Genomic DNA, 144,179 nt, shown 5'->3' with positions numbered 1-144,179 from the left:
TAGGAAATGTAGATCAGTAAGCTAAATACTTTTCTTTATTTGCTCATGTCCTACATGCTCATTAAATGATAAACATAATATAAAGTGTCAAAATGTGAGGTGAAAGCTAAAGGGATCAGATTGCTGTTTCCCAATCTTTTTGCCTAGATTCACTAACTTTATGTATTTTGAGGCTTTAAGTTCTTGGAATAATGCAGAACTTTTTGTTTTTCTTTCCTAAAATTACATCCTTGGTCTTCCACAGACAAGGCAGATTCACGATGGGGAGCTAGAGATCAGGTTGAGTTTACTGATGGCATTTTATACCTGTTTGCTGCTTAGTGTGCCCAGGACCTGTGGCCAAAGCTACTACCAGCTCCTATTTGCATATTCCATCCTGTGAAATAGCGTGTCCTCCCATTCAGACACCCATTCTTGTGCAAGATCCTTGTCCCACCACATGTAGAAGTTGCCTGAAGAAACCAGTATTTCTAGACTTTTGTTTTCTTTATGGGCTTCAAAATTACAGAACCTAGAACCCTATCAGGAAGGGCTTTCCAAGCAGGCCTTGAATCTGGAAAACCTGTGGATTCACTAAAAGAGTCCCTGAGCTCCTGGACTAGTAAATTTCTAAAAATTAGCTTTGGAGTTGATTTCATTCAGAATAGGACTAACCATGCTGTGGTAAACATCACCCTCAAAATCTCAGTTATTTAACCAAGAAAGGTATATTTCTCACACATGTGAAATCCTCAGCTGCAAAGACTACACAACTTTTGTTATGATTTTGTTCTCTCAACAGAAGAACCTTTTTTTCTCTGCTCAGGAGTAGAGATTGTAGGATGATGCAGGTATTTACACTCTCTTAGTCCAGAAGTAATTCCTACTACTTCCACCCATATTTCAACAGCCAAAACATGTCATGTGGCTCCACCTAGCAACGAATTATCCAGGAGGTATAATCTACCATATGCCAGAACTGAAAACAACAAAGTGAGTCAAAGGTCTGTAAAATGGCTGAGGGTGAATGGCTAGAACCTAAAGAATCATTCCTCCCCATTGCCTCCTTTGTGACATATGACCCAGGTAGATTCTAGGCATTTAGTCAATACATTCTCTGCCTTTGCAGAAATGTACCTACTCATTCCAGCCCTTCCACCTCAACCCACAAGTCTTAGCTGGGATTGGGATTAGAAGGAGGAGGATTTGTATCACATAAAGCTCTGCATTGGCAGAAGGTGGAGAATAAAAGGTGGCAGAGTTAAAGAATCAAAGAGAATTAAAAATTATCATGTAGGTATATACTTATTAACATAGGTATTTGCTACATATTTAAAAATTAAAAAGTGTGTATTGGTACATACAGTATTATATATGAATATATTCTTTATATACATACATAAAAATATAAATGTAGATTTAGATATATTTTCTATATAAATAGGAATATATCTGGAAGAGATTTCCAAAGTGAGAACAATGATTATTTCTAGTGGTAGAATCATATGTGACTTTTCTTGTATATTTTTTGTCTATTTTCTAATTGTGTAACAACATGAATTACGTGCACAAAAATTAAATCATGGGTAATACAGGAAGCCCCCTAGGTTTGGCCAGCACAGGGAGGAGCCCCTGAGTGCTCGCTGCCTGGGTTAGCGGGAGACGCAGTGGACAGGTTTTGGCAGTGATGAGAGCCAACATCAGTGTTGTTCTGAGTCATTGGGGGCAAAAAGACAAATCAGTAATACTGATCCTTCCTTTAAATTTTTATTTTGTTCATCATGGAGTTTTGCATTGATTTTTATTTCAAAACTGTCTCACAAAATATTATTTATTTTGATGACTGAGTTTTTGTAGCTCCTTATCCTCATCCTAGGCCTACCTTGGACCTCATGTGGGACAGGGCAAGAAGTGGGACTGACAAAGACACTAGAAAGACCCTGAGAACTGCCCCCACCATGACCACAAGGCCAATGACAATGAAGGTAATGCAGAGAGACACAATATTGACAAACTCCAATTTGGAGTGTAAATGAGGCAGTTTTGAAGCCTCATATATATATATTCATTGAGTGTTAAAGATCAGAGTGGAGATGTAACAGCTTCTTCACTCAAAATGTAGAAGAAGGAGAGAACTATCCATGGATGAATTAGGTGGTATTAAAAGCATGTGAATGTACAAGTAGATACTGGCAAAGTTGGCAACAAGTTGTTAAATAAACACAAAATATAATGAAATGTCACATGTAATATAGGATAAGTTTAACTTTTTTATTTTCTTGCTTTTAATTTTTTATTAAACTTATTGGGGTGAGGTTGGTTAATAAAATTATGTAAGTTTCAAGTGTACAATTCTATAATACATCATCTGTGTATCACATTGTGCATTTACCACCAAAGTCAAATCTCCTTCCATCACCATATATTTAACCCTCTTTATTCTTCATTATCTCCCCACTTAACTTTTTAAGATGTGTACATTTAAAAACTGGAAGGATATAACAATAGATGTGACTGGTGATTATCTCAGAATAGTGTCATTATAAATTTTTGTCTGTATATAACTGAAGTAGTTATTGTTCTTCCCACCTGGAACACATCCCTTTTCTATGCCTTTTGTGACACAACCACTCTATCTCCTGGGTAGCCCTTCTATGACCTTTAGGTAGTATCATCTTCTCATCACTGAGAGCAAAGGAAGGCATGTGACACTAGTGCAGCCAGTGGACACTGGTAAACCACTGGCCACAGCAGCTTGTCCTGGGATGTGCACAGGCTCTGACTTGGCCCATCAGCACCTTTCCTCCAGCTATCAGGAAAGGAACCCTCTCCTCTGTGGGATCACTGTCAGCTGGTAAAGCCACTGTTAACCTGGAGCCACTAAAGTGACTTTTTAAAAAAAATTCTCACCTGAGGATACATTATTGATCTTAGAGAAAGGAGTAGAAAAGGGGGAGGGGAGAGAGAGAGAGAAACATTGATATGAGAGAAACATCAATAAGTTGCCTCCCATATAAACCCAAAACTGGGGACTGAACCCACAGCCTAGGTATGTGCTCTGACTGGGAATCAAACCTGAAAACTTTCAGTGCACAGATGACACTCCTACCAACTGAGCCACACCAGCCAGATCCAAAGTGACCTTTTCTTATTGTTGTGGTTTTGCCACCTCATTAAGACAGCTTTCTGACATGAAACAAAGACATAGGAAAGTAGAAACAAAATACAGAAAAGCAAAAAGGAGGAGAGAGACATTTTCTCAAGAAATATTTTTTCCTGGAAAAAAATATAATTAGACCTAACACCACTATTAGATCCAGATTTTTCTAAAATTTCATCAACCTCTTGATTTCTTATTTATGTGAGCAATATATTTCATCTTGTGTTCTTATTAGTTTGAATGGGCCTCTGTCACCTAAAAACAAAGTATTTCTGATCCCTGCATCTTTTTTGTCCTTTTTTTCACTTACCAAAATTTTATTATGAATATATATTATTTTATTAATCAGATTTTAATAGCTTATGTTAAGGTAATTATATAGGTAAGCCTAAAATTCTGATTAGAGTTTAATGACTATTATTCTAACTAGTCTACTGCATCTTTTTCTTACTTCTAGTACATCTTTTATAACTGGCTCAAACACACCAAAGGAATAAATCTATTTTCCCAATCAGACTGGGGACAGTAACATAACACTGACTGCAAGTGTGAGAGCCCCAGTACATGATGCACAGACTCCAAGTGGTTGTCTGAATCATCCTAATCCCCCAACCCTTTAAAAATAATTTAGTAAGTATCAGAAATGCCAACCTCAGAGCCTATCCAGAAGGATTATCAGAAAGCCAAAAATAATGTCTGAGTCTCATTATCTACAAATCAAATAAAGAAAGAAAACAAACTAAATTAATTTAAATATCAGTCCACTTACTAATGTTTCAAGTTTTCTTTTTAATTCATAGCAGACAAGGATGGAAAAAACTTGCAAAAAAAAGTCTACAAGGATGTTTGGAATCTATGATACAACCTGAAAGTCAGCAGGTTCACATAGCACAAATCGCAAGGTAACAAGGGAACTAGGAACCAAAGCATCATAATTTATTGCACATAATCCCATTCAATTTTCTTTGAACAATGATCCCATAAATCTGCAGTGAAAAAGGAAACACCTTCAAACATCTCTAAAATGGTCATGTCTTAGAATAAAATAAAATAAAGCAATCATGTCTTGAGTAATTGAACTACAACTGAATTAAAAAGCGATCATGGGAGAGCAGGTTTACAGCCCTTCTACACTGAGAATCAGTTGATCTGTTTCTAAATCAATTGGGTAATATGTATTAAGTTCTTTAAAACTGTGTATATCTTTTAACCTGGTAATTCCATTCACAGGATTTTACCCTCAGGAAATAAGTTGAATTAGAATAAAAATTTATACACAAAGGCACTCATCTCCCTGAACTATTGGATTTAATCTAGTTGTCCCAACAGGAAAGGCAAGCAAACTGGTTGGGGAACCAGTACACCCCTCAATGTCAAACTTAAGCTAATTAACATAGTCCAGCTCCCAAAGATCTGCCCTGTGGATGAAAAAGGGGACACATACTAACCCTGACAAGCTCAGGGGAAGCCTGCATGTCAGGTTTACAAACTCAGAGACTGAAAATAACCACATAGGATGGCCTGAACATAAACTTCCTACCTGAAAGTGAATCATGGTGGGTATTCACATCCTAGGCCTGTAGCTTCTGTTACAAAGGTCAGTCTTTACCATAAGTAAGCTTGTTTATTGTCTTTTTGTATCTAAGGTAATATACACTTGAAATGTCAGAGCAGTCCCCTTTTTCTGGACCCCTTAGGGTACAACCAATCACACCAGAGCAGGAGACCACAGAACCCTTTATTGTTATCTTCTTCCCCAGATGCCATCTCCATGTGCTATAAATGTTACTTGGTACCTATGTTGTACCCACCAATGGAAAAGAAGTGTGTGTGTCTCCATTTTACTCTTCATCCAGCCTCAGAGATTTCCCAGCATTGCTTTTTGCAGTCTCCCTAACCTACTGCCAGTGAATTTCATGGAACCCTCTTTATATCTCCTTCTTTGACTTTAATGTGTAAAATTGCCATTCTCTGGAGTATTTTCTCAATCTATTGAGATTTTGCTTCCTGGCAATTGTCATCAGTTTGGCTCAAATAAACTCATAAAAATTCTCTACAGGTTTGGATGTTTCTTATGTCAACAGCCCTTTTGTAAGAAAAATTCAACACCATCATTCACATCATCTGATAGCCCAAGAAATTAAGCACTTGCAGCAATCAAAGGAGGTTTCATGTAGCATGTGCCTCCTTATTGTGTCCCTGAAAGAAGTCTTCTTCTCCATATATGCAAATACACACCCTGTGAGGGAGTGTAGAACTTAGCAAGATAAAGACAAAACAATTGAACTTGGGTTCAACCATGCTCCACAGACCAACAAATGGATAATACATAAACATGATTTTTGGGAGTTCATGTTCATTATTTAATAGAAAACTAAAAGCAAGTTATATTTATTCATATTGGGTGTTACAATTGAATTGGAACTTTTCAAACTGAAGACACTATAGCATTTTAAATCCTGGGTTTTGTTTTCTGTTTTATTTTTTTGTTTGTTTTTTTGTTCCTTTGGCTGGTTAGTTGGCTAATTTTCATTTGTTTATTTTGGAAGTTTTGAAGTTTTGCCTTTTTTGTTCTTTGTTTCTTAGTTTGAATTAACAAGGTAAGAGGGAAGGGAAAACTAGTATTTTAGAGGTTTTCTTTTTAAAGGAAAATTAAAAAAAAAAACAGGAAAGAAAGGTACTTCCCTGGTTAAGCCAGACTAGTGGTGCTGCTGGAGGGTAGTCATAGAGGAGAAAAAAAGTAGAAAGAATGTAATTAATCATCACTGAAAAGATTAGGCATAAATTAAGCCTAAATGTCTACACTGAAGAGTGCCTGATACTGCTTTCTGATAGCAAAAGTGATCACGAGTGACACCTAGTGCTGAGCAAGAGAAGTGAGCCAGTTCTCAAGTTTGAGAGTCACCTGGACATTTTTTCACTTGCTTCACATCCTTGAAGAAAGGTAAGTTAAAATGGACCGTCTTTGGTTCCTTTTATCTTAGAACATTAACAAGTAGAGCTGTTCAAGTCACCAGCACTGACAACATTAAGAATCATGGATAAACTTAACTCTTAATCAGACAAAGCACACTATATATTTACTTGCAATTGTAGGTTAATAGTAGATGAATCATCAATATAAAGGTCAAGAAATTTCCTTCAATAAAAGATTGATTAAATAAATTATGACATATACTTTCAAGAAAACATAGTATAACACAAAAACTAAAATACTTAATGATACAGGGAAAACATTTATGATATCTGCTAAGAGGAAAATAGCTACAAAATAGCATACAAAAAATGTCTCAATTTTGTTTAAAAAAATTAAAATAGGTATATCTGTACATAAAACCCCAGAACTTAATAGCAACATTGTTTGCCTTTGAACAATAGGATTAAGGGTGGTTTATTTTCTCTCTCTTTCTCTCTCTTTTTTTTTGTAAATATGTATAGCTGTTGCAATAAAAATACAAGTCACATTTTTTCTTACCAAAGGCAAAAATGTAAATAAGAAGGAAACTGGGAGTGACTTACTCATCATAAATTAGATGAATAGAAGCATGATTGATTTTTGCTAAAATCAGGGGGGAAATTATACATGAAATTGGGTAATAAAAGTATTGATAAGTAGCAAATTTATAAAGTGTTATGTTATTTCCTACTCACATATTCATCATCTCACTACAACTGGATCTATTCAAAATTACCCTTCTCTCCTCCGTGCAGTAAACTCTGGAGCCAAGTTGCCAACTTAAATCTTAGGGGTCAGCAGCATATTGAAAGTGGGTGGATCGTATACAGCAGCTATGAAGGCCATGGGCTCTGAGGAGGGGATGTTCATTAGAAAACATGCAAAATCCTTTATACAGGATTTGTATAGGAATCCTGTCCATTCCTATACAAATGCATTGAAGGTACTTGTCTCAGACATTAGACAGAGGTCTCCATAAAGTAAATATTATGCTTAATTCATTATATCCCTGGAGCCTAACTTACACTTCAAAACATGGTTGCAGAGTGAATATTTTGCAAATGTTTCTACTGATGTACTTTCTGTTTAAAGATCTTGGGCAGTCGGGGTCAACTGCCTGCCTGGCCAGTCTTAGCAGCTGACAGCACAGCAGGACCTGACTGAGGTTCTGGACTCTGGAGGCAACAGACTCAGATCTGGATTCCAGCCCTGCCACGTTGTAGGGTCTTCAACCGATTTCTTAACCTTCCTGAGCCTCGGCTTTCAAAACTGAACAATGGGGATAATGATAATATTACACTGGGCTGTGCTGAGGATTAAATAAAATTATATTTTGAAAATACTTGGAACAGCAAAAGCTTGGGAACTGTTATTTACTGTTCTGCAGCTATGCTACCTGGAGTCAATGCTGGGCCTTGCACCTTGCCTCAGCTAAGTAGGTCTGGAACAATTCCTGGTTGAAACTTGAGTCTGCATCCCACATGTCTGACCCCACCCCCTTTTCTACCAGCTTCTTTTTCAAGTTTACCAGGCTCATTCACTTCCATCCCTCATCGTTTCACACACGACAGAATCCTCCATGGTAACAAGCTGCCAAGTTTTCTGAAGTTTTCTGGATAGTTGACCATTAATCAATAATTAGTATAGTAGTTCCACTACTCAGGGGCAGCGTTCTGGACTTGTTATACATACTGTATTGGGCTAGCCAAAAAAGTCTGTATGTTTTTTCCTTTGTAAAATAAAAGACATTTTTCATTTTCACCAATAACTTTATTGATTTGGACATTTTGAGTATACCAGCTATCTCCAGCATGGTATAACATTGATTGATCTCAATTAATGTCTCACTTTGATCACTACCAACTTCAACTTGTCTACCCAAACATGGAGCATCGTCCAGTGAGAAATCTCCAGCACAAAACTTCACAAACCACTTTTGACACATTCAATCAGTCACAGCACCTTCTCCATACCCTGCACAAATCTTTTCATGTGTGTTTCAGTTTTTTACTTTTCTTAAAATAATAAATTATAATATGCCAAAAGTGTTGTTTATTTTCTTCCATCTTCTATATTAAAATGGCTCCACAAAAATTCAACTTTGAAAAGTTTTTTTAAATGCACACTGATATGACAATTGTCACAATACAATCTAACAAAATGGTTTTGAATGAAGTTAAAGACGGCTAAGTGCTACTAGTGTCATTTTAATGGATAAAACCAAACAAACCTTTTGACCAGCCAAATACCTACTCAAAACTGCTTGACTTTGAACTGTATTCCCACTAGGCATCAGGCTTTATGGCTTCTCACTAATAAATGTCATTTAAGGCCCCTCCAAATTGTCTTATGTTATATTGCTGGCCTGTGGACTATCTCAGCTCTGATGTGTTTTGGGGAAGCTTTGCCTTAAGAATTTCACAGGTATCCTAGGTATGAACCTACTACTATTTATACAAAAGATATTTTCTGTTAACACAAGTGATATTTATTCAGCATCATATTAATGTTCCTACCTGTTGGGGAGTGAGGATACTAACACTTGAAAAGAATCAGAAATTGTCCTTTTCCTTCAGAGAAGGCCAGTAGGCAGCAGCCATGGCACCCAGCCCAGTTGGCCTGACCCTAATGCCCCATTTCCACAAGGACTGGCTCTGGCACCTTGCCATGTCCTTTAATCAGCAGGGGTGGAAGATGGTCCCCACAAGCCAAAGCATGCCCCATCGCCCTGCATCAGGACCCATCGGGCCCACAGTGAAGTGCTATACCAAAGGGTGAGCCAGCTGGAGCTTCAGCATGGAGGCGGAGTCAGGGGTGACAGGCATCCACAAAAAGGAGACCCAGAACACTGGCAATTCGGTAGATCAGAGGAGGCGGGATAAGTCCATCAGTGCCTGCAGGCCAACGTGTGCCGGCTTTAGGAATACAGCACCAAGCTTACACCATTCCCCAGGAAGCCCTTGGACCCCAAGATGGTAGATAATTCTGCTGAAGACTCAAGTGGCCACACAGCTGAGAGGACGGACCAGCTATGACTGTTTGGAATGTCTACAAGAAGGAGGAAGCCAGGGTCATCACAGAGGAAGAGGAATTCAAGTGGTTCTCCAGTCTCCACATGGCCTGCCCTGCTGTTGGCTCTTTGGCTTCTGGGCGAAAGGTCCAAGAAGGCTACCAAACAGGGTGTTGAAAAGAAAAACTAAAGCAATTTTAAAAAAGAATTAAATTAATCTAAATGTATAAATTAATTTTGCAGGGAAAACATTAGAAATGCTACCAGGTTAAATTCAAATTATGGGCATATCATGAGCAAAAATATTTAAATATTTAATGTTTTTATATAAAGTACCAAAAGCCAATATATAAGCATTACATATTAGGCACCATTAATGTTGTTTTGTAGAATTGATAATAAACTGAAATAGAACTAATATTCTATTTTTTCTTTAAGAAGGAGAATTAGAAAAGGCAAAACAAAGGTTAAAGAAGAAGGAAGAATCAAGAAACCAAGATGTAGGAGGTAGTTGTGTCAGAATAACTTGTGACTTCCAAGGATTTTAAATATCCAAACCAGAAGACTCATATCATGACACTTGAATATGTGTTTACAGAACTGTGGTAACAACAATCTTTAAGAAACCAAAACAAATGAAAAAGATATCAGAATTAAAATTGGCAAATGAGCCCTGGCTGGTGTAGCTCAGTGGATTGAGTGCGGACTGGGAACCAAAGTGTCCCAGGTTCAATTCCCAGCCAGGGTACATGCCTGGGTTGCAGGCCATAACCCCCAGCAACCGCACACTGATGTCTCTCTCTCTCTCTCTCTCTCTCTCTCTCTCTCTCTCTCTCTCTCTCTCTCTCTCTCTCTCTCTCCCCCTCCCTTCCCTCTCTAAAAATAAATAAATAAAATCTAAAAAAAAATTGGCAAACGTCTTAAGTTTCAAAAGTAGTTGTTACATCAATGAACTTGATACCAATAACCAGCAACCTGAGGTCTATCCAGAAGGCATCCAGCCATGCAATATGAAAAATAGAGACATTTATTGAAGGAGATACGAGATAAAAGAAACATGTACATAGGACAATGATGCCTTAGTCCTCTTCAAAGTAGGCACCTTGGGACCCCACACAATTCTCCCAATTGCCATTTGCTGCCTCATCCTATTTTCCTGAGTCTCATGGACAGTCTGAAATCTCTTCCCTTTTAAAAGTGATTTTAGTTTTGGGAAAAGCCAAAAGTCACAGGGAGCCAAATCTGGGCTGTAGGGGGTGCTGAGTCACCTGGGTGATTTGATGTTTCACCAACAAACAATGCAGGAGATGTGATACATGAGTGGGCACATTGTCATGATGAAACTGTCAATCATCAGTTGCCCATACCTGTGGCCTTCTGAATCATCTGAAGTTTCCACAGAGGAATATTCAAGCTTAACACAAAATATGATGCATATTCATTATTCACTCAGTCATTTTGAATGAGACAGCCACACAATACACATGCTCACTCAACGGAGTCTACTGCCCCCATTTAACTATTACTGTAAAGTCATCATGGCTCACTCACATGCATTCCAGTCCACTCTCCTTGGCTGCCAGGTTACATCTATGTCACACAAACCATTCTTGTTTTATTAAAAATGGATGAACTTTTTCTGGACATACCTCTTTACAATGGTTTATTAAAAAGTTTGTGAGCATTTTCTAAAAAAGCAATCACTACTTAGCAAGCATATGTTCCCTAAAAGTAGGCCATAACATTCACATTTTCTTTTCTTATTAGTAAGAATATCAGCTAGCTGTAAATAGATTGGGAATCAAAATCCTTGAGTTTGTGTGACTGTGGGTAAGTCACTCGATCAGGAACTAAATACCCCAAAGTATTTTCCCTACAGTCACTAACAGCTGTTTGGCTAGAAAGGTTTCATGGCAAAATATACTACAGATATAGTTAAACAAAGATCAATACATTTCACTGCAGAACATCTCAGAGTTTTTAACAAGTCCATGAGCTTTGTCAGTCTCAGAGAGCAAGCTATGCTATGCAGTGTTTCTCAAATTGATTGCAAAGAGAGCAGGAATGTTTGTTTATCTGTCAGTTTTGTTTTCTTTTTCAAAGTATCTTGCAGACCAGGCTTCTGTAGAACTCTGAAAAATACTATTCTGAAAGTCCCCTTCAGTTCTAATATTTTATGATCAGACATGGTTAACTGTAAACTATTAAAGTCAATATCATCATTATTGATACAAGTAAATCTCATAGTTTAGAAATTTGTCAAATTTTTACTAAATAATATAAGACAATTAAAACCAAAATACATCATAGTTTTGAACTCTGGAACTTCCACATTAAATTAAAATGATTCAAAACCCAATTTCAGACTAATTTTTCAGACAAATTGAGATTCAGTTAAACTTATTTTTCTATTAGTTTTTATTCCAGGAGCTATGAAAGTTTATCTCCTGATGGGCTATAATTCATTCCATTTCAACTGCATGTTAATTCACTTATAAAAAGAAGCAGGAGGACAAGGGGTACAGGGTAGAGAGAAAGCAGCTCCATGTAATTCTATTAGTAATCCTACATCCTTAATTAGTTGAGAGAAACCTTTTAGCTTTATCCCGTATTTGAAAGGAACCCTGAGATATGTTCCAGGTACAGCACAAAAGGAATAAGCTTTAGCAGATAGTATCCTTCTATACCTAAAAATGTCCTCTAATCATGTTTAAGTTACTAATATACATTTTAGGTTTTATTAACAAAATAATTTATAGTATTGATCAAGACATTCTAAGGCCAATTAACATAACTATACATGTACAGTATATAGATTCTGCGTACACCAATCTTTCTACATAAAAAACAAAGGGATTCCTCTTCCTCCCACATCCAACTCACAGGGCTATTGACTCTCATTAAAGCTTGCAGGGAGACCTGCAGTTCCCCTGCGCCTCCCTCAGGTTCCTCAGCTGAGTCAGCTCTGAAACAAGGAATTTATTCTCCGTACACTTCCACATCTGTCTACCTAGCACTTCAAAAATACCCTTCTTTATCAGATATTTTATAATCACCTTGGTCCAAATCTAATCCTGACAACAATCTGGCAAAAGGGCAGGGAGGAGGTTCCGACCCTACACTTGTATGAGTGAGGACACTCAGCTGCTTGACAGAGGGAAGAGTTGGGACTTTGTTTTCCCACCACCCCACTGGTGCTTCCTACCCCACCATGTGGCTCCACAGCAGGCTGTGGTCACAATTTTGCAAACAGCAAGGTGCTTTACTTTAGATTCTGATCTACCATTTACTTAGGATGGCTTTGGGCAAGTTACTTAACCTCTCTACATCTCAATTTCCCAAATTGAAAATGGGCATATTGTGATACACACTTTATAGAAAAATAAGGATTTGTTTTGTGCATGTAAGAAACCAACCATGGATTTTGATACATCATAAATACCAATTCATCAATTTGCTAAAGTTTCTATTAATCTGTTTATTCATCCAAAAATATATATATGGAGTACTCACTGTGCACCACACAGGGAATCCCAGTCACTGCTTTCATTGATTTTGTAGCTATTTTATTATAATTATTATAAGTCACATGAGCACTTCAATGAAAAGACCAAAAAAGTGAAGACTAAGAAAAAAACTAGAAGCCAGAGTAGTGCCCTATGGTAGGGGAGTTAAATATATCCAGGTAGGCTAAAGTATTTTAAAATAATAGTAATAATACATCAGAAAAATTAAGCTCATTAATACTTTCCTAACAGTACTCATACTTCTGTTTTCCAAAACCTCTACTCATCTCTTCGAACTAATTTCTTGGTAGCAGAATTTTCATTATGCCTCTTAGGTTTAAGTAAGTAATTTAAACCATTATTTAAGTTCTCACTTAGATAGAGAAAACAATTCAAGGGACATACAAAAGCCTGGAAATACACCCCATGGAAATTGCAAGTAGTTTTTATCTTTGGTGTGCAGATATAGTTTTTCTAAAGGATCCAACAAATTCATCTTAATTCAGCCTTTGGTTTCTGTTTCGAGGGATCTCACTATAAATCACAACTGAGACTCTCCTCAGCAGTTTTTGCCTTCTGCTCAGAAGTAACTTTCTTCTCCTTGGTTCAATAATGTTTTCAGTACACTCAAGGGGCAATTTTTAATGATAGTGGAATAGGTGGGGTTAGGTGGGAACAATATAGGAAAGGCTGACATTACTGGAAATGACAAAAAGAAGCAGAATCTTTGTAAGGTCTGAGGATCCCTTTAACCCTCTCTATGTGGCTGCTGAGGAATTGGAGTCTGATCACTCTCAACTGTAATAATACATAAAAATGATCATCCTTACAACAGATATAAACATTGGCATTTTCCCTGGGAGTTCTCTGACTCATTGACTGCTGTTGAATACCCCTTTGACATTAGTAATTTGTGTCACAAGATAATGTAAATTTTAGTCCTTATCTACTTCTTAGAAGCTGCCAAAGACCGTTATAGAGGTAATAATATTTGCTCACCCATTACATCACATGTGCAAAATAAACAAAGGCCAGGCTGAGGAGGATCTCCCTTCATCTGTGCTCCATCCCTATAGTATAGCACAGCTCAGACTATAACTTGGAAAGTCTTAAAGTACAACTTAGTTCCACATTTACTGAGAATAAACCCTATTCAAGGTGCCATACTATATCATGTGAATACAAGAATGATTAAGTCATGTTCTCTGTCATAGAAGAATTTATAATTCAGCAGGGGAGATGTCAGTAGACAATTGCAAGGATATGTGGTAGATGCTAAGACAACCTGGGAGCTTCGGGCACAGTGAAGAACATGTTAGACCAGTCTCATTGGTTGAATGAATGAAGTTGCAGAGGTACGAGAAAAACTTCCAGTAAATAAGATGCTTGAGCTGATACTTAAGAGTAAACCTAGAATCCCAAGATAAAAGGAGTAGGGGAAAGTGTTATAGGCAGAGGAGACTGCAGGATCACAGACAAAAAGTGTGAAGTCAGAGAAACTACAAGTATTTTAGAGCAAGAGCAAGAAGTTAGGTAGAAAGGGGCAGGAGATGAAATTGAACAAGCAGAGGAAGGCAATAATTTATGAAGTATTTTTGCTATATGAAAAATGTATTTTTTGAAATTTGAAAAAATATAATAATTTGCAATGCTTATTTAAACAATAATTTTCCTCCTTTTCTCCCATGTCTCTAGTTTATGAAGATTTCCACTGAAGAATTCTTTTATCCATGGAATTATTCCTGCCCTCTTTCACCATTTTGTATCTACCATAATAAACCTGTTGGTTTCTACTTTACATTATATGCATTTGCATAAATAATATTTTACCTCCCTTGCCTTTCCTACACCCTAAAGCCATCTTGCATTTTAGGATTTTCACAGAGGTCCTAGTATCATAGCTTCTCAACTAAATGAATTTGTGTGATACTTTGAGCTTTTCTAAGTGTATTCGTTCACACATTTTCCTGAAATATTCCTGTGAAGTAATGTTAATAACACACTTTTCCCTCTAGAGGGAGTGTGAAGCACTTCTTTTCACTCCATTTCTGAATAATTCTTTTCTTGTGGGTCAAGGACAAAAAGAAGTCTTCATAGACATATAACTAGATTGTTAACACTGAGATGTAGCTTTCAAGAGACTGGGTGTAGCTTTTATGGGTAATATAAATAGAATTGTATTGGAGAAAAATTTTATTTACTTTTGAGGATCCTCACCTTTTCATGCACATGATATGAAAAGACCTTTCTAAAGTTTACCCCTACCCTTGAAAGCCAAGACTGAGAAGGGCTTAAGAAACACACACACACACACACACACACACACACACACACACACAGCAAATGTACAGCAGAATATGTAGGCCTTCTACTGGTCTAGGTAAAAATGTTCACCCTGTGTGTTTCACTAGGTTAAGAAACCACATAATCATCTTGGCACTGATAGACTTGCTGCGAGAGCTTCCCATTCATTTAGTTCTTGGGACCCCTGCCCACCCCGGACTGAATTTAATGACATTTACATTCAGACACCAGTCACATACCCACATGACTAATAGTAAGTGGAACTGCTTTAATGAACCTCTGTCTCAGAAATAATAAAAACAAGTACCAGAAAAATATGTTTATTTGCTTAAGGTCACAAATCTAATTAGTTTTGAACAAAGAGCAACAGCATGATTCATAATGGTTCAATAATTATATTATTTCAGCATGAACTCTAACTTTCAATAAACTTTTAATTTAATAAAAATAGAATAAGTTGAGACAAATTGGGATATTAGGCTACTCCCAAAGGGAAACTACTTTACAAAGATAATGGAGAGACTTTTTGCTGCATGGGGGTTTTGTTATGTCTCATTTTGTTTTTCTAAACTAATAGCAAGACTCTTGAGTTTATCACTCAATTCAAATTCTCTTTGGAAGCTTGGCTGGCAAGTTTTCAGGAAATCAGGAGGTCATACGCTTAGGACCATATTTAATGGTCCTGATGCCACAGAGCACCAGTGCCTGAAAAGAGTGAAAGTAAAAGTACCTAATTCTTGTGCAGATTATGTCTATTTAATACTCACATGAAGCTTTGCTACAAAATAGGATTACTTTTCTTTTAGAACCAAAACAAAACTAAGTTCATTCTAAAAGTACATATGTGGATTTAGGACCAAAATACACACTTACACACAAAAGCATGTGTGTGCATGTGGACATGCACATGCATGCATATTTATACATGGAGCACAAACCTTACTCCTTTCTTGATTCATTTTAGCCTTCTGTCGTTTTCATTCTCTTTCTCACTTGTTCTCCATTCATAGTGAGATACGAAATTGTTAGGAGATGGTGACGAGGCAGAAGCTTGGAAGAGGTAGAGAAGAGAATTTTATAGAGGGGTTCAAAAGGATCTGCAGAAAGTTGGACAAAACTGACCAGAGATTAAAAGAGTTGTTAGCTAATAACACTGGATTCCTTTATTACCCATCTCAAGCGTAATTTTAGTTACTATAATCCTATCAAAATTTCCTCACTGCAAACCACTGTATATCAGAAAGAACATCAGCAGAGTAAGTAGTCACTCCATACTGCTTCCAATGTTACAATTCTAAAAAAACTGAAAGTTAAAATTGGGCTTTCACTATTATATTTTATCTCAATATCACAAATGTGATCCATAACTGATATAATATCACTAGTACCAACATGTCTAGATTAATAATTAATAGAAGCAGAGGATTTCTGCCTCCGGGAAAGATATAGCCCAATTCTCCCACTCCAGCGACTGGAAAAATGAGTGGAAAAAACTCAATATAAAAAAAAAGAAAAGAACCTAGCTGGTGTGGCTCAATGGCTTGAGGGCTGGCATGTGAACCAAAGGGTTACTGGTTCAATTCCCAGTCAGGGCACATGCCTGGGTTGCGGGCCAGGTCCCTGCTTGGGGATGCGCAGAGAGGCAGCCACACAATAATGTTTCTCACCATCTCTTTCTCCATCCCTTTCTCTAAAAATAAATAAATAATTTTTAAAAAACGGAAAATAAGAAAAAAATTAATTCAATTAAAAAAGGGGCAAAGGACCTGAACAGACATTTCTCTAAAGAAGACATATAGATGGCCAACAAACATATGAAAAGATGTTCAACAGCACTAAGCATCAGGGAAATGAAACTCAAAACAGTGAGATACCACCTCACACCTACCTGAACAAAACATTATCAAAAAGTCAACAAGTAACAGGTGTTGGCAGGGATGTGCAGACAAGGGAACCTGTATGTATTGGTAGTGGGACTGTGTATTGCTGTAGTCACTATGCAAAACCCTAAAAAAATTAAGTCAGTATGGACGACCCTCCAAAAATTAAAAGTAGAACTACCATGCAACCAGCAATTCCAATTCTGTGTATTTATCCAAAGAAAACAAAAACACTGATTCAAAAAGCATGCACCCCCATGTTCACTGCAAGACTATCCATACAATAGCCAAGATGTAGAAGCAATTTAAGTGCCTATGGATAGATGAGTGGATAAATAAGATATAATTTTATGCACAGGTGGCAAACACAAGGCCAGTGGGCCAAACCCGGCCCTCCACCTTGTTTCTACCTGGCAGCAGCACCAAGCTCTCACTTAACTCTTAAGGAGTAGTTACATTTATACAGTCCTAAAATTACATTCAGCCCTTTGAAGGCAACCATGAGGCTGATGTGGCCCCTGGTGAAAATGAGTTTGACACCCCTGATTTTATGTATATGTATACACAACACATACAATGTAATATTACTCAGCCATAAAAAGGAATAAAATCTTGCCATTTGCAACAACATAAATGAACCTAGACGGTAAGATGCTAAGTGACATAAGAAAGATAAATATCATGATTTCACTTGTTTGTGAATTCTAAAAATTAAATAAAAGCAATACAAACAAAACAAACCAGAAACACACTTACAGATAGAGAGAACAAACTGATGGTTACCATAGGGGACAGGAATGTGTGAAAAGGTGAAGTGGGCTGAGAGGCACAACCCTCCAGTTATTAGAAAAAAACCACAGGGATATAATTAATGTAGAGCATAGGAACTGTAGTCGATATTATTGTAATAATTTTGTATGGTGACAGCTGTTCACTAAACTTACTGTGATAATCACATCATAAGGAATATAAATGTCAAATCACTATGTTGTACACCTGAAAGTAATATATTGTATATTAATTATACTTTAATAAAAAAAAAATTAAGAGTACACAAAAACAAAAAAGAGTAGGTAAATTACAAAAGGCATACTTTAAATAAAGCAGTGTCATGGTGGCACTGGTGAGAACTACATTAACTGGAATTCCAGAGTGAGCTGCCTGTCGCCACCTGTTTTCTTATGAGAGGAAGGAGCAGGGGTCTTGGCTGATTGGGGGCAAGGACTAGAGGAAAATGAAATCAGCAAGGACTCCAGCAGTCAGATGGAAGGAATAGAAACTTGAAGTACCCAAAATGAGGCCAGATTTTCCCCCTTAAGGAATCTTGCTGAATTTTGGCACTATAAGTAGGAGGCTGGGGAACCAAGGAGTTTAAACGACAGAGTACAATTTCCTATAATTTCATAATGCTAAAGGAAAAAGTCCCTTTAGAAAGTGGGGTCTGCCTCAACCATATGACACCAGTGGAATCCTCACTCATTAGTAGGAGGAGAAATCAGGACTTCCACTTTGGACACCTCCGTAGCAGAATCCAGGAAAGTAAACACGTGTGCACTGTGACCCAGCAATTACACTCCTGGGTGTTTACGCAAGGGAGATGGCATATACCTTCCTGAAAGCATGCACTAGAGTATTTATAGCAGCTTTATTTGTATCAGCCAAAATTGAGGGTAAACTCAAGCCAAACTGATGAATAAGTAGTGGCATATTTATACACTATAACACACAGCAAATATAAGAACAAATTCTCACTATTTGCACCAACATGAGTAAATCTCACAGACAACATGTTGAGGAAAAAAAGTGAACTACATGATTCCATTTATATGTTGTTCAAAAATAAGCAAAAATAAATCCATGTTTTTACAGGCCAGAATTAGTTTTGGGGAGGGACCAACTGGCAGGGGTGTAAGGAAACATACTGGGGTGCTGGAAGTGTTCTATATCAATCTGGTGGCACTATGTTGCGCGTGGGTCACCGGCCAGCAGTGACCACGGAACGCTGTGGATGGCTCGACAATAAACACGCGAGAAATAACAACATGCACAGAGACAGACTAGTTTCTGTGGGGAAGTAGGGACAGAATGGCCACCCCCCCAATGGGGAGCACGCCGATCCACCGTCCATACCTGCTTTTATTAGGCTCATCCTGCATAATAGTTCAGGTAAAGTACAGCACTCACCAGGGGAAGTAAGGAACTATAGAAAACAAAGAACTCTGCCGGTCTATTGAGTTGGGGGTCAAAGAGCTGTAAGGCTGAGGAACAAACCAGCTTCCTCCTAAGACCCTTCTCATTCAACTGAGAGCATTCCAAACAAAGAAGGTTTCACAGTAATTTACATGTTCTTTCTTAGGCCTGATCACCCCGGGAAATCCGCACTTCCCAGTACCGAGCTGTACTACCCTGTCATTGTTTCAGGCTTAGGTGGAGCGCGGGAACTAAGGCCACCGAGAGATAAGGAGATTTTCTTCCGGACGCTGAGAACTCAGACTTTGTCAAAGCCGAGGAGTGAGGGTCCATCACCCCCTTTTGCTGCAGCCCCCCAAGTCCTTCTTTTGGGGGGCCTCCCAAAGTGATCGTGCCTGGCTTGGGTTGTTCCCCCGTGGGGAATCTTACCCATCTTTGGCTAACCGACCAAGCTTTTTGGGGGTTCAGCAGCAGAAGCAGCATTCCTGCCAGGGAGATAAGCTTTTGTCTCCTTGCTGGCTCACGGTTCCAAGGGCATTCCCTTAGCCTTAGCTAGGCGGGGGTTTCAGCTTCTGATACCAGTCAGGGCGGTTCCCAACAGCACTAACTTGGCTGCATATATACATAAAATTCATCAAGCAGTACACTTATGTGAAACTTCAATAAAAATACAAAACACGAGCCCTGGCTGGCATAGCTCAGTGGATTGAGTGCGGGCTGTGAACCAAAGCATTGCAGGTTCGATTCCCAGTCAGGGAACATGCCTGGGTTGCAGGCCACGGCCCCCAGCAACCGCACATTGATGTTTCTCTCTCTCTCTCTTTCTCCCTCCCTTCCTTCTCTAAAAATAAAAAATAAATAAAATCTTAAAAAAATAAACACCAAATGATAGCTTTATATTTAAAAAAAATACGAAACACATAGACTCAACTTGAGATCTGGAAAGAAGCTTAGTCATCACCTTGGCCAACTTGTTTTACAGATGAGGAAACCAAGAGTCAGAAAAATTGAGAAGCTTGTTAATGCATGCAGGTAATTTACTCATTTATTCAACAACTAATGAATTGGCACTTCCTCTGTGCTGGGAGCATATTAGTTTACAGGTCAAACAGGACAGACACATGACCTGCATTCATAAGCCTACAGTTTGGCTGTAGAAACAGAAGTGAAACAAATAACCTAAAAATTAAATACGTAACTTTACTTTGTGACAGATGTGAAGGGCCAACACAGGGTGTTATTAGCAATTGCACCTAGAGCTGAAACTTAACTCACCTGGCTGACAGATATTGCTCTTTTGACTTGGAAGTACTGCTTTTTTCCATGAACTCTGAACTTTTTAAAAGCCAGAAGCAAATCATAGCCCTTCATGAATTTATTGCACTGGTTTTCAAAGGACAAGCCTTATTTGTAAGGCATAAGCAAAACTGTAAATAAATTTTAAATGACCACTCTCTCCCAAGACTTGTCCCCTGCCCAAATTAATTTCAGCCAGGAAGGTACTGCTACAATTATTGGTATTAAAATTTGTTTCCTGTTTCTTAAATATCAGTTCTTTAGGTTCATAAATTGTATGACCTGGCTATCTTTCTCAGCTACTTTTCATTAATTGAGCAGCCTCTGGCACCCGTTTATTTGATGTACACGTGGATCCAGTGGTTATACATCAGCCAGCATAGAAAACAGAACAGAGACAAATCTATCTCAAGACAATCAATATATCCATTAAAAAATTAAAACACACAGTACATCTGATTTTTAACTGACTCACAGTCTGTTACTTTGGAGATTGGTTTTGAAAAGCCCGCTACTGCTCAGTATCAGCTGGAGCTGACAGCCTCTGCAGAAGGACTGGTCCAATTTCCCTGCAACAAAACACATTATGAGTAACCTCAGATTTCCTTGATGAGAAACAACTGTAATATTACTGTCTTAAGTTTGGTCCACTGAGAAGTAGACCCGGACACAAGGATTTGAGTGAAAATAGTTCTTTTGGGAGCTCACCCTAGGAAGCACCAATAGGAAGAGGGCAAAGTGAACGAGAGAAGGGCAGGGGTGTGCACACCTGGGACTCATCAGGCTGGCTACTGCTAGGAGTCTGTGGACCACGCTGCAGAGTCCACCTGAGAGGCTGGGGGCTGGTGTACTTAAGCACAAGCTTCCATTAATCATTATTAGAGAGTTATGCTTGGGGACTCAGCTCTCTGGTGCTTCTAGCCCACCAGTTATGTGGACTGAGCACACAGCTATAGCCAGAAAAATCCCACAGGCCTAAAGTGACAGGTGTTTGCAGTAAGAAGCCATCTGTGCAAAGGGAATGGCAAATGCCGAGGGCATATGGATGGCCACCAACAATGGCTACACATCTAACTCAGTGGAGCATTAGTGCAAGGTTATGCAAGAGAATCAATTCTTGGACACCAGGTCCAGGCATGGGGGGAAGCACTGGTTAATTGGCTAAGTAGAAATCAACTAGGAGATGATCTACTATACAAAAGTCACTTTCTTTAAAAATTGAAAAGCATCATAGGAATAAAGCTTTTTCCCCCCTCACTTATAACTTAGACTATGGACCATCTGTAGCCCAAGTCTAATAATCAAAGGAATCACTTTTCACAGTGGAAGATCACCCTGGGTCTTCATGTTGTGCAAAAGTCTTCCTGCTCAGGTTTATCAAAAGAGTAAGTGAATAGTGGTCATGTATGGCATCAGGGATTATATACAAAACTATATATAGGTTATATATGACACTTAATTTATTTTTAATTTAATGAAAGAAATAACTAAAAGGAAACTAAAGGAATGGCTAAACTCTAAATAAATCTTGATTATAAGATATTATTTTCTAATACACTCCCCTAAGGTTAAGAAAAGGGACTACAAAATCCACTAAGAGGTTAGTATCCTTGGGGCTTTTTAACTAGGTCACCCAACTTAAGATCATATCATTTCTCTTTTCTCTAATAGATGAAGTCATTTGCATAGTATCATTTCCCTTGCCCAACCTCCTGATTTTTTAAGTTATATTTTTATATTTTCAATATGTAATGATTTACATTATTTACTTTAGCCTAATTTTTACACTTAAGGTAATATTCATTTTATATTTAAGCAAAGGCACTGCTCCTTACCACTCCTTTTGCCACAGCTACCTCATTCCTGCATTATTTTGATTTTATGTTTCAGGGGGCTGAAGTTTATGGTCAAGTAGGTTTTTTTTTTCTCTAAGAAAGGCTCTTAAGTATTGGTAACCCTTCAGAATTATTGTTTTATTGCTCACCTTATCCTTGAGTGACATCTGAGCTGGCAATAATACCCTTACTTCACACTTGCTTCAGAGCTGCTTTGTAGCCTCTTTTTCCCTCATGTTAGCATATTCAGTGTTGACCTGAGTTGTCTGATGCCAGCCTGAACTAACACCTTTGTAAATGACTCACTCTAAGCCTAGAAGTTTAAAGAATTATTCCTTTATTCCAGAATTATTGCTGTTGAGCATTTTGTGTCCATTTTCCTAGAATATGATGAGGGGATTTTTTTAATATGGACTTTCTCTATCTTGCCTTTCTTCATTTCTGTGAAATGAGCCTATTACTTCCGAGAGAAGTCCCTTTCCTATTTCCTCTATTTCTTCCCAACAGTCATTTTCATCACACTATAGCCAAAAGACAAATGATAAAATCACCCACTCAGTCATCTTTCTCCACATGGGGTCGGGATTCGGTGGACTTAACCTCTGTGGCTCCCAAGGAGCAGAAGAGAGAGGAGTGGACTGCCGTGTTCTGCTGTGGCATCATCCAGTTTGTTTCCTCTGGAGTCACCTGTTTCTTTCCTGAGCATTCATATCTGGTAATCCTCACCAGATAATGGACTGAGCCTTTTCTATTGATGATTATTTTTGTTGGCTCTTGACTGCTTTATGTTACCTTTCTTACACAAAGACGTAATCTGTAAGGCAGTGTTATCCTTCCATCTTAATATAGCTATTCCTAGAATTTATATTCTTAAACTCGCTTGATAATTCACAAAGTTCAAGATCAGTGATTCATGGATTCTTGTGTGCAACAGTACTCACTTTTCACCACCTTGGATGTGCACAGTGAGGCAAAAGTAGATTTGCAGTTGTGAGTATGCAAAACACACAGTTTATTCTTGTATTAGTATCTATTAATTATTGTATTATTTTCCATATGACCAACTATAATCTCCTTTTACCCCACCCTGTTCTTATTCCCTCTGGGATTCAGTGTGATGTCATCTGCCACAGGAGAATGAGATCTTCCTGGCTTCGCCTTATTGTGAGGTTGTAGCAAGTAGACAAATGAGGTAATTGTAATAATAGATTTCAGAAAACTTTCTCACCCTCGAGAGAAGTGTTATTATTGCAGCTTCCACTTTCTCCATGCACATTAGTCTTTAGTGTTTGGGTAATATAACAGCAAAACTAGTTACCAGATTTTTCAGAGATTTCATTCTCTGCTGTTTTACTACAGTAGCTATTACAGTGGATAAATTAAAAATTCCTTCTTCTGTTGTGTTGCTTTTTACAGAGATCTAAATCTTTGAAAATACCCTGAATGGCATAAATTCAATGATTATTTTTACATGGTTGATTGATTGATAACCTGAAATCCCACCATAAGGGAAGACTGGTAGCTGAGAGAGAGAGAGAGAGAGAGAGAGAAAGAGAAGAAAAAAAAGAAAGGATGAAGCCCAGAAAGCAGTAAGTTGTTGTGTATCTACTTACAATGCTGTCCATACTGGATAGATGATTACAGAAAAGAAAGTAATATACAAGGATCTCTTTTTGGTTCTACCCCAGATGCATGGAAAGTGAGAAATGAACACAGCATGGCCATGTAGGCTTTAACACATAAATGAAGATGATAAAAGATATTAAATAAGTGTTTCCAGTAATTCCTAAAACCAAAAGCTGTGTGCTATTTTATGATAACCAGGGGAAGCCCACCTTATCCTATGTCAAATTACATTCTCTGGGCCCTTTCAGAATCCAATAGCTTTATCTTTATACTGAGATACAAGCAAAATTTTAACAGATGTATTTCTTTTTATGTCTGAGCTTCTTAGGATTCTGCTAATATGGCACCTACCTACTGAGTTCAGAGGTTGCTAAACTTTCTTCTACCAAGACTTTATCTCTGTTTCTTGCTTTAGACTTTCCATCTCAGAAAGATCATGGAATACATTCAACTTTCTAAGTGTATTTGTCTTTACTCTCTGAAATCCAATGCCACTTCTTAGTAAACATCCTTCTCTGTTCCAGCTTCAGGAATCATCATGCCCCAGCTTTCCTCAGACAGTCACAGTGCAGGTCCATTAAAGAGGCACCTTCCAGACTTCTGGCCAAAATGGAAGCAATAGGTAGACACACTGTGCTTCCTCAAACAACCAAGATAGAGACAACAACAATTTAGAAACAGAATAACAACCAAAACTGATAGAAAATTGATCTGAATGGAAGTCGGACAACCAAGAAAATAGGCGCATTCATCCAGACCAGTAGGAGGGGCGGAGTCGGGCAGCCAGACATGGGTCGCTGAACAGAGATCAGAGAGCGTTGGGACCGGGCACGTAAAGCATCCAGGGCACACAAGACCATAACAGGTGGACCCTGAATGTGCAAGCGACAGCTGGCAGACCATGGCCAAGGGATGGCAACCGGCAGACCCAGAGAGGCGGCAATTGTGAAGCAAGGCACTTTGCACAACCCAGGGTGGGAAACAGAGCCTTGGGGCACTTACTGAGGACACCTGTGGGGATTGAGGAGCAGGGAGGGACTCCCAGTCTCTCAGCAGAGGTCCTTGGAGGGTCCCACAGAGTGCACAAGTCCACCCACATGGAATTGGTACCAGAGGGGCCCAGTTTACTCGGGGAAAGCAGCAGAAGGGACTGAGGTCCCACAGAGAGCGTAGCAAGTGCCATTGTTCTCTCTCCACCCCACCTCCACACACAACATCACAATCCAGCAACTGGAGTGCCCCACCCTGGTAAACACCTAAGGCTCCGCCCCTCATACATAACAGGCGCAACCAGACCAAATGGAAAAAAAAAAAAAGATGGCTCAAACAGAATTGAAAGCCCCACAACCAATTTTTTTAAGCAACCAAGAGATAGCCAACCTATCAGATGCACAGTTCAAAGCACTGGTGATCAGGATGCTCACAGAATTGGTTGAATTTGGTCACAAATTAGATGAACAAATGAAGGCTACCATAAGTGAAATGAAGAAAAATGCACAGGGAACCAATAGTGATGGGTGAAAGCTGGGTCTCACATCAATGGAGTGGACCAGAAGGAAGAAAAAAACAACCAGGAAAGAATGAAGAAATAAGAATTCAAAAAAATGAGGAGAGGCTTAGGAACCTCCAGGACATCTTCAAATGTTCCAATATCTGAATTATAGGGGTACCAAAAGGGGAAAAGAAAGCAACAAGTGGAAAAGTTATTTGAACAAATAATAAAGAATCCCCATTCTGGCAAAGGAAATAGACTTCCAGGAAGTGCAGGAAGCTCAGAGAGTCCCAAAGAAGTTGGACCCAAGGAGGAACACACCAAGGCACATCATCATTACATTATCCAAAATTAAAAGTAAGGAGAGAATCCTGGAAGCCGCAAGAGAAAAGGAGACAGTTACCTACAAAGCAGTTCCCATCAGACTGTCAGCTGATTTCTCAAAAAAGACCTTGCAGGCAAGAAGAGGCTGGAAAGAAGTATTCCAAGTCATGAAAGGCAAGGACCTATATCCAAGATTGCTCTATCCATCAAAGCTTTCATTTAGCATGGTAAGGCAGATAAAATGCTTTTCAGATAATGTGAAGTTAAAGGAGTTCATCATCACCAAACCCTCATTTTATGAAATGTCAAAGGGATTTATCTAAGAAAAAAGATTTAAAAAACATGTATAGTAAAATGACAGCCAACTCACAATTATTAACAACCACACTTAAAACAAAAACAAAAAGAAACTTAGCAAACAACTAGAACAGGAACAGAACCACAGAAATGGAGATCACATGGAGGGTTAGCAACAGGGGAGTGGGAGGAGGAGAGAGGGGAAAAAGGTATGGAGAATAAGTAGCATAGATGATAGGTAGAAAATAGACATGGGGAGGGCAAGAATAGTATGGAAAATATAGAAGCTAAAGAACTTATGACACATGGACATGAACTAAAGGGGGGGAATGTGGGTGGGAGAGGGTGTGCAGGGTGGAGGGGAATGAAGGGGGAAAATGGGACAACTGTAATAGCATAATCAATAAAATATATTTTTTAAAAAAAGAGGCACCTTCCCAGGTCATGATATCAAGGAATCTGGAAAACAGCCTTGGGACACTTCATGGTGCCATATGAGTGTAAGATCCATGTATAGAATGAACCACAACAGTAGGACACAGAAAATTTTTGCTTAAAATGACAACATATTTCAAAGTTGGATATATTTTATTTACAAATAACACTTAGATACAGAGGTTAACCAGATGTCTCCCAAGATCCCCAATGTGTTAGCACAAACACACCAGAGAAGAAAGAAAGCATGTGTCTGTGTTTCTGTATGACAGCAATGTCCAAGATTGGTTATATCCAGAAGGCTTAGTAGATATAGTGTCAGAATAGTTGCAAACTACAAGCATTGGGTTTATATTTTATTTATGAATACTCTTAAATAATTTTCCTTAATACCTCCATTCCTACTATCTACACTGTTCAATTATGTCACATCAATGATATTCCATCAGCTCAGCTTAAACTCATTCTTTAACTGTCATGAGTTGTGTTAAAAATTTTTATGAATAACCCATATTTAAATTTTAAGCCCTCTGCTTTCTCCCACAGCCATTCCCCCTGTGAATTTGTTCCATGTGTACATAATGAGATAGTCTAGCAGAGCTGATAAGAGATTGTGTTCATTTATGTATCACTATCAGTAGTATCCATTCTGAAAAATACGTAACATTGGAATTTTACAAATATGTCTTAATACAGTCATACTTTATATGCAAATACTGGGCTTTTAAAAAAACTATCAAATGTAACCATTGATACTCTGAAGCCAAATGTTTATTACACAAGTCAAAATCTTCCTCTTCACTCAGTAACACCAATTCAATAACTGTTGTGAAGCCCAGGAAATGGGACTCCAAAAACTCCAGAAAGATCTGCATTATCCACATGGAAATGAAGCAGAAGTCATACTGTTGCAATAAGGAGCTTTATTCATACACGCATACATCATTGTCACTGCATTCACAATACTGTCACTTTATTGTTCCCACTGTATTTTTATGCTTCAGAGAGTTTTTTAATGGCCTCTCCATTTTAATTATTAATCATTTCTGATATATATGATTTTCATAATCTCAAGAAAATAATTCTAATTTGTGAATGGGAAAAGGAAAGTTCTTATTAGCAATGCACTAGGGCAAATGCATAGCCTGATGGCAACATGGCATTTATAGGCCCCACAGACCTTTTTAGAGACACTGCACCTCAGAAACAGACCACAGTGCATCTCTAGGGTGGAATCTACAATTCTAGTGGCTACTGATGGGGCTGGTAAAGAACTGAGTCATTGACAGCTTATGCATATTATAGATGTACTTGTCTTATTTTAATTTTGAGATGAAAAAAATCCACAATATTTCCAAATGATTTCTGCACAGAGAGTAAACACCAATTATCAAACAACTGAAACTAAAAGATAGTTCTTAAAAAGCTACACTTCTCCTTTTTAAAAAGTAATATAAATATATGCCTTGATAAGATCCAGTGTTAGACTTTGCCTCTGCTTAATTTGACCTTCAACTCCATATTTGAAAGTGACTGAAACTTCATTCTTTCCCTTTTCCAGAAAGTCTTTAAAAATATAATGAACACAGTACTATACTCGGTACTACAGCAAAAGGGGCTGCTGGTGAAGGTCACAGAAAGAATACATAAAAGGCAGAAGTAAATAAACAAGACAGAACTATTTTGTTAAAAAGAACTTTAAAAATAAATTGTGCTGCAAAACTACTTTTGCAGTTACAGTGTCTTGTTTCACCCCACAGTGTGTCAAAGGCACTGCATTAATATAAACAGAATCATCTAATGCACTTTTTGAAAACAGTGCTTCTGAACCAAGGGCTAGTATGAAATCATTTTACAGCTAGGGGCCAATGACACTTTGGTTTGCTTTACTGGCAACATTATGGCAATGCATCCTATACTAAGAGGAAGTCTGGAAGACAAGCATATGACAAGCGCCAGATCCACTGTGTTACTTCTTTTCATGCTTCTTGGTCAATTCCCCCACACCTAGCTGGAAGTTGCCCCGGTTATCACTGTTTCTCTCTTCCTTCAGCCGACTCTCCTGGGAGACTTGTCGCACAGCTTGCAGGATGGCATTCTGCACAATCTGTTTGCTGGCTTTCTGCAACCTCACCTCTTCAGGCTCATTTCCAGTTTTCTCACCTAGACAAAAATATGAAAGTAGGTGAAAACAACAAAATTAAATTCAAGAACTGTGACAGGAGGGGGCAGGTAAGAAACGTTAAAGGGAAGGTGAGCCTATAAGAATGTGCTGGGTGGCCCAATTAATTGCGAGGAGCCTTCTGTAGCACATACCACTCTTGCTTCCCCTTCTCCCAATCCAGTAGGTTCTGCATTTGTTTGCCCCAGTAATGTGCCCAATATATATTCTCATCTTCCCAGACTCCTCTGCTGCTAGCAGTAGTCATGAGACATAGTCTGACCAATCCCTGATCTAGAATGGTGGGAATTTTATAATTAGAAGACAAGGTAATCCACCCACCATTAACTCTCCCCCTTTTTCCTTAGTTAAAAACAAGACAAACCCTTAATTTTAGTTGGTCACCTATGTAACTAGGTATAGGTAAGTTCTAACCAATGGGTGGAAGTTTGTTTAGTGAAAATTCTGTGAAAGGTTTTTAAAAGGGAATAGGCAGATAGCAGTCCTTTACCCTCTCCCTATCTTGCTGCCTGCATCTCTGGCACATAGTTGTCATCATCACAGGGGCTCTTGCTAACCATGAGGGGACCTTTAGAATGGAAACCATGTTCATGGATTTTGAAAAAACAATTAGAAGGAGCCTGAGATTCCAATGACCATATAAGACCATATTAGTCCTTGGCTACTCACCTCTAAGCCACTTTTGTGTTAGAATAATACATCTTATTTAAGGCAGTATTACTTTGGATTTTCTTTTACTATGCAGCAAACATATTACTAACTCATACACAGGAGAATGATCATGAATCTAGCATTTGACTACAGTGCAACTGTGAAAATTTTAAATTCCTCCTGCTTATATTTATAGTGACAAATAAAATGGGCATAGTTCCTTACTCAAAATCATTCTTTCAGATGTTTCCTCTATTTAAATACACTACTACCACGAAAGTGCATTATAAATGAGTGAAGGGTGGTTTTCACCAGAACTGATTCATGAACAAGAGAATTTATACACCCATTGGAGCAATATCACACAAGAGAATATTGAGTCATTCTGAAACCAGACAGCTCTTATCCCTTTAGACATATAATTGTCATTTATGCAGCATTTGTGCCACTAGAACCATCTCTTGAAGTATTTACAATCTAATAAATAAGGCAAGAGGAATCTATTCAAAACCAGAGAACAATACTCATTTTGTTCCCTTCCCTCCAAAAGTGAGAGAAAATCCTCAATCTGCACCAAACTGAGCAGAGAATGAGTTCAGAAGTACGAGGTATAACAGACTGAAACTTTAAAGCAGCAGAGAAGAATCCTTTAAATATTTTCTGTAGAAAAAGAATGAGTAATAACATTAAGAGGCATAGCAATTAAGAATGAGAATTTTAAAATACTTCGGACTGAGTCCAGGTTTCCTTTCTGACACTTAAAGCCATGTGATCTTGGGCAAGTCACTTTGCTTCTCCAAGCCTGCTAGCACCCCTGTAAAAGGGGCAAGTAGTACCTATTTTAGGATGGTTGCTAGAGAATTGAGTGACATAGCAACTCTCCAGCACTTAGTGTACTTCCTGAGCACTTAGTGTCCACTGTTGTGCATTGGTTGGGGTATAGTGTAGGCTGTTGTAACAGAGAAACTCAATTCTAGAGAAGCTCACAGAAGGGAGAGATATTTATTGCTCTCTCATGTAACAGCCCCAATGTACCCCAGTATACAGGCAGGTGTGCTCCACCAGGTTACCTAAGGACTCTACCTCCTTCTATCTTGTTGCTCTGCCATTTCCTACTATATTGCCCACTGCACGAATGGAGCTGGTTAACTAATATGCCATTGGGGGCTGGAAGGCAGCCAAAGTAAAAATGGAAGGCAAGCAGTTTCCTTTTAAAGAATTGTCATAAATATTGCAAACATTACTCCATTCACATTCTATTGAGGGAGACTGAGTCATGCAGTGGTCACACCTAGCCACATGGGAGGCTAGAAAACATGTCAAGCTGGGCAACCATATATCATACTAAAATTTAAGGAAGTTTTAATGCTAAAACAAAGAAGCAATTAAGGATTTTAAAAAATTACTTCCATACAGGGGCCAATGCTCAATTGAAAAGGGAAGGTATGTACTTGGAGCAGGTCAAATCTGAGCCTCAGAGAGCTCTGTGTATCCCTCAACAGGATAAGTGTGTGGACAGACAATGTCTGATGTGTTCATGCTTGCTCTTGGAAAGAGTATCTCTGCATAATAGGGATGTTTTAACTCTAAAAGACCCTGTAGTACAGTAATTTTTCTGTCTTTGGATGGAGGAAGAAAGAATGTAGAGATAAGAGTAAGCTGATTCCTTAATAATAGATAAAGAAAAGAAAATCCACTCTAAATTTAGCTGTGGCCTTATATTTGAGTTAAATTGTCATGTTCTTATTCATCCATTATGAATAAAAATTGATAAGAAAGTCAAAGTCATTCTGTTCCAAGCTATGCCAGTAGATCTCTTTAGTGAACTGCAAGGTTGGTTTAGACCTCACTGTTCTTATTACTGCTTTACTCTGAGTCACAGATATCTATCTATCTGCAGTGGAGCATGTGGAACAAAAAGAGGGCAACTAGTTGGAACAGAGAAAGAGAGGAGTAAAGTTGATGATAAAAGCCACCCAGAGCACTTAGACAATAAAAACAAACAAAATTATATACAGAACCACTCAAGACCCTGAATAATCAAAGCAATCCTGAGAAAGCAGGAGGCATTGCACTTGCTGATTTCAAGCTACAATATATTATAAAGCTATATTAATCTAAATAGAATGGTACTGGCATAAAAACAGACACACAAACCAAAGGAACAGAACCAAGAGCCCAGAATAAATCAAAGCATATATATTCAACTAACATTTGACAAGGGAACCAAGAAAACTCAAAGGAGAATGCAGATGTAAAAGAATAAAACTGAATCTATATTTTCTATCACTAACAAAAATTAGCTCAAAATGGATTAAAGATGTAACACACAATCTGAAACCATAAAACTCCTAAAAAAAGCCTAGGAATAAAGCTCTCTGACACAGGTCTTGGTGACAGTTTTTTTGATATGACACGTAAAGCACAAGCAACAACATCAAAAATAAACCAGTAGGGCTACATAAAACTAAAAAACTTCTTCAGAGTAAAAGGAATTATTAGCAAAATAAAAAGCAAACCTACAGAATGGAAAAAATGTTTTAATATTCAAAATATATAAAGAACTTATAAAACTCAATAACAGAGAAACAAATAATCCAATTAAAAATGGGTAAAGGAGCCATGATTGGTGTGGCTCAGTGGACTGAGTGCCAGCCAGTGAACCAAAGGGTCACAGGCTCCATTCCCAGTCAGGTCACATGCCTGGGTTGTGGGCTAGGTCCCCAGTAGGGGGCGCTTGAGAGGCAACCACACATTGATATTTCTCTCCCTCTCTTTCTCCCTCCTTTCTGCTCTCTAAAAATAAAAAATAAAAATAATAAATAAATAAAATCTTTTAAAAAATGGGCAAAGGACCTAAGTAGACATTTTTCCAAAGAGGACATACAGGTGGCCAGCAGATACATGAAAAGGTGCTCAACTTCACTAATTATTATGAAAAGGCAAATCAAAATTACAGTTAGATTATCATGTCATGCCTGTTAGAATTGCACTCACCAAAAAGGTAAGAAAATGCTGGCAAGAATGTGGAGAAAGGGGAACCCTTGTGCACAATTGATGGGATTATACATTGGTACAGCCACTATGGAAAACAGTATGGAGCTTCCTGCAAATATTAAAATTAGAAACACCATACAATTTGGCAATTCCATTCTGGGTATTTATCTAAAGGAAAAAAAATAACTATCTAGAACAGATATCTACACCTCCATCTTCATAGAAGCATTATTTACAATGGCCAAGACATGGAAATAACCTAAGTGTCCATCAGTAGATGAATGGATTTTTATAAAGCATGGTATATAATGTACAATGGAATACTATTCAGTCATAGAAATAAGGAAATTCTGCCATTTTTCACAACAAAGATGCACCTTGAGGACATTATGCTAAACAAAATAGGTAAGACAGAAAAAGACAAATACTGTATGATCTCACTTAAATGTGAAATCCATACAAAGCCTTATAGAAAAAGAGATAAGATTTGTGGTTACCAGAGGTGGGTGATACAGAATGGAGGAATTGGATGAAGGAGGTCAAAAGATAGAAACTTCTATTTTTAAGATAAATAAGTAGTGGAAATTTAAAGTACAACATGAGGACCATAGTTAATGCTGTATAGCATATTTAAAAATTGCTAGAGAATAAATCACAAAAGATCTCATCACAGGGAAAAATTCATTTTTTCCTCTATTTATATGAGGTGATGGATGTTAACTTGTAGTAATCATGTCACAACATATCTAAGTCATTATGCTGAACACAACTTTTACAGTGATTATGTCAATTGCATCTCAATAAAACTGAAAGAAAATGCTGTGTAAAACACAGATACTTACTGTGTGTTAGGCTCTTTGACATGCAATGAAAGATACTCTCTTTTGGGGGTTCGGGCAGTTACTGTGGGGATACATGTGTCATAGATATCATAGAAATATCTGGCTGAATCTTGTGTATTACAATTCAGTAAATGGAATAATCCAATATAACTCTAGTAATCAGATTATCTAGATTATCCTCTGCCATTAGAGAGTTTCAACTTTCCATCAGCCACTACCATCTAACAATTCTCTTTTTCTGAAGTCTCTCTGACTTCATGGCATTTAGTACACTTGTTTCTGTTTATTTGTGACTTGTAGTGCTTCACGAATTTACCTACTTCCTCCTGTCTCAGAGCAGTCCAGCTAAGGGTCTGTTAGCAGTTGCCTGACTTTTGCCAAACCTTCAGTTGATATTCCTGAAAGAGAACCAGAAAGACTCAGCACACCACCATTATTCCTGAAAATTTTTCATGCCAGGCCATCTCTTAGGCCAGCCACAGATTGAATGTCTGTGGCTCATGCTAGCCCACTCAACTGTGGCCTTAGAGGCTGGATCAGGGGGCAAGAACACAGCTACTTAGGAGGAGGAAGCCCCAAGGCACCTGTCAGGCAAGGCACTGGGGCCAGACCGAGCATTCACAGGATTGGCTTCATCCACTAAATGACTGGCTGGTGCTCCTATGGCATTCACTTGGAAGGAAAGGATATGTGGAAAATCCTGATGGAAACCCTTAGTGTCAGCATGGTGTGCAAAAGGGAGTCACAGCCTGACAGAAGGCAGAAGCCAGAGAAATCCAGAGATTTACTACTTACTTATATGCACTACATTTATTTAAAATTAATAAATCACCCTCATGGTGTAGGTGGCCAATTGCCTAGTTTAAATGATGCAAATGTCTTCCAGCCTAATTAGCATTTACAAGATCATTTTGGCATTTCACAAAAGATGATAAATTGATTTAATTAGCTTTAAATTCTAAATGCCCAATACAAATACATTGAAGTCACAAATGTGATGTAACTAAATTTTTATTCAGTGTCCTTTCACCTGGAATCATTACTTCTTCCCCTCCCAACACCACACACATCCCTGCAGTCATGTTTCCCCGTGACACCCAGCCCACCCCACGGCGGCCAGCCTTCCTCAGACTTCTCTGAGCCCCATGCTCTTCACCCTCCCCTCAAAACCTGCTGTTCCACATGCCATCTTCACCTGCCCCAGTGGAAAGTCTCTGAGGAACTGAACTGCAATGTGGTTAATAATTGGCCTTAATTCCTTATTTATATCCCTTAAAATCATGCTTCTATTAGCCATAGGAAGATCCTCCTGATAAAAATTTGCATTGTTTTTTCCCCTAGGAACCTAAGTGCCATTTGCCTCTGTTACATTAACCCTATTACATTTCAGTGAGGGGGGTTAGAAAAGATCACAGTGTTCCACTGTGAGGCAGAATCCAATTAGTGGTTTTCCCTCAATCACACAGAGAATGTGGCAGAGATTTTTCTCATAACTTCGGTCTCTATCACTTGTCTCTCCCCACTGGGTAACTAAATACACAAATTATAGAAGTCCCTATCCAGGCAGGATAGGGTTCGGCCACCACTGCCTGCCCACCCTCTCCAGTTCATGGTGCTGCTGATAGTAACCATGGAGCACACTTTTATCTTCTCCTCAGATTGCTTGAGACTGTAAGACAGTATATCATTCATCAATGACTGGCCTGTGGAACACAGAGAACAAGAACTAATTCTGGTCTCTTAATTAATGGAATGATAGTCTATTTTCCAGCTCTGTGACTATAGGAATTTTTCATGAAAGACCAGATGTTAAATCTCATTCATCTACACCAACAGCTAATGAAGTCACCCCAGTTGTCCTGTTTTGCCACCAAGCAAGCTAAAGTTGTGTGACTTAGCTTGTGTGACTTTCGAGCAACAGAAGTCACAGCCTCTGGGTTTTCAGCTTGCTAGCAAACCTGCCAAACCATGTTGCCTCCCCATGTACCATAAGCAAATCAGAAGCAGCACTTTAGGGTTTCCAAAGGCAGGTTTGAGACACAGAAAGCAAGACAGTATTAATGGGTATCGGACACTTCTAAGTACATTTGAGTGATGCTCCACTATTACCAACACCACCCCTATCATATCAGGTGCAGGGCATTAAGAACCACCAGGCTCATCATTTCAGAATGTAGCAAGCTACTCTCATGAACTGTATGGAGTGTTCATTAAAGTGTCCTATAGGACAAGATGAGAGAAACCAGAAAGATATCTATTGAGTACCCATATGCAGGGTATGGTGGAGAGTTACATAGGCCACCAGACCAACTTCATTTATTCATGCATTCATTTGTAAAAGATTTACAGAGCATTCACTACACAACAAATAGAAGGCTGGGTATTAGAGATTAAAATACTGAGCAAAACAGTCACTAATCACGCTTCATTGGATTTTACCAAGTAGTGGGAGAGTCAGGTCTTAATCAAACAGGTTTATAATTTTCAGTTGTGACACGTGCCATAGAGAGGACACTGGGAGAACATTTCAAGAACTGATCTAATATGGAAGTCAGAAAAGGAAGCCCAGGCAGGGGACTTAAGGGTTAATGAGGCTTTATTCAATAAAGGGAAGGTGGTAGAAGCAGGGAAGGAAGAACCATCAGGCAAGAAGATCAAACCCTGCCCCCTGAAATGCATCCCCAGCAGGTCCCTGTGGGGAATGAGACAGCCTGGTTGGCTAGGGGCCCAGTGGGGGAGTGGGAAGGGGAGACTGGAGATGACGCTGTGGAAATTAGGCCAGCCCAGATGGCACAAGCCTGCTGGGAGGCAGTGGGTCTTTTATTGAGAGTATTTCTGCAGTGCATTATCAAATGTGTGTTGTACAGGGTGACCGGAGAAGCCTGAGGAGAATTATGTAATTGAGGTAGGTCAATGCAGGATTTGGAGCAGGTCTTGAAAGACAGATGAAATTTTGAAAAGCCAATGCAAGAAGAAAGGGAATTCTACCCTTGGCCTCAAGAGACAGTACAGACATGTGACGCACTGACTCACAGTGACCTAGAAAGTTTTCGCCTTATACTGCTATTGCATTACTTAAGACGACAATTTAACTTATTCCATATAACTGGGCTGTGATGCATTATGTTTAGGAAATCTGTAAGGAATAGCTCCAATAAAACTTGAAAAGGAAAAGATAATTTTACTCTAGAAATCAAATGAGTATTTTGATCAAGAAGAGCAAAGGTAATTTTGAAAAAGAACAACAAACAGACAACCTAATTTAGCAGCTTTCAATATCAGATATAAAGCCTTAGTACAGTCATGTACCACTTAAGGATGGAGAGGGATCTGGTCTGAGAGAAGGATATTAGGTAATTTTATCATTGTGGAAACATTTTAGAGTGACTTACACAAACCTAGATGGCACAGACTATTACACACCTAGATTTCATGGCATAGTCTATTGCTACAGAGCTGTACAGCATGTTACTCTACAAAACCACAGGAGAGTAAATCAAGCACAAGAGGAAATGACACAATCAAGAGACATGAAAAACACAAGATGTGTGAGGCTGCTGCAGGAGTAATTTAGTGTTGTTTTACAGTAAACTTCTTTTTAATAAGTAGGAAGAGCACACTAAAATAACAATTGAAAGTATGAGATAGTAAATACATAAACCAGTAACATAGCTATTTATTATCATTATCAATGTGCTATGCTGTGCATCATTGTATGAGCTATACTTGCATGTGACTGGCAGCGCAGGTTTGCTTACGGCAGCCTCTCCACCAACGCATGAGTAACAGGTTGGGCGATGTTATGACGGCCACAATGTCACTAGGAATTTTCCAGCTCTGTTATAATCTTATAGGACTCCTGTTGTATACGGAGTCCATCACTGACAGTAGCATCATTATGGGGCACACAGTTGTAATTAATGAAGTGTGATACTGACCGAGGGATAGAATAATTGATTAATAAAATAAAATGAAAAGTCCATAAACAGCCTTACACATACATGGTCACCTGATTTCTGAAAAACAGGAGAGTGTAGTACAGTGGGAAAAGGATGGCCAAGTCATGTTTCATACAAAAAAAATAGGAACTTGAACTACCTCACACTATGCATAAAAAAATTAGTCCTGAGTGACTTTCACATCTGTATTTGAAAAGTAAAACAATCTGGAGCACAGAGGACATTTAGGGCAGTGGAAATACTTTGTAACACTGTAATGGTGAATACAACTCCCTGTACTTTTGCCCAAACCATAGAATGCACACCATGCCAAGAACGAGCCCTAATGAAAACTATGGCCTTGGGGTGATGACGTGTGTCGTTGTGGGTCTCTGGCTGTAGCACATGCACCACTCTGTGTGGTGTGTTGATGGTGAGGGAGGCTGTGCATGTGTGAGGCAGGGGATGTGTGGGAAACCTCTTACTTGCTGTTCAATTTTGCTGTGAACCTAAAGCTGCTCTAAAAGAAAATAGTCTTTAAAGGACTATCAAGCTTTTAGAAGAAAATACAGAAGAATACCTCTATGACTGGGGAGCAAAGACATCTTAAACAGGACACAAAATGTGATAGCCATCATACACATGCACACACAAACACACATACACACTTGGAGAAAGGTCTTTCATCTGAGGAAGGGGGGCAGGAAAAATGCTATCTTAGAGATAGGTAAGTATTTAATTTTCTGAGCACCTGGATAACAAATAACTCGGTGAAGACTGGGTTATGAGTTCAGAGAGACCACAAAGGCTGTTTTAATGACCACATAGATTTCTGCAAAATTTAGCCACAGGTTTCTCTCCTTTTGTCCCAAGAGAATCAGGAAATCAAGCTCCTCCCCAGTTCCTAGTTTCTTGCTGTCAGTAGCAACTCCAGAATTTCCATGAAGGGAGGATTTAGGAACCCCAATCCAGAGGTTCCTAAAGAACTCGTACTGAAACTCCAGTGCCCAAGACAATTTACACAGGGCTGATTAGATGCCCATTTTCCATATCAAACAGCAGGGTGCGGAATGGAGATGGGGCTCAGCCACCCTTGTGACAGCCATTGCCCCTCTTCTCACCTTCTCTCACCAGCTCATGTCTTCAGAGTGGCTGTGCCACCCAGTGCCCATCCCCTCCTCAAGCAGCCACCAAACAAATCTGGCTGGCCCAAAATGTGGGTCCCTGCATTTCCGCCCCAGGAATATGCCAGAAAGGGAGACTCTAGAAATCCAGAAGTCAGATATTCAGGCAACAGAAAAATGTAAGCATCCTGTGAGCCTGTGTATTAAAGAAAGTGACAATACTAGACCTGAATAAAATGTGGAACAAACCTTGGAACACACCTTGGAACACTGGGGATCACGTACTCTTTCCCATCCTCAGAGCCAGGTCTTTACCCCCAGACACTACCTCCACCCTCAGAAGCTCCCCTGCCAGTTCATCACCTCCTCAGCAGTGCCACTGCCAGGTTCTGCAGCCTCTGCTGCCCCTTGGTGGCCACTCGTAGGGTTGCCACAGCCTCAGGGACAGGACGTCCTATGGCTGAAAGACAGCTGCCTTGGTTCCCTGGGTGTGTGAAGGGAGGGGTTGTGGGGAGGTACTATGTGTGTGTTCTGTGTGTGCAAGTGTAAAAGTGCATGAGTGTGTGCGAATGTGTAGATATGTCAGTGCATGAGACGAGGATGTGGTTTTATCTTACCAAAGACACCTGGAACAACTAAGCACATTGTGGTACTTTCTGACCTCAAAAACTCACGCAAGGCCATTTAAAGAGATGTCCTCCCAAGAGTTCTGCAGCAGCTGGAAATACAGTCCAGAAGTTCCCTGTCTTGATTCAGATGAAAATAGCTTTGCTGGAATATTTAAGATCTCTCAAATATTTAACAAAAGATCCAGAGGTCCTAGGCAAAACCACCCGCACACTCTCCCTTCCTACACACTGTGGAAAGGGAGAGAGGGCAGGGAGAGAGGCACAGGGAGGGAGGGAGACATAAATTGATAATTAGCTTTTTGAGTAATTTTAAATGAATGCCTAAAAAACCACAAACCCTCTCATACTTCCCTCCCTAAAATGAATAGCATAATCCTCACAATCATCATTTGTTCACTAAAGAGGGACTCAGATCCTAGCTGTGACAAGTCGTCAGTGAGTACATGTCTAGAATTTAGCTAAACGGTATCTCAGAGGTAAGCTTTCCTCCCTGGAGGGTGTGCACACGTGGCACGAACCTCAGGAGGATACTGTACTCTGACATGAAGTGGAATCTTTTCCACTCTCCTCAAAGGAGCAGCTTCCCAACTTTTGAGGCAACTCCATGGTAATGTCAAAATATTTTACATATCCCCTCATGACACAATGACAAAAAGAAGCTCTGAATTCAGAAATGCTTTTAGATAAATTTTAATCACATTAATCATGACAGCCTCCATCTGAAACTTTCAGGGGGTAGGGAAAACTGTGTATTCCAACCACAAGAGTGTAGAGAAGCATGGCATTTCTGTTGCTTGAAACAGCTCTGTGGCTACCAGGGTCTTTCTTGTTCCCACACCAGGCTGATGATGCAGAAGCAATAAAAATCAGGCAGACATTTTAAACTAATTCCTAATGATGGAATGTAGGTTGCAGCCAGGACATGGTGTGGAACAAGAAGCTTTGTAACAGCTGCCCTCAGCTTCTACCCTCTATCCCACAGGTGGCAAACAAGGCCCAAGGGCTGAATCCGGCCCTCTACCTTGTTTTATCCAGCCTGGCACCTTGTTTCTACCTGGTGGTAGCGCTGAGCTCTCACTTAACTGTTAAGGAGTAGTTGTATTTATACAGTCCCAAAATTACATTCGGCCCTTTGAAGGCCACTGCAAGGCTAATGTGGCCCCCAGTGAAAAAGAGTTTGACACCCCTGCTCTATACCTAGTCATACATGAAACACCTACTAAGTGCCTAAGTGTGCCAGGTTTGTACAAGATAGGCCAAATTTTCACCTTCAGGGAGGATATGATGCCTAAGATTTCTCACTGCTTAAGTACCATAAAATGTCTTAAGGCTTTAAAAGATTAGCAGAGATAAAAAATCAATTCTCTTAGTTTTCAAGTGGAAAAAATGGAGGCCCGAGTATGGCATGGGGTCACACTCGGGGTCCTAGTCTGAGTCCCAGAGCTGGGATCAGACCGTGTGCTCTGGGGGCCTTCCCATGCTGCCCTCCGGCTGCTGCCTCACCTGCAGGAGGCAAGGGGCTGCCAGCTACTGTGGAGCCCAACGATGACTTCCTTCTCTGCACAAAATGGAAAACACATTAACCATATGCCCCCACTTGCTTCCTAAGTTCTTTTTCATACCAAATCACACTTTTATTATTATATCTTCTATTTGTCCTTCCACTTGTCCCCCTTGACAGCAGCCAGAGTAACCTTTTTAAAACGGAAATCCAATATGTCACTCAACAGCTCAAAACCTTCCTTGGCCTCCCATTGCATTTGGAACAAAAGCTCAGCCTCTCACCATGGCCTTCAGGGCCCTGCTGATCATGCACATGCCTCTTGTCTGACCTCACACACTCCCTCTTTCTCTCACTTCACTTCATATTCAATCAAGATGGATAAGATCTAGCTTTAAATGTAGGAATGCCCTGATAGCACTTACTCTGTGTCTTAGTCTATTTGGGCTACTGTGTAGGCTGAGTGGCTTATACATTAAATATTTATTTCTCACAGTTCTGGAACCTGGAAGTCCAATAACAAAGTACTGACAGGTTTGGTGTCTGATGAGGAGGGCCTGAATCCTGGTTCACAGATGACAGTCTTCTCACTGTGTCTTCATGTGATAAAGGCATTGCGACATCTCACTGGGGTCCATGGCACTGTAGGACCTTGGGCAAGCCACTTTCCTCACTTACAAAATGGGCACAATAATAGCACCTCCCTCACAATATTGTTATAAAAGCTAAGTGAATATTTGTTAAGTGCTTAGAACTGTGTTAAAGTAAGCAGGACTGAAATGTCTGTTAAATAAACAAAATTAAAAGAGTTGGGGTCTGCATGAATTCCAAGCAGCCTATCTTTGTCTAAAATTCAAAACCTTTCTGTGTGGCATTCAACCACTTGTAGCCACACTGCATGTACCTTCCTGACATTGGTACTGAGAACAAAAGCCTTACGTAAGTCTCTCATCAAGAGAAAATAAATGTGCAGCTCTCAGAAATGAGCCTAACACATCCCATCTGCTAATCTCAGCATGCCCTGTGCTTATTAACTGTATTTCCTCACTGGAACACCAGTTCCCGAGGCACGACCCCTATCTGTCCTGCTCACCGCTCTATGCCCAGGACCTAGCACAGCACCGGCTCCCAGGGGACCTTCAGTGTTTGTTTAATGAATGATTGCTGCACTGGTTTTCCAGCTTCCATTTTTCAGTTCATTCTATCTTTCTTCTCCTTTCCCTCCATCCCCCTTAATGACCTGCTCTTGGCCTCTTTTGTCACCTTTTGCTGCTTTGCAGCCATTGGAGTTCAAGTAAGGAGGAAAGGGCTGAGGAGATGCTCTTTTCAGGAGCTCAGATCCTCCATGTGAGAAACGGTGCAGAAAGCACACTGGAGCAAGAATATCAGAAAGGCTGCTCCAGTTTCTAGCCACATATAACTAAGCCAATGACCATTTTTTGAAATATTACACTAAGTTTCTGTCTCTCACTTCTTATCTTCTGGGTTTTCTCCATCCTCTCCTTTTGCATCCTTATCAGCCACTCTGATGGTCAGTTCTGAGTTCTCTCCATTCCATTTCAAAAACTTTTCAGAACACAATGGTGTGAAAACAAGCCCCCTTCATATAGGTCCAGTGATATTCCCAGGTGACTTTGTTCCATTGGTCAACCATTTGCCATGAAAACAATTCTCTATGCGTTTATAAACTCCCTGAACCCTGCACACATTGGCACATAATGAATCAGGTCCCACTGACTCAAAGGCCATCAGCCTATGCTGAGGAGGCCCTGCCCAAGAGGCCCTGCATGTGAATCTCTGGGTCTCTCTGAGTTCACCTGTGCCAACCTCAGCTTTCTCACATAATACACATAAAAGCATTTGATTAGTTCTTTAAAGCAGAAGAATGAGAAGGGAAGTCCCTGTTGCTTCATCTACAAATTGGACAAAGAAATACAAAACTTTGTCCTCAACCATGAGTTTTCTTGGGCAAAATTCTAGTATATATGGCTTTTCTTTTATTATACCTTTTTTATGTAACCATGAGAATCTTGGCTCCCTTTACTGTGTTGGGGTTCATTAGAAAAAGAGAACAGGTGGCTGGAAATAGAAAAGGAAGCAAAGAATGAGATCAGATGTTTTATGGGGTTTTTTTCAATGATATTTTAGAAGGAAAATAAACCCAGACTTTAGAAGTGTTTGTTAGAGCTATGTGACAGGGGGTAATTTCACATGTCTCACCCTGCATCTCAGGGAGCTTTGGCTGCCGGCCTCAAAACCCCAAGTCAGGGCACAGCAAATGTACTGAGCATTTGCTCTAAGAATCAGACATGGAAAAAAGAAATAAGGGAGGGAAGGAGAGGTGGAGGCAGAGAGGAAAAGAGAAATGGTATCTCTGAGGATGCAAATTAAAATTATATCATATGCATCTAATTAACAATGTAGATAGTGCCCCAAAAAGTTTTCAGCAAGCAGACTATAGTAAACATGAATTGATTATACAAGACACGTTACAACCACTTTAAGACACAAAAGTTTACATTGCTATACTCTTTAAAGTGACAGGTGGATCTCATCTTCTGGTTCCCTGTATAAGGATTCACAGGAATCCAGGCAACTCCCCTGCTCCGATTGTTCTCTCTTCCATTGTCCTGGAGGGCTGGGCCTGCCAGACAAGAAAAATGATACACATAGACACATTCAAACTTTTACTGGGCATCTACTATGTCTAGGCAATGTGCTAGGCATTAGGGGTATTGAGATAATTCACATTTCCTGGTCTTTAAGATGTTCATAGAAGACACAGAATATAATCTGGTTCTATGAGCAAGACTCTGAATCCCCTAGCCTACTTTAGCTCATCTTTCAAATCACAATAGTAAGGCCTTCCAAGGTATATCTCATAAATAAATATGAGGATAAAAGTGTGTAAGAAATATTAAAATCCTGTGAAGAGTTGAATGCGATATACACATTATGTAATATACAATTCCATAAGTTCAATATTCTCATTTCACACACATTTCTCTTGAGAAAGGCCTAACAGCAGCACTACTAGAGGTTAAAGAGGAAAGGGTGCCATGGCTGGTGTGGCTCAGTGCATTTAGCACCAGCCTGCAAACCAAAGGATCACCAGTTCAATTCCCAGTTAGGGCACATGCCCGGGTTGCGGGCCAGGTCTCCATCAGGGGGCATGAGAAAGACAAATACACATTGATATTTTTCTCCCTCTCTCTTCTCCCTTCCCCTTTCTAGAAAATAAATAAGTAAATTATTTAAAAATGAAGAAAGAGGAAAGGGCTTGCCCCATCATAGCACAGCTGGTAGAAAAGAGGGAACAAAGCAAAAAAAGTGACAAAGAGGATGATCTGTTACAGAAAATGTCAGATATTAGTGACAGACCTCACGCATGTCATTGAGCATCTGGTTGGTTTGTGGTTCTCAAAATCTGTTATCATAAGAACCACTAGGACCTATAGTTAATGAAGACTGTACAGGATGCGGCTCAGGAGTCTACATATTTAGCCACGACTGCAGGTAATCCTATTGCAGGTTTCTGATAGGCCACCCTGATACTTAAGACTTGCCTTTAGTCTATACCCACTGAGAATAGCCATTTTAAAATGACCATTTTAAAATTTATTTAATTAATAGTCAAGAAAATGATTCAAGCCCCAAAGTGCAAGGTATGCCTTCTCCATTTACTGAACTAGCTAATTGCCAACCACTAATCTCCAGCAAAGTTTTAACCATTAATTTTAAAATTGTGACTGTTACTTCATCTACTATTTCTCCACGTCCCAAATCAGGGCTATGGAGATTAGTATCATTTCCAGGGTTTACCTCTTTCATTATAGCTGAATTTGCTGAAGGATTTAGGTTTGTGAACAATGGAAGAAACAACCTTTTGTTAAGGGGAAATAGCACTGCCTCTTATAATTTTTGGATCATGGAAAGATGGAAATAAGTCAAGTGGAAAATAATCAAATTCTACTTTGTTTGGAGGCCAAAGGCATTAGTGGCTAGAAATACCCTCAAATTAGAAATTCTTATCTGTGGAAAAATTTCCTCTCATATATATGCTTTTAATTCTTTGTGTGTGAAAGTCATGTTGTCTTGTTGGCAGTTTTCAAGCTATGTACTTCAATATTTTATTGGAATTCATAGGTGTAAATCAAAGTGAATTCCAGGAAATTAGAAAATTAGAAGAGGCTTGGCCAGTGTGGCTCAGTGGATTAAGTGCCGGCCTTCAAACCAAAAGGTCCCTGGTCGATTCCAAGTCAGGTCACATGTCTGGGTTTCAGGCCAGGGCCCCAATTGGGGGCTTATGAAAGGCAACTGATTGAAGTATCTCTCGATGTATCAATGTTTCTCTCCCTCTCTTTCTCCCTTCCTTCCCCTCTTTCTAAAAATAAATAAATAAAATCTTAAAAAATAAGAAAAGTGGAAGATATATTTCTAAATCTCATGAAGCATTAACAGGTAGAACATTTGCTATGATGGAAAAGAAATACTGGCAGATAATGTTATCAATATGTGTGTTCAGAAGACTGTGCAATATGACTCAGTGACTTTTGCATCCATCTGGTATACTTTTGTAAGTCACATAATGTACTGGGCAGTCTATTTTAGAAATTTGAAAGTACAACAATTATCCTTTTTTAGAAAACTGGGGGGCTGTAATTGTATCAGATGAACAGAAAATATCATTACATTTGAAAACATATCATAGGCAAACATTGTACCTGTATTTGGAAAATATTCTCTGTGTGCAGAAAATCTAGATCAAGGTGAAGAAAAAGGACAGTAAAAATAAAACCTTACCCATATTTAAATTTAAAATGCACATGGAAATAACTTGATATAAAATCATGTTACCCCAGGAGGAGCAAAAAATTAATTCATAGCAAGATGATAAATGATGAAAAATATATGCCATTAGTGCCCATTATTATTACAAAGTTAATTAGTGCCCATTATTATTATGAAGTTAATTCTAGCCTGTTAAAGTTGTTTTAACAGGCTAGAATTCAGTGAAGTAGATGAATAAGCAACTAATTCACTGCTTGTGATTTGAGGTAGGGTTAACAGAATTTAGAGCCACCAGTGGATTGCAGCTATATGACAATCTGTTTATTTAATCAAATGAATTTTTTCATTCACTGAAAAAACTAACTCTGGAAAAAACAAGTAAAATATGTATATCTAACTTCAACTTTATTATATCTAATCCAATAAACTCAACTGTTTTGCACAGACTTAAGAGGGTCAAGGTCATACAATCTGGGATGAACCAGAAGGCCCCATTCTCTGCCAGAATTAATAGCATCCCTTAGTCATGTAAGTTTTCTTCAGTTTATATCCCAATGATCATAAAGAAAGGAGGAGTTGAAGGTAAATAGCATAAAATTTTATCACATTTGATAATATTTACAGCATCTGCCTTATAAGAAATACATAGTATATTAGTGTTATGTTTTATACAAAGGACAACTCATAACATTTATGTCACATGTATATAATATACAACTTGGTACAATATTCCCAGAGATGATGAGTAAAAGATGTTGCTTTTTCACTGGTCTTTTTGGATGGATATTAAAGAATTGGAATAAAAAAACCACTAATGTTTATTCTATTATGTCTAAAGATAACAAAATGGTTTGAATCAATCTTCAACTTTCTAGCCCATTAGTTCAATAATTTTCAATTCATCTTTTCATTTCTGGCTGTATACAACTGGTATCTCTCTTAGGTTTACTCCAATCTGCCAATCAAATAGGTTGTAGAGCATGAACACTAACTGAGGAAATATGGATCAGTACAAGTGCTCACTAGAAAAGAAGATGGAAGAAATCTAAGACAACAGCAGAATAAGTAGAAGCTACACTCACCTCCTCCCAGGAACAAACTGGAAATAAAACAAAACTATAAAACAATCATCCTGAATAACCACTGAAAACTAGCTGAGAAATCTTATAACAAAAAGAAGTGGAGTCACATAAGGGGCTGGCCCACTCCTACAGGCAGCACCTGAGGTTCCAAAGGTGGCTGATGGCTCCCTCTTCCCAGCTGCACAAGGGGGGTTTCCCCTGACAAATGTGGGTTCTAAACATCAAATCAGGCTTCCCAACCTAGAGCACCAGAGCTGGGAAGAGGGATCCATATATCTGGTAGTGAAAAGCAAAGGGGTTTCTGTCTGCCAGGGAGAGACAGGAGTCCACTGGAGACACAGGTACTCTATTAAAGGGCCAACACACAAAATTTCATTCACAGTTACTCACTCTGTGCTCCAGCAGAAGAAGGATGGGGTGGACTAGCAGCACATGAGAAAAGTCTGGGTTTGTGACTCTGGGGAGAGAGCTGAGTGTATAGCAGCTAGGATCCCTGTTTTCAGTCATTCTTCCACACCACAAATGCCCTCTTTCTTGGGTGAAGAAACCCCTTCTTGCAGAATCATCCTAGGGGTAAGCAATAGCCACACCCTCTAGACTTCCTCTATCCCCACCTTGTGGAACTAATACACTATTGAAAAGTACAATCAGAGGCTATTCAGTGACTGAGCCTAACAGGCAGCCAGCAGGTGGAGGCACACTGAGGAGGATCTTGGGGTACCTCAAGATTTTTGATGACCTGCTCCCAGGTCCAGACCTGTTAAAAGCCAGCCTTGGTGGGCAGCTTAGTCCTTCATATATACACCCAGGACAAGCAGAGGCATCCACAAACTGTGGATCACTTGTAGCTCCAAACAGGTTGCCAAGAGTAACTCACAGGCAGCATCTAACATCAGCCTATATCAGAGCCTGCCTAACAGGCCCAGAACCAACACATCCATTGGCCAGCTTCAGACAACATCAGAGCAGGATCCGGTTAGCTTTACAAGCAGCATATCCAAAGGGTGATCTTTGCAGGCCCCAAACACTGCTCAGACAAATTCTGCTTTGTGTGGTCAGCATATGCACAGCAGCTCACATTCTGTGGAAGGGATTGAGCCTGACAGTCAGCCAGCCTAAGGGTCAATCCCATGCATGAACAGGCCAGTAGCAATCAAGACTCAATTACAAAAGGAGAGCATACATAACTCACACAAATGACACTCCTGGAACACATAGCTCAGGTGATCAATGAGACCACCTCACTAGAACCTACCGGATATCTACTACATTACATAAGGCCAACCCATAGCAGATCTAATACATGGAAACAAACACAAAAAGGCAGCCAAACAGGGAGACAAAGAAACATGCCCCAAAGGAAAGAACAGGTGAATTCACCAGAAGAAAATAGTTAAGGAAATAGAGGCAAGCAATTTATCAAGAAGAGAGTTCAAAGTAATGTACAAGGATGCTTGACAGTATGAAAAAGAACATAGAAACCATAAAAATGACCAGTCATAAATGAAGACTACAGTATCTAAAATAAAGAATACACTGGAAGGAATAAAAAGTAGTTTAGATGAAACAAAGGACTGAATCAGCAATTTGGAAGACAACATAGAAAAAAAAAACATCCAATCAGAGCAGAAATAGAAAAGAATTTAAAAAATTAAGGATAGCTTAAGGAACCTTTGGGGCAACATGAAAACAACATCTGCATCATAGGGGTACCATACAGAAAAGTGAAAGAGCAAGGGATCAAAAACCTATTTAAGGAAATAATGACCAAAACACCCCTAACCTGGTGAAGGAAAAAGACACACAAGTGAAGACAGTGAAGAGAGTCTCAAACAAAATGGACCCCAAAAGGCCAAGACACATTATAATTAAAATGGCAAAGGTTAAAGACAAAGAGAGAATCTTAAAAGCTGCAAGAAAAAGACAGTTATCTACAAGGAAGCTTCTATAAAACTGTCAGCTGATTTCTCAAGAGAAACATTTCAAACCATAAGGGATTGGCATAAAGTACTGAAAGTGAGAAAAAAAAGGACCTACAACCAAGACTACTTTATCCAGCAAGGATATCATTTAAAACTGAAGTCCTCTCAGCAAAACGGGAATAGATAGAAAGTACCTCAACATAATAAATGTCACATATTACAAACTCACACCTCCCCAGAGAAGAAAAAGCTAAAGAAGTGTTACCAACAAACCAGTACTTAAAAAACGTTTAGGGACCTGCTAGAAGGAGGAGGAGGAAGGGGGGTGGGGCAGAGAAGAAACAACACAGGAACATAGTTAAAAAAATAAACTAGCAATAAATACATACCAATCAATAATCATTTTAAATATAAATGGCATAAATGTTCCAATCAAAAGACATAAGGTAGATGAATGGATAAGAAAACAAGACCATTTATATGCTGTCCACAAGAGATCCACATCAGGACAAAAGTAAAGGGATAGAAAACACAGTTTCTGCAAATGGAAAAGAAAAATAGCTGGGATGGCAATGCTTCTATCTAACAAAATTGATGTTTAAACAAATGCTCTAGAAGACACAAAGAAGGATGCTAATAATGATAAAGGGAATAATCCAACAAGCAAATATAACCCTTGCAAATATTTATGCATCCTACATACGAGCACCTAAATATGTAAAGCAAATCTTGATGGACATAAAGAAAGAGACTGACAGTAATACAGTCATAGTAGAGGTCTTTAAGACCCATTGACATTAATAAACAGATCTTCCAGACAGAAGTAAACAAGAAAATGGTGACCTTACATGACACACTAGAGCAGATAGATTTCAATGATATCTTCAGAACATTTCACCCCATTCTTTTCAAGTAAGTGCACAGGGAACATTTTCAAGGATAGACTACTTGTTAGAACCAAAACAAGTCTCAATTAACTTAGAAGACAGAAATAATATCAAGCATCTTCTCTGACCATAATGGTATAAAACTAGAAATCAATCAAAATGAAAGTAAGAAAAAAAAGACATGCAACCTAAAACATGGTACTAAACAGTGAATGGGTTAAAAAATGAATCAAAAAAGATATCCACAGGTACCTTGAAGCAAATAAAAATGAGAACACAACAACCCCAAATTTATGTGACACAACAAAAGCAGTCCTATGAGGGAAATTCATAGCATACCAAACCTCTCTCAAGAGACATGAAAAATCTCAAAAAAAAAAACCTAACTTACACTTACAGGAACTTGAAAAAATAAACAAAGCCCAAAGTAAATAGAAAGAAAGAAATAATAAAGATTAGAGCAGAAATAAACAATATAAAATCTAAAGAACAATACAAATGATCAATAAAATCAAGAACTGGTACTTTGAAAAGCCAAACAAAATTGACAAACCTCTAACCAGACTTATCAGGCTAGAAAGTGAAAGGACCCAAATAAATAAAATCTGAAATGAAAGAGGAGGAATAACAACTGAACCCAAATAAATACAAAGGATTAGAAGAAAATATTATGAACAACTGTTTGACAACAAATTGGGCAATCTGGATGAAATGGGTAAATTTCTAGAAAGGTATGCTTTTCAAAACTGAATCAGGAAGCAACAGAAAAATCTGAATAGACCAGTTACAACTAATAAAGCAGAAATTTTAGAAATCTCTTAGCAAACAAAATTTCTGGACCAAATAGTTGTACACAGGTGAATTCTACCAAATGTTCAAAGAACTAATACCTAACCTTCTCAAATTATTCCAAAAAAATTAAGAGGGGGAAAGGCTCCCCAGCTCATTTTATGAGACCAGCATTATCCTAATTCTAAAACCAGAAAAACACACTACAGAGAAAGAAAATTATAGGCCACTTTCCCTGACAAACATATATGCTAAAATCCTCAACTACTTCTAGTCAGTATGGAGGCATAGGTAGATTCACTGTGCCTCCTTGCACAACCAAAAGAAGGACAACAACCAATTTAAAAGAAAAAAACAAGCAGAACTGACAGAAAATTGAACTGTATGGAAGTCTGACAATCAAGTGTTAAAGAAGAAACATTCATCCAGACTGGTATGAGGGGAGGAGACAGGCAGCCAGGTGGAGAGGACATGCGACAAGGTGGCAGCTGGCAGACTGGGCGAGGCAGTGGCTGGCAGAGTGAGTGGTCCCACATTTGTGTGCATATAAACTGGGAAAAACAACTAGGGAGAAAGACAGACTATGCAAACCAGGGTTCCAGTGCAGGGAAATAAAGCCTCAAAACCTCTGACTGAAAAAAAACCTGTGGGGGTTGAGATGGTGTGAGAAACTCCCAGCCTCGCAGAAGAGGACACTGGAGAGACCCACAGGGTCCTAGAATGTACACAAACCAACCCACCCAAGGAATCAGCACCAGAAGGGCCCAATTTGCTTCTGGGTAGCAGAGGAAGTGACTGAAAGCTGGCCAAAAGCTGAATAAGTGCCATTGTTCCCTCTTGGACCCCTCACCCACATACAGTGCCACAACCCAGCAATGTTCACCTCTCCCTGGTAAACACCTAAGTCTCCACCCCCTCACTATGTAACAGGTGGGCCAAGACAAAAATAAAATGGCCCAAATGAAAGAACAGATCAAAGCTCTAGAAAAAATACAACTAAGCGATGAAGAGATAGCCAGTCTATCAGATACACAGTTCAAAACATTGGTAATCAGGATGCTAACAGAGTTGGTTGAATTTGGTCACAAAACAGAGGGAAAAGTTAAGGCTATGAAAAGTAAAATAAAGGAAAATATGCAGGGAACCAACAGTAAAGGGAAGGAAACCAAGATTCAAATCAAGAGTTTGGACCAGAAGGAAGAAATAAACATTCAATCAGAATAGAATGAAGAAAAAAGAATTAAAAAAATGAGAGGATTAAAAAACTCTAGGACAACTTTAAACCTTCCCACATCCAAATCATAGGAGTGCCAGAAGTCTCGAGAAGAGGAAGAGCAAGAAATGGAAAACTTATTTGAAAACATAATGAAGGAGAACTTCCCCAATGTAGCAAAGGAAATAGACTTCCAGGAAATCCAGGAAGCTCAGAGAGTCCCAAAGAAGTTCCAAGGAAGCACACACCAAGGCACATCATAAGTACATTACCCAAGATTAAAGACAAGGAGAGAATCTTAAAAGCAGCAAGAGGAAAGAAGATAGTTACCTACAAAGGAGTTCCCATAAGGCTATCAGCTGATTTCTCAAAAGAAACCTTATAGGCAAGAAGGGGTCAGATAGAAATATTTGAAGTCATGAAAGGCAAGGACCTACACCCAAGATTACTCTATCCAGTAAAGCTATCATTTAGAATGGAAGGGCAGATAAAGTGCTTCCCAGATAAGGTCAAGTTAAAGGAGTTCATCATCACCAAGCCCTTATTACAGGGATGTCAAACTCATTTTCACCAGAAGCCACATCAGCCTCGTGGTTGCCTTCAAAGGGTTGAATGTAATTTTAGGACTGTATAAATGTAATTACTCCTTAACAGTTAAACGAGAGCTCAATGCCACCACTGGGTAGAAACAGGGTCCCAGGCCAGATAAAACAAGGTAGAGGGTCAGATTCGGCCCACAAGCCTTGTATATGCCACCTGTGCCTTATTATATGAAATGTTAAAGGGACTTATCTAAGAAAAACAAGATGATCAAAAATATAAACAGTAAAATTACAACAAACACACAACTATCATCAACCGAACCTAAAAAAAAAAAGAACTAAGCAAACAAGTAGAACAGGAACAGAATCACAGAAATGAAAATCACATGGAGTGTTATCAGTGAGAAGGGGGAATGAGGGAAAAAGTACAGGGAATAAATAGCATAAATGGTTGGTAGAAAATAGACAGGGGGAGGTTAAGAATAGTATGGGAAATGTAGAAGCTAAAGAATTTATAAGTATGACCCATGGACATGAACTAAAGGGAGGGAATGTGGGTGGGAAGAGGTGTGCAGGGTGGAGGGGAATAAAGGGGGGGGAATGGGACAACTGTAATAGCATAATCAATAAAATATATTTTTAAAAATAAAAATAAAATCCTCAATTAAATACTAGCAAACTAGATTCAGCAATACATCTGAAAGATCATACACCATGATCAAGTGGGATTTATTTCAGGGATACATGATTGATACAACATCTGCAAATCAATTAATGTGACATACCACATAAATAAAATTAGGAATAAAAACCATATGATCCTATCAATTGATGCATAAAATCATTTGATGAAATCAGGCAGACATTTATGATAAAAACTCTCAGTAAAGTGAAATTAGAGGAAATATACTTCAACATAATAAAAGTCATATATGACACACCCACAGCTAACATCATACTCAATAGGCAAAATCTAAGAGCATTTCCTTAAGATCAGGAACAAGACATCAATTTTCATCATTCTTATTCAACATAGTACTGAAAGTCTTTACCAGAGCAACCAGACAAGAAGAAATAAAAGGTATCCAAACAGGAAAGGAAGAAATATAACTGTCATTATTTGCAGATAGCATGATACTGAATATAGAAAACCCTAAAGATTCCATCAAAAACTACTAGAACTGATAAATGAATTCAGCAAGGTAACAGGATACAAAATACCCAGAAATCAGTTGCATTTTTACACATCAATAATAAACTATCAGAAAGGAAAACTAAGAAAACAATACTATTTACAATTGCTTCAAAAAGAATAAAATACATAGGAATAAATTTAACCAAGCATGTAAAAGACCTGCACATAGAAAATTATAAGACACTGAAGAAACTGAAGAAGATACAAATAAGTGAAAACACATACCTTGTTCATGGATAGGAAGACTTAACATCACTAAAATGTTTATACTACCCACAGCAATCTATAGAGTCAATGTAATTCCTCATAAGATACCCATGGCATATTTCACAGAACTAGAACAAATATTCAAAAAACTTATATAGAACTGCAAAAGACCTCAAAGAGCAAGTGATCTTCAGAAAGAAGAACAAAGTTGCATTCTACCTGATACCAAACTATACTACAAAGCCACAGTAATCAAAACAGCATTGTACTGGCATAAATATTTCTATATTTATATTTATAGATCAATGGAACAGAACAGAAAGCCCAGAAGTAAAATCACAAGTTTATAGTCGATATTGGACAAAGGAGACAAAAATATACAATGAGGTAAGGATAGCCTATTCAATAAATGGTGTTGGGAATAATGGACAGATACATGCAAAAAAAATGAAACTAAACCTCTTTCTTACACTATACATATGAATAAACTGAAAATGGATTAAAGACTTAAATTTTAGACTCAAAACCATGATAACCCTAGAAGAAAACATAAGCACTAAAAGCTTGGACAATTCTCATAACAATATTTTTTCTGATATATGTCCTCAGGTTAGAGAAGCAAAAAAGGCAATAAACAAATTGGACTACATCAAACTAAAAAGTTTTTGCACAGCAAAGGAAATCATCAACAAAATGAAAACACAACCCACTGAATTGGGGAACATATTTGCCTATATATGTGCTAAGGGGTTAATATCCAAAATTTATAAAGAACTTAATACAACTCAACACCAAAAAAAATTGAATTAAAAAATTGGCTAAGGACACTTCTCCAAAGAGAATATACACATGGCCAATAGACATATGAAAAGATGCTCAATGTCACCAATCATCAGAGAAATGCAAATTAAAACAACAATGACATATTACCTCACACCTGCCAGAATGGTTATCAATAAATCAACAAGTGTTGGTAAGTATGTGGAGAAAAGGGGACCCTTGTGCACTGTTGGTGGGAATGTAGACTGGTACAGCCACTGTAGAAAGCAGTGGGGAGTTACCTCAGAAAATGAAAAATGAAACTATCGTATGACCCAGAAATTCCACTTCTGGGAATTTATCCAAAGAAACTGAAACACTAATTCAAAAAAATACAAGCACCCCTATGTTCACTGCAGCATTATTTACAATAGCCAAGATTTGGAAGCAGCCCAATATCTACCAGTAGTGGAGTGTATAAAAAGCTGTGGTACATTTGCACAATGGAATACTACTTGGCCATAAAAAAGGAGATCTTACTGTTTGCCACAGCTTTGCTGGAGCTGGAGAGTGTTATGCTAAGTGAAATAAGCCAATCAGAGAAAGATAAGTATCACATGATTTTACACCTATGTGAAATCTAATGAACAAAATGAACTAACAAGAAAAATAGACACAGGTTCATAGATAGAGAGTAGGCTGACAGTAGGCTTGGTGGTGGGGTGGAGCAGTTGAACAAAAGAGAAAAAAAAACATGGATGTGGACAACAGTACAGTGATTGCTAGGGGAGCACTGTAGGTGGAACAGTGTGTAGAGGGGATAAATGGTGATGGACAGACACTTGACTTGGTTGGTGAACACACAATACAGTATACAGATGATATATTGTAGAATGTGCACTTGAAACCTGTATAATTTTGTTAAGCAGTATGCCCCAATAAATTCAATAAAAGGGAAAAAAATGGAGAAAGGAAGGAGAGGAAGAGGAGGGGAGGGAGGGAGGGAGGGAGGGAGGGAGGAAAAAAAGTGTTGGACTATAGTCAGGCTGATGGAGCAGTAGAAGATGCAAAGAAGTGATAAGCCCAGGTGGATAAGAAAGGAAATGGAATCCAGAGCAGAACTGGTCTTTGATCCTCAGTTGCAGGAGAGACTGAGCAAATGAGAACAGAGTCTGGTCAGCAGCAAAGATTTGCTGGTGAAAAGGGAATTCTGGTCAGGGGTGGGGAGTGGAGTAGCATGCACCAGGACAGTGGAGGTGTGTGAAATGCACATGGAGAGCAGGGGAAGGAGCCTGCCTACAGATATTAAATCAGATGGCCAGGCTCTACCATGGGAGCTACAACCTGAAACCAGAAAGCAAGTTTCACATGTCCCATGTAAGGAAAAACTGCTGTGCCCAAATCAGAATTTCAGGCTATCGTTGGCTATGGGGACTCGCCCAAAGAACAATCACTGATGAGCTCTCTGCACAGAAAAATATCAGCCTCAGGGCAAATGATCAGTAACGGATTGCCAATACCCAATATTTTAATATCTCAACACTATGTAAAAACTTCTTTTAGAAATCTTCCTTAGACATCCTTTTTTCTTGATTTCTATGAAGTCACAGACAATATTAAAATGTTCGGACTGCCTTATTTCACATCTGGTATAAATTGAATTATGTCCTCCCCTCATTGAAACTTCTATGTTGAAGGTCTAACCTCCAACGTGACTATATTTGGAGACAGGAACTTTTGAGAGGTAGTTAATATTAAATGAGGTCATGAGGGTGGGCCCTGATTCAATGAACTGGCATCCTCATTACAAGAGAGACAGACACCAGAGCTTGCTCTCTCAGCCACTCTCACAGAGAAAATGCCACAGAAGAACACAGCAAGAAGGTACCATCTAGAAACAGAGACAGACCTCATCAGAAATCAGTCCTGCTGGCACCTTGATCTTGGACTTCTAGATGCCAGAACTATGAGAAAATAAATTTATGTTATTGAACAATAAAAAAGAAAGATGAACCCAGCGAAACATTAAAACATTCTATTGAAATGTATCAATCTGTGTGTTCTACTTATCAAGGGAGATGTCAGTCAAGACTTAAACTAGTGCCTAGTAAAAGCAGATAAAATGGGCCTTCAGCTACTGTTCTATCCCATGTTCAGCTCATAACTGGAGAGTGCCAAGGTCTGCCTGGCAAATACCTGTCAACATTCCAGGTGTGGTAGGCAATGATGAGTAAGGTGCAAGAAATAACAGCAGCCATGACAGAGCACTTCAATCTTCCTGTGCCCTACCTCCTCTTTGTAATTGTAGTATGAACTTAAACCCCTAAAATCAATATGAAAATAGCAACACTCTGGGGTCACATCCACTTTCGAATAAAGTAGAAATGAGACTTAGAAGACACGTGGAATGCTGAGTGTTCTGATCTGAGTACTGTGCTACCTTCATGCTGTCCTTAAATCGAGTAAAGGGGAGATTTACTCACACGTACAATATGACCTAACTGGAATCCTTCAAAGATAAGCAAGAGTGTATGCAAACTGGTTTCTCTAAGTAAAACAAATATGTAACACAAAAAGAGCAAAGATAGGCCTTGTGTCTCACCACTCCTCTTTGTAAGACAAGCACTACCAACCCTTCATGTCACTGTTAAAAGTAAACTTAGCTAACCCTCAGGACAAGCCACAACACAGTCATCACAGCACAACACAGGACATCTCAACACAGGCCACAGACAGTCTCTGCCAGTTAGTCTTCCCAGAAAGCAGTTTGCAATTACTAGATGGCAAAACCCACACTGGGCTTAAATTAAGATCCAGACTTGCAGCCAGCTTCTCCCTAACCTAAATAACTGACCTGCATGGCTTCAAGCTCCCTTTTCTAAAAAGAAAAATCCCTCTAACATCCAACATTTGAAAATGTGCTGATAATTATTGTGATAAGCTATTATTTTCATAGCTTTTAAACTATCTTATTTCAGCAAGTTAATTAAAACACAGACAGCCTGGCCAGTGTGACTCAGTTGGTTGGAGTATTGCTCCAGACACTGAAAGGTCACAGGTTTGATTCCGGGTCACGGCACATGCCTGGTTGTGGGTCCCCAGTCAGTGTGCATACGGGAGGCAACCAATCAATGTTTCTCTCACATCATATATTGATATGTCCAGAAAGTTTCCAGTCATGTACTATGAAAAATAGACATTTATCGAAGAAGATGCAAGATAAAAGAAACATTGTACACAGGACTATGATGCCTTATCCTCCTTCAAAGTAGACACCTTGGGATCCTACACAGTTCTCCCAATTGTCATCTTCTGCCCACCCTATTTCCCTGAATCTCATCCACAGTCTGAAATCTCTTCTCTTTCAAAAGCGACTTTAGTTTTGGGAAAAGCCAGGAGTCACAGGGTGCAAAATCTTGGCTATAGGTGGGCTGAATCACCTGAATGATTTGATGTTTCACCAAAAAACCATATAGGAGACATGATGCATGAGCAGTGCATTGCTGTGATGAAGCAGCCAGTCACCAATTGCCCATAGCTTTGACCTTCTGAATCATCTGAATAGTTTCTGCAGAGGACTATTCAAGCTTAATGCAAAATTTGATGCAAATTCATTACTCTACTAGCTCAGTCATTTTGAATGAGATAGCTACACAGTACACATGCTCACCCAACAGTGTCTACTGCCCCCACTGACTAGTACAGTGGAGTCATTATTGTTCACACACAGGCATTCCAGTCCACTGACCTTGGCTGCCAGGAGACACTGATGTCTTGCAAACCATTCTCACTATATAATCAAAGGCTAGACTCTTTCTGCTCTCTCTCTCTCCCTCATATATATCCTAGAAAGAATATAAGCATCTATGCATCTATTAGTGAGAAGTTTCCCTGAACTAAATAACAAATTAACTAAGCATCATATGGTTGTCTATTTGTAAGCCTCACCTCTAATTCATCATCATATTACTGATTATTGATAGAGTTTAAAATGTTCACATCTTATAGCAATGCATTTGGATTTTGCTGTTTCACCACATGGAATGCTAGAGTTTTTATTTTTTTGAACTAATAAATTTGATTTTTTAGGCACTAGTGACTTGCCCACTTTTTCCCTATTGTTTTGCCATAGGAGGCCTACAAAACATCTTTACTAGATTCTTTCTCCCTGTCTTTCTTTCCTCATATGAAGCATACAGAACAATACTGTTCAGTGCTCCTTCATGAAACAAGGCAACATTTTGTGTCCCAAAACAGAAAATCTGATTCTCGGGACCAACACAATATTTCCACATATTTTATGAAATAAGAACCATAGTCAAACCACATCCCAAGACAAGTGTGCAAAAAAGACAAAAGCTATTGATAAAAAACAATTCCTGATGGAAGAGTCTGCTCAATATAGATAGAAAGAGGGTCATAACCTGATTTCGTTCCTAGTTCCTATTTCATCAATGCTCAACATAACATTTGAAATTGTTTTCTCACAAGTTGATGAAGCACAATTTAAGGTTGCAAGAATGTTAATCACAGTAGGTATCTTAAGTAATTCTAAACTAAAGTTCACAAAAACATGTAAGCATCTGTTTCTTTTGAATCAAATATAGGCACTTCTTTTAAATATGCTTCTGCTCCTAGAGTCACATCTTCCATAATGTTTTTCACCATCTGCAAAACAGCACATGATTAGCTTGGGGGACAGGGGCTAGAAATATGCTCTGCTAACATACATAGATGTGCTAATTATTAAAGAATTGTTCCCTTCGTCTATCATATTTAAAATGAACTAAATGGTACAGAAAGAACACTACATGTGGTTTTCATTCTGGCATTCTAAAGTGTTTTTAAAATTATGTCGTAATTGAGGCAATGCGATCCTAGCACGAAAACAGACAGATGGATAAATGAAACAGGTTATAAAGGCTGGTAACTGGCATTCAGTAAAGATGTTAGTTCAAATGAGCAGAGAAAGGTACTAAGAAAATCAGATGTCTTAAGTTTTTTAAAACTCTAACTCCAGATGGAGAGGAAATTGCAGAATGTTTTTTAAAATAAAGAACATGCACTACTGCCCTAGAACAATCATACATGGCTGGAGAGAGAAGTGGCGCTGAGGCTAGAGGATGAAAGAACAGAGTGATAATAAACTAACAAACAGGGGTTCTGCATGGACCAATGATGACAGTGTGCCATGCACTGAGCAACGTTATTAGTTAAATTCACCACATTTGGTCCAAAAAGAAAAAAAGGAAGGGAGGGAGGGATGGTCAAATATATATAGTGAATATACATCGGATCTTGGGGGAAAAAAAGTCCATCACAGAGCATCAATTGTCACAGAAGTCCACAGAGAAGATTGATACAATTTACTACATTATCATAAAATATTTGGTATATCAAGTAAAAGAAAAATAATTTCAAAAGGCAATAAACTAGAAAAAACGTATGCTATATATGTGCAAAGAAGTTATTTTAATATGTATATAGGTCTTTCAAATCAACAGTAGCCCTAATATAAATGTGTTAATTATAATGAGCGATTTATAGAAGAAACAGTCATAGTGATCAACTAAGCACAAGCATTAGTTTGTGCACCTTCTGATGTATAAAAATACAAAAAGGAATAGACTCACAACCATGAAAAGTAAAAAAAAAATCAAACCAAGGGCGCTAGTGAAGAGATATCTCTACAAATTTGTGGAAGAAAGAAAGCACATAGTATTCAGCAGACATAGAAAATGTCTTGCTGCTCTTGTTGCTACTGTTTCCAGCTGACCTTTACTCTAGCTAGGTTCCTGGAACAGCAAGAACATTTCATGAGTTATCTCATTTACTCCTCTAAACACCCTTAGGAAGTAGTGCTCGTTTCCCTACACGCAGGCTGAGAGGTAGGACCACACGCACAGATGACCTCAGAGGAAACCACCGTTCCCTTCCCATACTCTCCATCTCAATCTGAACCTGATTTCCCTGTATTGTGGTTAATGCCAGAATTTTGTTGCTTTGGCCTTTTCTTAAGCCCTATTATCAAAAATGGGTAACAATGTGTTCTTATTTATCATTTATATCTTGTTGGCAATGAGCAGTCTGCAAGCAGGGTTGGGTGAAGTACAGGAAGGAGGCTAACTTGAGAAATTATTTAGCAGAGCAGAAAGAAGCAATAAATAAAAATATAACCCACCTCCTTATTTTGCCATTGCCCTAATACAGCCTTTCTTAATATCCAAGACAGCTAAAGTAGACACCATTGATAGAGCACCCATATTATCTACTACCCAACAAAAGGTGGGTATTATTTCCCCTGTTTTACAGATGAGAAAAAACTGGAGCTCAGAAAGGTTAAGTATATTTTAAGTATACTTCCAAAGGTAATAGCCAGTTAAGTTGTAGATTATATTTCAAATCCAAGCTGCCCAATTACAAAACCCATGTCCACTCCTGCCTGCTACCAGGGAGGATACTGTCTCCATACTCCCATATCTTACATTGTTTAAAATGCTACTTTATCTTAAAACCTATTACCAGATTTTGGGTCTGTGTATTAGTGTGAGCACTTCCTTATGGCTTTGCCTCCAAATCTAGACACTGTAGAAATATGACACGAGTAGATGACATGAATAATAGACAGGTGCTTACCTCTTTACATGAAGTAATAATTCTTTTTAAAGATAGAGGTTGCTACATAAGGGACTTGAAGGAGGGGTATTACTCAGGGTTCTCCAGAGAAACAGAACCAATATGTTGGAGGTATAGATAGAAAGAGATGGAGATGGAGGGAGAGGGAGAAGGAGATGTGGAGGGAGAGAGAGGAGCAGAGAGATTTTCAGGACTTAGCTCACACAGTTGTGAGGGCTGGAGAGTCTGAAATCTGCAGAGCAGGCGGCAGGCCAGAGACTTAGGGAAGAGTTGATGTTGCGGGCTTGAGTCCAGAGGCAGTTTAGAGAAAGAACTCCTTCTTCAGGGAACCTCAGTCTTTTCTTTCAAGGCCTTCTACTGATTAGATGAGGCCCACTTACATAATGGAGCGTCATTCACTATGTTCAAAGTCTCCTGATTTAAATGTTTATCACATCTAAAAAATACTTTCCCAGCAACATCTAGACTGGTGTTTGACCAAAATTTGGTCACCGTTGTCAGAAGAAGTTGACACATAGAATTGAGCATCACAGGAGGGTTGAGTGAAATTCAGAGCAGGGGCAACAAAAATACAAAGCTTTATAATAAACAACATACATAATTCTATAGGAAACAAATGAGTACACTCTCATTAAAACCTGTTGAATTGACCATATACCATTATTATCAATGCCCACCAATCACAGTTACTCTTCACCTGCAGCCTCCAGTTCTACACTGGCCTAAAATTCCATTAACGATAGACATTTGAAATTTTATGTTGAATACAATTATGTTTATACATAAGATTAGCACACCTTATGTATTGCTAATTCACACATTTGGGATATTAATATTCTAATTTTTAACAAAAAATAGTGCTTATTATACACTATGTGGCAATATGTGGTACTAGCAATTTTAGCAGAATTTGATCTGATCCATTCAATTACAAAGAAAAAAACAAGTATACAACTCCACACAAATACACTACAAGTTAAAGAAAAGACTTGTCCCTTTTTTATGATCAGGTCTATATTGAAATAAGATTTTAAGGATCTCTGAAGACAGAGCATTCATTACTTGACTTAATTAAGTATTTAGAGGTCTATTTGCATGACTGCCAGTTCTGTAAGTTTCCATCCTCTATAGTCTGACCTTAAGTAACAAGTACTCACAATATTGGCCTCAAGGCCCAGTTCTTTCAACAGATAACTGAACAAGTTAACATTTGAGCTTCAGTTTCCTAATGTTTAAATTAGAGTTTGGACTGACAGCTCTAGAATCCTGAGTATGCTAATCGAGGAATCTATACAGTCCCCAAGCACATTGTACCTATTTAATAATAACAATAGCACACTCATATTTAAAGATTTTATGAGTAAATTAACATTTAATCCTTATGAAAACCATGCGAAGTAGAAGCTTGTATTCCCAAAAATGGCTCCAGCAGTACCTCTTTTCTCCCATGTCTTCAGAATATTGCATCACTCATCAAGAGATGGAATCTAGCCCTGATTCGTGTGGTTCAGTGGATTGGGCACCCAACTGCGAAGCAAAGGGTCGCTCATTCAATTCCTAGTCAGGGCACATGCCTGGGTTGCAGGCCAGATCCCCAGTAGGGAGCACGCAAGAGGCAACCACACATTGATGTTTCTCTTCCTCTTTTTCTCTTTCCCTTCTCCTTTCCCTAAAAATAAATAAATAAAATAAATAAAAAACCCTATAAATTAAAAGAGAGAGAGAGATGGAGTCTATTTCCCTTTCCCTTGGACTCGTGTGAGAATTGTGACTGCCCCAATTAATTGAATATGGTAGAAGGGACATAGAGGGACAAAGATAGGCATAGAGATTCCACCTGACTTTTTCGCCCTTGGGACAGTCATCTTGGAACCCAGCCACTGTGCTGTAAGGGGACCCATGGCACATGGAAAGGCTACACATAGAGGTTTAAACTCACAGTGCTCAGTAAAGATCTTATCCAACAGCCAGAATCAACCATCAGTTATGAAAGTCAACATGCCTTTGGATGATTTCAACCCCCAGCATTCAACTAATCCCACTGAGGCCAGGTGGAGCAGAGACAAGCTATCCCTGCCAAGCAGTCCTACCCCAAATTGAAGGTTCAGGACCAAAATGTATGGCATCATGTTAAGCCATTAAGTTTTGTGATGATTTGTTATATAGTAATATATAAGCAGAACAAAATTAGTAGTGTTTTATCCTCACTTTACACATAAGGAAACTGAGGCAAAAAGAGACTATGTAAATTGTCCGAAGTAACACAGCTTGTAAGCATAATTGGAACCCAGTCAGTCTAACTCCAGAGGCTGAGCCTGTAAACACTATGCTGTACTTCCATTTCATAAGTAATTATTGAAATGATTAGTCCTTGATTCATAGAGCTACTTATTCCTTGTGACATTTCATAGAGCATCTTAGCTAACAGATTATTAAATATATTATATATTTTATATAATTTGTATATAATTATATGTATTTTCTCTCAAGAAATCATGTTACCAAAGACTAAGATGATTGATAACAACATTTTAGGAAAAACAAAAGCTCACATCAGAGAAGACGTTTGTTTTGGCCTCTTCTATTTATACTTCCCAAGAATAAAGGAATTTGAAATTTTACAGCTGGGAGAAGCAATTTCTAAGGATCCTGACTCAATTCATTTATACTGTATCTATAAAACTCACTCTGAGGAATATATTAAGACTATAAAAATCAGAGTCTTGCCAATGAACAAAGAGGTATACTAGAAGAAAATGGGGATGTATCTAAATGACATATTCTCTGTTTTAAAGTTTACAGCATAATTAGCTATTTTAAAGCAAGATAAATGATTTGGTGAAAAGTCTTATTTAATGCATGAGAAATGTTTCATTTCACAAGTGGTTTAAAATTATTTAGTCATTAAAATCCTGAAAATTGATATTATTATGTGCAAAATAAAGAGCATAATAAACCATCCTAATTATTACTAATCATGATAATGCTCAGATCCTTTCCCAGGAGAGAACTTGCTTTTACTGACCATAACACAGATACATAATACATGTGAATTCCCTCAGGACTAAATAAACACAAAGGCTGAAAGCCTTTTGTCGAATTAAACAAAAAAAAATAAATATCAAATTTGGGACACTGTAGGTGGTTTTTTTGTGGATGTTGTATTATATTTTTTAGCTTTTCCAGTGTCTTTATATATTTTGTTTTCCAAATCATTGATTCAAGATACTGCCATTTTCCCCATGTCCAAAAACAAGCACAGCCATCACCAACATGAAAGCCCAACAAAAGCAGCTGGCGAATTTCCTGTGAGCCAAATCAGAAATGAGGGTTGACTTCTGTTATAGTCTGGTTGGAATAAAATTATGTATTTTCCTTTGGAGGAGAAAACATAGTCAAGACAACTGGCAGGTGTTGTTTTGCTAGCCACTGTAGCTAATTGTGCTAAACCCCTAAGGACCCGGGGACAGGGGTCATGTAAATTGAGTGCTAGCTCAGGTCTGGCATATAATGTTTGCCTAATGAATATTTAATTAATATGAACCAAGCTCTGTTATAGATGCTGGGAATTCAGAGATAAGTCTCGGGAATCATCTTGAACTCAAAGAGTACCGAATCACAGTGGAGTTGGTGATCAATAAACACTTGACCATGGTGATGGTGGTAAGCAACAACACCAAGTGCTATGAGAGCACTTGTGCCGCCTGGTCGTTTTTTTTTGGTAGGATCCCAACCCCCTACCTCCATCTGCTCTGTGTGGTTAGAAACCCAGAAATGGAATTCCAGCCAGAAAAGGAAGTTGGGGGATTAATTCTGCATTCTCTGGTTTCTTTGCTCACCCACCCCCAACATTCTTCCTGGCACCTGAAGAACAAAGTCCAGGAAAGATACTCTGAGCACTTGCCCAGAGTCCTCCCCCTGCATTCATTCCACACTTGCTCTTCACTGTCTGATCCAGGATTCCTGGCTGCCAAGCCAGATTTTCTCCCACAAACATTTCTCTTTTAACTTGCAACCTTGTAGGGAAGTCCCAACAGTGCTGGGACTCTGGTGTTGGAGATAATCCGGCCTGGCTAGGACAACCCCAGGAACCATTGCACATGAAGGTCCAAACTCCTTGGGGCCTCCCATCCTAATGTCCTTCCCTGTGGGAGAGGCAGTACTCATGAGGATTCCCTTTCAAGGAGACACTGCCTACAGAGACCCTAAGGTGCACATAACACATCCAGGTGAGGTCAAGTTTCACCTTGGAAACCTTGTCTGGCCTCATCAGCAAAATCACAGCAAAGAGCAACAAACAAAACTGCTCACTCAGATGAAGCACAGAGGGCCTGATCATTGCAGACAGTGCCTCAGAGAACAAGAATTGGTTGCCTCCGGTAGAGTGAACATGCCATTGTGGAACACAGAGCAGGCCCAAATACAGGAACATAGGAACAACTCTTCAGAAAAAGAGAGAACTGGCCTTGTGTACAGGCCTCAGATGCTTATCAGAGACAGAATACCAACCTTTCCAGCAGTGTTTTGCATGTGGATGTCTGTGCTGGGTACTACAGGATGTTTAGTAGCATCCCCTAGCTCCTAGTGACAAGATATTGGTAGCCAGGGCCAATATCATGGGCATACAACTGTTGCAGTCACCCCCACCTTTAAAAGGACTTTGTGCTTGGTTTTTTGTTCTTGTTTTCTGGAGTTTTTCAAAGACAAATTCCTGATTTCAAGCCAAGTAATGTTTTCCAATGCCATTCTGCCTGTATACTTCATACATTAACTTTGAATTATGCTGTTTTAAAGACTTTAAAATTAATCATTTTAAAGACTAAATCTGTATGATTACCCTTTATGGAAGTTAGCAAAACATTTAGGCAATACAACCCCAGGATTCCCAAAGCAAAGTAGTACACAGCATATTAAATAGCATTAAATATTTAATTTCAGGCTAATGCAATAGTCTGAAATGTTGCATGTAATAGTCTATAAATAATAAACACTGTTGTTATTTTATCATATATAAATTGCTTCTAAGTTAAATAACATAACAAAAATATGTCTTAAGCCTTAGGAAAAACCAATTTGATAAGATACTTACCTTGATTCTTTTGTTCTAGGTTTGAAGTTTGCAATAATATGCTCTTCTGAAATGTGAAACCAAGGAGCCTGTCCCTATTTCTCCACTTGACCTAGATTATTGTAGGAACACTTAGAATATAATTGGAGAGGATATAGAGTTGACACTGCCAGGAGGAATCTCAAGGACATATGTCATGGATTCTGCCTTATTTTTTCCTCAACTGTGACTATACCAATCTAAGAGCCATGCTTGCAGGCAAATCACCACACCAGAGGGATATCATCCCCAACATCCTCAGTGCAGATCCCATGTTGATGTTCCTCTGGGGACCATCTGTCTTCTGCTCTGCATTGGAGAACGGTGCTAACTGGACTTGGATCCCTAGCCTAACCACTGTAGGACTCATCTGCCCACAGATATACTGGCTCCTATAACTCATGTGTGTAATCCTGGTTCTATGACTGCAATGGTTATTGAGTGATTGGGATATAACCATGAACAAGTGACACAGGACCACTCTCAGTTTCTAAAGAGTAAGAAGACTACAGTCCTGACAGGGACCAGAAAAGGTATATTCCTTGAACAAGGGCAGGAACAGGATAGAAAGATCCCATGTGGGCATTAAAGTTAGAATCTTCTCTTGGTTTTTACTTTAATAGGATGACTATGAAGTGAAAGAAATATGACCATTTGCTCATTCATTCAGTTATCCAAGCACTTGTATAATATATGCCCTGTTTGGAGAATACGTGTGAGGAGCAGCAATATAAAGAATCAGGCAAGCCACCTGCCTATTGTGCTTGCCCTTTGAAGTTAGATCAGTGATTCTCAGCCCCAATGCACAATCAGCCACCTGGAGAGCTTTTAATGAACTCTTAGGTTTAGGGCACATCACTACAGATTTTTATTTTACCGGTATGGCTTGGGCCTGGAGCAGCGATATGTTTCAGAAGCCTCCCAGGTGATTTTAATGTGCATCCAGCACTGAGAACCCCTGTGCTACAACATGGATAGTAATGAAGTGAGCTGAAGCAGGGACTAAGAAGTAAAAAAATCTTTGATCATATCAAAATCCTGACCTTTTTAATTATTTTATGCTAATTTCCATTGAGTTCTCCCTTAGTGTTTAATAAAAATCAAACTTAGCTACACTTAAAGAAACAGGAAAAGACTTTCTACCTATGCTTAAAAGGAACATAGCATACCCTGTTCTGTCCTGTAGCAGCCATGATCATTAAAGGGAGGTAATCAAGCAGAAGATATACTTCAGGGGCCAGAGTCAAGCCCAGATCAAATACATCTACTTCCCTTAGTGAGTCTCCTTTCAGGTCCTTAATATGCCCTTGCCTTGAGGTCATTTTTCTTATCACTTCAAAATAATTGAGATAATATTTTTATTAAATTTACTGGGGAAATACAACAAAAATGATTAAATAAATATAAATTTACTGGGGTGTCATTGATTAATAAAAGTATATAGGTTTAAAGTATATAATTTTATAATACATCATCTGTTACCATATATTTGGCCACCTTTACCCTTTACTACCTCCCCAAGCACTTTTCCCCTCTGGTAACCACCATACTGTTGTCCATGTCTATGAGGTTTTGTTTGTTTGTTTTTCTTGTTTGTTCATTTGTTGCTTTCAGTTTTATATACTACATATGAGTGAATTCATATGGTTCTTGACTTATTTTGTCTGACCTAATTTGCTTAGGATGATATTCTCAGGATACATCCATGTTGTCACAAATGGCAGTATTTCATCTTTTCTTGACTGAGTAATATTCCATTGTATACATGTACCACATCTCATCTAATGAAGGGCACTTCAGTTGGTTTCATGCCTTGGCCACAATTAATAATGCTGCAATGAACATAGAGATGCATGTATCTTTGCAAATAAATGTTTTCAATTTTTTTTTTCAGGGAGATTCCCCGAAGGGTGGTTGCTGGGTGGTATGGTAACTCTATGTTTAAGTTTTTGAGGAACCTCCATAAAATTTTCCATTGTGGATATACCAGCACAGCTTTAATGAAATCCCCATTAAAATCCCAAATGCATTTTTATTTATTTATTTTTCCTCACCTAAAGACATTTTTTTCATTGCTTTCAGAGAGAGGAAGGGGGAGAGAGAAACATCAATTGGTTGCCTTCTCTCATGCACCCCAACTGGGGATCAAACCTGCAACTTGGGTATGTGACCTGGAATCAAACCAAAGACCATACACTATGGGGTGATGCTCCAACCAACTGAGTCACACTGGTCAGGGCCCAAATGCATTTTTAAAGAAATTGAACAAAAAATTATCAGATTTGTATGAAACCACAAAAGACCTGAATAAACAAAGCAATCTTGAGAAAAAAGAACAAAGCTAAAAATATCATACCCTCTGACTTCAAATGATACTACAAAGTGACAATAATTAAAACAGCGTGGTATTGGCAGAAAAACAGACACACAGATCAATGAAAAAGAATGAGAGCCAACAAATAAACCCACATGTATATGGGCAAATAACTTTTTTTAATCCTCACCTGAGGATGTGTGTATGAATATTAGAGAGAGAGGAAGAGGCAGAGAGGGGGAGGAGGGAGATGTGAGAGAGAAACCCTGACTTGTTGCATCCTTTTTGAACCCTGACTGAGGATTGAATCCACCACCTAGGTAGGTGCCCTGACCAGGGATCAAAACCAAAACCTTTTTTGGTGTATGGGACAATGCTCCAACCAACTGAGCCACCCAGCTGGGGCTATGGGCAAAAAATTTTTGACAAATGAGCCAAAAACATACAATGGAGAAAAGAAAGTTTCTTCAATAAATGGTGCTAGGAAGATTGAAAAGCCATATGCAAAAGAATGAAACTAGACTGCTGTTTGTCATCATATACAAAAATTAAATGGGTCAAAGATCTATATATAAGACTGGAAACAACAAATTACATAGAAGAAAACATAGGTAAAACTAACAATGGAACTACCTTTTGACCCAGCAATTCCACTGCTGGGATTATATCCTAAGAACACTGAAACACCAATCCAAAAGAACATATGCACCCCAATGTTCATAGCAGCACAATTTACAATAGCCAAGTGCTGGAAACAATCTAAGTGCCCATCAGTAAATGAGTGGATCTAAAAACTCCGGTACATTTACACAATGGAATACTATGCAACAGAGAGAAAGAAGGAGCTCCTACCCTTTGGGACTGCATGAATGGAACTGGAGAGCATTATGCTAAGTGAAATAGGCCAGGCAGTGAGAGACAAATACCATATTATCTCACCTTTAACTGGAACCTAATCAACAAAAGAAAAAGGCAAGCAAAATATAACAAGAGACATTGAAATTAAGAACAATCTGACAGTAACCAGAGGGGAGGTGGGAGGGGATAATGGGGCAAAGGGTTTTCAGGAACAACTATAAAGAACACATGGACAAAACCAAGGTAGGGGGTGGAAGCAAGGGTGAGAGATGGGTTTGGCTGGAGTTGGGGGAAGCAATGGTGGAAAAATGCAGACAACTGTAATTGAACAACAATAAAATAATTTTTAAAAAATGAAATAAAATGAAGGTAATAAGCATATGGACCTTGGTCTTAGAGATTATTTTATGAATTTGACCTTAAAGCAAGGAAGATAAAAGCAAAAATAAGTATGACCATATCAAACTAAAAAGTTTCTGCATAGCAAAAGAAACTATCAACAAAAGAAGAAGACAGCCAACTGAATGAGAGAAGATATTTGCAAACAACACATCCAATGAGGAATTAATATCTAAAACATATGAAGAACTCAGAAAACTCAATAACAATAAAAACAAACAAATAAACAATCCAATTTAAATATAGCAGAGGACCTAAACAGATACTTTTTCTCAAAAGACATGCATATGGCCAAGGGCTATATGAAAAAAATGCTTGACTTCACTAGCTATTATGGAAATGCAAATCAAAACCATAATGAGATATCACCTCACACCTGTCAGAGATTATTTCTTTATAGAGTACACCGAAAAGGACAAGGCAAAAGAGACTCTTTCTCCCTTGGTCGTCCCTGCTTCCCTGTCCCACACTCCAGCACTCACAAACAAGGTCCTTTGGTATGGCCCTGTAGTACTCAAGAATGGTCAGTAGAAGAGGGTTTCTCTACTGGAGTAAGATTGCAACCATTCCCAGGGCAAGAATCAGATACAAGCAAGACGGTTACTTCCCAACAGAAATGACCCATCTCTTCTTTTCATCCCCCTTTATTCTCTGCCTTTCAATAATAGAACTGTAACCTTTAAGTGTACTTCTTTTTTAATTTTTATTTATTAATTTTAGAAAGAGAGGAGATGGGAAAGACAGAGAGAGATTAGCTTGCTGTTCCACCCATCCATGAACTTATTGGTTGATTCCTGTATGTGCCCTGACCAGGGATCAAACCCACAACCTTGATATTTGGAGAGGACACTCCAACCTATTGACTACCCAGCCAGAATCTTTAGTGTATTGTACTTCTTTATAGTAAGGCTTAGTGCCCACCACCTAGGAGAATATCTGGCTCAGAGAAGATAGGCAATGAATGTGTTGAGTAAATGAATAAATAAATGAATGATAATATCTAAAGTGATTATACCCTACCTTCAGTCACCTATTTATGGCCTTCTATGATATCCCCAGCTCCATTCCCATCATGGCTACCATCATCTCTCTCCCCAGTCCAGGCTGCACAGCACCTTCACTAAGTGATCTGCTCTGATCTAAAGTGCTAGGTGGAGAAGTGGTTATACATATAGTCTTTGTACTGAGTGCCAGTGTAATTGTTAATAGCTCCACCCAACTAGCATTGCCCTGTAAACACAAGGAAGAATGGCAAGATAAATGAAGCTTTAAAAGTGTCCTTCCTGACATTAGTTATTTTTAGGACAAAGCTATTATTTATTGACTTATACAGCAGGCTAGATGATGTGGTAAAGTAATCTGTTTTGAAGCATGAGTCAGATTGCAATTAAAGCTATAGGAAACTTCATTGTAAATTCCCTGGTTAGGGGGAGATCAAAATCTCATCTAAGGCACTGCAATAAATAGAAATTTTATTTTTTGTTTCCACAAAAATGTAAACCTAAAATGGAAAGGCAGATATAAATACATAAGAATGTTAGAAATAAATTCCACAGAGATGAAAATCAACAACTTCTGGTAGATGACACAAAAATATGTATTCCATAGAGGCCTCCTGTCTAAATACCAAATCACCCTATCATATATGTTCTTTTTAATGAGAGGTTTTCAGAAAAGAGATGTTAAATTTATAATTTGAGTATATTTATGGAGTACAATAAGCACTATTTCTTTCATTTTAAAGAATAAATTTTATGAATTTGAGCTTAAAGCAAGGAAAATGCTTGCTTTAAGAACTTCCAGCCAAGATGGAGGTGTAAGTAGATACACTTTGCCTCCTTGCACAAACAAAACAAGGACAACAACAAGTTTAAAAACAAAAAAATAATCAGAATTGCCAGAAAATCAAACTATAAAAGTTCAACAATCAAAGAATTAAAAAAAAACATTCCTAGAGACTGGTAGGAATGGCAGAGAAGGGCAGCAGGGACAGAGAGGATACGTGGCAAGGAAGTGGCTGGAAGACTGGGTAGTCCCACAATTGCATGTAGATAAACTGGGAGGAACAACTAGGGAGTGAAACAGATCATGCAACCCAGGGTTCCAGGGCAGGGAAATAAAACCTCAAAACCTCTGACTGAAAAAACCTGTGGGGGTTGCAGCAGTGGGAGAAACTCCCAGCCTCACAGGAGAGTTCATTGGAGAGATCGACAGGGTCCTAGTACATACATAAAACCACCCACCTGGGAATCAGCACCAGAAGGGCCCAATTTGCTGTGAGTAGCAGAGGAAGTAACTGAAAGCCAGCTGAGAGCTCAGCAAGCAGCATTGTTCCCTCTTGGACCTCTCCCCACATATGGCGTCACAACACAGTGACATGGGTTACACCACCCCGGTGAAAACTTAAGGCTTCACCCCTCACTATATAACAGGCATGTCAAGACAAAAAAAAATGGCCCAAATGAAAGAACAGATCAAAGCTCCAGAAAAAAATACAACTAAGTGACGAAGAGATAGACAGCCTCTCAGAGGCACAGTTCAAATGCTGGTAATCAGGATGCTCACAGAATTGGTTGAATTTGATCACAAATTAGATGAAAAAATGAAAGCTATGCTAAGTGAAATAAAGGAAAATGTACATGGAACCAATAGTGATGGGATGGAAACTGGGACTGAAATCAACAGTGTGGACCAGAAGGAAGAAAGTAACATTCAACCAGAACAGAATGAAGAAACAAGAATTCAAGAAAATGAGGAGAGGCTTAGAAACCTCCAGAACATCTTTAAATGTTCCAACATCTGAATTACGGGGGTATCAGAAGGAGAAGAGGAAGAGCAACAAGTGGAAAAGTTATCTGAACAAATAATAAAGGAGAATTTCCAGGACTTCCAGGAAGTCCAGGAAGCTCAGAGTCCCAAGGAAGGTGGACCCAAGGAGGAACACATCAAGGCACATCATAATTACATTACCCAAGATTAAAATTAAGGAGAGAATCCTAGAAGCAGCAAGAGAACAGGAGAGAGTTACCTACAAAGGAGTTCCCATAAAACAATCCATTGATTTCTCAGAGGAGACCTTACAGGCAAGAAGGGGCTGGAAAGTATTCCAAGTCATGAAAGGCAAGGACCTACAACCAAGATTGCTCTATCCAGCAAAGCTTTCATTTAGCATGGAAGGGCAGATGAAGTGTTTCTCAGATAAGATCAAGTTAAAGGAGTTCATCATCACCAAGCCCTCATTATATGAAATGTCAAAGGGATTTATCTAAGAAAAAGAAGATAAAAAACATGAACAGTAAAATGACAGCAAACTCACAATCATTAACAACCACAACTAAAACAAAAACAAAAGCAAACTAAGCAAACAAATAGAACAGGAACAGAAACACAGAAATGGAGATCACATGGAGGGTTATCGACAGGGGAGTGGGAGGAGGAGACAGGGGGTAAAGGTACAGAGAATAAGTAACATAAATGGTAAGTAGAAAATAGACAGGGGAAGGATAAGAATAGTATAGGAAATGTAGAAGCCAAAGAACTTATATGTATGACCCATGGACATGAAATAAAGTGAGGGAATGTGGGTGGGAGGGGGTGTGCAGGGTAGAGGGGAGTGAAGAGGGGGAAATGGGACAACTGTAATAGCAATAGCATAATCAATAAAATATATTTTAAAAATAAATAAAATAAAATAAAATAAATCAAGTACTGAGGAAAAAATAAAGAATAAAAAACATTTTTAAAGGAATAGGAGAAAGCATTGCATTTTTGTCTACTAGTCTCAGCAAATAGATCATGCCTAACCATTTGGAACATGATACTGAATTTTATCCTCAAGTTAAACAGTTTTGTTTGGCATTTACTTTTACAAACTTGTCCCTTGCTTTAAAAAAAATGTCACATTCCACTTATAACTGACAGTAACCAGAGGGAAGGAAAGAGAATGATAATGGGGAAAATAAAGGAAGGGTCATGAAGGAACATATATAAAGGGTACATGAACAAAGCCAAAGAGGTAGGATTGAGGGTAGGAGGTGGGGAGGGACATGGCAATAGAGAATGTTGGGGGGGGAATAGAGACAACTATACTAGAACAACAATAAATTTTTAAAATATATTTTATCAATTATGCTATTACAGTTGTCCTATTTTCCCCCTTCACTCCCCACCACTTTGCACACCCCCTCCCACCCACATCCCCCACTTTAGTTCATGTGCATGTATCATACATATAAGTTCTTTCGTAGCAAGGCAGCAGCAGGCAGACCAGGGGGGCTCACATTTGTGAGCAGATAAACCAGGTGAAACAGAGGGGGAGCGGGAACTCCCAGCCTCACAGGAAAGTTGAATACGTCTTCTTTAACTCTTTGGTTGTCAGACTTCCATACAGTTTGATTTTCTATCAGTTCTGGTTGTTTTTTAGTTTTAAATTGTTGTTGTCCTTCTTTTGGTTGTGTGAGGAGGCACACTGTATCTATCTATGCCTCCATCTTGGCCGGAAATCAATAAAATTTTTAAAAATTGTTTATAATGTCATGTGACATACCTAGCACACAGTAGGTCTTCTGCAAATGTAGCTGCCTTGCATTTTCTTTCATATATCTCTTGTGTCCAATAAATGTCTGTAACTGAGAACTAAGATAATAATCCTCTAAGATACTGCAGATAATTTACCAATGATTGGGAAAGAGGCACAGAAGCCAATTAACTAATTCAAATCACATAACAAGTCAGGGAAACTTTTGAAAAAAACTGCAACCCCCTCCTAATTTCTAGTTAGTGACTGTATGGCTGTTTCACCAACAAAGTTTCTCTATAAGAAAAAAAGCTGTCTTCCTAAACAGGCTCACATAGGCCCAAAGATAATATTCCAAGAATAGTATCTAAAAATATGTATATAGCTATGGCATAAGGTCACAAAACTGGGACTTAAGTCTTCAAGAAAAAAAAGGCAGATATTGGAAAAATACCTCAAGTCCCAAAATATAAATTTACCCTAACTAAATAATTAAATATTATGTTTTAAATATTAAAAACATAATGCATTATACCCTCACCAAAAAATCATTCTGCTTTTAAATTTAGACAAGATCAGAATCATTCACATCATCAAGATGCCCATCTGCTTTCAAGCATTCATCTGCTAGTTTTTAAAGAGCAACTTTCCATGATTCATAACTTATTCATCTTAGGATGCAGTCAGACATCTGCTTTACCATAAATTCAGCTTGTCATAGCATTTTGCTTTAAAGTTTCATAAACTCTACCCAGGCAGTATCCAGTAGCAAACCAATCATCTTCCTCAGAAAGAATCAACTGTGTAGCTCCCCAAGACTGATGGTCCAATCTTAAAATCATATACATGCATGTATACATTAAAAACACACTATTAGTCATTTCCTTTTAAAACAATTACATCAGTAATAGCTACCATTTATCCTACCATGGGGCATTTACTTCATCTTTATCTACATCACCACTCTGGAAATACATATTATGCTCTTCATGTTACACATAAGCAAATCAACTAGACCAGGTGACTCACCCAATTCCACTAAGTGTAGACATGACAGAGGTGAGCTGTTTGAACCCAGGCCTATCTGTCCCCAAACTCATGCTTATGCAACAATCAACTTTGCCTCATATTTAAATTGCTGTGGAATAACCAAAATACTTTCATCGGTTGTATAAAGGAGAAATTATACTTAGTTCAATACCATTAATTCTCAACTCAACAAATATCTTACATATGGTGCTTACTTCATATAAGTGCTTTAAGAATTATAAAGCACTGTGTAAATAGGTTGGAACTTTTTATTCTGCTGCTCAACTTTTGGCAATCTTAGCTCTCCATTCTTTCACTCTCCATCACTAAGAGCAGAATCTTGGAGAAGATGAAGAATCCAGTAAGTGTGGAAGAACAGAGTCCATTTTTGTGTGGTTGAGAGAACCCCTTATAAATTCTAACTTGGAAGAAGAGGTGCTTAATATACAGATTTTCTCCAAAGGAGATAAGTTTTATCTTTTCCTTTGCCTCTAATTTTAGTCTACAAATTGTTTGTTGCTTGCTATTTACTTAAAAACCATGTTATAAATAGAAAAGATATGAATCCAATATCAAATTTTGGTTCTGCAACCTAAAATTGTCAGGCATTCTGAGCTTTACTTTTATCATCTGTAAAAATGGGAATCATGACATCTTTTGCTCTATGTCTTTATTTTTAATGATGTGTAGAACACAACTGAATAATATGATAATATAATAGCACTGCATTGTATACACAATTATATGAAAAATAATATATATGTTGGGATAATATTTTTGTTTTGTGGGAAAGATATTTATGGAGACAAAGTTTGAGAAGTTACATATAAAATCTTAACAGTGGTTACTGCTAGATATGATTGTGATTTTTTATTATTTATGCTTACTAAAATGTCTAAAACCATAACAACAAAAAATTTAAATCATGAAATATTATTTAATTGTATATGATAAAGGGAAATTAGACAATGCAGCAACTATAGAAGAAAGACATCTAGGCACCTTGTCTTAACTAATTTAAACCACCTTGATGCATTTGATTAAAAAGCAAGACCCAACAATATTCTTGCTGTTTACAAGAATATATAATATAATGATACAGGTAATTTAAAAGTAAAAAGGCAAAATATATACAGTCTATTCTTATAATTCACAATAGTTACATTCTATAGAGTATCTACAAAAACTAAATTAGCAAATATGCAAACATTGTTCCTAAGGAAAATACAAGTTAAAGCTACTGTAAGCCTCTGGTCACAACATTTTTGTCAACAGATCAATACATAACTTTGGTTTACAAATGTTTCTATTCAAAAACACTTTATGTAATATATGTTGTGATTAACACTGATCTCTCAGCCAGCAGCATTGTAACTCATACCCGAATGGAGCTTATCTAACAATTTCTCCTGTAGGGCACATCACAACCTTCTTGCACTTAGGAACACTAGACAACAACCCCATTATAATTAAGGGCTGTATTAAACAATAAATACAGAAACAAAAAGTAAAAATGTGTGAAAAACCAAACAGATCATAAAAAGCACACTTATTTACAGTATCTGAACTGAAACAATGAGAAAAAGCATCGCCTTGTTCAACCTTATTTGGGAACATGCATGTCAGGCAACTCATAATTTTTGCTATTCCATGCATACCCTTGAATGACGAAGACAGTGCTTCACATGTTGATTGTGACTGATCTATTTTAAAAATAGATTTTGGTGAATTGGCAAATTTACAAATATGTGTTTCATAAATAAGGAGGATCAAGTGTATCATGTAAACACTAATCAAAAGAAAGCTGAAGTGGCTATGTTTTTATCAGTCAAAATAGATGTCAGAGCAAGAAAAATTACTAGATATAAAGAAGGATGCCACTTAATGATAAAAGGGTCAAGAAGACATAACAATCTTAAATGTATATGCATACAATAAGAGAGCTATAAAATACATGAAGCTAAAGGTAATAAAACAAAAAGAAAAAATTTAGTTTTGCTACAGGTTTCAGTATTCCTCTTTTAGCAATCAATAGACCAAGAACACTGAATATGAGCTAAGATAAAGAAGAAATGAACAATACTATCAACCAATGATATCAAAATGACATTTATACAGCCATCCACTTTTTTAAAAAGACAGAATACACATGTTTTGTAGTGCACATGGAAAATTCACCAAGATAGACCATATTCTAAAAACAGTATGGAGATTCCTCAAGAAATTAAAAATGGGACTGCCTTATGACCCAGCACTTATACTTCTGGATAGCTATCTGAAGAAATTTAAAACCCTAATTCAAAAGAATACGTGTATCCTTATGTTTATTGCAGCATTATTTACAATACCCAGAATATGGAAGCAACCAAGTGCCCATCAAAAGATGAGTGGATTAAAAACCTATGGTACATATATTCATAATGGAATATTACTCAACCATAAAAAAAGAATGAAATCTTATCATTTTCAACAGCATGGATGGACCTAGTGGGCATTATGCTAAGTGAAATAAGTCAGACAGACAAATACCATATGATTTCACTTACATGTGTAATCTAAAGAACAAAATAAATAAAGAAACAAAACTGAAACAGACTCACAGACACAGAGAGGAGACTGGTGGTTGCTGGAGGAGAGTGGGGTTGGTGGACTGGGTGAAAGAGGTGAAGGGATCAAGAAATACAAGTTGGTGGTTACAAAACAGTCACAGGAATGTAAAGTACAGCATAAGGGATACAGTCAATAATATTATAGTAACTATGTATGGTAGGGGTGGGTAATCAAAATATTGTGGGACCATCTTCCTAAGTATGTGAGTGTCTAACCACTATGTAGTACACCTGAAACAAATACAAAATACTGAATATAAACTGTAATTGAAAAATAAAATTAAAAAAGACTATATTCTGTCTCATAAATATACTTTACCAAACTAAAAACAGTTGAAATCATCAAAAGTTTATTCTCTGACCATAATAAAATTAAACTAGGACTCCAAGATGGCTGTGGAATAGGTGGGTGCTACACTCATATCCTCCTGGTGCCAAACCAGATTTACAGCTAAATTATATAGCAATCAACCTGAAAAAACAACTGAAGGACAGCTGAACAGGAGTATTATAACCAAGGATTTACAAAATTAGCTCCATAGAGACTGGTAAGAAGGGCAGAGATGTAGTGAGGGCTGGACCCTGCACTCACATGTGGTGACTAAGAAGACAAAAGGATATCCCATCTTCAAAAGTCCCTCCTGAGAAATGTGAGGTCTCAACCTCATGCTGGGATCCCCAACCCAGAGCACCAGGGTTGGGAAGAGGAGGCTGCAGACAGCAAGCATTCTGTCTGCCTGGAAAAGGAGAGAACCTCTAGAAAACCAGGTGCTCTTTTAAAGGGCCAACACACAGGGTCTTGCTCTCAGATATTCACCCAGAACTCCAGTAAAGGGAAGGTGATTCAAAACATACAGGAATCATGAAGAGAAGATTTGAGTGGTGTGGCCCCAAGGAGAGATCTGGAGGTTCAGCCACTAAGGTCCCTGTCTCGAGTCCCTATCCCACATCCCCTCAGGTGCCATCTTCCAAGAACCGAGCACACCTATCCTTACAGCAACAGACTCGGGAGTGCACTAATGCAGACTTCCAACTACTGACAACACCACCATGCCAAGCTTGAGTCCTTCAGAAAGTTCCGTTGGCTGCACCTAGCAGGGACTTTTGAGTGTTCTTTTCTGAGAGAAGCTCTATGTGGACACTCAGACAGTCATTAAGCTGTGTGAATATGAAATAGGGGCCAGTCTTGACCCGCTCCTGCACGTAAGCTAGCACCACCTCCAATGGGAGACTCTTGTGATCTGTATTTCCAAGTCCTGGTGGCCCCACCCTGCTGGGCACAGTTCCACAGTGAGAAGGGCATGCTGTTGAGTTCTGGGAATTTCAAAGCACATCTCTTGGAAGCTTTTGTCCAGGACTCAGACAGGCACTGGATTGTGCAGCTTCAGAGAAAAGGAATCTGCTTGCCCCAGTCCTGCAGGCTTTGCTGGCATCACCCCAAATGGTAGACTCTTTCAATCTGTTCTCCTGAGTCCTGGTTGGCTCCACCCTGCTGAGCTTGCTCCTGCAGTGGGGGAAGCTCTCTGCACCCAACTTGAACCTATGGTGCATTCCTCCTGAGGGAGCTAAAGTTGGAGACTCTGGCAAAGACTAGGTGGTGTAGCTCTAGAGTAGGAGCCACTTTTTTCCCCATTGAGTGCCTGGCCAAAAGGAGACCCACTAGCCCCATCCTCCTGACCAAGGTTGCTCCACCATACTGAGCTCACATCTTGTGGAACGGTCTATGTGTCATGCTAGCCTCCATCCACTCTACGGTCTTTCTTTGGAAGGCTCTGGAAGAAGACCAGACAAACTAAGGGGGTAGCAGAGTAGCCAACAAGTAGAGGCGGACCTCAGGAAACCTTGAAACTTTTTTTGATCTGCCCTCATCTCAGAAGTGCAGGAAGCCAAACCCTGTGCACAGCTGGCCACTCCCATGCACATACAGGCCCAGTAGATGTAGCCATGAACAGTGAATAGTGTGGTAGCTCCAGACAGGTAGCCCAAGGTCAGTTATAGATAACATCTGATACTGACTTGCACCAAAACTGCACCAAAATTTACACAGAACCAGCACAACCAGTGGTGGATTTCAAACTACACAAGAGCTCTATCCAGCTAGCCACACAAGCAGTACACCCAAAGGGATATTTTGGCAAGCACAGACCATGCTGGGAACAGCTCCACCTCAGAGCACAACCCCTGCATAGTGATTCATACATGATGATCAAGATCTATCCTACAGTCAGCCAGTCTGTGCATTAACTCCACCCATGTCAGGGCCAATAGTATTCAAAACTCAACTATAACAGGAAAGTGGATATGACCCACACAAGTAAACATTCTTGGAGCACTTAGCTCATGAGATCTGGAAAATTGTCCCACTGAGCCCCACAAGACACCTACATCATAAAGTCATCATAAAAAAATGGTAGTTGTAGCAGATCTACTCAATACAGAAAGAAAAATACAAAAAGACAGACAAAATGAGGAGACAAATAAATATGCCTCAAATGAAAGAATAAGAGAAATCTCCAGAAAAGTAATTAAATCAGATGGAAGCAAGCAAGATACCTGATGCAGAGCTTAAAACAATGGTTGTAGGATACTCAACAAACTTAGGGAAGAATGGATTATCTCAGTGAGGACTTAAATAGTAAACAGCCCTGGCTGGTGTGGCTCAGTGGACTGAGTGCAGGCCTATGAACTAAAGGGTCTCAGGTTTGATTCCCAGTCAGGGCACATACCTGGGTTGCAGGCCAGGTCCCCAGTGTGGGGCGTGTGAGAGGCAACTGCACATGGATGTTTCTCTCCCTCTCTTTTTCCCTCCCTTCCCCCCCTCTAAAAAAATAAATAAAAAATAAAAAGAAATAGTAAACATTAAAAATGACACAGAAACCATAAAAAACAGCCAAAATGATTAATACAATATCTGAAATGAAGAATACACTGGAAGGAATCAACAGCAGGTTGGATAAAGCAGAGGACTGAATTAGTGGTTTATAGGACAAGATTACAGAAAACACCCAGTAGAACAACAAAAAGAAAAAATAATTTTTTAAAAATGAGGAAAGTCTAAAGACTTCTGGGAAAAACAACAAGCATAACACCATCTGCATCAGAGTGGTACCAGAAAAAGAAGAAAGTAAGCAAGGGATTGAGAACCCGTTTGAAGAAATAATGGCTGAAAACTTCCCTAACCTGGTGAAGGAAAAAGACACCCAAGTCCAAGAGGCACTGAGAGTCCCAAACAAGATGAACTTAAAGAGGACCTCAACAAAGACACATCAAAATTAAAATGTCAAAGGTTAATGATAAAGAGAAAATCTTAAAAGCATCAAGAGAAAAGCAGTTAGTTACCTATACGGGAGCTTCCGTAAGACTGTCAACTGATTTCTCAACAGACTATTTTTTGGCCAGAAGGAACTGGCATACATCATTCAAAATGATACAAATCAGGGACCTACAACCAAGACTACTTTATACTGCACAGTTATCATTTAAAATTGAAAGCAAAATATAGAGTTTCCCAGTACCCCCCCCAAAAAGTTAAAGGAGTTCATTACCATCAAACCAGTATTACAAGAAATTTTAAAGGGCTTGCTTTAAGAAGAAGAAGAAGAAAAAGAAACAGAGAAAGAGAAGAACAAAGGTATAAACTAAAATGTCAATAAGTACCTATCAATAATAATCTTAAACATAAACAGATTAAATGCTCCAATCAAAAGGCATAGGGTAGCTAAATGGTTAAGAAAACATGACTCATATCTACAAGCCACCCACCTCAGAACAAAAAATACAAACATACTGAAAGTGAAGAGATTAAAAAATGCTCCATGCAAATGAAAATTTTTTAAAAAGCTGTGGTAGCAATACTTATATCAGACAAAATGGACTTCAAAACAAAGACCACAACAGAGACAAAAAAAAAAGGTCTTTATACAGTACTAAAGAGATCAATCCAACAAAAGGATACAACCCTTGTAAATACATATGCACCCAATATAGGAGCACCTAAGTATATAAAGAGAATCTTGGTGGACACAAAGAGATAGATCAAAGTACTGCAGTCATAGTAGGGGATTTTAACACCTCATTGATATCAGTGGATAGATCTCCCAGACAAAAAAAATCAATAAGGCAAGAGTGACATTAAATGACAAACTAGAGCAGATGGAATAAATTAAATATTCACAGAATGTTTCATTCTAAAGCAGCAGAATACACATTCTTTCAAGTGCACATGGAATATTCTCTAAGATAGACCACATATTAGGACACAACAGAAATCAAAATAAAATCAAGAGGACTGAAATCGTACCAAGCATCTTCTCTTCATCTATACCACAATGGTATAAAACTAGAAACCAACCAAGAGAAAAAAATTGAAAAACAAAGTCATGGAGGCTATCTAAAGTGTTACTAACTGATGACTGGGTTAACAATGAGATCAAGAAAGAAATCAAAAGTTACCATAAGATGTGAAAATGAATACACAACAACCAAAAATCTATGGGACACAGCAAAAGAAGTCCTAAGAGTGAAATTCACAGCATTACAGACCTACCACAAGAAACAAACAAACAAAAAATCCCAAATAAACAATATAACCTCACACCTATAAGAACTAGAAAAAGAACAGTAAACAAGGCCCAGAATAAAGAGAAAGAAGGGAATAATAAAGATTAGAGCAGGAATAAACGACATAGAGAGTAAAAAACAATTCAAAAGATCACTGAGTCCAAGAGCTGTTTCCTTAAAAAAAAAAAAGATAAACAAGATTAACAAATGTTTGATCACACTCATTAAGGACAAAGAGAGAGGACCCAAATAAATAAAATCAAAAATGAAAAAGAAGAAGTAACAACTGACACTACAGAAATACAAAGGAAAGAAAATGTAGTGAACAGCTATATGTCAATAAATAGGACAACATGGGCAAAACAGATGAATTCCTAGAAATACACAGTTTTCTAAAACTAATCAAGAATAATGAGAAAAGGGGGGAAATTGGGATAACTGTAACAGAATAACAATTAAAAAAAGAAGAATCAGAAAACCGAAACAGACTGATAACAACTAGTGAAAATGAAGCAGGAATCAAAAATACTCCTGGCAAATAAAAGTCCTGGACCATATGGCTTCACAAGTGAATTTTACCAAACATTCAAAGAATTAACACCTGTCCTCCAAATGTCCCAAAAAAGTCATGAAGAGAGAAGACTCTCAAGCTCATTTTATGAGACCAGCATTATCCTAATTCCAAAACCAGATAAAGAGACTACAAAGAAAGAAAATTATATGCTACTATCCCTAATGAACATAGATGCTAAAATCCTCAAGAAAATAGTAGAAAACCAGATCTAGCAATGCCTTTAAAAGATCACACACCATGGTAAGTGGAATTTATTCCAGGGATGCAGGTTTGTACAATATTTGCAAATCCCAAGGGGTGGGGTGGAAAATACTTGCAAATATGCACTAACCTGCATATTTGTTTATGATATACCCCATAAACAAAATGAGGGATAAAAAAATCACATGATTATATCAATAAATACAGAAAAAGCATTTGATAAAATCCAGTATTTATGACTTAAAAAGCTCTCAGCAAAATGGGAATAGAGAGAACATATCTCAATATAACAAAGGTCATACATGACAAACCCACAACTAACATCATACTCAATGGGAAAAACTAAAATCATTCTACTTCAAGACTGTAACATAGAAGCCCCATGTGGGTTTCCACAGTTGGCCTCCTTACTGATTTCAGACTTGCCAGCTCCACAACTGGACTATGTTTTCCTAAGAGCTAAAATAACACTGGCTGAAGTACCAGAGATACCAGTCAACTGAATCTAGCTTCCTTGTAGAGCATCTGATGGCCCTGATTCCAGAATATCACTGTTGCTGGGAAGGGAAGTGTGGAGGCTGTGGAGCATATCTCTTCTCAAACCAGCACTATAATTTCCTCATTTGGTTAATAACAATAGTCAGATCAAGATTCCAAGTGGCCGAAGAGTAGGTGGAAGTTGTGCCCATTTGCTTCTGGCCCCAAACTGGATTTACAGTTAAATTACAGAGCTACTACACAGTAGAAAGAAAGAAGGAGCTCCTACCCTTTGTGATAGCAGGGATGGAATTGGAGAGCATTATGCTAAGTGAAATAAGCCAGGCAGTGAAAGACAAATACCACATGATCTCACCTGTAAGTGGAACCTAATCAACAAAACAAACAAGCAAGCCAAGTATAACCAGAAATGTTGAAATTAAGAACAACCTGACAGTAACTAGAGGGAAGGGGGTAACAGGGGAAATGGGGAGAAGGAGTTTCAGGAACATCTATAAAGGATATATGGACAAAGCCATAGGGGGGTAGGATTGAAGATGGGAGGTGGGGATGGCTGGGGTGGGAAAAAAAAAGAAAAACTAAAATCATTTTTTAAAAAACCAGGAACAAGTCAGGCATATCTGCTTTCACTACTCTTATTTAACAGAGTACTGGAAGTTCTAGCCACAGCAATCAGACAAGAATAAATTAAAAAAAACATCTGAATTGGAAAAGAAGTAAAATTGTCATTATTTGCAGATGACATGATATTGTACATAGAAAACCCTAAAGACACTACAAAAAAAACTACTAGAACTGATCAATGAATTCAGTAAAGTAGCAGGATACAAAATTATTATTCAGAAATTGGTGGCATTTTAATGCACTAATAATGAACTATCAGAAAGAGAAACTAGGGAAAAACTCCTATTTACAATTGCATCAAAAAATAAAATACCCATAAATAAATTTAACCAAGGAAGTAAAAGACCTGTATACAGAAAATTATAGGATACTGAAGAAAGAAATTGAGGAAGATACAAATAAGTGAAAGTATATTATCATGTTCATGGATTGAAAGAATTAACACCATTAAAATGTCCATACTATCCAAAGCAATCTATAGATTGAACACAATTCCTATTAAAATACTAATGGCATATCTAACAGAACTAGAACAAATATTCCAAATATTTATATAGAACCATAAAAGACCTCAAATAGCAACAAGAAGAACAAAGTTGGAGATATCACTCTCCCTGATATGAAACTATACCACAAGGCAGTAGCATGGATGGTGCTTGCATAAAAACAGACATAAAGAACAATGGAACAGAATAGACAGCACAAAAAAATGCCCATGCCCCATGGCCAATTAACATTATTTGACAAAGGAGATGAGAAAACAACCAGGATAAAGACAATCTGTTCAATAAATGATGTTGGGAATATTGGACAGAAACATGCAAAAAATGAAACTAGGCCACTTTCTTATACCACAAACAAGAATAAACTCAAAATGAATTAGAGACTTAAATGTTAGACTCGAATCCATAAAAATCCTAGAATAAAACATAAGCAGTAAAATATCAGAAAATTCTCATAACAATATTTTATATACATCTCTTCTGGCAAAGGAAACACAATACAAAAATAAATAAATGGGACAACATCAAACCAAAAAGCTTTTGGACAGCAAAGGGAAGCACCAACCAAATGAAAAGATTACCCACTGAATGGGAAAACATATTCATCAATGATATATCTGACAAGGGGTTAATATCCCAAAATTTATAAAGAATTTATAAAATGAAACACCAGAAAAGCAAACAATCCAATTAAAAAATGGGTAAAGGACTTGAATAGACACTTGTCCAAAGAAGACATACAGATGGCCAATAGATATATGAAAAGATAATTAACATCACTAATCAATAGATAAATGCAAATTAAAACCACAATGAGATATCACCTCACACCTCCCAGAATGACTATCATCGATAAATCAACAAAGAGCAAGTGCTGGCCAGGATGTGAAGAAAAGGGAACCCTTGTGCACTCTCAGTAGGAATGTAGATTGGTGCAGCTACTCAGGAAAGCAATATGGAGTTACCTCAAAAAATTAAAAATGGAACTACCATATGTCCCAATGATTCTACATTTGGGAACATAACTGAAGGACCCCAAAACACTAATCTGAAAGAATATATGCACCCTGGTGTTCATTGCAGCCTTATTTACAATAGCCAAGATCTGAAAGCAGCCCAAGTGCCCATCAGTAGATGTATGGATAAAAAATCTGTGGTGCATTCACACAACGGAATACTCCTCGGCCATAAAAAGAAGGAAAGCTTACTCTTAGCAACAGTACGGATGAACCTGGAGAGTATTATGCTCAGTGAAATAAGTCATTTGGAGAAAGAAAAACACTGCATGATTTTACTTATACATGGAGTCTAGTGAATAAAATGAACCAACAAAATAGAAACAGACTCATAGATGCACAGGACAGACAGACAGCTATGGCGGGGGGTGGGTAGAGGGCTGGGTGAAAAAATGAAGAGATTTAGCAAAAAAATAAAAACAGACACACACAACAGTACGGTAATTATTAGAGATGGGGTTGGAAAAGATGGAAGACAGCAAAGCGGGGATAAATGGTGACAAAAAGAGACTTGGCTTTGGGTGTAAGCACAGGCAGATTATGTTATAGAGTTGTATAGTTGAAGCCTGTATGGTTTTGTTAACCAATGTCATCCCAATAAATTCAATTTTAAAAAAGAGAGAAAAGTTAAACTAGAATCAATAACATAGATATGTAGAGAATCCTCATAAATAACTGGAAAGTAAATAACATACTTCTAAATAATTATTGGGAAAAAGAGGAAATATCAAGAAAATTATAAAATATTTTATACTAAATGACAATAAAAATACATTAAAATTGGTAAGATACACTAAAGCAATGCTTAGATGGACTTTATAACACAAAATCTTTATATTAGTGAGAGATCTAAAACAATCTAAATTTAGTCTTAAGTCTAGAATAAGAAGAGCAAAATAAAATTAAAGAAAGTAGAAAGAAAAAAATTATAAAGAGCAGAAATCAATGACATTAAAATGAGAAAAGGAATAAAGAAGATCAAAGAAACCAAAAAGATTTTTCTTTGAAAGTACAAAAAAATTTGACAAAACTGTAGCCAAGCAGACAAAAAAAAGAAGTAACACAAATTACAAGTTTCAGAAATAAAAAGGTAATATCATTATAGACCTCACACATATTAAACAGATGATAAAAGGATATTATAAATTTACTCACATAAATTCAATAAATTAGATGAAATAAAGTGATTCCTTAAAAATGATACTAAAACTCACCCAAGATAAACAAAATGGTCCTATTAAACCATTAAATCAATGGTCAATTAAACAAATTGAGTTCATGTTTAAAGAGCTCTCTACAAAGAAAATACTAGTCCCAGATGGTTTTACTGATGAATCACATGAAACATTTAAGGGAAAAAAATTATTCCATTCTAGACCATCTCTTCCAGAAACTCAAAGAGGAAGGAACACTTACCGTCTCACTTATGAGGGCAGCATTACACTGATATCAAAACTGGACAAAGGTGGTACAGGAAAAACAAACTATAGACCATTATCTCTCATAGATATTGACCAAAAAAACCTTCAACAAATTATTAACAAACTGAATCCTTTAGTGTATGAAAAGAATATCATGACCAAGTGATATCATGATCTCAGGAATGTAAGGCTAGTTAACATTTAAAAATCAATCACTGTAATTCACCATATTAACCATCTAATGAAAAAACCCACATGATCATATCATTATAAGGAGAAAAAGCATTTGACAATACTCAACAAGTATTGATGAGTTTAAAAAAAAAACTAGCAACAAACTAGGACTAGAAAGTGTCTTCTTTGTCCCAGTAAAGAACATGTACAAAAAATCCTACAGCTGACATTATACCTCATGGTGAAGGACTGCATGCTTTCCCCTAAGATTGGAACAAGACAAATATGTCCATTCTCACTATTTCTATTTAATAATGTACTAGAAGTCCTAGCTAATGCAAAATTCCATAAAAGTAGAAAAGAAATAAAATGACCCTTGTTTTTCAGACAACATGATTACCTACATAAAAACTTTTAAGAAATCTTTTTTTAAAGATTTTATTTATTTATTTTTAGAGAGGGAAGGGAGGGAGAAAGAGAGAGACAGAGACATGAATGTGTGGTTGCTGGGGGTCATGGCCTGCAACCTAGGCATGTGCCCTGACTGGGAATCGAACCTGCGATGCCTGGTTCACAGCCCGCGCTCAATCCACTGAGCTACGCCAGCCAGGGCAGAAATCTTTAAAATAGCTACTACAACTAATGCAAAAACTAAGCAAGATCATAGGAAATAAGGTCAATATGCAAAAATCAATCATATTTATATACTACCAATAATTTTTGGAAATTGAATTGTTTTTAATACCATTTGCAATAACTTTCCACAAAAGAAATACTAAGGTATAACTCTATCAATATATGTGAGATCTAGAAGCTAAAAACTAAAAAATACTGATGAAAGAAATCAAAGAAAACCTAAACAGATATATCACATTCATGGTTTGGAGACTCAACATAGTTAAGATATTAATTCCTCACAAACCGATCAATAGAGTTCATGAAATTCCAATCAAAATCTTAGGAGGATTTGTGTAGATATAGGCAAGCTCATTCTGAAATTTATATGAAAAGGCAAAGGAACTACAATAGCTAAAATAATGTTGAAAGAGAACATAGTCGAGAGATTCTTACTACTTCTTTTTAAGGCCTACTATAAAACTATAATAATCAATACATGTGGCATTAGTGGAAGGATAGGCATGTAGATGAATGAAATAGAATAAAAATTTTAAAAATAGACCTACACAAATATAGCCAATTAATATTTAACAAGGTGCAAAGGATATTTAATGGAGAAATAATGTCTTTTCCACAAATGGTATTAGAACAATTGGACATTTATTTACAAAAAAAAAAATTAAACTTGGCCTACAATTCACGCTATATCCAAAAATCAAATTATTATATACTGAATGTTTGTGTTCCTCCAAAATTATTATGTTGAAACCCTAACCTCAAATGTGATCATATTAGAAGTTGGGGCCTTTAAGAAACAATCACATTTAGATGAAGTAATGAGGGTGGGCATCTAATCCAATAATTAAATCTAAATGTAAAATTATAAAACTTTTAGAAGAAAACATGGGAGAAAATCTCCCTGATTTGGGTTATGCAAAAATTTCTTAGATATAGCATCAAAAGCAAAATTTATAAAAGAAAAAATGATAAATTCCACTGCATTAAAATTAAAATTAAAAATTTGCTCTGAAAAAGGTAGTAAGAAAATATTTCAAAATCGCACATCCAACAACAGATTTGTATCCACAATACATAAAGAATTCTCAAAACTCAACAATAAAAAAAACAAATACCCACTCCACCCCCAAAATTTGAAAGGGCAAAAGATTTGAAAAAACACCTTACCAAAGAAGCTATGCACGTAACAAATAAGCACCTAAAAGAAAACTATCAAAACCACTTAGTCATTAGGGAAATACAAATTAAGATAACAATAAATATCCTGACACTGTTATCAGAAGGAGAAGGATGCAGAGCAGCTGCAGCTCTCATACATTGCTGGTGGTAATGCAAAATGAGACAATCCTTCTGAAGAATGGTAGAGCATAGATTCAGTATTGCTAAGACTAGGCATTTAACCTACACTTATTAAAACCTATGTCCATACATACATGTACAGGAATATTTATCACAGCTTTATTCATAATCACCAAAAATTGAAAATAACCTAAATGTCTTTTGATGGGGGAAAAAGATATATGATTATAGGTACATACATACAATGGGATACTACTCAGCAATAAAAAGGAATGAACTCTTGATACATGCAACAACATAGGTGGAATCTCAATGGCATTATACTGAGTGAAATAAGCCAGTCTCAAAAGGTTACATGCTGCATTGATTCCACTTACATGACACTCTGGAAAAGGCAAATATATAGGAATGGAAAACAGGTCAGTGGTAACAGAGGGATAGAGGTAGAGGGGGGAACAGTTTGACAACAAAGAGGCAGCTGGATGTAATTTTTTGGAACAATGGAATTGTTCTATAGTCATTACACAGTCCTACACATGTGTGAAAATTCCTAGAATTGTTCATCAAAAAGTAAACTTACTTGTATGTAAATTGTTCATAATAACTTAATAAAAATTAAAAAATCTATGCCAACAGAAGACAACTTATTGGGTGGGAAGATTGTAAACCTTACAGGTAAGATAGTCTGCTATAAAACTTATTGATTGACTTGTTAGGAATTAGTTTATATAAATAAATAAAAGGTACAACTATCATGTAATAAACATTTTCTTAAATATTTTTGATAGCTCTCTAACTATTGTTGCTAAATTTTTTAAATTTTAAACTTAGAAGTCAAGGTGCACGCTGTCTGATTGCTTACAATTACACTATTTTTATTTCTCATGATATCCTCGTTATAATACTCTGCCTAATTCCTGTGCAGAAGAAGAAAGATCTTTTCATGTACAATACATCATACTTGAAGGCAATCCAAACAAGTTAAAATGTATTAGGTCCATCCACAGGAGATACATTAATCCCTGAAGTGTATACTAATCATTGGAAGCAGTTAAGAATGGTCCAGGGATAAGGAAAACTCTGTCCACACTCTCCACCACACTCTATTCTTTATTAACTCTTCCTCTAGGGAATGCGAGTTGTAATCAGATTGTTCAGAGTCTGGAATTCTTTGGGTGAAACATGGCACTGGAAGACATTTGCATTTCTGAGCATATCCTTTTTCTTCCTGCAATAGGCCAAGATTTGCCCTGACACACTCTTGTGGACTTCTTTACTTTCAGCAACAACATCCAGTGGTCTTCCTCCTTTCTTTCACTTTGACTTTTCCAAGTTGCTAAGAATTCCCCACAAAACTGAGCACAAAGTGAGAAGAAGTCCAGATGCTTTCTCACAGAACTTTTTGTCCCTCCCAAATGGAAGCTTTTGTACAACAACATACTAAGTAGCCTGGGTCAGTTTAGTATTAGGTACAGGAGCCAAAATACTTTTCCATATTGGTTGTGTCATCTACTTTCCTTTGGCTGTGGTGGTATGTTTCTAAATCTCCTCATATTGCTCCAGAAAGAAAGATTCCACCTTCAGTTTGAGGGGAAGGAATGAGAAGTAGATAAGAGACTTGGAAAAAGAAAGCAAGGGGCCTCATTTTGGTCTTTTTACCTCAGCCATGTGCCCCAGCTTAATTTATTTAACCCAGTATTTAGAAATATATTGTACTTATATAGAAATTAATATATTTATACTTTACTCCTCTTTTAACTATTATTGATTTTGTATAATTCCTTCAGAAGAAAGAAGAAATGAGTGATAGGCTCCCAGTAACTGAATCCTTAAATGATTACTATTTATGGCCTTTCACCATTAAGGGTTTTAAAAGCTGGGGTGCACAAAATTAAAATCTTCCTAAATTACAAAGTCTAGGAATGGTATAAGAAGAGGGAAAGTGTAGAATCAAATTGTGTGCCCTGTGCAAAGTGAGAAACCATCAAAGACCCTGCCCAAATAATCCCTATAGATTACAGTCTGTAAACTAACTGAAATGAGACAATGTAAGAATATGTTATAACTTATGATAAGAGTGAATCCTAGCTAGAGTTACGTAAGGCCTCATTTTATCCCTTTCTCATTCTATTGTCCATCTGGACTGAAACTTGCTCCATGAATCTGTCACTTTTTACTTTGGCCTTTAATGTAAGCAAAAAGTCAGCAGACCATTCAAAGTGTGGCCAGTCCACTGAGGGAAGGCCTGAACTAGACCTCAGGATTCTTATTTCCCTTTATCAAATTTCAAAAAGCTAAAGTAGGTTTTGAAAAACACAGTACTCACTGACCCAATTTTATAAACAGCTCATTGTTAGTCTATTGTTTTATTCATCTTGGATCATCAAGCACATTGTACGAATTTTGGAGTGATCATAACACATTCATCTGTCCTTCTTTCCTGAGCATTAAACTGGCTTGGAGAAAGATCTGGGGGGTGCATATTTCCCTTGACTACTACAAAATATCTGGATACCCCAGATTATAGAGATCTAGAAGAACAACAGTTCTAGAAATGAGATTGTAAATCTGAAAAGCTGGAAAAGTTAAAAAATAATGTATTGTTCTGATTTTCTTTCAAATAATATCAGTATATGAATTTAGAAAACATATGATCAGTAGATGAGAAGATAAGTTGACATATTTTTAGCACCCTGATTCTATTGGTCCCAAATGTTTATGATTTTTCAAGAGAAACTCAGTAATGATGAAATGACTCAAAAAGTTTTTCACATACCTTATCCAGGTAAATTTATGCCATGTCTGACAGTTATGAATAACTTCTACTTTCCCTAAAGGAAAAAAATCTAATACAAAACTTAGAAGAAAAATGGAAAAGTAAAGCCCTATCCAAACAGTAGTCTGCTTAAGCCAAATCAGTCAACTCCAGAAATTTCCTGCTGCTCATTGCACGGGCCTTTTAATGCTTTTAGAAAATGCTGAGTTAACATCACCGAACAACATTTACTCTGGACAACACCAGCCCATTCCCCACTTTGGAAATAGAAGGACACTTCCCCTTGGCTACATCTGACCTTGAACCAAAAAAGGAAACACCTCTAGAACTGATGGGGCTTTTTTTTTTTTTCAGGAAGACAGGCTCTAAGAGATAGGGGGAAAGATACAGAATCTGAGGTCAGAAAACTCCAGCTGAGGCTGGCAAAAACTATTTGAACTCAGCCTCCTCCCTGGAGGTAGTAAAATAGGTATAATATTATTTACTTCAGAGGGTAATTTAAAGATAAAATGAGCTAAGGCATAAAAGTACAAGTGTTAAATAGTTTATATATATCAAAGAACTGTTGTTTTCCAGCTTCACTGATGCCATGTTGATTGAGTGTTCCCCACTATGCAGAACAATTTATTCCTTTGAGTTATTTGGGGGACAGAGGTAGGGCTCATTGACTTTTCTCTAAGGCATTCATTCTTCTGAGTCACATGGCTTGTGGTGAGTGTCAAAACTGACAGAAACACATTACTGCTTCCCCAGCTAGCATCATAATTTGTAGAAGAGGGAATGCAACTTCCTCTGTTCAAGTTTCCCTGACTGAATTTTCTGAAGCCCAGACTCAATTCTTCCCTTTTTAAAAATACCTTTCCTCCCCAACCATCTGAGATCCATGGCCACAACAAATGCAAAACAACCTTTCAAATTAAAGCATGACATAGTTAAAGGGTTCTAGGCCCCTCTACTCTTTCCCTTACTCTTTTTCCCCCCACAGCAGTCCTTAATGAAAGCGGGGGCTGGAATTTAAGAGAAGTGGGGGAAAGACTTTGTATCTACCTCTAGAAGGACTTCAGTATGTTAACAATGACCACCCTTTCCCAACTGTTCCCTAACTCCCTCTGACCTCATCTGAAACACACATCCATGTCTTCATACACACACGCACACACTGGTAAGCCAGTCAAATGCAGATAGATCTGACTTCCCCAACTTGTAGCCACAGATAGCACCAAAGAGACCAAAGTCGTTCACTGCCAGTTCCAGAAAGACACTGCAACCGCCAGCTGTGCCGCAGTAGCAGCCTCTGTGCTGCAGCCTTCGGCTAGCCCGCCGGAGTTTCAGGTCTAATTCCTTAAGGAGTATCGCTGTTCCACCCTTCGTCCCACTCTCCTGGGCTTCACCCACTTCTCCCCTTAGGTCAGGAGAAACCGGGTCACTTTGCCACTTTGGTAGAGGGGGAAGTGGCAGTGAAGGAGATTCCCGCTGAAGTAGCCCGAAGCCCACTATTCTTTGCCCCATGTCTCCACCATCCTGCCCATGTAGGCGCCTGTGCGCCTGGCAAAGGTGCCAGTTCTCAGGGTGCCTGAGCCCCGATGGGATGTAGAGGAGCTAAGTGGGAAGAGCAGCGACAGGACGGTGGCTAGAGATTGTTAGAGGACAGATGGGGTAGGACTGGGGAGAGGGATGAAGACTCCGCACAGGGGCAATCATCAGCTCCTCCCTCACAGACTGTAACTCGGAAACGCGCAGATGGGCCATTAGGTAAAGGCCTTCCCTCCCTACTTTCTCCCTTCTCTTCCCCGCTCCCCGCCTGGACACCTGGTGAAAAAGCAAGGTGCAGGTGTACCTGGAGCGAACACCATGATTTCCTCCAGCCGCTACGCCCTAGGTAAAGAAAGGCAGGCAGTCAGACGGAGTGTGGAGGAAGGCTAGGATTTGGAGGGGTCCGGTGCAGGTGCGCGCGCCGGGCGCCGGCCGGCTGCAAGCCGGGGAAGTCAGCACCTCGGACAGCTCCCTGCCGCGCGATCCCGGGGCTGCAGCTCCAGCAGCTGCAGCGTGCTCAGTCTCCACAATGCACTGCTCCGCAGGCAGCCACCGCAGCGGCAGGAGGAGGAGACGGAATCCCTGCTCAATTCATCCCTCATTCCTATGCCAACCCGGAGTACATAGCTGCTTACAGAGCAAAGCACTTCTACCGCTTCTGCGGGAGAAAAAAGGATGGAAGAGGAAGAGAGAAAAAGGTAATTGCCCGACTTCCCGGCAGGCGGACAGCTAATTGCTTCTAATTACCTGCTGTCGCTAGCCCCTGTGGATACTGGACTGACATTTAGAATGGGTTTGTCTCTCTCCTATTTTTTTTTTAATGCAAAAAGCTTTACTCTCGAGGGTGAGTACTCTGAGTTGGGCTGCCTCTGAACAAAGGGGTGGGACCTCCAACTTAATCAGTCCTTGGGGCTCCTCCCTCATCCCAGAGTCCCTGCTTAGTGTTAATGTCAGAAAGACAGCAGGAGGGAAGGACCTGGTGACTGCGGAGGCTTGAGGAGGGCGCCGCTATCAGGCCCCGCTTCCAGGCAGCCAATACAGCTCTAGAAGCCCCTAAGCTTGGATGCCCTCAAGGTCATCACTTTAGAGAAAGCAGGGCCCGACAGCGGAAAGGAAAGAGACCTTGGCGAGGCTGGTCTCCTCCACTGACAAACTCACACTTCCTATGAAAGAATGAGCCAAGAGTCCTTTGAAGTGTGAAAACAGGCCTGAAATCCATCAAGAAATATTACTGCTTCCCCAGCCTTTACCTAACTAAAAACTGTGTCCACCATGTATACATTCAGGTCTACTCTAAGATACTGGGACATGCCCCACACTCACTTCATGCTTCTAATCTATTGCTCATTTTAAAGCACTATCCAGTTCCCCGAGGAATTCTAGTGTGGTATAGACAGCCCCCACTGGCTGTGAACCAGCTTGAAACAAGTCCATCTAGGTTACAACCACAGAGCTAAAGTGACACAGGACCCTCCAGCCTCAAAGCAAATGTCCGTTGCTTTGGATTTAATCCTCAATTTTTTGCATTTGAGTGGAGTTCTTCAAGAACAAAGTATGATCAGGGCCATCTCCAGTGTTTTATGGGGTTTATTCACTTGCACATCTCCCTGGAAAGTATAGCTGTTCTGAAAAAAAAAACAACAACACTATTTCTTAGTAATTTGGCTGGAGGCCATAAATTCTACATTCTTTTAAAAATATAAAGCATTCAAACAGTCTATTGGCACTGACTTTGTTCAAAATAATCTGATGAATTGAGAATGCAGATAGCTTTACAGCTCTTGAACTATGGTTTGCATGAAGACGTATGGACAGCCTCAACATAACACAATCAGTACTGTTCTTAGCACCTGGCTCAACACAGGCTTGAACAGATGGAACCTTCTTCAGCAGCAAGAAGATGCAAGTCAGCTGATGGGCAGGTTGAAGAGTGGGTATAACACTATGCAGTCCTCTCATTTCCCCAAGTTACACCAAAGCCAGGGACCAATGATGCTTCACTCTGTCTTATTTGCTTTATTACCATAAGTATGAAAGACTAGTTGAAATAATCTCTGATTGAATGACAGACTTCTTTGTTTTCATACACTCAATAAGGCTCTCCTTAACAATGTTTATTTTGTAATGGGCTTTATTATCCTAATGCATAAATAATCACTCATGATTAACTTCAAGAAAAAGCAATAGAGTGTAGTGGAAAAGGAGACTTGGAAACTAATCAGACTCATGTATAACTTCTTAACTACGTACTAGTTATGTGATATTGGATAAATTATTTCACTGTTCCATCTAATATAGGGATTAATGTATCTCCAAGATTTGTTGTTGGGATTAAATGTGATTGTGGATTAATTAAGAGCAAGCACAACCTCAATTAAACTCAGTCCAGGAAATTACTGGCACCCTGGGAATAAATGAAACCCTATAGGGGTATGTTAAATCAGTATTTCTCAAACATTAATGTACATGTGAATCCCATGAAAATCTTGTTAAAATGCAGATTGTAGTTCAGTAGAGCAGAGTAGGGCCTGAGATTCTGCATTTCTAACCTGCTCCCAGGTGATGTCCATGCTACAGATGCTGCTGGTCCACAGACTATATTTGAGTAGCAATGTATTAGATTTACCAACATTTAGAAATAAAATATTAACTTCTTTTCACAACCTCAGAGCACATATTTCTAACTTTTATGTAAGGAAGGAACCCAGGACTTCCATAGACTCCCAAGCTAGACTGTAGTAGAAAGAAAAAAAATGCCTAAAAATGGTCCCTTTGACTCACCTGCTGTGGCAATAGGAGGTAGTGTGATCCAATAAAAACAAATTCAACAGGTCAGGTCAAGACAGAAGAGAAAACTCTGTTAGGCCCATCCTCACCTCTTCTCCAACATTCTTCCATCCATTATCACTTCCTCCCATCATCTCTTCAATTTCTCTACCCAACACACCACAGCTACCCAGACAAAGGATAATATACTATACTTCCTATTCAGTTTTTGCTTATTTATATTTAGTAAGAGCAATTAATTTTATCCCAAATAACACCAAGAAACTTTAATGATTTTTTATTTGCAGTTATTTCATAATTCAGTTGTATATTCAACAATGTTGTCTCCAAGTCTTACTACTATTGGAGTTATTATTCTGTTGGTTTAGTTTAAATGCCCTAGCAATGCTATAAGATTTTTATATCTTAATGTAAATGTTCAAATGTTAATGTTCAATTTACATTAAGATATAAGGAATATTGAAAAACTAATAAGAAAGATAAGAAAGAAAATGCCAAAATACTAATCTTTGTGCTATCTAATTTGTAAAGATATAAAGAGAGTAAAAAATGCATATAGAGAAGGAAATGAAATTTTTTAAAAAATCAAGATAGATGATGGGGTAAATAAAAAAGGAAAATAAAAGTAATGACTTTGCTGCATTAAGAAAAGCAATGGGAAATATTAAAGAATTTTTGCAGACTTAAAGATTAGGGGACAATGTCTTTTGTAGGTTTGCATTTTATGAAACAGTTTATGAGTCTTGCAAGATGTTCTAAAATGGACTATGAAAGAACCATATTTTCTGAAAGGGAACATCAGCAAAACTTCCTTATTGAAAAACATACAGACCTGGCTGGTGTGGCTCAGTGGGCTGAGCACCGGCCTGTGAACCAAAGGGTCACCACTTGGATTCCCAGCCAGGGCACATGCCTGGGTTACCGGCCAGGCCCCCAACAGGGGGCATGTGAGAGGCAACTACACATTGATGTTTCTCTCTCTCTTTCTCCCTTCCCCTCTCTCTAAAAATAAATAAATAAAATCTTAAAAAAAGAAAAAATACATAAGAACAGTTCTCCCAAATCATCAAATAAATTGTTGATTCTACTAGATGGTAGTAGAGAGAGAATCAGTTAAGGACAAAATTCAGTTTAAAACCTATCTGGTTAGTATTTAAGAATCATAAAGCACTCAACTCAACATTCAACTTATCTTCAAAAGTGTGAGTAGATGGTATAAAACTTTAGTCAATAAATTCTGAATGCATAAAAGTATCTGTTTATATATGTATAGGTTTTTCACAAAGTCATTTTAGAAGATAAAATCAATGAGAAAAAATATACTGGAAAGAGGAGAAGTAAAGACAGAAGTAAAAAGAGAAAGGAAAAGGATGTGGGAAGGGGAAAGAAAAGAGGCGGGGAATAGAAAAAGCTGTCTGGGATGAGAATATATAAAGGAAGGAAGATACAAAACACAAAAGTCACATTCTGAGAGACTCAAAACTATTTTTAAAACAAAAGAAAGAAAATAAGAATGACACACTTTTTTAAAAAGTATATTGACAAATAGGAAAGCCTTAATACAGTCCAAACTGAGAAATTAGGTATTCTCATTTTCTGCTCACTTGAGCTGTATATTTGAGAATAAATTTAATCATCACTTTTAGAAATAATTACTAATTTTTAATTTAAATTTTATTGTATATTTTTCCATTACCATTTAGTCCCTTTATAACCCCTGACCCAGCAATCACCCACTGTTCATGAGTCCTTCTTCCTTTTTGCTCAACCCCTCCATCCCCTGACCTCCTCTCCCTCCTAGCAGCTGTCATCCTGCTCTCCATCTGAGTTTGTCCCCATTTTCCTTGTTAGTTCAGTTTATTAGATTCCACATATGAGCGAAATCATGTGGTATTTGTCTTCCTCTGACTGGCTTATTTCACTTAGCATAATGTTCTCCAGATCCATCCACATGCTCACAAAAGGTAAAATTTTCTTCTTTTATATGGCAGAGTAGTATTCCATTGTGTAAATGTCCCATAGTTGTTGTATCCACTCATCTACTGATGGGCACTTGGGCTTTTTGCATATTTTGGTGATTGTAGATAATGCTCCAATGAACATAGGAATGCTTACATTCTTTTGAATTAGTATTTGGATCCTTCAGATATATTCCCAGAAGTGGGATAGGTGGGTCAAAAAGCAGACCCATTTTTAATTTTTCTTAGGTATCTCCATACTGCTTTCCATAGCGGCTGCACCAATGTGCATTCCCACCAACAGTGTAAACGGGTTCTCCTTTCTCCACATCCTCACCAGCACTTGTTGTTTGTTGATTTATTTATGATAGCCATTCTGACAGGTGTGAGATGGTATCTCATTGTGCTTTTAATTTGCATTTCTCTGATGATTAGTGATGTTGAGAGTCTTTTCATATCTTTATTGGTCATCTGTATGTCCTCTTTGCATAAGTGTCTATTCAGGTCCTTTGTCCATTTTTAATTGGGTTGTTGTTGTGTGTGTGTGTGTATTGAGTTTTGTAAGTTCTTTATAAATTTTGGATATTAATACCTGTCAGATGTATTGGTGAAATGTTCTCCTATTCTGTGGGTTGTCTTTTTATTTTTGGTGATGATTTCCTTTGTTGCTCAAAGAGTTTTTAGTTTGATTTAGTCCCATTTGTTTAGTTTTTTCTTTTGTTTCTCTTGCCTGGGGAGATATATCTGATAAAATAGTGCTACAAGCAATTTCCAAGATTTCCTGCCTATGTTTTCTACTACCATTTTTATGGTTTCAGGTTTCACATTCAAGTCTGATCCATTTTGAATTTATTCTTGTGTGTGGTATGATAAGGTAGTTTCATTTTTCTGCACTTCTGTTCAATTTTCCCAACACCATTTATTGAATAAACTATCTTTAGCTTATTGTATGTGCTTGCTTCCTCTGTCAAATATTAATTGACTATAGCCCTGGCTGGTGTGGCTCAGTGGATTGAGCACTGGCCTGCAAACCAAAGGGTTGCAGGTTTGATTCCCAGTCAGGGCACATGCCTGAGTTGTGGGCCAGGACCCCAGTAGGGGGCACATGAGAGGCAATCACATACTGATGTTTCTCTCCCTCTCTTTCTCTCTCCCTTCCCTTCTATAAAAATAAATAAAATATTTAAAAAATATATTAATTGACTATAAAGGTGTGAGTTTATTTCTTGGCTCTCCTTCTGTTCCATTGATCTATGTGGCTGATGTTGTTATGACAGTAACATGCTATTTTGATTACTATGATCTTATAGTATAGTTTGATATTGGCATGATTCCTCCAACTTTGTTCTTCTTTCTCAAGATCACTGTTGCTATGTGTGGCCTTTTGTGGTTCCATATAAATTTTTGAAATATTTGTCCTAGTTTTCTGCAAAATACATCTTGGAATCTTGATAGGAATTGCATTGAATCTATAGATTGTTTTGGATAATATGGTCATTTCAATGATGTTAATTCTTCCTACCCATGAACCTGGTAGGTGCTTCCACTTGTTTGTATCTTCTATTTCTTTCTTCAGTGTCTTATAATTTTCTGAATACAGGTATTTTACATCCTTGTTTAGGTTTATTCCTAGGTATTTTATTCTTTTTGTAGCAATTATAAATAGGATTGTTTTCTTAATTTCCCTTTCAGTTAGTTCATTATTGGCATATAAAAATGCAACTGATTTCTGGATATTAATTTTGTATCCTGCTACTTTGCTGAATTCATTTATCAGGTCTACTAGTTTCTTGGTGGAATCCTTAGGGTTTTGTTATATGCAGGATTATGTCATTTGCAAATAATGACAATTTTACTTCTTCCATATCTATTTGTATGCCTTTTATTTCTTCTTCTTGTTTGATTGCTATGACTAGGAATCCCAGTACTATGTTGAATAAGAGAGGTGAAAGCAGACATCCCTGTCTTGTTACCAGTCTTAAGGGGAGTGCGTATAATTTTACACATTGAGTTCAATGCTGGCAATGCTGGCAAAGGTCATATATGGCCTTTATTATGTTTAGGTATGTTGCCTCAAATCTTACTTTGCTTACAGTTTTTATCATAAATCAGTGCTGGATTTTATCAGATGCTTTCTCTATATCTATTGATGTGATCACGTAGTTTTTATCCTTCATTTTGTTTAGGTGGTATATCAAGTTTGTTGATTTGTGAATATTATACCAACCTGCATCCCTGAAAATAATCCCACTTATATGGTGTATGATCTTTTAAAGGTATTGCTGGATCTGGTTTGCTATTTTGTTAAAGATTTTAGCATCTATGTTTATCAGGGATAGTGCATATAATTTTCCTTCTTTGTAGTTTCTTTATGGTTTTGGAATTAGGATAATGCTGGCCTCATAAAATGAGTTTGGGAGTCTACCCTTCTCTCATATGTTATGAAATAGTTTGAGAAGGAGAGATGTTATTTCATCTTAGAATGTTTGGGAAAATTTTCCTGTGAAGACATTTGTCCCAGAGCTTTTGTTTGTTGAGAGTTATATTTTATTACTGCATCAATTTCACTAGGTATAGTCTGTCCATTAAATTCTCTGATTCTTCCTGATTTATTTTTTGAAGACTATATGTTCTAGGAATTTATCCATTTTATCCAGATTATCCAGTTGGCTAGCATATAGTTGTTCATACAATCTTTTCTTACAATCCTTTGTATTTCTTTGATGTCAGTTGTTACTTCTCTTCTTTCATTTCTGGTTTTACTTAATTGGGTCCTTTCTTTTTTTTTTCACGATGAGTCTGATTAAAAGTTTGTCAATCTTGTTTACCTTTTCAAAGAACTGTCTCTTGGACTCATTGATCTTTTGTATCATTTTATAGACCCTATTTCCTTTTTTCTGGTAATAATATTTCCTTCCTTCTATTCACTTTGGGCTTTGTTTTTCTTTTTCAAGTTCCTTTAAGTGTGAAGTTAGATTGTTTGTTTTAGCATTTTCTTTTCCTTTTCTTTTTTATTTTTATTTTTTCAAATAGACCTATAATGAATCTCTCTCTATGAATCTCTAACAGTTGCCTTCTAGTGTCCCACAGATTTCAGATTGTTGTGTCCTCATTTTCATTTGTTTCCAAGTATCTTTTGATTTCTTCCTAGATCTCGTTGTTTATCCATTAATTGTTTCATAACATGTTATTTAGCTTCCATGTCGTTGCATGTTTTTCAGTGTTGTTCTTCTGATTGATTTCTAGTTTCATAGCATTGTGGTCAGAGAAGATGTGTGATATCTTCTTAAATGTATCAACTTTAATCTCCTTAAATTTATTGAGACTTTTTTGTGTCCTAACCTGTGGTCTATCCTAGCATTCCATGTGCATTTGATAAGTGTATATATTCTACTGTTTTGGGATGAAACGCTCTGAAGATATTAAATAAATCCATTTGACCTAGTATGCCATTTAAGGCTGCTCTCTCCTTGTTTTTTCCTCTGGAAGATCTAGCCATTGAAGTCAATGGGGTGTTTAAATGCCCAACTATGACTGTATTTCTGTCAGTCTCTCTTTATGTCCCTCATGATTTGCTTCACATATTTAGGTGCTCCTGTGTTGGATGCATAAATATTTACTAGGGTTGTATCCTCTTGTGGGATTTTTCCCTTTATCATTATGAAATTTCCTTTCTTGTCTCTTACTATAGCCTTGCTTTTAAAGTCTATTTTTTGTCAGATAAGGTACTGTTACCCCAGCTTTTGTTTCTTTTCCATTTGCATGAAATATCTTTTTCCATCCCTTTACTTTTAATCTGTGTGTATCTTTCAATATGAGATAGGTATTTTGGTGGCAGCATATATTATATGGGTCTTGTTTTCTTACCCATCTAGTTACCCTATTTCTCTCGGTTGGAGCATTTAAGCCATTTACAATTAAGATGATTATTGATAGATATGTATTTAGTGCCATTTCATTGTTATCTGTTTTCCTCTGCTTTTCCTTCCTCCTCCTCCTCCTCCTCCCCCTCCTCCTCCCTCTCTCCCTCCTCCTCCTCCTCCTCTTCTTCTTCTTCTTCATGCAAGCCCTTTAACATTTGTTGCAATACTGGTTGGTGTTCACAATCTCCAATAAATTAGCTTTATTTGTCTGGGAAGTTTTTTATTTATCCTTTTTTTTTAAATTGCCTTTGAGTATTTATTTATTTATTTATTTATTTATTTATTTATTTATTTTTAGAGAAAGGAGATGGGAGGGAGAAAGCGAAGGAGAGAAATATCAATGTGGGGCTGCCTCTCAGGCACCACCTACTGGGGACCTGGCTCACTATCCAGACATGTGCTCTGACTGGGAATCAAACTGATAACCATTTGGTTTCAAAGCCAGCACTACATCACAGAGCCACACTAGCCAGGGCTCTCCTTTGATTTTAAACGATAGCCTTTCGGGTAAGATAGACTTCATTGTAGGCCCTTCTTTTCATCACCTTGAATATTTCATGCCACTCCCTTCTGGCCTGAAATGTTTCTGTTAAGGAATCAGATGACAGTCTTATTGGTGCTCCCTTTTTATATAACTATCTGCTTTTCTCTTACAGCTTTTAGGATTCCCTCCTTGTCTTTAAGCCTTGTTCTTTTAATTATAATGTGTCTTGGTGTAGGCCTCTTTGAATCCAACTTTTTTGGGATTCTCTGAGCTTCCTGTACTTGTATGTCTTTTTCCTTAATCAGATTAAATGTTTCCAGTCATTTCTTCAAATAAGTTCTCAATCTCTTGCTCACTCTTCTCCTTCTGGTATTCCCATGATGTGATGTTGTTAGGCTTTATGTTGTCCAAAATGTTTCTTATCTCTCCTCATGTTTTTAAATTCTTTTTTTTTGTTGTTGCTTTGTCTGGGTTTTTTTTTTCTACCTTGTTTTCCAAATCACTGCTTCAATCTTATGCTTCATCTAACCTTCTGTTTATTCCTTCTAGTGTATTATTTATTCCAGATATTGCATTCTTTATTTATGAATGGTTCTTTTTTATGGTTTCTATGTCTTTTTTCATGCTGTTGAGTATCCTTATAATCATTACTTTAAACTCTCTGGTAAATTGCTTGCCTCTGTTCCATCTAGGTTTTCTTCTGGAGAATTCTCTCATTTTTTCTCTTGGTGTCTGTTTCTTTGTCTTCTCATTTTGGCTGCTTCTCTGTATTTTCTGCCTTGTTGTTAATCTAATCAATGATATAGCCTCAACCTGCAATCAGCAGCCTGACTTAAGCAACACAGGTTAGGGCAGAGTAATTCATGCAGTTGCAGCTTCTACTTCTCCTTAGGCTGATGCCACTTGCAGAAGAGTGCTCTTCCTGATTAAAAACAAGGCTTCTGCCTTGTGGGGAATGACTCAGCACATGAACTCTGGCAGCTGCCCCTCCAGTCCTCTCCCTAGAGCTACCAACCCCAGGCTCTCCTCAACAGTTTCTAGTCCACTCTGCCCTCCATTTGCCAGAGCCCAGGGTATGTGGCTACAGATGAAATGTGCATTGGCCCTTTAAGAAGCTCTCTGAGTCCCCAGCCATCTCTTTCTGGCACACAGAAACCATGCAGTTTTTCACAGCTGGGTGTTATCTGGGTTCCTTTCCAGCTCTGCTGCTGTAGGCTGTGGAGCCCAGCCTGGGGTTTAGACCCCAAATTTTCAGTGGGTCCCCCCAACTGCTGATATATCCCTCTGGAGCTTCAACTGCCATCCATGGGAGCTCAGCCAGCCCTCTCATGCCTCCTGTGTACTCCCTACCCGTCTTGTTGTGGTGAAGTGGTTTCTTCTGTGTGTTGTTGGTTATAAGACTTGTCCAACTAGTGTCCCATTGGTTATTCATGATGCTTTATCTACAACTTAGTTGCCATTCTAGATTGGTCCTGGGAGAAAATTAGTGTAGCTTCCACTTACTTGTCTGCCATCTTAGATCTGACACTTATTAATTTTAAAATATTGTTCAAAGAGCTTCATCTCTGTTGAAATGATCAGTTCACAATTTATTGAGTGAACAGTATACTGTATAGGGATTTTGGTATCAGAAGTGTTATTCTTCAAACCATGATAGCTAAACTCATAGCAATACTGACTCATTGGTTACTTCTTAACCAATTTTAAAAATGAGCTTGTAACATAAGAGAGATTCTTTGCAAACTTAGAGTAAGCAAAGACTCTTTAGGTAAAATACAAAAGCACGAATCATAAAAGAAAATAAATGATAAATGGGACTTCATCAAAATAAAATTTTTTGCTATCCAAAAAACACTGCTAAGAAAATGATAATGCCAACTACAGACTAGGAGAAACTATTCATTATATATCTATCCATAGCTCTTGCAACTCAGTAAGACCCAACTAAAACTTGCCAAAATGTTAAAACAAGCACTTCACAAGAGGAATATATTACTAGTGACCTATACATACATAAAGACTTCTCAACATCATTAGTCATCAGAATATTTTAAATTTCAACCACAGTGAGGTATCATTACATACCCAGTAGAATGGGGATGATTAACAGGACTGAAAATGCCAAGTACTTTTGCATTCTAGTAGAACAACTAGAACTTTCATTCATTGCTTGTGAGAATGTAGAATGTTACAACCATTTTGGAAAATATTTCGATAGTTTCTTATAACATAAAATATATATATTTACCATAAGACCCATCCATTTCATTCCTAGGTGGTTACACAAAAGAAATGAAAACTGTGTTTACACAAAAACTTTTGCATGAACATTGACAATAACTTTATTCATCACAGCCAGAAGTAAAAAATATCCTAAGGTCCACTAATATTTTATGGCTACTCAAAGTGTAGCATATAGAAGCAACACATAAACTTCAAAATGTTAGTGAACAAAAGAAGCCAGATACAATAGAGTACATACTACATGATTTCATTTTTATTAAACTCTAGAAAAGTCTAAAGAAGCTATACTGACAGAAAGCAGATCAGTGATTGACTGGAGCTTGGGGCTATGAGGAAGTGGATTGGGACTGACTGAAAAGGGACACAAATGAACTTTTGTGGACGATGGAATTTTTCTATATTGTTCCTGTTAGTGATGGTTATGTGGGTATATACATGTTATAAAACTCATTGAGCTATATAATTTTAATGAATACATTTTAGTTTATAAATTAATACTACTATAAAGCTAATCTAAAAGTCAGTTTATAACAATCTGATATTTCTAATAAATAGAAATATGAGTGAGAATATCCTAAAATAGGATACTTTGAGAACTAGAAATATTTTACAAATATTTAAACCTAAAATAAAAATACACATTGCTCTTTGTCTCATTAATTTATTCAACATGAATTTATTGATCAGGGGATCAATACTAAGAACAGTAATATATACTGGAAATTCAGAGTCATATGACACACATTACTCTCAACTAGTTTAGAGCCTAGTATAAAAAAGAGACAGGGAAACTATCAGAAAATGGAAGATGGACAGACCTATCTCAGGCCTGAAATATTTATCCATAGAAGTGCCAGGTGGTGTGGTCACATAAAGTGAGGGTATAGGTGTACTAAACCAACTAAAGCCAAAGATGGAGTCACTCCTACTAAGTTACCACATCAGCAAACCAAAATTTACCTAAGTTTCTATGCTCAGCTCCCCTAGAAAAGGAAGGCCTAAATCAACCAATCAGAGCTTGCTTGCCCAGGACAAGTTACCCAGACCCAGCTTCAAGACTTCCCTTCACTCCATTTAAGGAAAGTAAACCTGCTTTACCCAATCAGCAAATGCCCCCTATAACTTCCTTTACCTGATCACTTTGTTCTATTAAAAAACTCATGCTTAATACAGCTCTTCAGAGCTTCTTTCTGTCTGTTAGATTGGATGCTGCCCTATTCATGAATCATTGAGTAAACCTAGTAACATGTTTTTAAAATTTATGATTGTTGGATTTTTCCTTTAACAGATAAGAATGCTACTAAACCAATGAGATTCAAGTGGAGAAGGGAAAGAAATTAAGCCATGAGGAACTTTAAAAAGATGAAAATTAGAAATAATTCTGGACTAGAAGTTGTGTGGTTGAAAGACTAGCTCTGCAAGCTCAAAGAAGTTAAGAGCTAGCAGGACTGCAGGGAGGATTTCTGAGTCTGAGATTTCAGCTGTGGAGCCCTTCTAAATGACAACAGGGTCTTGAGAGTGCCTGTGAGTGACTGCTAAACAGTTAGCAGAAAGGGAGTTAAAGAACCCTGAGAGTGAAGTGTCAGGGCTGTTGCAGTCATCCTGGATGGTGGGTAGACAAAGAGGTGCAGATAATGAAACATACAGCTTGGCTTCCATCAGGGAGGGTGCGGGGAGAGATGTTCCTAGATAAATCTAAAGAGAAAATAGCTTAAAGGTATTTCAATAAGCTAATAATGCTGAAGTAGCATGATAACATTTGGAAATTGATGGTTTTCAGAGTTAGTAATTGATTTTTACACCACTTTATGTAATAAAGGTAGACACAAAGCTGAATCTTGACATTTGAGTTTTAAAATAAGTGCTTGAAATGCAAAGCAGAGAGTAGTCATGGAAGGCAAGGCTTTTCTTCATTTTTTTAAGATTTTATTTATTTATTTTTAGAGACAGGAAAGGAGGGAGAAAGAAAGGGAGAGAAATATCAGTGTGTGGTTGCCTTTCACGTGCCCCCTATTGGGCATCTGGCCTGCAACCCAGGCATGTGTCCTGACCAAGGCTTTTAATGAATTACAAGAGCAGAGAGAGAAAAAGTTTTTTGAATCCTAGCCTCAATGTTAAATTACTAAGAGTTGCAGAGTAAAGCCAGTAAATGCATAGCCAGTTTTTCCACCCCCAAGGAAATATTTTGCATTTGTTTCATTTTTTTAAAAAAACTCTTTCTCAACTTGGTGGTTAGACTTTTTTAAAAGATTTTATTTATTTATTTTTAGAGAGGGAAGGGAGGGAGAGAGAGAGAGAAACATCAATGTGCAGTTGCTGGGGGTCATGGCCTGCAACCCAAGCATGTACCCTGACTGGGAATTGAACGACTTTTTTTTTTAATTAGACTAGATAAGACAATAGATTTAGCAGACCCTCCAGAAAAGAAGATTGTAAAATGGGTACATCCCAACCTTGGTCAGCCCATGGAGAGGTGGGTCCATGGGGAAATGAGGACCCAGATGAGTTTGCAGAAATCACAAGACTTTCATCTGACTTCGGAGAAAGACTGAAGATAGTGTACAGGAAAAAACATTCAGCCTAAGAAAAAGTCTTATAAGAGTTTATTTGAGCCAAACGCATGACAATTGCTGGGAAGCAAAATTTCAAGGGATTGAGAAAATGCTCCAGAGAATGGTCATTTTGTAACTCATTTTCTACATTACAATCAAAGGAGGAGACATAGGGGGTTACATAAAATTCATTGGAGGTAGATTAGGGAGGTGGGAGAAAGCAAAACTGGGAAAATCTCTGAGATTAAAGAGTAAAATGATAGACATATATTTCTTTTATATTTGTGGGTATAAGTTAACAAGTAATATTTACAGCACAGAGAGATGGTGTTTGGGCAAGAAGATAACCATGAGGGGCTCTGGGCTCTGGTGGGAAATTGTGCCCTGAGGAATCTGGGGAAAAAAAGGTAATTACTCTGACATTCCAAAGGTATGTTATCATAGATGCAAAAAGACAATGGGCTCAGTTAAGGTAAAGGTTGACCTTTGTCAAGGAAGATACGGGCCTGGGACATGACTACCTGCTATCCTTCACTTTTAGTTATGAAGTTTTATGTTCACACCATCCTATGTGGTTTCTCTCAGCCTCTGAGTTTGTAAGGCTGTCATGCAGGCCCCCCATGAGCTTGTCAGGTTTAGTATGTGGCCCCTTGTTTGTGTCCACAGAATCAAAGGAGGAGACTTAGGGGCTCACACAAAAATCATTGGTGGTAGATTGAGGCCCCCCCAAAATAGGAGAAAACCCCCACAATCCTTGATTGAGGAAACAATAGATGGTATGGCATTTAAGATACATTGTATAACAATGGCAAGTTAATAGCCATGCCTTCATAAAGGGAAAAGGGCTGCCACTTAGGGCAAATTGTGTATGTGACTGTGACATAGTGGGGGGAGCTTATCTAGTATGTGCATGAGAGGCAGAGGGGCAGATGCCCATTCCAGATGTCCATGTGTCGCTGGGAACTTTTGCCATGACTAAAGATGGCATCCAAAAGAAGGTAAAAGATACAGGGGAACTGGCAAAAATGACACATCATAGAAGAGGACAGATATGAGGTCACTCAGGAAGTTCCAGGCCGAGCATTTAAATGAGGGTGGGCTGAAGGAACAGGGGGTCTGCTAAGAGGTCTAGAGTGTAAGAGAAAAGGTCTGCCAGGAGTCAGAAAGGAGCCACATGGTCTGGAGTGAAAAAAAAAAGAAGATGATGGTGGCAGAGCTGGTGGTGCTGCATGGGACCTGCCTAGCCACCTGGATTCATGAGAGATGCTTGGAGCTGACCTGTGACCAAGTTCTGCTTTTCTGAAAGATCAATGACTGGTATATTCTGAAACTGGCCTGGGTTGGCAAAGGAGGGCAGGACTATGTGTCTTGTGTGGTTTTAAAGGAAGCAGGGCTTAACAGCAGAAATCTACCATTGCTCTAAATCTGTATAGCCTTAAGTAAACAACTCCTTTTTCACCAAACTATTTCATTGGGTATCACACTTCTTGGTGGCAGGCAATCAAACCCCACAACTGCTACTGAACAGCATAGATGAGGTTCTATAACAATACTTCCTTTACATTGGTGGGCACAGGGTAGTTAACAGTTACAGCACATAGAGATGGTATGTGGGCAACAAGATAACAATGTAGTCTAGTGCACTGGTGTCTGTGTTTGTACACTGAAGGGTCTGAAAAAGAAAATTACTCTGACCTTTCAAAGCTATGTTATCTTAGATGCACAAAGGCAACAGATAATTTCAAAGGTAAAGACTAACCTTTGTCAAGAAAGCTACAGGCCTAGCACATGACTACCCACCATGTCCCACTTTTAGTTAAAAATTGTTGTGTTCAAACCACCCTGTGTGGTTACTTTCAGTCTCTAAGTTTGTAAGTCATTCATGCAGGCCTGTCTGAGCTTATCAGGTTTAATATGTGGCCCCTTTCTTATCCTCAACACAGAATATATAAAATGGAATCACTTTAACCAAGCTGCTAAAATTATTAACATTATAAATGTTGAAGCATGAGGAGAGACTTCATTCTTGTCCTAACTAGCCTTCAAACTCAAACATTTTTTTAACTTTCCAGTCCTTCTTCAGTGCCTGAGTATACATCTAATTACTCCCTGAAGGACTCACGAATACACCTACCTGACATCCATTATTCAGATTATCTATTATCACCGGACATGACCAGACCTCTTGGCACCCATCTTCAGAACCACCTGGCATCCATCATCCTGACTGCCTGACATTTGGCTGATAACCATCCTGAACCAATCCTAGGGTTAAGAGTGAAGTACTCAAGAATGAACTTTTTACTATAAGAACTTGCAACTTTTCTTTCTTCTTTGGAATATTTCTGGGCTTTTGCCTAGCTGTGTTCCCAATTTGAAAACTCTAAGACACTTGAATAAATTTCTATCATTAATTTCTAGCAAGACCTCTAGATTCTTTTTTACTTCATTCAATACTTCCAAGGGTATATATAGCTCAGAAAGACCTTAAACCTCATGAAAATTTCCAGGCTGATGCCAGAGGGATAAAACTGCAATAGTGGAATGAAATATCTTGGCAGACGAACTTGAAGTCCACTTCCGAGTCCCTTCCAATGCATAGAATTCTAATATACATAGAAAGGCTTGGACACGTAGCTAGTATAGGCCTTGAGGTCAAAATAAGGGAAGCTCCAGAGGGACCAGAGGCCATGATGAGTGACACATGGCCATCTAAGATGATGGATCAGATCAAGTACCAAAAGCAATGAACAGTCACATCGTAGTAACTGCCAGGGTACAGCTAGTGTCTGCAAACTGGATACTGCCCCCACCCCTTGAATTTAGACACAACCACCTCAGGGGAAAGGTGCAAAGTAGAAATCCTGTATTGACTAGTATTTAAAATTCTAAATTTTACTCAAGAGGTTTCTGAAGTGACTGAATAATCAATCATTTTGACTGATTCTGCCTAGAAGTTACTAAATTAAGTTTTCTGCTATCAGACAAAATGAAAAAGATAGCATTAGTTGTTTTAAAAAATCTTGTTTTTCCCCATCTGAGGGTGTAGTGTATGAATCTTTACCAGCTTTACTAACATTTTTGAGTGCTTGTTTAATACATGCACACAGCAGTTCTGGCTGCCTGAAATGCCGTTCCTTCTAGTTTGCATAGCTGCCTCTCTCATCCAAGTCTAAGTTTAAATATTACTCTTCTGAGAGATTTTTTTCTGTCTAACTAACCTTGGTATATCCAACCCCACCATCACCCCCACACACAGGCACCATTTATTCTCTGCTAGCATCCTAGATTCACTTCTTTATATCACTTTCCACAATTTGCCATTTCATAGTTATTTGTTTGATTACCTATTTAATGTCTAATTACCTGTTTGGTGCTACACTGTTCTTTCCATAAGGGAAGAAACTGTGCCTGTTTCATTATCACAATATTCACAGTGCATAGCATGGTCTTAGTTATACAGCAGCCATTCAATAAACACATGTTGAACGACTATCTCAAGCTCCATGCTAAATTCTTTACCTTATTTATTCCTGAGGTAAATGCTGTTATTGTTCTAACTCTAAAGACTAGGAAAATGAGGTATGGAGACACTAAGTAGCTTTGCAAAGATCACACAGCCAGGAAATGATAGAGCCAGAATTTAACCTCAAGTAAGAAAGACAAAAAACCTAAGTAGGACAGATTGCAGATCTTGCTCTCTTATCTCCCATGTAACATTTCTTTTTTTTTTTTTCATAAACACAGAAGGCAATGGTTGGGCTTCACCATACCTGTGGTACAAGGAGGACAATGGCCAATGAACCCACCCAAAGGCCAGAATATCAGGATATAGACTGAAACAATTTTGACTTCTTTGGTAAGGGAATTATTCAGTCCAAAGAAGTAGATGACTTTATTACAACAGAGTTGAGGTTTCAGATGTCACCTGATATCTACTTGGGAAGAGACTACGTAGAATGAAGATGAGATGGGCTATGTTTGATTTGGGAATATTTTGGCCTATCTTTAAAAACAAACCACTGAATAATTTTGTAATTACCATACTGCAACAGCCACCCTAATCCCAATCCCAAATTTTAGAACTTCATTCCTGAGGTTCATGAATGAGGGGACAGGTGAAGGAAGGTAGAGTATCTTAGATACACTTTATCTAAAACTTTGTGATCTTTCCTCCCTTTTAATATTCTCCTGTAATATCACTCTCTCACTCTCTCACTCTCTCAGTTGGGTGCAGCTCTCTCATCTATGCTGGAAGCCTACAAGTGCCCCTTAACTTGGCTGACTTTACTTTCTAAATATTTCTTAAATTTACCAACTACTTTCCATTTCTACACCCTTGCCCTAATTAAACTCTCATTATCTCTCACATGGACTATCGGCATAGTATTTGTAACTGGTCTCCTGGCCTCATGTTTTCATATTCATCTGCTTATTTATATTCATTTCCTTTATGTTCATTTTTCACAATTGCTCATCAGAGTCTTCAGAATGGGAAAGCAGTCACAGATGTGTATACATAAATGACAGTGGCTTTGTTTCAATAAACAGCTGGTGGGCCAGACTAACCCTTGATTTATCATGTAGTTACCAGAGTTACTGGGAGAGAATGATATTCTCAACACGGAACACATTAACTATGTCACTCCTCTCCAAAGAAAAAATTTAAACTTTTGATAATGCCACACCTATAAGGCAACAGATCCAAGTAACTTCTAAATTGGCCTACACATTTGATCTGGCCTCATCTACTGTCCAACTTTATATCTCAGCACTCCCTGCCTTGTACTTCATGTTCCTACAAAATTAAATTACCTGGTTTCCTGCCACAAATGTTATTCCCTGATGTTCCTAGTATGATATCTTCACATTTTTCCTCCTGCCTATAATAACCTACTCATATTTTGTCTTCACTTAGGTAATTTATACTTATTCTTCCAGAAAATACCCAGGCCTCCTTCTGGAAGCTTTCCACAATCTCACAGGATTAGATGCCCTCCCATCTCCCAAGAATCCCTGTGTTTATCACTATCATTGCTAGTATTGCACTGGATTATAATTATCTACTTATTTCCCTCAGTAACTATGAGAACCTCAACAGAATGCCCAGCATTTTCTTAGCATATAGTAAAACTATAGATATTTTTCAGTGTTTATGGAATAAAAAATGAATGTTTTAGTGAGTGCAATCAACCAGTTTGATTTTAAAAATAGTTTATATAAATGAAATACGGCTTATTGAATACTAGCATTGTCTCTGACACACACTTCTTTTGTTATACAGTGTATTTCTCTGTGTGCATGCATGTGTGTATGTATACTTTTAGAAATTATATATGGCCCTGGCTAGTGTGTCTCAGTGAACTGAGTGCCAGCTTGTGAACCAAAAGGTCACTGGTTCAATTCCCAGCCAGGGCACATGCCTGGGTTGTGGGCCAGGTCCACAGCTGGGGATGTGTGAGAGGCAACCAATTGATGCGTCTCTCGCACACTGATATTTCTGTCCCTCTCTTTCTCCCACCCTTCCCCCTCTCTAAAAATAAATAAAGTCTTTCAAAAAATAAATTATATATGTATATATATTTTTAATCTTTATTATGGAAAATATCAAACATATAAAGAAGTAGAATGGATAACATCATAAAATTCACTTCCCCATGTACACCCTACCTGGTGTCGATGTATATCAACTTACAGCAAATCTTGTTTCATTTACACTTGGACCCATACCCCCAACCCTCCCACCTTGGGATATTTTAAAGCCCACCTCTAATACCTCATTTCACTTGAAATTATTTCATTATGTATCTCTAAAAATTAAGGATTTAGGATTTAAATATTTAAACATAATCACATCATTATCATATCCTTTAAAAATAACTCATTCATATCTAAACATAATGAAAATTAGTATCTTTTTTAAAGATTTTATTTACTTTTAGAGAGAGGGAAGGAAGGAATAAAGAGAGAAACATCAATGTGTAAGAGATACATTGTCCAGTTTCCTCTTGCATGCCCCCAATGGGGACATGTCCCAGAACCCAGGCACTGAGCTCATTGAGCTGCCTTATAACCACTGTTTTGAACTGAATATCTGATAGTTGACTTGCCTCTATTTCATTTAGCACTCTTTCTGAGGATTCCTCCTTTCCTTTTGATTGAAGGTTGTTTCTTTGTCTTCCCATTGTTTGTGAGACTCTTCTTTTTTGCTTCTGCTTCTTAAATTGACCTGACTTTGTGGTGTGAATTTCTATGGTAGGAGACCTGTCAGATTCAGTGGTGCAGTCTCCTTGATCTGAACTTGATGCTCTTGGGATGCCCTTTATGCCATTTATGTTGGCTCTATGGATGTAATTGGCTTCTGATTGATTGTTGGATCATTCTTTGGTGGGTCCTTCCCTCCAGTTCATTGACTGAGGGTCACTTTGTCTACCATGTCTTGTGTGCTGTTGTGCAGATGCTGTCAGAACAAAACCACACAGCCCAGGAAACAAACCCACACTCACAAAAATAACTCCCCTCCTTGATCTCACTATCAACAGCAAATGAACCAGTATTAATAAGGGCGTAAAGAGATTAAGAATATTATAGGGAAGGAGATCAGATATGAGATGACCTACTGAAATAAAAATGATTTGGAGAGGGTATAGGGAGGAAAACTAATAAGCATTAGGAGTCAGAGCAATGCAAAGAGAAAAAGTAAAATTTACATCATGAATAAAAAAGGGAATGAAGAATGTGGAATGGAGTATGAGAAGGGAAGTGTATAGTATTAGGCTTAAACAGAAATTAAAATAAAATAAAGTGAGAGAGAGAAAGAAAAAGGAAGGAAAAAAGTAAATAAATAATAAGAATATAGGAGCCAAATTGGAGAGAAAGATCCACCACAGCACCATCAACAACCAGTGAGCTAAAATTAATTTAGGTGGTATGGGAATAAGAGAGAAAAGAGAAACAGAGAGAAATTTAAGAGATGTCTAGAGGAAAGGGAAGTGATTTTGAAATGATAGAGGGTGAGGAAATACTAAGAGTGAGGAACAAAAACCAGGCTAACACAGGGAAAAATTAAAATTTGATATGAAAAGAAAAAGAAAAAAAAGGAGAATAAAGAAAAATAAAAGGGCAGGATGAAAGAGAAATAGAAGAAGAAAAAAACAGGCTAAGAAAGGACAAAATTAACAATTTGAGACAAAAAAAGAGACCAGTAAATTTTGATATTTAAAATACAAAATTAATGAAGATCTAGGGATAAAATTTAAACAACTGCCACAACATCTACCCTACCCCCAACCAACTAGCAAAGATTGCTAAAGATGGAGAGAAAACACAGGTTTTTAAAGAGCAGGGAAAAGGGATGTGAGATGACCACTGACTAAAAAATTGGTTTCATGTGTCTGGATGGGGAAGAAATAGAGTGAAGAATGAAAACAGGTTGTAACAAAAGAGAAAACAAAATTTGAAATAAAAATGAGAGGAAAGAAGAAGGTAAAATGGGGCAAGAGAAGGGAGACCAAAATGTGTGAATTGAAATAACCTATAGTATAAAATCTAGTGATATAATATGCACAAACTTGGTGGACAAGAAATGAATGTTAAAAAGCTATTCAGGAAAGAAAATATCACAAATCATGGAGAAGACCATAGTGGATTTTTGTCTTGGTAGCCTCTAGTATTTGCCACTGTTTTTTTTCTCTCTGGATCCGCCTCTGGTGATGCCAGATGTTGATCCCATCTGACCTTAGGCAGCCAGTTCAAGACTTCCAGGGACTTACTGTCTGTGGGTGTCTCCTTCAGTTGTTAATCTAGTCATTCTGCACTCAGCAGTCAGGTTTTAGTACCGTTGCATGGGGCAGAACCCCTGCTGCAGTCAGGGTTATTGTTTCCTCTCAGGCTGCTGCCACTCAGGGGACTGGTCTGCCTGAGCAGGATGGCTGTTGCCATAGGGATGATGACTCAGCACCAGTTCTCTCTCAGTTGTATCTCAGTTCTCTCTCCAAGGCTTCAGTCTCTAGTCTCTCCTCAGGCATCTCCAGCCCACTCTGCCCCACCTTTACCTGAGCCCTGGATAAGTACCTGCAAATGAAAATTTGTGTGTTGTCCCTTTAAATAGCTCTTTGCATCTCCAGCCATCTATCTCTGGCAGAGAGCAGCCCTGCCACTTTTTGCTTCTGGTTGTTATCTGTGTACTTTCTGGGCTTTGGTGCTCTGGGCTAGGAATCCCAGCTTAGGGTTTAGACCCCATTCTTATCAGGGGCATTCAACCAGCCACTTAATTATCCCTCTGGCTCTGCTGCCCATGGGTGCCCAGCCAGCCTGCTCAGGTCTCCACCACACTCCTTACCAGTCAGGTTGTGCTGAAGCTGATTCTTCTGACTTTCCAAGGTTATAAGGTTTCTCTCTCACTATTGTTCAGTTGTTTGTTCCAGGTGATTTCACCACAATTTAGTTGTAATTCCAGATTGGTCCTGGGAGGAGGTTAGTGTGAACTTCATTCACTTCTCTGCCATCTTCCTCCCAGAACCGCCACAGATATTTTCTTGAGTTTCTATTATATGCTAAGAATTACCCTATTACATACTTACCTCTGGCTCTTTAAATAATGAGGAACTATAATATGTAAACATATAACAAAATACATGCAGTAAGTGTTCAACACAAAAATTAAAAGAGTAGTCAAATAGAAAGTAATAGAATATAGCCTACTTATTCTTTAGATCTCCTTTGTAGACACCCCAGATCACACTGCTCCCACCTGCTGGGGACCAGGCTATGGCTGCTCTGGGGACACTGGATAAGCTGCTCTGGGGACATTGACTCCAGACACAGTCCCTACTGTGTCTGGGGATATAGGCCCTTAACCAAGTACTCACCCATTCTTCATCTCACACTCCTCAGGTCTAAATCCCATCTCCATGGCAAGATCTTAAGTTTCTAGAAACTCTGTATGAACCTTCTTTCATGTCCCTCAGAATCTGTGATTTTGGGTCCACTTTAGGAATTGTGGAAATATTTGCTCACCTTTAAGCTAATATGATTTATTCCAAAGACTAGGTTTTAATCTGAACATTCAATGGCAAACCAAAGACAAAATTTGTATTATATTCTAAATTTTTTCTAAATAAATGTATATTTTATCAACTTTCTATAGGAGAGTTTATGCTTAAGAAAAGCAATATACATGGTTTATCCCATCTTTAGGATAATATCCTTATATTTTGGATGAGCATTTGCCAATCATTTTATCACCTAATATAAATGCAATTGAAAATACAATTTGAGTTTATATGACAAACTATAGAATGCCCATAAGTGATGGATGAAAGAAAAGTTAGGAAGAAGACAGATGTGGTTTTTGATATCTAGGTATGAGAATCTGGGCATATTCCTGAGCCTCTGTTTTCTAAATGCTAAAATGAAAAAATTAATATTCAATACATAGCTTTTGGAAAAAATTAAATGATATAACAAATAACAAAGTACAATGCTTGCTCAATGAATAGCAGTTAGAAGCAGTAGTAGCAGTAGCCATAAAATCAGATGTTACTTACTAAATACCAACTTATGACTTGGTTTAAATCCAAAAATCTATGCAATGTTTTTCTCCACAAAAATCTGTGTCTTAAAGAAATGCATTGAAAATAAATTAATGTGAAATCTTCTTAAAATGGTGTGACAAAAGTTTAATATTAATAATTAAATATTCATTTAATGCATCTTTGCTGAATACTTTTTAAATGCAAGACAAAGAGTTAATTGCTGTGTGAGGTATAAAAATAAAAGAACTGAGATCCATGATGGCAGCAGAATAGGTAAAAGCCACACTCACCTCCTCCCAGGACCAAATAGGAAGTACAACTAAAATACAAAACAATAAACCTGAATAACCAACTGATGACTAGCTGAAGAGAAGTCTTATAACCAAGGATTTACAGAGAAAGCCACACTGAGACTGGTATGAAGTGCAGAGACTCAAAAATGACTGGCCTCATTCCCACAGGCAGCAGCTGAGATTTCAAAGGGATATCTCAGTTTTGAGAGATCATCCCTGAGAAGTGTTGGGTCTCAACTCAAAGCTAGTTTGAGGATCCCAAGCCCAGACTCAGAGCCAGAAAGAGGTGCCTACATAACATCTGGCTGTGAAAATCAGCAGAAATTCTATCTGCTGGGAAGAGACAGGAGTCTGCTAGAGACATGGGTGCCTTCTTAAAGGGCCAGTGCATAAAATCTGATTTGCAGCCACTTGCCCTGGGCTTTGGCAGAGGGAAGGCAGAACAGAATAGACTTCTGCAAGGAGAGACTGGTTTGTGGCTCTGAGGAAAGAGAGAAGAATAGCTGGGACCCCCTATGCTGAGTCACTGTATCACACCACAGATGAGCATACCCCTCCATACAGCATCAGCCTGAGGGAATGCAATAATCCCACCTTCTGATCTCCCTGTGGACCTACCCTGCAGAGCTGCTGCCCTGCTAAAAAGTCAGCTGTCTGAACTGGGGTACAGAGGTCTGAGAAAGCTCAGGGATTGTCAGTGACTGAGTTGTATGGCTTAGGAGTGGGAGTTATTTCCCCAACTATCTCATGAACCTGACTGTCACCACCCCCTACAAGAGATTCACAACTCCCACTCTCCAGGTGACCCCACCTTCTTGACTCTTGGTGGCGCTGCCCTGCCAAGGTCTAGGTAGAAGCCAAAACAGACTGAGTTGTGTGTCTCTGGTGTAGCAGGCCACACACCCCAACTTCCCTCAAGCCTGAATGGCACCTTCCCTTCTCCTGACTCACAGAGGCCCCACCCTGCTCAGATTAGGTTCCTGGCAGAATCTAAAACAGACTGAATTGTGTGGCTCTAGGACAACAGAAATTTTTCCCTCACACAGTGCAGAGCTGTCCCTTCACATGGCCAAATCTTGGAATTTTGGGGGCCTGATAAAATCTGCTGGCCTAACCCTGATGACCCCCTGAGATACCATTCTACCACAAATGTGCATGAGCCCACAGCAGGTGGCAGCTAGACTTAGTATACCCCACAATGTTTGCTGAGTGGCCTCATACCCAGCACTGGCACTAAATCTGAACCTGTATAGATTTAATAAACACCTCTCACCCTTACCTGGTGACCCACTAAGAAACTATCACATGCAAATTGAGCACTGCCAGAGGCTCTTTCAGTGACAGAGCCTAAAAGGTAGACAAAGGAAGGCAAAAGTGGACCACAGGCTTCCAAGAGATTTTTGCTGACCTGACCCTAAGCCTGGAACTAGTAAAAGCCAGCCTTAGTACACAGTTCAATCCTTCCAGTACACACCCAGGTCCAGCAGAGGCAGGCACAAATTGTGGATCATATTGTAGCTCCAATTAGGTTGCCAAGGGCCAGTCACAGATAGCGTATGACATTGGCCTATATCAAAGTCCCCCACAAGAGGTCCCAGTACCAACACGCCCAGCGCTGAGTCACTCTACCAGCCTGGTACATCAGAGATTTAGACAATATTAGAGCGTGAACCACTTAGCTTCACAAGAGGCATAACCAAGGGGAGATCTTGGCAGGCATCAGAACCTGTTGAAGTGAGTTTAGTTCTAAGTGATCAGCATCTACACAGCAGCTTATATACTGTGGTCAGAGTTAATCAACTCAGTCAGCCAGCCGGAGGGTCAATCTGACACACAGATAGTCCAATCACAATTAAGATGCAGTTAAAATAGGAAGGCCCACATAACCCACATAAAGTACATTCTCTGGAACACCCAGAGCAGGTAATCAAGAAGACTGTGCCATGGAGTTCCACAAGACATATATTACATAATGTCATCTTACCAGGACTGGGAGTTAAATCAGATTTACCTAATACATAGAAACAAATACAAAGAGGCAGCCAAAATGGGAGAGGGGGAGGAAACATGCCCCAAATGAAAGAACAGAAGAAATCTCCGAAAAAAGAGCTAAATGAAATGGAGGAAAGCAATTTACCAGATATAGAGTTCAAAACAATGATTTTGAGGCTTCTCAAAGAAGTTAAGGGAAGAATGAATGAAATTAATGAGAATTTAAAGAGGACATAGAGAAAACAGGACACAGAAACCATAAAAAATCAGAAATTAAAAATACAATATCTGAAATGAAGAATATGCTAGAAGGAATAAACAGTAGGTTGGATGAAGCAGAGAACAAATCAGCAACTTGGAATACAAGATAGAAGAAACCATCCAATCAGAATTCTTCCTAAAAAAAGAATTTAAAAATGAGGATAGTTTAAGGGACTTCAGAACAAAATGAAGCATAATAACATCCACATGATAGAGGTACCAGGACAAGAAAAGAGAAAACAAAGTATCAAGAACCAATTTAAAAGAATAGTGACTGAAAACTTCCCTAACTTGGTGAAGAGAAAAGACACACGAGTCCAGGAAGCTAGAGATTTCCAAACAAGATGAACCTAAAGAGGTCCAAACTAAGACACATTATAATTAAAATGGCAAAGGTAAAGAAAAAGAGAGAATCTTAAAAGCAGCAATAGAAAGACAGTCAGTTACCTATAATAAAGTTCAATTAAGACTGTCAGCTGATTTCTCAATGGAAATATTTCAGACCAGAAGGGATTGGCATGAAATATTCAAGGTGATGAAAAGCAAGGACCTAAACCAAACTACTCTATCCAACAAGGCTATCATTCAAAATTGGAGGAGGATTAAAGAGCTTCCCAGACAAGAAAAAGCTAAAAGAGTTTGTTACTACCAAACCAATATTACAAGAAATGTTAAAGGGTCCTTTTTCAAGAAGAACAAGAAAAAAAAACAGAAAAACATATTTAAAAGAATAAAATGGCAGTAAATACATACCTATCAATAATCACTTTAAATGTAAATGCCTTCAATGCTCCAATTAAAAGATTTAGGGTAGCTGAATGGATAAGAAAAACAAGACCCATGTATATGCTGTCTATAAATAACCCACCACAGAACAAAAGATACACACAGACTAAAAGTAAAGAGATGGAAAAAAAATATTTCATGCAAATGGGAATGAAAAGCTGGAGTCTTATACTTATATCTGACAAAATAGACTAAAACAAAGGCTATAGGAGGAGACAAAGAAGGACATTACATAATGATAAAGGGAGTAATCCACCAAGAGGATATAATCCTTTTAAATATGTATGCACCTAACAGAGGAACACCTAAAGATATAAAGCAAATTTTGAAGGACATAAAGAGAGGTTTACAGTAATACAATTATATTAGGGTATTGTAACACCCCATTGACATCAATGGATAGATCCTCCAGACAGAAAAGCAATTAGGGAACAGCAGATCGAAATGACACACTATATCAGATGAATTTCATTGATATCTTCAGAGCATTTCATCCCAAAGCTGCAGAATATACATTCTTTTCAAGTACATGTGGAACGTTTTCTAAAAAAGACCACTTGTTAGGATATAAAATAAGTCTCAATAAATTTAAGACTAAAATTATATCAAGCATCTTTTCTGACCATAATGGTATGAAATTAGAAATCAATCACAAGAAAGAAACTGAAAAACTCACAAACACATGGAGGCTAAGTAACATGTTAGTAATCAATAAATGGGTTAACAATAAGATCAAGGAAGAAATCAAAAGACCCACAATACAAAAGAAAATGAGAACACAATTCAAAAATCTATGGGACACAGCAAAAGCAGTACTAAGAGGGAAATTCATAGCATTATAGGTCTACATCAAAAAAAAAAGAAAAATATCAAATAAACAATATAACTTTACAACTTAGAGGAACTGGTAAAAGAAAATCATAGCAGGCACAAAGTGAGTAGAAGGAAGGATATAATAAAGATAAAACAAATAAACAAAATGGAGCCTAAAAAGACAATATAAAAGATCAATAAATCCAAGAGCTGGTTGTTTGAAAAGATAAACAAGAATAACAAGCCCTGGCTGGTGTAGCTCAGTGGATTGAGCACCAGACTGCAAACCAAAGGGTCGCCGGCTCAACTCCCAGTCAGGGCATATGCCTGGGTTGTGTGTCAGGTCCCCACTGGGGGCCATGTGAGACACAACCACACATTGATGTTTCTAACCCTCTCTGTCTCCCTCCCTTCCCCTCTCTCTAAAAATAAATAAATAAAATCTTTAAAAAAAACAAGATTAACATACAATTAACCATACTTATCAAGAAAAAAGGGGAGAGGACTCAAATAAAATCAGATGAATGAGGACAATTAACAACTGAATCCATAGAAATACAAGGTATTGTAAAAAAAATATTATGAAAAACTATATGTCAACAAATTGGGCAATCTGGACAAATTCCTAGAAACATACAATCTTCCAAAATGGAATCAGGAAGAAGCAGATAATCTGAATACAGAGATTACAACTGGTGAAACTGAAGAAGTAATCAAAAAACTCCCAACAAACAAAAGTGCTTAACCAGATGGCTTCACAGGAGAATTTTACCAAACATTCAAAGAAGAATTAACACATATCCTTCTCAAACTATTCCAGCAAATTCAAGAGGAGGATAGAGTCTCAAGCTCATTTTATGAAACCAGCATTATCCTAATTCCTAAAGCAGATAAAGACACTACAAAGAAAGAAAATTATAGCCCACTTTCCCTGATGAACACACATGAAAAATCCTCAAAAAATAATAGCAAATCAGGTCCAGTAGTACATTTAAAAAATTATACACCATGATAAGTGTGATTTATTCCAGGGGTGCAAGATTGATATAATATCTGAAAATCAATAAATGTGATAAACTATATAAACAAAATGAAAGATAGAAAACACTTCTACATATCAATAGATATAGAAAAAAATTTGATAAAATCCTCCACCCATTTATGATAAATACTCTCAGCATGTGGAAATACAGAAAAGATACTTCAACATAATAAAGATCATGTATATATATATAAACCTACAGCCAACATCACACTCAACTGGCAAAAACTAAAACATTTCCATTAAGGTCAGGAACAAGACAGGGATGTCCACTCTCAGCACTTTTATTCAACATAGTACTGGAGGTCCTAGTCACAGCAATCAGACAAAAAAGAAATAAATGGCATCCAAATTGGTAAAGAAAAGTAAAACCGTCATTATTTGCAGATGACATAATACAGAGAACCCTAAAGTTTCCACCAGAAAACTACTAGAACTTAATAAATAAATATTCAGAAATCAGTTGCATTTGTATATATTAATACTCAACTATCAGAAAGAAAAACTAAGAAAACAATCCCATTTAAAATTGTATCAAAAAATCAAATACCTAGGAATAAACTTAACCAAAGATGTAAAACCTGTACTCAGAAAATTATAAGACACTGAAGAAAGAAATTAAAGAAGACACAAATAAGTGGAAGCATGTACTATGTTCACGTATAGGAAGAATCAATATCATTAAAATGTCTATACTACCCAAAGCAATCTATAGATTCAAAGCAATTCCTATTAAGATACCAAAACTGCATTCCACAGAAAGAGAACAAATATTCCAAAAATGTATACGGAACCAAAAATGACCCCCAAATACTATCACAGTCTTGAAAAAGAACAAAGTTGGAGAAATTGTGCTACCTGATATCAAACTATACTACAAGGCCATAGAATTTAAAACAGCATGGTACTGGTATAAAAACAGACATAAAGGTCAATAGAACAGAATAAAAAGCCCAGAAATAAACCCATGCATTTATGGTTAATTCATATTTGACAAATGAGGCAAGAACATTCAATGGGGTAAAGATAGTCCATTCTTTAAATGGTATTGGGAATATAGGACAGATGTGTGCAAAAAAAATAGACTTTTCCTTACACCATAAACAGTAAAGTCCAAATTTATTAAACATATAAATATTAGATTCAAAACCATAAAAATTCTAGAAGAAAACACAGGTAGTAAAATCTCAGATATTTCTCATAGCAGCATTTTTTCTGATATATCTCTTCAGGCAAGGTAAATGAAAAATAAATAAATGGGACTACATCAACTAAAAATTTTTTGCACAGTAAATGAAACCATCACCAAAATGAAAAGACAACCCACTGAATGAATAAACTGAGTAGTTCAGTTCATTGGCCATTGAACTATTCACCAATGATACATTTGATAAGGGGTTACTATCCAAAATTTATGAAGAACTTATAACCCTTAACACCGAAAAAAAACAAATTGAATTAGAAAATGGGCTAAGGACTGAATAGACACTTTTCCAAATAGGGTATACAGATGGAAAATAAATATATTAAAAAGGTGCTCAACATCACTAGTTGTCAGAGAAATGCAAATAAAACCACAATGAGATATCACCTTAATACTGTCATAATGACTATCATCAATAAATCAACAAACAAGTGTTACTGAGGATGTGGAGAAAAGGGAACTCTTGTGCATTCTCAGTGGAAATGCAGGTTGGTGCAGCCACTGTGAAAAACATTATGGAGTGACCTTAAAAGTTTAAAAATGGAACTGTCTAATGACTCAGAAATTCCACTTCTGGGAATTTATCTGAAGAAACCTGAAACACTAATTTGAAAGAATATGTGCACCCCTCTGTTCATTACAGCATTATTTACAGTAGCCAAGATTTGGAAGCAGCCCAAGAGCCCATCAGTATATGAGTGGATAAAAAAACTGTGGTGCATTTACATGATGGAATACTATTTGGCCATAAAAAGAAGGAAATCTTACTTGTGACAGCATAAATTGAGCTAGAGAGTATTATATTCAGTGAAATAAGCCATTCAGAGAAAGACAAATACCCTATGATTTCACTTATAGGTACAATCTAATGAGCAAAATAAACTAGCAAACAAAATAGAAACAGACTTATACAGATAATAGACTGACAGCTTTCAGAGGGGAAAGAGTAAGGGGACTGGGTGAAAAAGGTAAAGGTATTAAACAACAACAACAAAAAAACCCTCATACACACAGACAACAATATGGGGTTTATCAGAGGGAAGGGGGGATGGGAGATGTGGAGAGGGTAATGGAGGATAAATGATGATGGAAGGAGACTTCACATGCTGTGGTGAACATAACAATACCATGCACAGATGATGTGTGATCTAATTGTACCTCTGAAACCTATACAATTTTATTAACCAATGTCCCTCCAATAAATTCAATTAAAAAGATTTTAAAACTAGGATAAGTTTTCATTCTAATAAAAGAGAGAGATACATATAAACCACTATATTGCAAGACAAAATATGATAAATACCATGCACAGTACAAAAAAGACCATAGATTTCAAACAGATTACTTCCAACTTTACAAAAATGAGTATTCTTTTTTTTTAAGATTTTATTTATTTATTTATTTATTTTTAGAGAGGGAAGGGAGGGAGAAAGAGAGAGAGAGAAAGAAACATCAATGTGTGGTTGCTGGGGGCCGTGGCCTGCAACCCAGGTATGTGGCCTGACTGGGAATTGAACCTGCGACACTTTGGTTCGCAGCCCTCGCTCAATCCACTGAGCTACGCCAGCCAGGGTGAGTATTCTTATATAAGTTAAATTTAGAGAATCACAGGCAAAAAAATGTGTACAGGTTAACTTTAATAGACAAATGTCCATCAGTAAATAGGTCTCTGTTCATGGAAAAGTATTCATTTAACACTGGTCCTAAGATTTGAGATTTTAAAGGAACAGCAGCCCCAAACACATGGGGAATACCTAAACACCACCTATATTTTTGTGTATTTATTTTTTAACAACTTAATTTTAGTGACTCTTAAATTTGTATGTACCCTGTACATGTGCATATACCTTTATAATATATGTATTATGTTATCAAGGCTGCCCTGCCATGCTGGTCAAAGAAGAGCAATTGCTTAGAATTCACATGTATGCCAACACAGCCTTCACCTTCAAAACCTTGGAAGGGATAGTGCCCATTCCCATAAATCTCACTTGGATGATATGTCTCATTGGTCAGAACCTCTGAATTTTCTCTACTTCTCTGGATCCCTGGAGTTAGATTGTTCTTTCTTTTCCCTCACAACTCTTGAGAAAACAAATTCCCATCACAAACAGTAGGTTCCTAGAGCTACAAAATACCCTGGCCCCCAATTAAGGAGATTCTCTGTTTACCAAAACTACTATTGAAGTAAAATAATTAAAACTGATATTAAAAGTAATAATTCTTTTTTTAAGTATTTTTTAGAGAGATGGGAATAGAAGGAGAAAGAGAGGGAGAGAAACATCAATGTCTGGTTGCCTCTCGTGTGCCCCATACTGGGAACTTGGCCTGAGACACAGGCATGTGCCCTGACTAGCAATCAAACCCTCAACCCTTTGGATCACAGTCTGTCACTCAATCCACTGAGCCACACCAGCCAGGGCTAAAAAAAAATAATTCTTTTGTAAGAGAGATGAGAGTCTATCTTTGAAGTAAAACCTTACTTCTTATCTCTTCTCTAGGTTCAAGTACACCTAAACAGTCTCATTTTTCAATTTAGCTAAATTTTAAACCTTTAAATTGGGACAACTCTAATAGCATAAAAAATAAAATAATTTTAAAAAATAAAAATAAATAAACCATGAGTTATTACTGAAAGTGACAGTCTACTGTGCTCTTGGGAATTTCCACACAGAGACTCTGAGCCCAGGATTAAGCTATTCTTCCCCTCTTTTATACAACTTCTTCCTCCTTCATTTATACAACTCCCCAAATTCATTCATTTCAATTGCATTTGTTGATTATCTCTGTACTAACCCAAGGAAATACTATTATGAATAAGGCAATCTGTGCATCCATAATCCTAAGTATATAGACCCATAAAACTGGAGGAAAGAAAATAGAAAGAGAAGAGGATAGATAAGATTCCTAAGGACTGAACCCTCCAATATTCCAATGTTCATAAATCAGGAAGATATAGAGAAAGCAGCAAAGGAGGCTGAAGGGAAGCCAGTGAAATAGCTTCATACCTGGCCTTTCTTTTTTCTTTTATTTCTCCCCTTCCCTTTCCTTCCCTTCCCCCATCTTCTTTTTCTTCTTCTACTCCTCCTTCTCCTTTCCCTCTCCCTCCCTCCTTCTCTCTCTCTCTCTCTCCCTCCCTCTCTCTCTCTCTCTCTCTCTCCTTTCTCTCTCTCTCCCTCTCTCCTCCCAATCCTTATTTCTCCCCTAAAAGGAGTAACTTACTTGATTGCTAAGTTTAGAACAGAACCTAATAGTCTATGACTCTACTCCTTCCTTTCTTCTTGCCATTAGGGAGTTGGCTGCCTACAAGACGCCTGTGTTCTCCTCTGCTTCCTTATATGATAATATCAGCAGACACAATGTGAAAAAGTCTACAATTCTTTGTGATGCCCATGACTTTGATGGGTAAATATACTTCATTCCTAAAATTCAGTATTATAAAGCCCATTAGCTACAAATCTAAGCCACATTTGCCAATGTCTGATTTACCAGTAAGGAAAACAATGTTTTAAACTATGTCTGCCTGACTCCTTTGCCTTATCTTTTAATTGGTTCCAAACTCTGGCCATCAAGAATGGTCAAGTTCATCAGGCCCCCTCAAAAGCCAATACCTTGAAACAAGGATTCAGACTCAGATAATGTGTAAGAAACACTTCCAACTCCAAAAAGAAGTCCATAATTTACACCATTGCTTGTTGGATGGAAGCAGTCAAGTCATGGACTCAGATTTTAGAAGTGAAAGGAAAATAAGAACATTTCTTCCCAGCTTTTTTGAAGAGACAGCTAAAACTCAGAGACAGAACCTAACTAGTGGCAGAACGAGAACTATGACTCAGGTCTCTCGACTCCCACCCACTCCAGTGAGAACTTTATCTCTGAGGAAAAGCTTAGTGTTACTCAATCTCACTCATTCCTGAAGAAGAAACAAAACAAAACAGATTAAGTGCCTTCCAGAGTGTTTGTCTCCAAACCATCTCTACCATTTCCCCACATGCACACTGACTTATTACACAGCAAAAAAGAAGTGGATATTTGACTACTTAAGATAATGCCACTCTTAAATACTCTTCCCTCAGTGATCTTTGCTTCAAAGAAAAAGCCTATTATTTCTTGCAATCACCTAGGTAACAAGATATGTCCACTGGAGATTCATGATCACCAACCTTAAAAGAGCTCTGACATTGTTTTTCTAGTCAATGTCTTTCTCACTCTTCTAACTGCTTTGAGTCACAGACACCTTCCTCACTCTCAAATTGTCTTTCTTCCTTCTCAGAGGAACTGAAGACCTCAGATAGCAATGCCCTCTCCCTCCCATATCCAGCTCCATAACCCCAGCTAGATATGTGCCCAGACCTTGCTTTATCCTTACAGGTATAGTAGAGAGCTATTCCTCAACTTCCCTAATGTCAATCCTCCCACCTGTCCTCAGAATCAATACTCTGCCACCTTCTCAGATAAAATGCCACAATCAATAATCTCTTCCCTCTCATACATATTCTGCTGCCCTTTCATCTGGATCTGTTCTATCAACATTTAAACAAGCCCAAATATCTTCTAAACAAAAGCAGAAAACAATATCCCTTGATGCCACACCCACTTTCACCTATAACCATATTCACGGCCAGATAAGATCATTCAATGGACCTAAGTATTAAGGTATTTTCCCATAAATAATGCAAATATTTAAATAACTGACAGAAATCCAATAAAATTAGAAATTTATGATGACTCCTTTAGTTCCTCATTTTCAAATTGTACAGTACTGAATTCTTTCCAGGTTTGCTTTGTTTCAGTGTTCCTTAAGCATATAATCTGCTAAAAGGGTAATCCAGAATTTGCCCATTCTCTCTTACATTCACAAACAAAATGCCCACATTTTCTCTAACTTGTCATCTTTATTTCTTCATTCTCCTCCCACTATTTCATTAATCTGGCTTCTGTCATAATCATTCCACCAAAAGGTTTATTTCTGAGATTGTCATTCTGAGATGCTAAGACATCTAACAGAAATTTTCCAGTCCTTATTTTATTATAGATCAAGCACTCTGTGTGATCAAAAAAGGCTTCACTGAAAGGCGACATTTGAGGGGGAAAAAAAACTAAAAAATGGGAGAAAGCAATGAAAGTGGACTTCTGGGCAGAGGAAACAAGTGCAGTCCTGTAAGCATGGCAACATCAGGGAACAGCAATAACACCGTGTAGGTGAGGCTGAGAGCACAAGGGTGAAAGCAGGATGATATGTCAGCATAACAGGAGGTCTATACAGGGCCTTGTAAGCAAGTGTAAGAACTTTCGCTCTTACTCTAAATAAAATGGAAATACAGTGGAAGGTTTCGAGCAGAGAAATGACATGAGCTGACTTATCTTTTAAAAGTGCTGCTCTGAGAATGGAGTTGAGGGGATACTGAATGGAGAGTGAAAGCAGAAGCAAGAAGCCCAGTTAGGAAGTTACTGTAGAAAAGCAGCTGAGTCATTATGATGGCTCAGACCAGAGCATTAGCAGTTAAACTGATGAATAGTGATCAGTCAGATTCTGTATGTACTTTGAAGATGGAACCAACAGAATTTGCTGATGGATTGGATATAGGGTTTGAAAGGAAAGAGGGAAGTCACAGATAATAACTCCCAGAGTTTTGGCCAGGGCAACGGGAAAGATTAAATTTCCATTTTCTTAGATGGAGAAAATTTCAGAAAGAGCAGGTTCATAAACTAAGAGCAAAAACTCACTTGGGGACATGTTCAATTTGAGACATTCAATTTTAGACATCCAAGAGAAACTCTCAATCAATTGAATATACAAGTCTAGAAACCAAGAAGAGGTCTAGGCTGGAAATAGAAACTGGGGAGTCTTCAGTTCTATATCATGGTATTTAAATCCATGAGCCTGAACAAGATCATGGACAAAGTGAAGTTAAAAAAGAGAAATGAAATCTGAGCACTCGATATTTAGAGCTTAGAGAGGTGGGAGAAACCAGCGGAGGAGACTGAGAGGAGCACCCAAAGAAATGGAAGTAAACCAGAAGAGTTTTATATTTGGAAACCAAGAGGAAGAAAGAGTTACAAGATGGAAAGAGTGATCACCTATTTCAAATGCTACCAATAGGTCAGGTAACATGAGGGTTGAAAAATGACGTGGAGGTCATAGTGACCTTGATACATTCAGGGTAAGTAAAGCAACAAGTATGAAAGTCTGGCTGAAGTAGTTCAAGAGAAAATTGAAGATAAAAGAGAGACAGTGAATATATTCAATTCTGTGAAGTTTCACTGTTAAGGGAAGGAAATAAAATGGACATTAGCTAGAGACAAATATGAGAATTTGGGTGGAAGAGGAGAGTAATGATTCAGGGAAGAGAGGAGAGAATTTCCTGAGTATTGTCCTTGCTTTTGAAGGTCATATCCTAAGAAGAAATGGGATCACAGGTAAAGTGGTTAGCCTTTGCTTATCTCTCTCTAATAAGTTTAGTTTATCTATAATAAGAGGAAAATGCCAGGTAAATGAATACAGATATTTGAATGGGTGTAGTTGTGGTGAGAGCTTTTGGAAGTTCTCTTCTGATTGCTTGTTTCTTGATGCAATAAGCATGCATGCTCATCATCTTAGAATGAGAATTGAGGAGGAAAATTTGAGGTGTCAATATGAAACAATCATCCAGGAGAGCTGAAGAGTGAGTACTAGTAAAATCCAGTATGATTTCTAGGTAGCATTATGGGCACATTTAATATTAATTACAATTAATCTCAATTAATACAAATTGAGCCCATTCAGCATGGTCTTGTATTTTTCTCTAACATCAAGCATAAGTAAGGAGCAAGTAGAGAATTGAGTTCACATGGGATTGTGGTTTTTCCAAGAAGATAGAATGAAGCAAGTGATCAAAGGAGTCAAGCATGTATGCAAAGGAGTGATTATAATGATGTTATGGGACAAATATAAATTGAATAAAGTGGTCATGAGTGGATAGAAATTAAATAAAGTGGTCCTTCTCACAAAAGGAATGACAAGCAGTGAAACAGTGAGCAATCAATGGATTATAGGTGCTGATGGAAAAGCAACAATGGAGTAAGGGTATTAGAGAGAAGGACCTAGAAATGCAAGGACTGGTGATAAGAAGGTGGTTGGAATTGAGATTAATGGCTAAAAAAAGGGAATGTCAAAGATGAGAGGTTGTAAACTTGAACATGAATATGAGTTATGGAAGATACTGCTATATTCCCATCTAACCTATTCCTTCTTACTTCTGAGCACACAGCCAAATAATACATCCCATTTTCCCCTGCAGTTAGGTGTGGCAATGTAAGTAACTTTTGGTCAAAGGAATGTAAGTGGAAATGATTATCACTGCTTATACCACTTGATCTGAATAAAATCAATAAAAATCTCTACCAGTTTATCTTCCATTCTTTTCCCCTACCAGCTGGGTGATGAAAGAAGAGCTTATTAGCCTGTGTCCCCTTCTCATTGATTGGACTTTACATTAGCAAGAAAGAACTATTGTGTTAAGCCACTAAAATTTTGAGATTTACCCAGCAGCTAAAGTTAACTTGACTAATAAAATGATGCCATTAGCAAAGACAGAAATTCAGAAGCAGAAGCTGTTGCAGAGGTAAAGATAAAGATTTCGATTTATGCTGTGGCTGGTGTGGCTCAGTGAGTCATAAGCTGAAATGTCATGGATTCTATCCCCAGTCTGGGCACATGCCAAGGTTGTAGGTTCTGTCCCCAATCAGGGTGTCTACAAGAGGCAACCCACTCCTCTCTCTCTTTCCCTCCCTTTCCCTCTCTCTAAAATCAATAAGTATGACTTCAGGTGAGGTTTAAAAAAAAGATAAAGACTTTAATTTAGGCCACACTTAGTTTGAAATTCTTTTGACATATCTAAGCAGCTAGAAATAGTGGTCCTGAAATCAGAAGGGACTTGGAGGCAAAGATTTGGAAGTTTGGGGAACACAAGTGACTAAAGCCTTGGTTCTAATTGAAATAACATAGGATGATGGTATAGAGGAAAAAAAGATGAATGACTTGGATGAAAAAAACAGCATTCATAGGAATGCAAAAAGAGATCAGAAGGTAAGAGAACACTTTCTCAAAAGTTTTTCTATTATTGATATTTTTTACAATAAATGAAAATAGTTGATCTTAGAATTCTCTTTTAAAGGACCACTTAACTTGTTAAATTGATAGTCCTATAAACTGTATTACTGCCTCTGCTATTAAAACCTTGAATTTAAGCCCTGGCTGGTGTAGCTCAGTGGATTGAGCACGGGCTGTGAACCAAAGTGTTGCAGGTTTGATTCCCAGTCAGGCCACATGGCTGGGTTGCAGGCCACGGCCCCAGCAACCACACATTGATGTTTCTCTCTCTTTCTCCCTCCCTTCCCTCTCTAGAAATAAATAAATAAAATCTTAAAAAAAAACTTGAATTTATAATAGCCAAGTGTTGGAAGCAACCTAAGTGCCCATCAGTAAGTGAGTGGATCAAAAAACTGTGATACATTTACATGATGGAATATTATGCAGCAGAAAGAAGGAAGGAGCTCCTACCCTTTGTAACAGCATGGATGGATCTGGAGAGCATTATGCTAAGTGAAGTAAGACAGGAGGTGAAAGACAAATACAACACGATCTCACCTATAAGTGGAACCTAATCAACACAACAAACAAGCAAGTAAAATATAACCAGAGACATTAAAATAAAGAACAAACTGACAGTTACCAGAAAGGAGGGGTGAGGGGGATTATGGGGAAAAAATGTCATCAAGGAACATGTTTAAAGGACACATGAACAAAGCCAAAAGTGCGTAGGATCAAAGGGGGGATAAATGGGGGGAATTGGTGGGGGGGGGGGGAATGGAGACAACTGTAGTTGAACAATAATAAAAAAAAACTTGAATTCAATGAACTCCTTAATGATTTACTTCACACAATGAAAGTTCTAAAATTTGATAAAACCACCTTTCCCACCTAAAATGACAAAATACATCTAAATATTGTACAAAGATTTGAAACCCAAATGTGGCCTTGATGAATTCTCAGTCATAACATTTTGTAATCTTTGGTACATTCATTGTCTTACCAGTATCATCAATTTTTTAATGTTTGATCCTTTCCAAAATGCTTTCATACTCATTACTCATTTGATGCTTCTAACAAATCTGTAAGATTGGTTAATATAGTTGGGGTTCCAGACATCTGACAACTTATCAAAAGGGACTGTTACCTTAGTATGGGGCCTGTGTCAAAATAAAGCCCATTATAGGAGGCAAGAAAACTGTCTCCCAAGGATATCTGCAAGAGAAATATATCCATTTTTAAATACAATTTCAATTCCATAGGTTATCCATTCATGAAGTCCCTGTAGCTCATTAGTCTCACAAAAATTTTTACTGTGACATCAGGAAGCATCTTACATCCTGAGTCACAGTTTGAGTTACTATAAATGACCCCCCAAAGAGATTGAGCATGAGATAAAGGGTGTATCCTAGACAACACAAACAACTATTTATTTGATGGTCACACTGTTCTTTGTCATAATTGCTTTTAGCAATCACAAACATATTCTGATTAATCCCTCAGAGATAGGGACATAGTTATGCACTTACTTGCCTAAGGTAGTTATTTTGAAATATACTTGATTTAACTTGTTTTTTTGTAAAAAAAAATTTTGGTCCAATAAGAAACATTCAAGGCATCTCATAAGTGTCTCCCTCTGTTTGGGCCATCTCATCTAATATCTTCAACTATTACTCTAAAATGATCAAATTTCTACACAGCTGATTTTATGTGTTAACTTGGCCGACTATGGTGACTAATTGTTTGGCCATGAAGGTATTTTTTGGATTTGATTAATATTTACAATCAGGTAACTTCAAGGTGAGCAGATTACCCTTCATGCTGTGAGAAAGCCTCATTCATTCAGGTGAAGGCCTTAAGAGCAAAGAACATAGTTTTCCAAAGAACAAATTTTACCCATAGGACAGAAATTCTGCCTGAGCTTTCAACCTTCAGACTCATATCTGCAACATCAACTCCTTGCTGGATCTTCAGCCTGCCAGTTTGCCCTACAGATTTCAGACATGCCAGTCCCTATAGTGGCAAAAATCATCTTCCTTTTAATAAAGTTCATATATTTAGCACTTCTTATGAAAACCTTGTCCCTGTCCAAAGCAGGTATGTACCATTATTCAATTACTTTTTCTTAAGCCTTGTTAAATATTGATATGTTGATAGAACCACAAAATGTTAGAGGGATGAGGAAGAGAAGGAGGAGGAGGAAAGAAGAAGAAAAAAGAAAAAAAACAAGCATGGTCCTTCTCATTTGTTTTAAGGGATTTTTTGGTAGAAGAGGCTTGAAAGAATTTCCTGTAAAAATATATCAATAAATATACCTTTGGTTGAAGATTTAGAAATGAGTAAAAGAAGAATGTATTAGCCAGGGTTCTCCAGAAAAGCAGTACTACCTTTATGACCTCATTTAACCTCCCCAAATGCCCTACCTTCAAAAAAGCCATATTGAGGATTAGGGTTTCAATATATGAATTTTAGGGGGATGCAGTTCAGTCCAAAACACACATTAAGAAACTAAAAAAAATGTATAAGAGGGAAGAAACTAAGCCCAAATCTAACAGAAGAAAATAATAAAGATTAGAGCAGAGAGTTCCAGCCAAGATAGAGGCATAGGCAGAGACCCTTCACTTCCTCATACAACCAAAAGGAGGACAACAACCAATCTAAAATCAATAAACAACCAAAATTGCCAGAAAATCAAACTGCATGGAACTCCGACAACCAAAGAATTAAAGAAAAAATCAACCAGAGCAACCAGACTGGTAAGGCGGAACCCTCAGGGCTGGTGACTCAGAAAAACAGCCTGAGGGGTGGGGCTGACTGCTGAGATTGGTGGAGCTGTGCAGGAGTGACTGACTGAAGGGGAAAACTGAGACTCAGAGCTGTGGGCTAAGGTTGGGGTTGCTGCAGTGGGAGATACTTCAAGTCTGACATGAGAGTCTGCTGGAAAGTGCGCTAGAGAAGAGCAGGCGAGCTGCATTGTTCACTCTCTGCCCCCCCCCCCCCCACAGGCAGCACAGCTAAGAGGGTTGCCCTGCTTGGGTGAATACCTAAGGCCCCACCCCCTTATAACCTATCAGCTGCGCCAAGACAAAGAAATATGGCCCAAATGAAAGAATACAGCAAAACCTTAAAACTAAGCAATTAGGAGATTGCCAACCTATCTGATGGAGAATTTAAAGCTCTGGTAATCAAAATGCTCACAGAACTGATTGAGCTTGGTTGAAAAATGAAAGAACAAATGAAAGATACCCACAATGAAATAAAGCAAAATATTCAGGGAACCAACAGTGACAAGAAGGAAACCAGGAATCAAAGCAATGATTTGGAACAAAAGGGGGAAATAAACATCCAACTGGATCAGAATGAAGAAATATAAGAATCAAAAAAAAAAAGAGAGAGGCTGAGGATTCTCTGGGACAACCTGAAACATTCCAATATCCAAATTATAGGGGTACCAGAAGGAAAAGAATAGCAGCAAGAAATTGAAAACTTATTTGAACAAATAATGAAGGAAAACTTCCCCAATCTGGACAAGGAGATAGACTTCCAGGAAATCCAGGAAGTTCAGAGAGTCCCAAAGAAGGTGGACCCAAGGAAGCATACACCAAGGCACATCATAATTACATTATCCAAGATGAAAGAGATGGAGAAAATCCTAAAAGCAGCAAAAGATAAGGAAACAGTTACCTAAAAAGGTTCCCATAAGGCTATCAGCTGATTTCTCAAAAGAAACCTTATAGGCAAGAAGGGGCCAGATAGAAGTATTTGAAGTCAGGAAAGGCAAGGAACTACATCCAAGATTACTCTATTCAGCAAAGCTTTTATTTAGAATGGAAGGGCAGATAAAGTGCTTCCCAGATAAAGTCAAGTTAAAGGAGTTCATCATCACCAAGCCCTTATTATATGAAACGTTAAAGGGACTTACCTAAGAAAAAGAAGATAAAAATATGAACAATAAAATGACAACAAACTCACAACTATCAACAAATGAACCTAAAAGAAAAGAAAAACAATGAAAACAAAAACTAAGCAAACAACTAGAACAGGAACAGAATCAGAGAAATAGACATCACACAGAGGGAATTAAGTGGGGAGAGGGAAGGGAGGAATGGGGGGGAAGGTACAAGGAAGAAGAAGCATAGTTAATAGGCACAAAATAGACGCGGAGAGATAAAAATGGTATAGGAAACAGAGGTCTCAAAGAACTTATATGTACAACCCATGGACATGAACTGGGGGGGGGGGGGCGGAGAAGCTGAAGGGTTGGGGGACAGGGTGGAGGGGGGTAAAGGGAGAAAAATTGGGAAAACTATAAGAGCATAATCAATAAAAATACTTAAAAATTAGAGCAGAGATAAATGAAATAAAAAATAGGAAAACAATAGAATCAATGAAACCAATTTCTTGTTATTAGAGAAAAAAATTAACAAAATTGACTAACTTCAGCTACACTGAGAAGGAAAAAAAGAGGATGTAAATAATTTAAATCAGAAATGAAAATGGTGACTTTACAACCAACTTCACAGAAATAAAAATAAAAAAATCTTATGAATAATTGTCCTCCAATAAATTAGATAAAGTGGACAAATTCTCAAAAACACCTAAATTACTAATATTGACCCAAGAAGCAATAGAATATCAAAGCAAAATTAGAACAAGTAAAGACATTACCTTAGTTATTTAAAAAAACAAACACACAAACAAAAAGTTTCCAAATTCATTAAATTCTAGGGCTTCGCTGGTGAATTCTACCAAATATTTAAAGAAGAATTAACACCAACCCCTCTTAAACATTCCTCTTTTAAAAAAAATTTCTATTTAAAAAATTATTTCAAAATGTATGCCATAGTAAAAAATTCAAACAGCAAAAGGAAGAGTCAATAGAAAAATCACTTCCTCACTCCATAGTACCAACCCCAGGAGTTTGAATACCATTCTAAAAGTGTGCTGTCCACATATAAGCATATTTTTAATTTAAAAAGCACCCACATTTCCTGAGTGTGTCTCCACATCAGCACATTCAAGCCTTCTTAGTTCTTTTAAGACTAGATAATTAATTTAACCAATTGCCTATAGGTTGACATTTTGATGGATCCCAGTATTTTATACACAGCATCTTTATATGTTGGAACAATGAAGTGAATGGGCGAGTGCTAGGAAACAGTTCTCCTGAGTTTACAATTTTCATTGACTAAAATAGATTCTAATGATTAGAACACACTTTCAAAAGCAGTATGGCTAGGCTGGCAGGTGGACTCCAGATCTTAGGATTTTATTACTAGTAAAAGAACAAGGTCATTCCTATGGCAGTTTTAAAGCCATCGCATATAAATGCTCTCTCAGGTGAGTAATTACAAAACACAGCAAACAGTAAAAGAGTAGCTTACATGTAAAAAGCTCACTATTACTTTGTGTCAAGGAAATAACTGAAGTAGCTCAACCAATAGCAAAGTAAAAAGAAATAAATGTTTCAGAACAAGCTGTTTTATTAATTTGACATAAAAAAGGTCCAAAATAAACCAGAGGACCATGGCAAGTTATAGTTGTGTAAATGATGAAATCTGATATTTACTGTTTAAATTCAGTAGGTGAAAGACTCCCTTTGTAAAGAAGATAAAGAAGTTTACATGCATTACTTCCAGACAGTATTACTCTTTGGAAAAATATAACCTATCAGTCAGAATTTCGGTATTACTGCTACCTTTTCCTTCACATTTGCATCATGGTGATTAACAAATACTCATTTTCTGGGCACATTCTTTTCCATATAACAGGAAAAACAATGAACCTTTAGTGGAAATAAGCTGAATAGCTAAATGGCCTTCCTGTTTGAGGCAGTTATTTATATCCTGAAATAGCATAAGAACTTGAAAAAGGATCTCCTTTGTCATGTGGCCATCATAAAGAGAAAGGAGTGATGAATCCGCGCAGACACCAAGCAGTCCTTCTGTCATGGCTGGATTTTGAGACAAATTCAAGAGCACTTTCAGAACTTGAACCTTGCTGCTTCCATTTCCTGTAAGCAACACTTGCAACAGGTCTGTAATGTACCCGTTAAGCAGATGGTCACTGTTAACTGTCGTGTTTGTTAACAACTTTGGTCTGGACAGCTGCACTGGGGAGTTCAGGGGACCAGAGAAGGCATCCTCACAGAATTGATTGATGTATACCTTTACCTTGACTTAGTGTTCAACATTCACACTCAGCTTACTCAGCGCATTTAAAGCTTTTCCTTTAATACTGTGATTGGGATCTTTGATTTTGCTTCCAACAATTGTTCTACCACTCAATTCATGAATAATGGCTTGGTTAGCTGAAAAACCTTCATTGCCACCCAGAGTGCCCAAAGCTCTTTCAGTAATTACAGAATCCTCAGCTGACTGAAGCAGATAAAAGAGTTTCTGAAGTTGTTTAGAATTTAGGGCATCATGATATGGACCATTGGTTAAATCATCTGCGACTGGAAGGGACGCAGCCAAAGCCACTGGCTGACTCACCACTGGCCCCACATCGGCCTCTAAAGGCAATCGCAGGAGCCGGCCTGAGGACTAGGCCTGCCACCACCCAGCCCACACCCTGGGCACTGCCGGGACCCAAACAGTTGTTGGGGCTAAGGCACAGTGCAGGGCATGGCAAGAGAGGCTCTTGGGTGCCAGTAAATAGGTCTGTGAAGCAAATGGGTCCTGAAGCCACCTGAGCTGGAGCTGAACTGCTGGAAGAAAAATCAAACTCTTCTTAAAAAATAGAAAAGGAGGGAACACTTCCAAACTCATTCTATAAGGCCAGTTTTACCCTAATACCAAAGACACTTCAAGGAAAAGAAAAAAACAAAACTACAGACCAATGTTTCCTATGATTATAGATGTAAAAATCCTCAGCAAAATACTACCAAACTGAATCCAGCAGAATATTAAAAGACTTATACAGCCTCTGAGGTCTGATATCATGGGCCCAGGTGAGAGCAGGCCAGGGAAGGGGAGGGTGCGAAGGAGCTGCATTGGAGATCAAAGAGCAGAAATGTCAGCCAAAGGTCTAGGGCTTGAAACTATTTGAATCTGCATATGATAATATGCAGGGTGACAGCAAGACTAAGAGATTTTGAAGTAAAATGTCTTCTTAGTCTAACTCAGTCCTTTGGCTTCAACACAGAAGCACTTTTTATAGCTGTGAATTTACTGGACAGATTCCTGTCCAAAATGAAGGTACAGCCCAAGCACCTTGGGGGTGTTGGACTAAGCTGCTTCTACCTGGCTGTGAAATCAGTAGGAGAGGAAAAGAATGTCCCACTGGCAAGGGAATTGATCCAAATAAGCCAGTAGAGGTTCAGTTTCAGATCTGATGAAAATGAAAAAGGTCGTATTGGAAAGGTGTGCTAGAAAGTCAAAGTTGCTACTGCTCTCCATTTTTGCAACTCTATTATTTAGTCATCTAAGAGAACTTACCATTTGAAAGGAGAAACACCATTAATTTTGAAATATTGGAAGTTTGATTTAGGGCATGCTGCTGCAGGATCCTATTTTCTAAAGCAAAGCCTTGGCATTGTCTATCGTTGCACTGGAGATCCAAGCACAAAAGTGTGTGGAGTTAACAGAAGGCATAGAATATCTTCAGAAATATTCCAAAATAAATGGCAGAGATTTGACCTTCTGTCAAGAGTTCATATTGAGTGTTTATCTGAGTATTCATCAAACAAGTATCCCAAACCAAATGTTCAGAAGTTTAGATGGATTGTTTCTGGGTGAACTGCACTGAAACTGAAGCATAGGTACTACAGAATAACTCACCTTCCAGCAATTCCTGAAATGGTTCCTTAATTGGATTATCACAGCAACAAAAACACTTCTCTGAAGCCCTTCTCCACAATCCTGAAGTATGAATTTTATAATGTTAAAGTGGATTTAAGCTGTGAATCCACAAAACATCACAACTACATTAGCATTGATGTTCTCAGATTTGGGGAAACTGACTAATTAACATTACCCTGTAGTAGAATTATGCTGAAATTTGAATTTATCTGAGACATTCAAACAAAACCAAGAATATAATGTGAAATGTTAATGACAAGCCTGGAAAGGTAAACTGTGAATATTCATTTCTAACATTTATACAACTTTCTATATTGGATCAGTATAGACAGTATTAGAAATGGTGCCCTGGCTGGCGTAGCTCAGTGGATTGAGCGCCGGCTGGGAACCAAAGTGTCCCAGGTTCGATTCCCAGCCAGGGTACATTCCTGGGTTGCAGGCCATAACCCCCAGCAACCGCACATTGATCTCTCTCTCTCTCTCTCTCTCTCTCCCACTCCCTCCCTTCCCTCCCTAAAAAAAATAAATAAAATATTAAAAAAAAAAAGAAATGGTAACCTACTTAATTTAAATTTAAATGTAAAATTTAGAGGTTTATCTCAAAACCAACATCTCACAAATGCACTTTTAACAGAGTAAGGATTACTATTTTCGACAATGAAAATGGTTTCTTAGCACTCATAATGCAAGTAATAGATTATCCAGAGATAATGGACTTTATTGCTACACGAGATTTATATTTAAATTTGAAGACATTTTATATAAAGCAAAATTACATACCTAGCCCTGTCTGGTGTGACTCAGTGGATCGAGTGCTGGCCGGCAGACCAAGGGGTAGCTGTTTCAACTCCTAGTCAGGGCACATGACTATGTTGTGGGCCACGTCCCCAGTATGGGGTGCCAAGAGGTAACCATACACTGATGTTTCTGTTCCTCTCTTTCTCCCTCCTTTCCCCTCTAAAAATAAATATATAAAATATTTTTTAAAAAACTACATACCTAGTAACTTTGGCATATTTTTTTAAAGATTTTATTTATTTATTTTTAAGCAGAGGGAAAGGGAGAGAGAAAGAGGGAGCAAAATATCAATGTGTGGTTACCTCTTGGTGGCCCATACTGGGGACCTGGCCCACAGCATAGTCATGTGCCCTGACTGGGAGTTGAACCAGCTACCTTTGGTTCACAGGCCAGCAGCACTCAATCCACTCAGCCACACAAGCCAGGGCTAACTTTGGCATATTAATTTATCCTTAATATTTTTTTCTAGAAAACAGGTGATATTTGTGTCCAGGAAAAAAAGTTTGTGTACAAAATCTACTGCTTTGGTATCATTTTCCCCATCAAGAAAAATAGTTTTACTGTATTAGTGACTCAAAATAAGTTAATATCACTCTAAAAATTTGCTGATTTAACACTCCAGAAGTTTTCACTAAGGACTATTTTTACAAAACCACTGTTGCTTCTAATTTAGAATTTTGTTTAAAATGAAGAGAATATACTCTCACTAATTTCCCCTACTATGCCAACAGAAAGTCTTAAGTAAATATGCATCTTCATAATCATGATGTTGCTGAGATAGTGTTCAGGACTTTTTATTAAGTCAGTGAATATAAGGAGAGATGCAGTGTTAAAAGTGTTATAATTTTTTTAAAGATTGTATTTATTTATTTTTCAGAGAGAGGGAGAGGGAAGGAGACAGAGAAGGAGAGAAATATCAGTGTGTGGTTGCCCTTCACGTGCTCCCAAGTGGGACATGGCCCACAACCCAGGCATGTGCCCTAACCAGGAATCAAACCAGTGACACTTTGGTTTGCAGGCTTGTGCTCAACCCACTGAGCTATACCAGCCCAGGTTAAAAGAGTTATAAATGGTTACTTGGTGCAATGTGTAGCCTGAGTCCATCTAGGATAAGTGTACCCAATTTTGACATCTTGTTATGGATAAATATGCATTGGAAAGTAAACCAAAGAACCACAGTATATCTTATGCTATTGTAAACAATGGTTGTAGATACCTTTCAGTTTTCCCAAAAGGCTGATATATTTCAATATTTTGATTACATCCTTGTTAATTTTGAGTTAGCAGAAGTAACCTAATGAACTACCATTATGTTTTGGTACTAAGGGATATACATTTCAATAAAGTTATTGAAATGCAAAAAATAAAAATAAATAAAAGTATACACCAAGACCAACTAAGATTTATCCCAAGAATGCACAAGTGGTTCAATATATAAAAACATGTTATAACCATATGAACAGAACAAAGGGGGGAAAAAGACATGATCATCTCAGTTGATGCAGAAAAAGAATTGAACAAAATCAAACACCTTTTTATGATTAAAAATCAATAAACAAGAATAATAGGAAACTTCATCAAGTTCATAAGGACATACTTGTATATGAAAAACAGCTATCAACAGATGTTATAGAATACTACTAAAATTTTTACCCCCAAATCAGGAACAAGACAAGGATGCCTACTTTGGCCACTTATTCTATTGTACTGGAAGTTCTAGACAGAGTAATTAACAAGAAAAATAAAAGCATACAAGCTCAAAAGAAGTAAAGCTATCTGTATTTGTAGATGACATGATCTTATATAGAGAAAACTCCAAAAAAGTCCACAAAAATTATTACAATTAATCAACTTAGCAAAGTTCAAGGGTATAAGGTCAGCACACAAAAATCAATTATAGTTTTATATATCAGCAATGAATAATCACAAAAGAAAATTAAGAAAACAATACATTTATAATAACACACTAAACCATAAAATAGGAATAACTTTAATCAAGCACTCAATACACTAAAAACTACAAAACATTGTTAAAAGAAATTAAAGACCTAAATAAATTAAAAACTACCCCTTGTTCTGGATCTGAAGACATAATATAGCATTAAGATGACTACTCAAACTGATCTACAGAGTCAATGCAATCTCTACCAAAATTCCAATGGCCTTTTTGTTGAAATGAAAAAGGTAATCATCAAAGTAATATGGAATTATAAGGAGCCCCAAATATCCAAAAACAACATTTAAAAAGAAAACAAAGAAGACTCATATTTCCTGATTTCAAAGTTACTACAAAGCTACAGTAATCAAAACAGTGTGGTACTGGCATACAGATACTTACAGATCAATGGAACAAAAATTGAGAGTCCAGAAATAAACCTGTACATCTATAGTCCATTGGTTTTCTATAAGCATGCCAAGACCATTCAACAAAGAATAGTCTCCTCAACAAATGATGCTGAGACAACTGGATATCTACATGAAAAGAATAAATTTGGACTTCTATGTCATATCATGGACAAAAATTAATAACCTAAATACAAGAGCTAAAACCACAAAATTTTAAAAAGAAAACATAAGGGTAAGTCTTGATGACATTGGATTTAGGAATGGATTTTTTGACATGACACCAAAAGCACAAGTGACAAAAGAATAGATAAACTGGACTGAATTTTAAAACTTTGTGCATCAAGCGATATTATCAAAAAAATAAAATGTCAATCAACAGAATGGGAGAAAATATTTGTAAATTATTTATCTGACAAGGATCTAATATCCAGAACATATAAAAGAACTCTTACAACTCAACAACAAAAAGACAAACCAATTTAAAAATGGGCAAAGAACCTGAATGGACATATTCCCAAAGACTATAAATAGATTGCCAACAAGCACATACATGAAAAGATGATCAGCACAATTAGTCATTAGGAAAATACAAATCAGAACCACAATAATGTACCATTTGACACCCACTAGGATACCTATACCTTTTATTCCTTAATGGAAAATAACAAGTGTTGGCGAGGATGTCAAGAAATTGAAACACTTGTAAATTCTTGGTGGGAAGGTGAACTTGTTCAGCCACTACAGAAAATAGCTTGGCAGTTCCTCAAAAAGTTAAATGTAGATTCACCACAGAACCAGGAATTTCACCACTAGGTATATATCCAAAAGAATTGAAGGCAGGTACTCAAACAAGTACACATACACACACATGTTGAAGGTAGAACTATTCATAATAGCCAAAAGATGGAAGCAGCCCAAATGTTTATCAGTCTAAGAATGGATAAACAATCTGTGGTATACATTGAAAATGGATTATTCTACCATAAAAAAATAATAAAGTACTGATACATGCTACAATGTGTGAAACTGGAAAATATACATTAAGTGAAAAGAGCCAGATACAAAAACTCACATATGACCCTATTTATAGAAAATATCCCAAACAGGAAAATCCAAAGAGACAGCGTACAAGCTGGTGATTGCCAGAGCAGGTAGGGGGAGGAATGAGAAGCAACTCTTTAAAGGACACAGAGTTTCCTGTGACATGACAAAATTACACAACATTGTCATTGTACTAAATGCCACTGAACTGTTCATTTTTAAATGGTTAACTTTATTTTATGTGAATTTTACCTCAATTTTTAAAAATTATACACAATTATGGAGATCCTTTGAATAATACCCCTTATATATATTATTAGCTTCCCAGAGGACTATTCAAGTGTTAAATTCCCGAAGTTTTAGAATTTCTCATCAGGAGGACTTTACAAAAAGGTAATAATGCTATTTTACATTTTGAACCCTTACCGTGTATCATGCATTATGTTAAAAGTTTTATAGACATTACCCCCTTTAAACTTAGGTATAGTCATCACTACATTTAACTTAAAGAAGAAAAGCTGAGGCATATAACTGTTAAATTGCTCTAAGTCACACAGACAGGAGGCAAAGGGACCACAAATGAACATATTAACTATGCTTTAGTTTAGCAACAGAATGAAACATTTATTCAGAGTTTATTGAGCACCCATTACACTTTGTGTTTTTTCATGTGGTACAGGTAACACTGATAATACAAAGAAATTTTTTTGAAGCAATGTGGATAAACATTTTAATAGGTATGTAAAATACTGTATTTTAAAAAATATAAAAATGAACTATCAAGCAAAATACAGACAGATCCATAGAGAACAGGCTGACAGCTGTTGAGGGGATAGGGCGGGGAATTTGGTAGGGGAGTACAAGGACTGAGAGAAAAAGAAAGAGAAAAAACTCATGGATACAGAAAATAGTGTAGGGATTGTAGAGGGTGAAGAAAAGGGAGGTGGAACAGGGTATGGGGGTATAAATGGTGATGGAAGGAGACTTGACTTAGGGCTGGTGAACACACAATACAATGTACAGGTGACATGCTGTAGTATTGTACACCCAAAACCTGTATAATTTTGTTAACCAGTGTTATACTCAATAAATTCAATAAAAATTAAAAATAAAATACAAATTAGACATCGAAACTATGTCACAGTATTACTTAGAATGAGACCAAAGTTAACAAGTTTAAAAAATAAAGTTGTTTTAAAAAATTAAAAATAATAGGTGACATTTATTGAGCATTTAGTATTTGATACACATTGTTCTAAAGGGCTCTAACTTATTAATGCATATATTTACTTATTTAATCAATTGTTATTATAGTAGCTTGCATGTCAAAATTATGAAGGTGCTATATATATGGCTGAAGTGTAGAAAACACTGGTATTGTTACAGAACAGACCCATGGGCAGGGGACAATATACTATTACT

General features: G+C 37.9%; 1 protein-coding gene and 2 pseudogenes across 1 annotated transcript; 1 reads left to right on the top strand and 2 right to left on the bottom strand.

Annotated features, from left to right (window-relative positions):
• Positions 1-26,494: 26,494 nt before the first annotated feature.
• On the bottom strand, positions 26,495-93,424 carry AKAIN1 (A-kinase anchor inhibitor 1). The gene is made up of 2 exons (XM_045850237.1): positions 93,129-93,424; positions 26,495-28,453 (listed from the first exon to the last, which is right to left on the bottom strand). Exons 1-2 carry the CDS (start codon positions 93,142-93,144, stop codon positions 28,260-28,262), a joined length of 210 nt encoding a protein of 69 aa, XP_045706193.1. The 5' UTR covers positions 93,145-93,424; the 3' UTR covers positions 26,495-28,259.
• Positions 93,425-136,444: 43,020 nt separating this feature from the next.
• On the bottom strand, positions 136,445-137,540 carry LOC123826335 (annotated as a pseudogene).
• A 70-nt stretch (positions 137,541-137,610) lies between these two features.
• On the top strand, positions 137,611-138,581 carry LOC123826334 (annotated as a pseudogene).
• The last annotated feature ends 5,598 nt before the right edge of the window (positions 138,582-144,179 follow it).

Source organism: Phyllostomus hastatus, unplaced genomic scaffold (genome assembly GCF_019186645.2).
Source record: "Phyllostomus hastatus isolate PE091 unplaced genomic scaffold, TTU_PhHast_1.1 phas_contig_80, whole genome shotgun sequence".
Classification (NCBI taxonomy): Eukaryota; Metazoa; Chordata; class Mammalia; order Chiroptera; family Phyllostomidae; genus Phyllostomus; species Phyllostomus hastatus.
Note: the sequence above shows the minus strand (reverse complement) of the source record. Positions and strands in the feature narration are given on the sequence as shown.